A 144,179-nucleotide genomic window follows, 5' to 3' on the forward strand; every position below is an offset into this window, starting at 1 on the left:
CTCTAAACAATGACGAGTTTTTCTCCCTACGCTAACATATTCAGTGAATGAGAATTGTTTTGGGTGATATTTTCTACAGTGAAAGCATTGTGTGAGTCATGACCGAGAAAAACTGCAGAGAGAATGGGGACATTTACCTCCCTGATGACATCCAACAAGGACACATGCACACAGGGTGACTAAAACATACATCTGAGTGTGGATAAGACATACACCGACGTATAGGAACAGCTGATGTCTGAGACTGCTATAAAACAACATACCATTAATTCTGAGAACCAATCAATTGCCATGAAAAGGTCTGTGTGACTTAGATTTGCATTCAGTCTAACTGAATCGATACAGCTCTGCTCTGGGCTACAGTCTGACACAGATCTGCATTAGCAAAACACCACGCCTGGTTCCATTAATCAGTCCATGCCAACAGGTTTAGTGATCACAACACTGAAGAAACGCAACTCTGGGGCACTGGATTAGGCTGGTATGCTGGTACTGTTGTACACTAGCCACAAGTAGGGGTCAGCTCATTTATATTTGTAGATTCAATCAGTCTATAGCTACACTGTATATACTGAGCCAATATCTTTAATGCCACATAGTGACAAGAAATCAATGTTCTCCGCTGGAAGTTTCTTACGTAAGGACAAGGCCACGCTTAACAGTTCATCTTGGAGACAGAGAAGCTCTTTAGCAGGTGTTCATCCAGTATGCAGTAAAAAGCATGGCTTAGTTTTCAGACTGGGTGAAGGCATTTAGCAAAAGGTCACCAGGAAGCAGGTCACACTGGTTGTATCCATAACATTAAAGGAACCACTCCACACATTTACATGGCAATCGGCAGGGGAATACACATTGACAGTATTATTTACCAGTGCTATTTACTGCTATATGTTTAGCATGTATGTACTGTATGTAGCACTATGGTTAGACTGTAACCAGTGTAGTAACTTTTCATACTAAGATAGTGAGAAATGTTGATCCAGTTAGTCAGATTGCAACTGTCCTGCTGATAATTGATAATTATTTCATCACTTCATTAATAGATAGAATATAATTCATGTTCTCTTGAGTCAGTCAGTCAGTCAGTCAAAGAAAACATCGTCATTGCAGGTCAAAAACAATGAAGTACAAACAGAGGACTGTGCCCAGATCGATTGCAACTCTGGCCCCATTTCCGCCTGTTAAACGCGTAGTATCTGAATACAATCCACATGATTTAATACACTGTAGCCAGACGGCAGATCCGATTGCATCCATCTTGCTTTTGAAAGAAAATCTGGGAAGGTCCTCCTCCAGGACATCTGAAGCTGTTTTAACTGCCAAGAAGACACATTCAAAAATAGAATGTTGTGGGAAAAACTGCTAAAAATATTGTGCTAGCTCACAACTATCCACCAACAAACATAAAGGATGACTGTCACACACTCCAAATATGGCAGATCACTACTGATCACTACCTCTATAGTGTCCTGGTTTCAGACCTCTGAACTTCCACCCACATATCTCTGATTTGTTCAGAGATTCCGAACGTCTAGGGTCGTGCTAGAATGATTACAGTTTCAACTGGCTGGAGAAAAAAATCCGAGCTAGAAATGCTGAATGTCAAAAGCTCATGGCAAGCTTTGTTTCAGTTCAATTCCACCAAGACAGAGGGTGGTTGCATGTAAAAGAGGGTATTTTATTCTGGAGTCATCTGTTGATCAGCATAACACTGGCTGTTATGACAGTGGTGCTGCTGATGAGGATGGATATTGTCTCGGGTTTCAACAGAGAGTTTCAGCGTCTCATATAACAAACACTCCATATTATCACAGATGGGTACATACAGTCCATATAGAGTGTCTGAGATGCCTCCTCCCCTTTCCTGTTTTGGCATGCCGCCCTGTGCCGACCACCCTCTCCCTGCCCTCTCTCTTCATGCATAGCTCGGCTGGTGGGTGTAAAAATAGCCTGCTTGGTGGAGTCGGAGTGGGGGTGTTGGTCAATGGTCAGAGGGTTGGAATTAGCAATGAGGAAGAGCTAGCACTGTGCTGGCAGCAGTGACAGGACACAAGTGCAGTCAAGTGGTGGAACAGGGACAGGAGCGCTCAGGCTGAGGCCAAAGGGAAGTGAGCCTTGGCTTGTGGACTGAGGGGGTCGCCCCCCACGGATGGTAGCCTGTAAGGTTTCTAGGGGGGAGGGTAGAGGAAGAAGGGGCACAGAGTAGATTATCAGAGTGATTAGGTGGACTCATCCAGATTCCTTTACGTACTGATGGGATAGACTTTAAATCCTGCACCATGGGCAACACGGCCATGTGTAAGGTGTGCGGCTCGGACAAGGGCCTGAGGACCGCCGGGAGCCAGACTAACCTGGACCAGAATGCTTTGCCAGAATACTACTGCGTGGAGCATTATCCCGGGCAGCCTCCACTGATGCTGGTAAGAGCTCCACACTGGCAGGTGCAGCGGACACTTTGAGGCACTGGGATGTTCCTGAACTGCAGGTTTTGGGGAGTATTTCAGGAGGTTTTTACTGATGAGAAGGTGCATAAAGTCTTTTTTAAAGCAGAAACTTTGAAGTCAGTGTCAACTCTCTCCTTTAAATACTCTGAGTTATTTTTAATTTGGTCACAATCCGGATGGCAGAACTGTTTGTGTCTGTCTCTGACGAGCTGCTCCACTTGCATGTTGTTTTTCATACAGCTCATACATTTTCTGTTTCCAGTGATTGAATGTGTAAACTAAACGTTGAACTTACTGTTCTGCCTTCAGGATCTACACTGATTAGGTATTAACACGTATGGATACGTGGTTCAGGTGTCTAGAGGTGTGTTTGCAGCTTGTGTGTGTGTTAGTGTGTGAGGGATGGGGTGGGGTGTTGTTACCTCTCCTCTCCCTTTAAAGGCCAGTGTGACATTTTTGTTCCTAAAGTATCTCTGCACAGCAGCATGTGGACTCTTGTGGCTAATTTGAAAAGAGGTGTAATGACTTAAGCAGCGTGCTGCTGCTGCTGGAAACACATGGCAAAAATATCACTTGTTTCAGTCTGTGCTGCTTTCTGTAGTTTGTGTGTGATGAGGTTTCTTGAATTAAGAGACATTTTAGTGACAGGGTTTGACCTGCCTTAATGCTTTCTTTAAGATATTAGAACTTATTTCTTGGGGTGTGCTCCAAGTCCAGACTACACACTGATTTCATACAGTATATGCTACATACTAATCAGCATACTTTTCCATACTTGTTTATACTAGAGATGATATAATGAATGAATGCTCAGAACAGTTTGAATGTATATGAATATAACATAGTATAGCATAGCATAGCATAGTATTGCATAGCATAGTATGGTATAGCATAGTATAGCATAGCACAGCATAGCATAGTATAGCATAGCACTGCATAGTATAGCATAGCATAGTATAGCATAGCATAGTATGGTATAGCATAGCATAGTATTGCATAGCATAGCATAGCCTAGCACTGCATGGTATAGCATAGCATAGCATAGCATAATATAGCATAGCGTAGTATGGTATAGCATAGCATAGAATTGCATAGCATATTATGGTATAGCATAGCATAGTATGGTTATAGCATAGCATAGTATTGCATAGGATAGTATAGTGTAGCATAGCATAGCATAGTATAATATAGCACTGCATAGTATAGCATAGTATAGAATAACATAATATAGCATAGCATAGTATGGTATAGCATAGCATAGTATTGCATAGCATATTATGGTATAGCATATTATGGTATAGCATTGCATAGTATTGCATAGGATAGTATAGTGTAGCATAGCATAGCATAGTATTATATAGCACTGCATAGTATAGCATAGCATAGCATAGCATAGCATAGTATAGCATAGCATAGCATAGTATTGCATAGCATATTATGGTATAGCATAGCATAGTATGGTTATAGCATAGCATAATATTGCATAGGATAGTATAGTGTAGCATAGCATAGCATAGCGTATAGCAAAAAAATGCAAATTATGTTATAAAGGGTACAAGTTACATGTGCTGAGATAACCTCTACTGTGATTTGGTGCCATATAAATAAAATTGAATTCCCTTCAGCTCTACAGAGCATTTTAGTGTCTTTCAGCTCAATGTTTTGATTGTCAGTCTAGTATTTTACACATTTGGGTCAGTTTTCTTACTCTTAACAACATTGTCTCCAGCTGCAGGACTCGCTGGTGACATATCAACTTTTTAAGTGTCAAAAGTGTGTGTATTATTTTTAAGCATGCATAATAAAATACAGTTCAGGTCTTAAATTTTGTGCTCATTCGGTAATAAGTCAGACTTAGTGCTGGTTTGATCTTCACATTTACTAAAACTGTCACATCTCATACCACTGACTTGTAGTACTAAAAAAGAGTAAGTGTAAGTTTTACCTGATGAAACTCAGTGACTGACACCTGAGTGTCTAGACTGCTTTAATTGGCCTGTGTAAGAGGAGGAGGAGGAGGAGGAGGAGGAGGAGGAGGAGGTGACCTGCCAGCCTGCAGTGACCTGTGGCAGCACAGCTTCCAGCTGAGCTTCTATTATCTAGTCAGATGAAAGACAGAGGATGAGAGCAGAAACACAGTGTGACACATCGAGCTGGACTCCAACAGTCAGACTGTGTGTGTGTGTGTGTGTGTGTGTGTGTGTGTGTGTGTATGTGGTGAAGTCAGACTTATTGACCGTTTGCAATCGGTTTTCTAACTCGTCAATCTCTACGTCACACTTGAACTGTGTGAGAATGGCTAGATCGTGATCGCTTCATCAGTTATGTTCACAGGGTTGGAGTCTGCTGTCACTGATTCTGGTGAAATGAGCATCAAGACTACAAATGTGCATACGACCAAAGTCAGCTTCATCTTCTGTATCAAATTTTATTGGCAGTGAAATATTTATTGAGATGTTTTCAACAGACCAACTGTCGGTGCCTTTCAAACTGCACTAACATGGCTCCATGGCATCAGTGGAATGAGGCACAGGATTCTATGGCAGCTCTCAGACTAGTAGCAGACAGCAGACTGACTGACACAGCACAGTCAGGTAACCTCAGTCCAGACTGTCCTCTTCCTGTGTGTTGCTGTTGTTATGCTAGGCAGCTGTTTACTTCCTGTTTCAAACCATCAGTGACCACACTGATCAATCCTTGACCTTAACCACATGATCATTATTGTAACCATGACAATGACTGTCCCGCATCATGAACTCAGTACTTACTTTAATCCAAATCATGACGTTTCATCAAGCCTAACCAAATCAGACGTCATGAAACAGTCATGGTTCAATATTGATGTGTAGATTTGGAAGTCACAGAGAAATGATCAGAAAGATCAGAAAACAACACATGTATTTTATCAAAATGAAGGAGTCATGGAAAATAAGTGTAACAATACATGCTTTGTCACCTTCGATGGTTGAATCATTGTAGAGAAGCCGCAGTGCAGTGACTTTAGTTCAGAGAAAGCATCCCAGAAAACATCACGACGTCCAGACAGTGTTGCCAACTTAATGACTTTATTTAGTTTTTGTATATTTATTGAGTTTTCAGAGCCCTCTAGCAACTTTTTTTTTTTTTTAAGTGACTAGTGGCAAATCTATTGACTTTTTCTGGTGTTCTTGGAGACTTCTGGAGACTCTGACGTGAAAGCATGTAACCATGTGCAGCTGCAGATCACCCCTCTACATCCAGACTGCAAATGAATTTTGAAACATTTTGTAGTTCTTAAAATATTTAGGGTGTTTTTACTCACTTCTTGTCTCTCCAACCGTGTTATTCCTCTCTCCTACAGCGTCCATTACAAATACATGGACATGGCTGATTATGCAAATAATCAATTATTATGCAAATTAGGCAATGACGTCATTTAGCAACTTCTAGGGACTTTTAGGACAGCCAGTAACTACTTTCCTTAGTGAGGAGTTGGCAACACTGTGTCCAGAGCAGTTCACAAGTTGTTGAACTGAGGACCACTTTGGGGTGCATACCATTCTTAAAACAGCCCCACATTTCTGTACTAATGGTCGCTTTTAGTTTAGTGTACTGTTGGGATGACTGCCTGATCACTATTCCCTGCTTATTTATGTTTGTTTCACTCATGATGTGCTCTGACTGTAAACCCTTCCATCTCTAAAGACACTTCCCAGCCACCTCCTGTTTTAGACATGTTCTATTCTGGAGAGCTCTACGTCTTGACCCGTGACCCTTGAGCCTCACTCACATGGATATATTTTCATGTGCAGCTTTAAAGTGCCTGTCATTTCCTCCTGCTAATGAGCTATAGTAAAAATTCATACATTTATTGTGAAATGATGGCAGTACTTAATGAATTATGTAATTCCTTATAGCCTGTATTGAGTTTAAAAGTACACTTTAAAGTTTTATTATGTGTTCTCTGTCAGAATAATGTGAAAATAGAAGAACACAATGTTACATAATGTACTGTGTATGTACTGTACATATAGAATACAGCTGTATTGGAGCCACTGCATGGATGCTCCACCAGCGATCTGCGTTTATATCTACATTTATCTAAAAACAAATAATCCTCCAGGTCCTCCTGCACTGTAGGCTAAGCGGTCCACAGGGACAGCACTTCCAAGTGGTCTTCAACAGCTGGATATCACTGAATGTAGGTCAGCTGACATTGATCAAAATGGTAATGAAGGGAATGAAACATGGAAGGTGAAGGTGACGTATTTATGAGGACCTACTACAGCTCCAGTTCTGTCAACTTGATGATAATTAATTAAAAATGAGCTATTTTTACTCAGCATGAATTGTCTGCTGCGTGTGATTAATCTAAAAACACCTCCATGTATAAAGTAGAAGCATCTTTTTTTATTTATTTGACTAACTATGGTAACTATATTGGTCGCACTGATTGAAGTGCTGTTGTAATCTCAAAACAGTGGGTGTGTTCATGGACTAATGTGTGCAAGGCAACCCAAAGGAGCTTTTTAATATCAGCAACACACACACACACACACACACACACACACACACACACACAAACAGAGCCAGCACCAGCGGGAGATGTGCAGTTGCTAGTAAACATAGATACTGTTATCCCGTCCAGACAGCTAGGAATAGAATGTGCTCCTTCAATCAAATAAACAAGGACACAGCAGCAACTTATGTGTGTGTGTGTGTATGTGTGTGTTCTTATGTGGGCCAAACGTCCTCTATAAATTATTCTGAAGGTTAAAAATGTTTATGTTGAATTTATGGTTGATGCTATAGCAAATGGAAGTTTAATGATAATGTCTAATGTGTTTTTGGTGTACATATTAAGAGCACATCATCATGAATATACATTTTTGGCTGCAGTAGCCTACTCCACGCTAACACTCAGCTTAAAGCTGCATTAATCACTTTTAAGCCACTAGAGGGTGCTGTCAGACAAGGATGTGATGTATGTTCTTACATAACTGACCGCTTTGCTGGAAACGAAACTGATTTTAAGTTTGAGGGCTGTAGAACCAAAACTATGAGCAAAAAAGTTCTAATATGAATTAGCTTCAGCAAGCATACTGTGCTAGCATGGGTTCAATGCTAACACTTTAGCATACATGCTACTACTTAGTATTAGTAATCTTGTTGTTTAGATGAACAAAGTCTACATTCATAAGTGGTATTTATATATTTATATATATATATATATATATATATATAATATAGATATAGATATAGATATATATATATATATATATATATATTCTTTGTCACAACAGAACTTTATCACAGCATATATTTTGACATATACAGTAGCAGGAAAATCACAGGTATAATTAATACCATTAATAAAGGCTGTTTCTGTTTAGGTGTTCCAAATCCAGGGCTCTGCGACTGTGTGTGTGTTGGCTCACTGACATGGTTTACTGAGCCAATTAACTGGAATGGAGTCATCCTTAATTTTATTAGTTACACACACAGAGTTTCACCTGCAATGAGTCCGTCATGGTAAATGTCTTTTAGAGCGTGACAGTGAGCTGAGATTATTTTGTCAAACAACAAAATAAACCTTTTTGCGCTCAAACGTTAGCCACCAACAAGATTCAAATCCAAACCATGCTTAATGGAGATAGCTGTGTCACTCAACATGATTCATGTGTTAACAGCAGAATTAACACCAACTAGTGTGGACCAATGCAAGGAGCTAGAGGAGCTAGATAATTGGGACACTGACAAACAAGACACAGAGGATAATGGTTTGGAGAAAGGTTATTAGTGTGTGTGTGTGTGTGTGTGTGTGTGTGTGTGTGTGTGTGTGTGTGTGTGTGTGTGGTCTGTAATTGTCCACACTATTTGTCACTTTGTGCAAAAGCCTCTCAGAATCCTACCTGACATCTGCATTGCCTGTGGCGATAACTCATAATGTGATTTTGTCTTTCAGTAGATTCAGATTACTCTCACACACACTCTCTATCACACACACACACACACACACACACACACACACACACACACACACACACACACACGTCTAAAGACGCATTATATCTCGCATGTGAATGGTGCACCGATGACCCGGTGTACCATTGTGTTGACGGACAGTTCTAAATTAATCCTTCATGTTTTCTTTGTGCATACTTTGTTAGCTCTGCTGACAGGCAAAAAGCCTTGTTGTCATGGTTACCACCAGAGAGGGCAGTGCATGTCTCCGTGGTAACTGGGAGGGGCTAGGATGCTCCCAGCCTGGGCACTGGTGTCTCACAGTGTGTGTGTGTGTGTGTGTGTGTGTTTGCATTATTAATAAAGCTCCGTGCTTTCCACAGATAAAGACAGTGACTTTGTAAATGAATGTTTGATGGGACGTGTTTCAGGACTGTGCTTCGTCGCGCTTGGCAGGTTTGATGGAGCCGTGAAGTGATGTGTCGAGACATAGGCTGAACAGATTGTCATAGGAATGAGACATGTGCGTCAATTATATGATGCAGTCAGTGTCACTGACTGACTCCAGTCTTAAAAGTTCTTTTTTTGCAGTGAATGAAAGAGAAAACGATGACCTTCATGCTTTGTCATGGTTCCTTTATTCAATTTTTTTTTTTTATTTCTGCACCTTTTCAATGCTGACTCACCCCGTGACCTTTCGCGTAGCTGTCGGCCTTTTAAAGCACTTTTTCAAAACGTTTTCCATCACACAGAGTGACAAACTGACTAAGCTCCTTATGACCAGGAGTTATGAAACTATTTCTGTAGGAAGCTGGCTGCCACAATCCTCCCTTTCTCTCCACTGTTAAGTGTTTTCCATTAAAAAGCCTCACTTGTCTGAGAGTCCTGTTGGTCTAAGAGTCACTATAGCAACCCGCCAATCACAGGACGATGATTAGGGCAAGCTCTTGCATAATGTGACTCGGCAGCTCTTGTGGGGGGGGTGTGAGGATATCATCAGAGGGGGTAGACTGTGGTAATGGCTGCTTTGTGTGGCGCTGTTAGAAAACAATGCCAACTCTGTACAAACATGTATGAGGCTGTATGAACACGTATTTCCAGGACTCTTTCAAGGTCTTTTCCATGATTTATATAAATGAACCTGCTGGGGAAATTCACGTTACAACAGACATAGATAAGTGAAGTTATTGTGAGGTCTCAAAACCAGATGTTGACCAGATGTCCATGCTCTGGTTCATCATCATCATTTAACGTACATGAACTGACTCCTGTCATACAGACAGACGGTCAAGCTCCTGAAATGTACCAAACATGAGACCAAATGTGATCAAACTGCCGCCTTTCCTGGGAGTCGATGCCTGTCAGCACTAGGAAATACAACAGTGGCATATTCTGCCAGTTGACCCGCATCGACTTGTAATTTGCACCGAGACGCTGGTGGCGTTTCTTGCCCTTTTAGAGTCATGGCTCATGTTGTTTAAATTCAGATCAGACCCTACAGTCGGATCACTTTATTAAAGCACTCTGACATTTTGGGAAATCCTCTTGTTTGACGTCTGACTCAGAATCAGACAAACAGACTGGAAACAGTGGGAAAGTAATGGTATGTACAGAGGTACTATAGTACCTGAACTGACCCTGAAGCTGTTAAGAGAAAGGTTGGAACACTGAATGTTGGGGACTTTTCTATGGACTCAACTAAATTCCTACAACCAGGTTGTCAGTAGGGGCCCGCAGCTCATTTTAGCCCTTGGACCCCCTTCAGGATCACTCCACCCATGCTATCGAGGTGTGAATATTCCACAAAGAACTCCTGAATCTTAACTAAGATGTTGCGTAACGTGAAAGCCTGTGCTCTGTGGAGTGAGTGGGCTAACATCAGTGTGTCCTTTGAGGTGCCGGTGGTGGCGGTGTTGCAGAGAGCTCCGGTAGTGATGCAGTGCAGTTCTCTGCAGCAGCCAGACACCAACTGACTGCAGGTCAGCCTAGAAACATTAGACCAGGTCTATTTTGTATGTGTGAGAAGTAGACATGAGTGCTGCAGTGACACTGCTGATTTGATCCACCATCAGTGCTGCGTTCTTTCCTCTGATCTCTGGATATATGAGCAGGGTGATGCCGTAGGTGACACCAAAAAAAAGCTTAACTGGGCAAACTGTGACCTTGATAGCCGATGAAACCATTCATCAGCATGAAAACAAGCAGAACATCTGCTGAAGTGTCCACGAGCAAAGGCTCCGCCGCCGTCCCGCTGTGTGCCACTACAGTATTTCTGTATCTGACCTCTGACCTCAGTGAATGCAGTAAAAGTAAGCACAGTGTTTTTCCACAGGACAGAGCCGTGAGCGTCGAATGAGCTGCGTGTGAGCCAGGGTTTAGCTTTAGAGAAGGCACCAAGAGAAAAGTGCTGAATCATTCTGCCTCCTTACAGTCCTGGTCTGTTTCCAACTGCAGCTCACTCGGCATCCAAACAGACAGTGGACATGTCCTGTCCAGACCATGGACGGAGACATCACTGTGCACAAAGGGAAACGAACATGGCTGCACAGTTATTGATGTGCTTTTTGTCTGAGACCAGGTTGTAACACAATAAGAGAAAAGTTGAATTGTTTGATGGAGATTCAGGTTGTGTTCAGTATTCAGACAGATGAACAGGCTGCTGTGAGTTCGTTTGTGTATCTTGTTCGTGGCGTCACTTTTCCGTATGTTTCAAATGAGATGCTGCGTGAAAGGAAGTGACATCAGGCTCAGCGTTAGGTGAATGTGAATGTGGCTTGGTTATCCTTTTTGACAGAGATGTGCTTCACGTCGATTCTATTTTAAAATGTTTTTCTTCTGTGTCTCTTCCAGTCGGACAGCAACACCAGTTTCCTGCGAGCGGCGAGGGCGGGGAACATCGACAAAGTTTTGGAATATCTGAAAGGGGGAGTGGACATCAGCACCTCTAATCAGGTATGAGAGGTTACATAACACGGAACGCCAACAAAAGGAGATGCTCTCCTGCCGGTGGCCTTGCACTTTGTGAAATGAAAACACTTTATAGCACAATTAGGTTATTGTTAATTATTTGAAGCTGCATTGGCGTCATGGAACAAACACAACATCTGATGTTATCACATCTAAAGATGTTATGGCTAACATGTTAGCTACTGTAACAGTTCTAACAGCAGACACAGAGGAACATCAGTACTTATTTGGACTAAAAGTTATGTCCAATGTTCACTCATTTTATCTCTGGTTTGGTCGCCACCAACTCCTGAGGAAGTCTTTTGTCTCTTTAGCTGCTAAATGTTCTACTATGTTCACCAGCTAGTCTCTAACCGTGTCCGCCTGCTGGTGCTGAGCAGGTAGCGTACGGTGGTTTAATCAGTTTCCAGGCTGATACACCAAAACAAATGGATGAAAGACACTAAAATGGCCTGTAGAATTTGTTGTCTTCTCACCCGAGTAACCAAATAAATTCAAGCCCGACTCAAAACCATAAATTGTAATCATAAATCTATCTATCTATCTATCTATCTATCTATCTATCTAGCTATCTATCTATCTATCTAGCTATCTATCTATCTATTGTGTGATGTAATCAGAAGGACCGTGAGCCGATCTGGTACCTACATCGGTTCCTGTATTTTCCATGGATGAAATGAAAGAAGCTGGTCAGTTATAGAGAACACAGTTCAAAACACATAACTTTACAAAGAAGCAGGTCATATTTAGGTCAGTAACAGTAACAGTCACTTGATCCAAAAAATATTGATAAAGCATCTTTAAAGTACCTGTTGAGTGAGTCCAATAGTTCTTATTTTGTGTACAGCCCGCACAGTGTATTATTCTGTGCTAATGGTCCAGGTTGTCCACCGTTAATCTCCATACACATATTATGCATTGTCATTATATGAAAATGGCTCTACATTCCTGTAGTGGAGAGGACTGTGTTTGATCTGGAAGAGCTTCTTTATTTAGGCCAAGTCATTATCTCGTCCCCTCTAAGTCTATTAGCATTCCAGCCATGTACAAAAGGAAAGGGGGGTGTGAGGGGTTGAAGGGCTGGTAAAACCTGATAGGATGTAAACAGTCCTGTCCTGGCAACAGTCAGCATGACCAGCCCAGTAAACAAAAGTCACATGGAGTGGTAATCTATGATTGGCTGGTGGCTCTGAGGTGTGTGCGGTTGGAAAGATGTTGGCACTGATCGCTCGTGCCCTTGAAGATATTTTGAGCTCATGTGTTTGTTTCTCTGTTTCTATGTTTCAGTCCCACTTTCAAGTAAATTTGACATAAAGTTTTAAACCCATCTTAAAAGTACTGTTTTGACATTTGCATCAAAAACCAGTGGAAGGATGAGAGATTCCTCTGTGTGTGAAAATGGACCTTTAACAGCAGATATATCTTTTTGAAGCTTGAACCCTCCAGTATCCTTCATATCTTTTATGCGTTTGCATGTAAATTGACATACAGTGTTAATGGTGACTTTGGATAAAGTGACCAAACTTTTGAGTACACCTATAAATATTTTGAGTTAGATCCCAAAGTGGTTCTTTATGGTGATACTATAGGGGAACCCTTTTCAGTTCTGCAAGGAACCACGACAATAATTTCTACACACAGCCACAAGTTAGTCAATAGGTTCATCATATAGCAGCCGTGAGTTGAAGCCACATGTACTGCAGGTTTACAGAAAAGGCTTAAAGAACCAGACCAGTATTCAGCACTCCAAAGAACCTTTAAAAGAAAAACAAACAATAATTAAAGCTGCAAGCAGCGATGGTCGGGCCCTCGCATATGCGCACGTCGAAATGTGCGCATGTGGAAATGGCCACACCGTTTCCCCAAAATTAATCATTTTGATAAAAGTTTTGGTAATTATAGCGCCCCCTAGAGACGAAATGACACCATATTTGTTTCCTGGACTGGGGACAGCGCCTCGAAGCATGACATCAAATTTGGTTCCGTTTCGCTGAAGCGTTCCTGAGATATGAGCTCACATGCAATTTTGTTCATTACAGCGCCTCCTCGTGGACAAATGAGTTGAAATTATTTCTCAGATGTCAAGTCCAAGGCCTTGACAACATCCATGCTTAGTTTGAGGTGGATATGGTCAATATTGTCCGAGCTGGACGTCATCTCGTAAAAGTGGTCTTTTTTGTCTCCACTAGGAGGCGCTATGAAAATCACAGAATATTTTTGTGGAAATGTATTCTAGGCCAGACTACCGTTGTATATGAGAAGTTTTGTGAAGATTGGAGCATTTTTCACAAAGTTACAGCACTTGCGAAATGGGGAATTTCGTGGCCCCGCCCCTCTGACATAGTAAATCAAAAAGTTATGATTTTGATAACTTTTCATTGTCAAAGCCTCATAAACCCATGCAGCAAGTTTCAAGAAGATCGGACGAAAGCCCTAGGAGGAGTTCATTCAAATACGACCCCTTCTCAACAGTTCGAAACACAGAAAATGGTGATTTTCATGCTTAAATATGTCACTTCCTGTTAATTTTACAAATTGCTCCAAGAGACTTTTTTGTAGGTCTTGTGATGCCCCATAACTCAGCTGAGTTTCATAACTCTGTGTTCAAAACTGTGGCGGGGCTGCTTCAAAGAAAAATTCAAGGGGGCGCTATAGAGCGATTTTGCCCCTCCCCCTCATTAATTATGCAGCCGAATTGTGCATAATACTGCTGTTAACAATCACAACAAGTTTCAGACAGCTCTGACAAAGTATATGATAGCCGCACAGTTTTGCCCGAAAATCAGCCCAAAAGTCAATGGAGTCTTGTTTTTTTGTGCAGCGTCCACTTTGACGCACCGTCACGGCCACGCCCTTTTATGAAAAGTTGAAATTATTTCTCAGATGTCAAGTCCAAGGCCTTGACAACATCCACACCTAGTTTGAGGTGGATATGATCAATATTGTCCGAGCTGCACGCCATCTCGTAAAAGTGGTCTTTTTTGTCGTCACTAGGAGGCGCTATGAAAATCACCGAATATTTTTGTGGAAATGTATTTTAGGCCAGACTGCCATTATATATTCAAAGTTTGGTGAAGATTGGAGAATTTTTCACAAAGTTATAGCACTTTGAAATTTTATGGCAAAATGGAGAATTTCGTGGCCCCGCCCCTCTGACATAGTACATCAAAAAGTTATGATTTTGATAACTTTTCATCGTCAAAGCCTCATGAACCCATGTGCCAAGTTTCAAAAGGATCGGACGAAAGCCCTAGGAGGAGTTCGTTCAAATACGACCCCTGGAAATGACCAAAAAATCACAAAAACGTGAACTTTGACCCAAAATGGCCGCCGTACCCTTTACCAAAACCCGGGTCACCAAGAGACTTTTTGGTGCGTCTCGGTATGTTTCATACACCCTCCAAATCCCATCCGCGTGGATGAAACCGTGTCCGGGGGCTCCTCCGACAACCGAAACCTAGGTGGCGCCGTAGAGCCATTTCTGAGGTTCTCCAGCGCACCAGATTTGTTTAGCGTGTAGAAGAAGCTTCTTTCTGTAAGTCAGAATTACAAAGCAAGGTTCACTGAACTATTTTCTTTTTTCAGAGCTGTCACCTACATTTTGACAACTTCATCAGCAAAGTGTCATTCCTTAACTATACCTCCTGTGTTCCAAGCAGTGAGGGTCTACAGAGCTCCTTGTGACGTACACTTGCTCGAGTCTGCAAGGCTTCACATAGATGATTTGCCCACCACTCTAAATGTAGTCATTGTCCATTATTTTTACCTTGAAGCTGCTGCTGGACAGAATATCTTTACAATCCATAAATGGCAAAGCGGAGACATGCTCATTTCTGTGGATGGATGTGTGTCCACCCATCACATTTTAAAAATGCCACTCTACATTTGATCAGTGGTGATTACCAGTGTTGTTGTGGGTGCATTAAAAGTTGGGTAAACCAACGATCTGGATAAAAAATGGAGGTGCTTTAACACCGAACTGCTCCCTCTGCACACAGAGCAGTTAGACAGGAGTTGGTTAAAGAGGCTATCGATGTTTGACCGAGAGAATGCCTTGAGGTTTTTGTCACGCACACACACACATCCTGTACTCACCTTGAGGAAAATATGAACATCAGTCACGGTGTAGAGCTACACAAGTCGACACCCAAGAGACCTTAACAACTCTATTACTGAGCTGGAGGGCTGTTGTTGCTTTCTGATAGACACGGGACTCTCCTGTCTCACTGCTTATAATAATAATAATATTTCAACTAGTTATGAGACGTTTTTACCTTTTTAGCTTTAACAGAGGTCTAAGTATGGAGGGTGTCGTGTGCTGTGCAGATTGTGATAACAGCATTAGTCTGGAATCCCTGGGTACGCTCCTCTAACACATGGTAGTGTTACTGTGAAAATGAAACTTACAGCTCCACTGATACATTTTCATTGAACAAAATAATCTTAACCCATTCCAACACTGAATGTCTTTTTCTGGAGCTTTCCTCCCTCTATATGATCAGTTCCACACTTAGGTCATATACAACATTACATTCACATGGGATTGGAATAATAGATTTGAAGAAAAAAGCTCAAATATGGACTTTGTTTTCTACTATTGCAATGATCAAGACCTTGAAAGCTCAAATAATATTCATTAACAATTGAGTGTAATGTAGAAGGTGTTGTTCAAGGGACCCAACTCTGAATTTGACCCTCAGCGAGACTGTTTTAGTTTCTTTAAGCTATTTGTTTTTATCTTCTATAATTCAGTTCTGAACCATTTGCTCCGATAAACTCACTGTGCACTAACTGCCCAGCACCAGCAGAACAACAGACAGACACAGTTAGAGACAAGCTTAAATGTATCAATAATAATATTAGTGTATATTCAGGCTGAAATGATGGAAGCTGATCAGTGAGAGACAACAGAGTTTAAATCCCACAATGTTCAAATGAAGCCAGTCATTATTTCCATATCCTTTCCCTGTAGCTCATCTGTGAGCAGAGATTATTCAGCACCATGCTAATGGTCAATAATCTTTACCCTCTGAATACTCCCTGAGAGACTAATAGGCATCAGTGTTTTCCTGTGCTGATGCTGATTATAGCTCAATAACATACTGCACTGATGAGTCGCTTTGCTCAGCACTGCTAAATTAGATTGTCACCATGTCCCATTTGCATAGCTTTAAAATTGCCATAGATCTAACAGATAATTGGGATTTGTCTTCTAAGTGATTGTGTTCATGTGGGCTGACAGAATGAGGTAACAGATATTATAGATGGAGGGAGTGGGCGGACAGGGCACGGTGCATGATAAAGGGGTTAGTGGCTTCTTGGTTGTGAATGGAGGCCACGGTGGAGGGGGTGTACAAAGATGAATAGGTCCCCTGGGGGTTATGGCAGAACTGAAGGTTGTTCATTTATTGGTGGCAGCAGCTTATGCTCCATATCAAAGCAGGAAAAACACATTTTGCATAAGATTCATTAGAAAGTGTGAGTCATCAACAGGCAGTACATTTGAGCTGTTAGGTTATTAAAAAAGTATTTTCCTGACCACATTAGAAGAACATGGAGTTGAAATTGCAACTTTTTCCATCTGATCTCCTCAGTCTATTTGTTCTTTTGGGTCAAAAGACACAGGAACTCATTCGTCACTGCAGTGTATTCATCACAGTTGAAAAATAGCCGTCTGGTCTTTTATGGGAGAACAGTGACAGGTGCTACTTCAAACAGACATTGGATGTTTGTTCTGAAATCTGGGAGTTGTGGTTAGCACACGTCGTCCTACATTTTCTAAGCGTGCTTTTTAAAAAGTTACTTAGTTTTGATTTTTGTCTTTTGTTTGTGGCCCTTTTGCTGGCGCTCTTTTCATTCATGCACCTATAGGTGGGTAGCTAGCTATGTAGGAAGATGTTGTTTCCACTATTAGTCCAGATGATGAACCTCTGATTGGACAAACAATAGAGACCCATCAGACCCTAATAAGCTTTTAATTTTCCATTTTAATTTCCAATTTTTCCCAGTAACAATCCAGCAGGTGGTGTATATGTCCAATTAGGTAAGGATGTGTGTTCATGTCAAAGTCAGAAGTCAAAGTCAGAGCCTACTTGACGTCTATCTCAAGTGCCATGACAGCCCACATTGAAAGTAAAAATTGTCTTGTAAAAAATCAGTCCCATCGCCAAAAGACGTTTGTGTTGGATGATTTCACAAATTATATTCTTATGTTTGGTTTTTAATGTTTCTATCTGTATGTGGCAGCTACAGTAGAGTTAAATACAGGGTCATACTTCATCAGATGATTCTAGGACAAACATTCACTCTCTCTGGGATCCCACAGGGAGCCTTTGTAGGGACCCCAGGAGTCCAGCAGGACCATCAGCCTCAGGGAGCAGTGTGATGATAGTCATGGAGGAAATTACTTATCGACTCAGCCGCTCTTTTTATACTGCAGCCTAATGCTTGTGCTGCTGAAAAGCTTATTGAATCAATGCTTTTGGAGAGGAAGAGGGGCAAACTAGGGGAACTAACCCTACATTTACCTTTTCTTTCCTTTTAGCTCTATAGAGAATTGAAGCCCCTTTTAGCTCATTGTTTTGGTTTTACAGCAAATTGTTTGCTACATTAGCCATAACTTTACATAAGTTCATACTATGTTATAACGTTTTTATGACAAAGCTTAAATATATTTATATTTTTATTTTAGCTTTTATCAGCTCCTGCTTGCTAATGACTCAAGTTAACTTTATTGTCAATTATAAATAATAAATAATTAACCTAATAAGGTGGTAATTCTGCCTCCAACAGCAAAGAAAATAAAATGATGCAGCTATTTAATAAATGTTTATAAAAGCCAAAAGTTAGTTGAAATAACTGTATGTCCCATGAGCCCATTTTAAGCATTTTTGGTCATCTGTTTTTACAAAACCTTCTGACTACCTAACATTTGTGTGGCAGTCTTTCAATCCTCTCTCACTCTGTGTACTGAGTCAAAGGCCATCCCACCTCCTCCCTGCCAACCAAGCAGCACATGACACTTAAGAGCCCAAACCAGATATTAATAGAGGTCATGAGTGATTTAGAACCTGAGACCTCAAACGTCACTACTCTGAACCACCTTGTATGTCAAGTTAAAGAGAAGTCATCTGTCATTGTTGTAGCCATTTCAAATGATATTAAATCTTCAGTGAAATGACGAGCTTCTGTGTGCTGTTGGTCAAAATGTCTTTCTGGCTCTTGTGGTATTTTAGAGTGATTCCTCCTCCATGTTTATGTCAGCCGTCACCAATCAATACCAAAGACTGATATTTGAAAGGAAAGGATCGACTTAAATACAAAAATAAGAGGGTTGATTGACCTGCCCACACACACACACTCACACACAACACACGCTCTATTGGTCGAAACTATTTATATCTTCATACCCAGGACTGGCTCTGTTCCACAATAGCATTACATGGCACAACATCTAACCCAGCTTTGACAGCCAGCTTTGATATTTCAGTCCACATGTCAGAGTGAAGTTCAGCCGCTCACATGATCCAAAGACTGAGACAGAGAAAGAAAGACAGGCTCAGTTAGTTATGGACCTGGAGGAGGTAATCCCTTCTTTTTCCATTTGGATGTGTCTTTATTATTTGTTGAGGGTGGGTTGTTAGACGTCGGGCCTCACCTGTCCTCCCTTGTCTTTTTCCAGAATGGTCTTAATGCACTGCACCTGGCAGCCAAGGAGGGCCATGTGGATCTGGTCCAGGAGCTGCTGGATAGAGGTGCAGCGGTGGATTCAGCCACAAAGGTAGGTGATCACAGCTTCCCACTGGGGGGAACTTCAGTCCCTGAAAAGCAGGAATTGGAAACTCATTGTGCGAAAGCTGTACACACAGTGCACGGTGTTAGGTATGAACAGTCCAGGTTTCATTTAACCCTATTAGTATCAACATAATTACTTTATACTTCATTTAATTAACCAAAATGATTCATGCTGATACATACTCAACTTTTCAACTGGAGGGAGGCTTGTGGTGGAATAAAACCTCACTGAGACTCTTGTTTTTTTGTCTTCTTTTGTCCCAGATCTGTATAATACTATGCTTCCAATCATTCTGCTCTCATGCAGTCATGTATTAAATTCTGTAGTGCTGGACATGACTCAGTAATTCCATGGTCATCATATATCAGATCATATATCAGACTAGTTTATTAAGAAAGCAAATAACTGCACTGAAGAAGTACACAAAGGCATTCAGACATAAAATGAGCTCATAATATGTAAAAGCAAACCTTTCTCATGACAGTTTGGATAAACAGAAACTAATGTACAACTTAATATTTGGAAATAATTGTATGACGGCAGCTTTCTCAGAAGATCAGTTTCAAGATGAGGACATCAGTGTGTACGCATGATGTGGAGTGTAGTCGTGGAGCTGAGCAGGGAGTGGAGCACTAAAGCAAAGTGAAATGGATAGTGGAGTAGTAAACATGGAGGTTTGATGCTTAAGCAATGCCGATCATTCCAGCTTGTGCAATCAGAGAGGGTCTGGGCTCATTACTGAGTGTGTTTCCAGTGTTGTGACTCGAGTTGGTGTCGCTCCAAAATGCAGCTACATACCTAACAACAGTTGCTAACGGCAGACCTAAAGAGCAGAGCTGTGATGTATCTATATATATTTGATTAATAAAGAATGGACAACATGGTATGAAAATGTTAAATCATTCATTACCTTTAGAGTCACCAGAGCTCGACCCAACTCACATGACCAAAAGTTAATATCAGTTTGATATAGCATAGTTATTTATGTTAAAATGTATGCATACATCCCTTCCTGTATGAGGCCCATTGTTTAGTAACACTGCACTCTGCTAACAGTCTTCTTCTTCCCTGCCTTTATGGGCAGCGCTGTAGTCATGGAAGCATTAAGGGAACATTTAGGAGGAACATTTTATGGATTAGATTACAAATGGTTTAATGTAACAGTTGTCAATTTAAATAAACCATAAATCATCTTAGTAATTAATGTACATACTTAAATAACCATAACTGAGTGCCTGCATGAGTAAGCTGGGTGTCAGTGGTTTCAGTACTATACTTCACTCTGAATAAATGGACAAGCTATTTCCCTGAAGTAAACACAGAGTCAGTGTTAACTGCATATACTATAAAGAATCATCAGACTGATTCGAGGTTCTACTATTAATCACAACTGTGTGTTTCTTGTCGATTCATTAGTCTTTGCTATAATAAAGACATAAGTCTCATCAATACTCAGAACTATTTGTTACTGCAGACCACTACTTGTACAAAACTGTTTAAAATTCACAGATACCATCATTTAATAAGTGTAGGTCATAAAGAAAAGTACAGACATGAAGTGTGGCACCTTGTAAAAGTCATTATTTTCTATATGGAAATTCCTCTTCTCACTGTACGTTCATGTTTTCTATTAATCCAGAAAGGAAACACAGCACTTCACATATCCTCTCTAGCTGGTCAGGCTGAAGTAGTGAAGATCCTGGTCAAACGAGGGGCCGACATCAATGCACAGTCTCAGGTGAGCCTCTGCACCCTGCTGCTCAAGTTGTTTAATTATGCATTCTCCTCAAAGTTATCATGTTTAAGAGCCTGATTTTATTTTGGTTGATGTTTGGTTGAGTAAATAAAGTCCATTGAAGTTTTTTTTATGGTCTGTTCTTTGTTGGTAACCTCTTGTATTCGCCTGTGTGCTGCAGAATGGATTCACTCCTCTGTACATGGCCGCCCAGGAGAATCACCTGGATGTGGTACGATACCTGCTTGAGAACGGAGGCAACCAGAGCACAGCTACAGAGGTGAGAGGAGTCTATTTAAGATGACTACATTGGACACAATGGTATCACATATACAGTATAATGTAGACTAATAATTATTAATACACTGAACACAAAGTAGAAATGACGTTGATTGAAATGACATTATTTTGCAGGTATTTGGTCAGAAAAAAAAGTATTTGACAAACTAAACATTTTGACCTGATGATGGAGCTCAATAAAAATGTAGACGCTCACTGTTATTGAGATATGAATGTCTGCACCAAATTTTATGGCAATCCATCCAGAAGACGTTGAGACTCATTCCACATGAAAAATGTCAACATGTTAGTGATGATGGAGGAAAAGCTATGGGACCACCAAAGTCATTAGGACACATCATCTGGGAATCATGATGATCATGAATCATGATGGCCACTGGACATTATCTGTCCAGTATATGTCGAGAGACACAGTTGTGGCTCTAATAACCGACCAACATTGCCACCCCCCAGAACCCAGTGTTATTCCCCCTTATTACATATTTCACCGGATAATTGAAGACATGATGGTAGTGCTTGGATTCATCTTCTGGTGACAATGAATGTCCAATATTACATGGCAATTTATACAGTATATGTCAAGAGACACAGGGGTGGCTCTAATGGCCGACCAATATTGCCATCCTCCTGAGCCCTGTGTTATTCCCCTCTTTCCCTATTTTACTATATAATTGAAGACATGATGATGGTGCTGGCTTAAAAGTCTGGGGATCACCAAACGTATCAGTATTCATCTTCTGGGGGCAATGAATGTCCAATATTTAATGGCAGTCCATTTATTATCTGTCAAGACATTTAGACCAAAGTAGTTGACTGACTGGCCAATGAATATTCCTAGAGCGCTGCTAGTGTGGCAAAAAAAAGAACCATTTTTCAACCACTGTTGACCAAACATCAGTGACAACCTTTTATCTTCTCTTCCTCCTCTTCCCTGTCTTGCCTCTTCCAGGATGGCTTCACCCCTCTGGCTATCGCCCTCCAGCAGGGCCACAACCAGGTGGTCTCAATCTTACTGGAGAATGATACTAAAGGCAAGGTCCGCCTGCCTGCCTTGCACATTGCTGCCCGCAAGGACGACACCAAGTCGGCAGCACTGCTCCTCCAGAATGACCACAATGCTGATGTCCAGTCGAAGGTACGCCCACGGCTCTGTTTGACTTGGGTTAGCATGTGTGGAAGTCAAGCTAATGTGGTGCTATGCGTTTGTGCCAATGTGTCCATACTGTGGTTATGAGAACTTTTATGAAGTCTATGAATTACATGAGGCTGTAGTGGATCTGGTGTTATTTGAGGTATAGAATGCAGAAGGTAAGCTTTGAAACCAGTCTAGCTTTCTTAGAATTGTCAATGGTTTTAGGATGCAACACTGAGGGTCACCCATGGGTCTTGTAACCTTGTTTACACCTGCTTTTAGAATGTGATCTGTATCTGGATAAGTTATCCTGACAATCATAATGACAGGTTTTTATTTTTCTTGCTCATTATGCAAAGTGGGCGAGTAGATGATAAGCTGGCAACCATCGGTTACATGGAAGATGATGTTACAGTCCAGTTGTATGGATTTCTTCTGTGTGGGCTGAGAAGTAGTTCTAGTAATGACTTTACTGCCTGTGGTGATGATGTTAGTATCTACCCACAGTGATGATCGTAGCAATGACATTCCTACCTACCCAACGTTTTGACGTTTCTATACACAAACGTAATGTGTAGGAAAACAGTTATACCTAAGATTATGATAATTCCAATCGTGGTCATGGTGGTGACATTTCTCTGCACAGTGAAGCTGTTCTGACCCACAGTAATCTCTATAAACATATCTGCGTATGAACACAGATATGTAGGCAAGGGAGCAAGATGGGTACCGTTTGTAGTCTGAGTAGTGTTGACCATTCACAGAACCCATCACCTGCATTCATCTTTCTTGTTGTTTCTTCTTGCATATCAAGTTTACTAATCTTACTGTAAAGGAATCTTGGCCCAGATATCAGTTATCTCTTTTCTAGATATCCGTCGTGGTATGTCATTGTTTTGACAAGTTACTCAGCATATTCAGCGTTGGGAAAAGAGGCTGTGCTCATCAGAAAAACGACCGCATTGGTCTTTTGGTCAAATACTTGACCTGACCTGAAGTTGTCCTGACAAGTGACTGAACTGTGGTCGTACTAATAATGAATGAATACTTCTGTTGTAGTGCTGCTAAATCTAGCATGGGACTTTGACTCAGCAGTTGCTCTGTCTGCAGTCCCTCAGTAGTCGAAGTGTTCAGTACACGTACAAAGAAATCTTTAACACTGAATCTTCAGGCTGAACTGACTACACTGAGTCATGTTACTGAGTAGCCTTCAGCAGTGCAGCTCCTTTACTGACTAAAACTACCTTTGTCAGCTCAGCTGTGCTATAATGTGATATTATGTCATCATATGATAACTGCAGAGCTATTAACCTTATGAACCGTGCTTTTAAGGGCCTAGTTTTGTACTGAACCAGCAACACACTGTACTTACTACTGAACTGCAGACAGTCAGAAGCAGTGCCATCATAGTAGTATTATTAAGGCAACGACAAAAATGTTAGAGTGACGATCGGGATGGAAGGTCATAAAATACTTGTATGCGTTGTTTTGGATGGAGGTTTTTCGTTATTCAGGAACTAATCACAGCAGGTGTAAACAGGGTCACCCACTTAGTGAGCGACAGAAGACCACTGATTACTCATGATGTATTTTCTCCATGAAGCTGTATACCTGTGTATTGGGTGTTTGCGTGTCCATCTGTGTGTCTATGCATCTCTGGATTTCTCTCTTCCTCTCTCATTCAGTGTCTCTGTGCCTGCCACGTCACTCCTGATCCTGCAACTAACTGGGTCTCTCCCTCTTTTTCCTTCCTCCTCCCTATAATGCTTCCTCTCTCACACTGCTTCCCCTCATCACCCCCTAACTCCTACCTTCGCTGCACCGGTGTCTAAGTGTAGCACTGTCCACTGCATGGAGTGTGCCACTGTCCGCAGGTTGTATGGTGGTGATATTTAAGAATGCATGCAAACAATGTTGGGGCGGCGGGGAGGGTGAAGTTGTATTTAAGATTGCTTTTTGCCGTCGGCAAAGGTCTGGAGGGGTTGATCCGGTATTGGTGGGAATTCACAGCTAACTGTTGATGTTTTAGTTCCTCTGATACCGGATGGTCTTAAGTGACGTGGCTCGAGTGAAGATGAGTTACTGCACTACATGCTTGTTTATCACTTTTATTGTTTTCTCAATGTTAAAGATTTCTACAGTAGCATTATGTTATGTAACCACAGTAGCAGCAGCTCAGTGTACACGCATGCATTTAGTATAATAATAAGCCATATGTGGTTGAGCTGTGGTGGTGTGGCCCTGCTCAATACTGTATGAGTCATAAGAAAAGGCCCAGAGGAGAGCGGCTATAAAAGGCAGCGTGAACAGTCACACTCAAACACGTATACGCATAAAACACATATTCCCATCACACACTGGGAACAGTTTGAATCAAATACCAGTGGGAAGCAGTCTACTGACAGCAGCTGGTCCTCTTACATCTCTGTTCAGTAGACTGAACGTTGTTAAAAAGACGTCCAGCGGGGTAAAAAACACAAACACGATCAGACAGGCTGTGAATATACCTGCAAAGAAAACCATGTGAACGATTAAATTATTACCTCTTCGCCACAGTTTAGAGCAAACACAGTTTCCCTGTTTTTAGACAATTTAAACTGTTGCATGTTTACATCCTGTCTGACCATGTGACTGCTCATGTTTGAGCTGTGACACTGTCACTGTGTTCCAACGTCTCAGAAATGACCTACAAGAGTAAAATATTATTGTAACTGTTAGAAATGGTGAGCAAAGCTACAAAAATCTGTTTTAATAAAGTGGAATTATTCCCTAAAGAGAGATAATTAAAAGATAATGGCACTTTTCCTTCACGACATGTTTTACTTTTGGAATAAAACTTCTGTGAGTTGGGATGATTCATTAGTTCAGCTAAAGACCAGTAAATGGTCGGCGACTTAATATTGTAAGTTACAGCCCTTCATCCAGCTAACATTAACTAACATTATTCATATCATGACTCACCTGTCATAAGGCACCAAGTAGCAGCCTCAGCATTTAAATAAACCATGATTCATTTTACTCCTTATGAATTCAACCTTCCCTTTTCAAGAGGACACATTTGATATTTCTTGCTTCAAAAGTTGAACAGTGAACAGAATGTTTAATGACATTCTGGGGACCGTGGGACTTGCTTTGTGTGTTTGAAAGACACCCAATCAGCAATCAGTGAGCAGGTCGCTCATTTAAAGGTCGAGTTCCCACATTACTCATGTAATTGAACATCATTTAGTTGTGATGTTTTATTGCTTCGTCACAAAGCTTTGCAGTGAGGACTTGCTGAAACGACGAGGCCGTTTATCAATGAGCTGATAGCAGTAAAAGAAAAACTCTTAAATAAATATTGGACTCATTCATCGAGTCATTTCAGCTTTTCAGGTGTGATGAATTGTTGATGTTGCAACAAGCATTCCAAATTTCAGATCAAACAAATAAACCCACAGACAAAAGACAGATTGATTGGTTGTATCTGAACACGACGTCAGGCTTTGATATACAGTGTAACGTCTCAGTGTGATCTTGACCCCAGCCACGTCGCTCGCCTCTGTAGTATCTGACTGCACAGCTACGGTGCAGTAATGTGTCAAAGAAGCCTAACTGAACTGATCTTTCCCTCCCTCATTCCTCCTGCTTCAGATGATGGTCAATAGGACTACTGAGGTATACACATGCTCCTTTAACTCTCCACAGATTCACCATAGACCCATCCCTTTGTTATTTCTCTTTTGTTTCCTTCCACCGTTTGTTTTTTTTTGTTTTTTCACTTCCACAGCACTGCATGAACGATAACCAATCATTTGGTTCATTTTAGTTTCTGTTGGTTTGGTATAATAAGACGTCAACATGCACGGCTGACATGAATGGCCAAGCTGCTGCAGCGTGTCCTGCGTTCAGGCACCGCACATGGTCTGCTTGTCTTTCATTTTTGGCTTCAGGTTTTGTTTATTCATTCTCAGTCTGTTTGCATTCTAACTCTTTTTTTATTTTTTGTTTTTTACAGTTTGATTAATATTTATCACCGGCTCCCTTTTGTTTATGTCATGTGACCTGTAGAAATATCTATAAAGAGATGTACAGTTTATTGATTTATTTGAAATGATTACATTTATCTCCTGCAAGGTTTGATACTGTGCAGATGCATTTTAGGAACAGTTCTGAATATATCTTGTCCACTAGTCTGTCTTTTTAATGTCTATTTATGTTGTGTTGCATGATTTCTAGAGATGCACTATGAACTAAGAAGTTTAAAACAGCACTGGTTAAGTCATTGGAAATATTATAATATACTGCACTCCAAATATAAAGTCCTTATGTAGGAAGTCCGGTGCTGCCAAAATAAAAATGAAATAATTAAAAATGTTCTATCTGTGTGTCCATGATATGAAATTAAAGAAAAATGAAACTAGAATTAGAAAAATGTATCAATACTGCCAAAGCAAAGATAAGAAAGATTTCATATCTAGATTTGTTTACTATTTTGACAATTATATTATTAAAATTAATTTCATGCTAAACTTATACATGTATATACCGTATATACTGTATATACTGTATAGTGTAAACATGTATAGCGTTTTAACTTTGTAAAATCTTTACTATAATGCTTTTTGGCAATATTTTGGCATTTTTAAAGGTCCAATGTATAAGATTGTGGAGACTTTTCAGAATAAGACATACATGGAATATAATATTTATAACTATGTTTTCATGCATGTATAATAACCTGAAAATAAGAATCTTTTTTATTTTTGTTACTTAAAAATTCTCCTTTTATATCGACAGTGATAGCGGGTCCTCTTTCATGGAGGCCACCATGTTGAAACATTGTGTTCCTACAGTAGCCCAGAACAGACAAACTAAAAAATACTGACTCTAGATAAGGTCTTTCAAGTGATGTTTCTCCTTTATAACAGGAAGGTGAGGGTGATGTGAGGAAATTGAATTGCAGCAATTACACCACTAGATGCAACTAAGTCCTACACACTGGACCTTTAAATGTGATAATTAAAATGTCATGCACACACAAGTGGAACATTTAAAATTGATGACATGATTTTGTTGTAATATTGGCAGACCTGGTCGTCCATATAACAGTATTTCAAATGCATGTTTTTTTTTATAGAAGATCTTCAAATGACTGTCATATAACATTTACTCTTGTAGTGCAAATCAATAACGGCATGTGAAGCTCATAAAGCTTTTAAATATGACCTGCTTGGCCAAAAAACATTTTGGCGTTGAATAGCATGTTGCATCCACGCTACCTTAATTTGCACCATTCTAAGCTTTTGACTGTGTAAAGTTTTGAAGCCATCACGTTAGTCACTGTATTCTTCACACTTTTGTAAACAACTTTTTCACATTAAATCGGACCACACTTACAGAATGGCAAGGTAAGGCAAGAATTTCACAACTACTCCAACCTGCTCTGCAATCTCTAACTTCTCTCATGTATTTCTCATTGCTAACTCTCTCAATTCTTCTATGATGTACAGTTAACATAGTGCACTTTGGTGTTGATCAGAAATCTACCCTCCGTTACGTGCTGACTTATGATTTGACTATGATTTGGTCTTTGGGTAGCTAATATTGTTTGTCCATCTTCATGTCAATCTTGATGACTCTCTGTGTGTACTGTACATCTGTTTGTTCTGATTTTCTTTTTCTTCTTTTCATTTGTTAACTGTTTTTTTTATTTTTTAAGTCGAAGAAACTCTTCCGTTACTTTTGTTTCGTGGTTGATGACCTGCATGGAAGTGACGTGTCTGAGTGTGTTTTGGGGTTGTGTGTATGGGTGCTACATATTCTGACTTGAATATTCTAAACTTTATATTTGGTTTTGTTTTTTTCCTCTTATCTTTGCTTTCAGTTTATTTATTTTCACACCTGTGATGCTTGATGCGACCGCTGCATGCTGGGAAGATTAAAGATCAAGAGACACAAGTGAAAGCTCAAGGACGTGAAGTAAAGGCTCATGTCTGACCTCTCTGCTCCTCTCTGTGTGTTTGTCTCTTTCCCCCGTCTGTCTTCCAGAGTGGATTCACCCCCCTACACATCGCTGCCCACTATGGCAACGTCAATGTGGCCACACTCCTGCTGAACCGAGGGGCAGCAGTCGACTTCACAGCGAGGGTAGGAATCCACGTTGTCGAACAGTTATCCTGGTCTGATCAGTGCATTGAAATACACATAATTCTGTATAATTAGTGGACAGAGCCTCCTATTCTCTGAAATGTCTTAAACCTGCATTCTTACTAATGGCCAACAGGGGGCAGCTACATTGGCTACAAAATAAAATCGAATTGTATTGAGTCTTATGAAGAAACGAGCCGACTTCTCACTTGATTTATGACCTTAGTAAACAGTTTCCTCGTGAATTTATGGTCTGACTCACTAGTTTGAAGTCTTCATTTAGCAAATTATGGTTGCATTTAGAGTAAAATAGATGATAAAGTAGTGTATGCTTTAGAACATGGCTACCTTGTGACAACTCCAGTCCATCTAGTTCAACCCCCTGGCCTCACGAAACACAAGTCAAAAGGTCAAACTAGGCAGTGCTGATGAAATTTGAATCAAGATTATGTTACTGTATTGCCTGTTTCTCTCCTCAAAATGTCTAGACTAGACAGGTTGACATTTTTTCAAAACCTCTTGTCCAAATATGGTCACTTCTGGCTCCTACAAACCAAGATGGCAATGGCCAAAATTGAGGATTCAAAATGGTGACGTCGGTGTGTTTGCACTTGGCTGAAACACTACTATTCTTGGCTACTGAGCCTCAGGGATATTTGCGATTAGGTTTAATCTCCAATAAATAAGGAAAAAAACCTCTACAGATTCCAGTGTTTAAGAGAGCTCAACTGCATTCAGATGAATTCATACAAATCTGCAGTGTATGATCTACCTCTTGTGCCAATGTAGAGAGAAGGAAAGTTCACAATGGCTGTTGACAGTAACCTCAATCCATCCCTAACCTGAACCAAGTGTTTTAGTTGCCTTGCACTAACTCTAACTATTGTAGCATCTTTGACAGTCTGGATATCACGTTGTAGACCCTCGCTTTACTCTAGCTAATCCTTTTACCACCAGTCTGACCCAACCCCAACCGTCTTTGTTTGAATGCTTTACCCCAACCGGGTCACAATGGGAACCCCACTGTTTCCTTCACTCTCTGATACGCTGCTCCTTTGTTACTTGTGTGGAGTAACATGCTTAGCTGTTCCTAGTCAATGGACCAGAGCCATGGGAGCCATCGAGAATCAGTGCAGAACACTTCTGTTTAATAAATCCAGCTGTCTGCAAAGTCAGTGCTGGTGTTTTACTCATGCTATATCCACATAAAGGCGACCAGAAGCATATCTGACACTCACAAAGACAGAGCTCTTCAAGTGGCTGCTCGTCTTTTAACCGAGAGCCGCTAACTCAGCAGCACACGCTGCTAACTTTCATTTCCAGCCTTTCAGATGTGTATAATCCAGAAACCAAATTCAGATGGTCTATTTTAAGGCTTGTGTGCGGTGTGCATAAAAATAGTTCTATTCCCACCTTGCACTCACCCAAAAATAGAACACCTTCAAATTAAAAGGCATTCAGAAGCTTTGTGGGACTACATGTGTGGCTATACACAGGTTGCATGTTCGATACTGTTTTGTTTTGAAATGAGGGTGGATTTTCATATTTTGAAATAGATTGTTCATCCTGTCACTGAAAGTCATTTGTCCTCCCCCCTTCAGAATGGGATTACTCCTCTACATGTGGCGTCCAAGCGCGGCAACACTAACATGGTCGGCCTCTTGCTGGACCGAGGCTCTCAGATCGATGCTAAGACACGGGTGAGTATCAGGACAAACCAACGTGCTCGTGATTAAAATGGAATTCATCTCCAAACCGCAGCACCACATGCGTCTTCTCCTCTTTCCTCCTCTACTCGCTCGGATCCATTTCTCCACACTGGCTGCTTTTAATGATGGAGCATTCTCAGGTCAAACCCTGCTATGACATGCAGCAGGAAATGGCCGGCTCATTAGCAGCTTCATTAGTTTACAGAAGATGTGAATATGAGCTTAATGTGGGTCAGTGGATTAAGTTCAGTATCACACTGGACGGACATCCTGACCTCTGTTAGTTTGATGTTATTAGCTATGTTTGATTCTAACCATACAAACACCATCCAGCATGAGTTCACGTAACGTGAAATCCCTGTTGTTGATTCTGCAGGATGGTCTGACTCCTCTTCACTGTGCGGCTCGGAGTGGACATGACACATCTGTGGAGCTGCTGCTGGAGAGAGGAGCACCTTTACTGGCCAGGACCAAGGTGTGTCACCTGTCCTTAAAGACGCAGAGCAACAATAGCATTTGAAGTCTTGTTTGAGTCCATCTGATGATTACATTGATCAAATAAATCAAGTCTCCTTCACGTTTCAGAATGGGCTGTCTCCTCTTCACATGGCGGCACAAGGCGACCACGTCGAGTGCGTCAAACACCTCCTGCAGCACAAGGCTCCCGTTGATGATGTCACACTGGACTACCTGACGGCGTTGCACGTGGCAGCTCACTGCGGTCACTACAGAGTGACCAAACTGCTGCTGGACAAGAGGGCCAACCCCAACGCCAGGGCACTGGTACGATTAGAAGATATCATACATTATTCATCCTTCTGTGGAAATTCAACCACCTCTGAGATACATTAGATGATTCTGTTAAATATGGTACGTGATTTTCCCGACAGAATGGCTTCACTCCGCTGCACATAGCCTGTAAGAAGAACAGAGTGAAAGTGATGGAGCTGCTGGTCAAATATGGAGCCTCAATCCAGGCCATCACAGAGGTACATCACACACCTGAGAGTGTTCCTTTGAATGTACTGAGTCAAAGGTCTGACTTAAAGGTCCAGTCTGTAGGATTTAGTGGATTCCAATAGTGAATTTGCAGATTTTTGGGATACTGTAGTAACGTGATGGTTCAACATGCTGGACTGTCATATTCCATCAATAAATCTCCCTAAATCTGACACACTGGACCTTTAACCAAACACACGTACGTCTAGAAAACAGTAGGTAGAACAGAAAGTTAAGGATCGAACTTTTAGATTAGATTAGATTAGATTAGATTCAACTTTATTGTCATTACACACGTACAAGTACAGAGTAACGAAATGCAGTTAGCATCTAACCAGAAGTGTAAACAAGCAGTAGAATATGAAGTGAGTATATGCAGAGTATTAATGTATATATATATGTGATGTATGATTTTTTTACAGTGTATACAGTGTTGTTATGTACAAGTAGTGCAAAAAAAGTGCAACAAGTATACCAAGTGCAACAGATGTATTGTACAGAATGTTCAAGTGTGTTGTACAGATTTTTACAGTATTTACAAATGGCACCATCATTTGTACAGTAATGTCTATTTAATGTTAACATTAGCCACCTAAGCTGCTGTAATACCAGACCAAATGAGGCTGTGCACTGAAATAAGTCAGGGTGATCAATCAACTATTGAACAGGCTGTTTAAGATGACGAAGAAGCTGTTATTCAGTGGCATGATAGTTGGAACAATGATAACATACACAAGATTAATGTAAATGGAACTTTAAAGAAGGGGCATTGATATAAATATCATAGTTTGGTGGCTCTCTCTGAATAACAAATGTATGTTCAATATGATTATGAATATTTTATTCTCTTGTTCCTCTTTGACCTCCTCCTCCTTCCTGCGTCCAGTCTGGTTTGACTCCCATCCACGTGGCAGCCTTCATGGGTCACCTGAACATCGTCCTGCTGCTGCTGCAGAACGGAGCCTCGCCCGACGTCAGCAACATCGTGAGTGTTGTGGAAACAAGCCAATCAGAGAGAGGGAGAGGGACACCGTCTTGCAGTTTAGTTATTTTAGAATAAGAATGCGTGTGTTGACTCTGCTGACCCACATGTTGCCGTGTGTTGCAGCGTGGAGAAACAGCGCTGCACATGGCAGCCAGAGCAGGCCAGGTGGAGGTGGTCAGATGTCTGCTGAGGAACGGCGCGATCGTGGACGCCAGGGCACGGGTGAGACTGCTGTTATCTTTAGAGACACCTCACAGAGCTCTTCTTTGTTCAGAACAAGCTGAAGTTCATCCTTCTTCCATTGCGTCATCTTCAGGAGGACCAGACCCCTCTCCACATTGCATCCCGTCTGGGGAAAACAGAGATCGTGCAGCTGTTGCTGCAACACATGGCTCATCCTGATGCCGCTACGACCAACGGCTACACCCCCCTCCACATCTCCGCCAGGGAGGGGCAGGTGGAGACAGCATCTGTCCTGCTAGAGGCCGGTGCTTCACACTCATTGGCCACTAAGGTGGGTTGAGGACATGTCCTCCTGCAAGCATTTATGATTTCATGTATGAGTCCATGAGGTTCATGTTTCAACGAGGAGTTTAGGGAAATATGCATATGATGGGACAACTGATCTGGATGTGATTAGCCTAGCTTAGCATAAAGACTGGAAGCAGGGGGAAACAGCTAGCCTGACTCAAAGTTAAATATCTGCCAACACATCAAGCATAGGGAAGCCAACAGATATTAGCATCTGCTAAAAAAAAAGAAACAGCCTTTTGGGATCTAACATGAAAAAATCAGGTTACTACGAACAAACAGGATTATACAGCGGAGCAGATCAAGAGGAAATACGATGAGTTATCTGTGTTCTAAAAACAACACGACAGCCCAGTCTGTTGAAAGTAATACAGCAAATGCACAAATCCACCAAACAGATTAGCAGGTTGGAACGAATGTACAGATGAAAGACTGCTAATCCCATGATGCTTCACTCCTGAGAGGTTACAGTAGTATTGTATGTGCAGGCCTCTGTCTGTTTGACCCACTTCTAAAGAATGATTGATGAGGCCTTCCCTCTGATGATGATAAATCAGTGATTTATCGTCACATCACTGTGTTTCCATGAGGAGGTCACACACCGTCCAGATGTTGTGATTCACTTCATCCACACAGACGGAGACAAAGCGCTGTGTGATGCAGTGTATCCATCAGGGTTCAGTGGACCTCCTCTCTCTCTCTCTCTCTCTCTCTCTCTCTCTCTCTCTCTCTCTGTCTTGGTTTCTCTCTGGGGAGGAAGGGTGTGGCTGTCGCTATGGAAACCGAATCAGGGAAAGTTGTTGTCATGCAAGTGTTAACGCTCTCCATCCATCTGAGCACGCTCATAATGGACTGGGAACACTGTGTTTATTACGCTGAGGAACCCTTCTCCTCTTTCCTCCATCCCTCTCCTCTCTCCTCCTCTCTCCTCCATCCCTCTCCTCTCTCCTCCATCCTTCTACTCTCTCCTCCATCCTTCTCCTCTCTCCTCCATCCCTCTCCTCTCTCCTACTCTCTCCTCCATCCTCCTCCTCTCTCCTCCATCCTTCTCCTCTCTCCTCCATCCCTCTCCTCTCTTCTACTCTCTCCTCCATCCTTCTCCTCTCTCCTCCAGAGCTCCCTCTGCTGGTCGTACTGTGAAAGCTAAAGAGCGTTCTGTAATATTTTTGGGTTATGTTACATAGAATTGCATCAGCGTGTCAGCAGGTGCAGACTTCTTTATTGTTTTGTGTCAACAACAAGGAGGTGGTGAAGACAGCTCATCACAAACTAATGATACATACATATATAATTATTGATGAGGTCTGACCTCAGTTAACCTGTGTATAGATATGCTGCATTCTTTGTTTTAAATATTTTTTTGTGTGTTTCTCTCCACAGAAAGGTTTCACTCCTCTGCATGTGGCCTCTAAGTACGGAAGCCTAGATGTAGCCAAACTTCTGCTGCAGCGCCACGCTCCACCTGATTCTGCCGGGAAGGTATTCATCCAAAACACAAACTTTTCAACTTCATGGCTGTGTAATCTATAAAAGAAAGTTTCCTCTGATATTGAATCTGCCATAAAGGGAATCACTGAGCCCTTTACCTGCATGTAAAGTTTCAATCTAAGAGTTTTGTTGCTATTTTTTCTGAATTGAGGTTAAGTTGCCTGCGAGAGCTCCGGTAAGCCTAGTTTGAATAAAACCAGCTTCATTTGGATTAACTGTGATTTATTCCAGATAACAGATTCCTTCTTTTTCTTTGACAATGTTCGTCCTTGCGTCATAATAAGGAGCCACTCAGTGATCCTTCCAGCTTTTGCTGTCTAACATAATTCGAGCTGATCTAAACCTGCAGTCTTACCCCCCTTTAACACTTCCTGTTAACTCTGTGTGTGTGTGTGTGTGATGTTAATGGCTTGGTGCTGCACTAACTGCTGTTTAATCCAATGTGCGCTCACCGTCCATCCCTTACAGAACGGCCTCACCCCGCTCCATGTTGCAGCGCATTACGATAACCAGAAGGTGGCGCTCCTGCTTTTGGACAAAGCAGCGTCCCCCCACACCATGGCCAAGGTGAGAGTCCACGATACAGAGGTGTCCACACTGGGCTGATTGGAAGGTTAAAGATGTTACAAAGTTCTAAGAGCATGAACACAGAAAAACAGTTTAACAGTATCAGTTTCTCACCTGTTCGACATTCAGCTCAAGTGATGATGACTGAGCAAACTCCATCTGGTGAGGAAGGCCATGAGATGTTTGAAAGCTCTGGACAAATATGTAGTGTAGATTCCATCTTTAATACGTCCCAAAACAGAGGAAATAAGAATGAGAAATGTTTGTTGGGGACTATTTTCAGCGGTGGATTAATCCACATATGGTGCTCTAGCGAGTATTTGGGGCAGCAGGACAGTTTAGTAACGTGTGTGTGTGTGTGATGTGACATGTATGAGGTTTTCAGCCAACAACAAGCAGTGTCAGTGAACATTCAGCAGTAACAGTGTCAGTGTGTCTGTGCTCTCCCCGTGCATCAGAACGGATACACTCCCCTCCACATCGCGGCTAAGAAGAACCAGATGGAAATCGCCCGAGTTCTGCTGCAGTACGGAGCTGAGACCAACATTCTGACCAAGCAGGGCGTCACTCCACTCCATCTGGCCTCCCAGGAGGGCCACGCAGACCTGGCTGCCCTGCTCATAAGCAAGGGAGCCCAGATCAACATCCAAACTAAGGTACTGCACAACGACGCAAAACCAAGTATCTGTAACCGCAGAATCAGTCTTTTCAATAACAAATGAGCTACATCAGCTGATCTGATGAGGAGTGATGCAGTCTGTGTGCGCTCTGTTGTCACTGTAGTAACTGTCCTGTGTGTGTTCCTCATGCAGAGTGGCCTGACTGCCCTCCATCTGGCAGCTCAGGAGGATAAAGTGGCCGTTGCCGAGATCCTGGCCAAAAACGGAGCCAACCTCGACCAACAGACCAAAGTATGAACAACCATGTTTTCTCACACCGCTCACAATTATCAGTATTATAATAATTCAGAGTCTTCCAGTGTTGTAAACTGTGTCTTATTCATAATTGCAGAATTCTAACATGTTTGTTGATGTTCTGCAGTTGGGATACACCCCACTAATTGTAGCATGTCACTACGGTAACGCCAAGATGGTCAACTTCCTGCTTCAGAGCGGAGCCAGTGTCAACTCCAAGACCAAGGTACTGAACCTCAGATAATCCTGAACATCTGAGCCCTTTTATATATTGATATAAAGCTCATGTTATTATTGTATTGTGTTATTTCTAACATGCTCAGAATCATATCAAAAAACAAGTGCTGTTGTGATACACCGTGTTCAGCCGTTTGTTTTCTCCCTCTCAGAATGGATACACTCCCCTTCACCAGGCCGCCCAGCAAGGAAACACACACATCATCAACGTACTGCTGCAGAACGGTGCCAAGCCCAACGCTGTCACTGTGGTAGGTAAACAAACATAAACACACACACACACACACTTGAACGGACACACTTCTCATTCACCGCGCTTTCTCGTTCAGAATGGTAACACGGCTCTAGGGATTGCTCGGAGGCTGGGATACATCTCTGTGGTGGACACGCTGAGGGTCGTCACTGAGGAGATCATCACCACCACCACGGTACGTCACACACCTCCAACATTTAGGTTCCATCAGATCAAAGTCAAGTCAAGTTAAGATAAGATAGAGACCATGATCCCACATTGCATTGCACATTGCTCACTCCCAGTCAGCTCATTCTATGAGTAATAATAATGTGGCACATCCTGTTATTACCAACGTTTCTAGATGTCTAGTTTCCACTAAGCGTTGCTACAACATTATTTAAATGTACCTAACACACTATGAAGCAGAGTTTGAACAGTCGTCATACATAACACAATGTGTAAAAGAAATTACAACTAAATTTAGGAGCTCAATTTTGTGTAGACGTTTGGTCTTTTGTCTGGATGACATCAGTCTGCCAAATACTTTATTATTGATTTTAATAAAGAACTCATATATGAAGTTACTTAAGTTACAGTTACTTTGCAAATTGCAAGTATAAGCTTGAAGTTTCAGCATTTCATTCATCGGTGAGTATAAATATTCAAAACACCTCTCAGTACAATGCAGAAAGGTTGAAAAGTTACAGTTGAATCAACACCTCTAAAACTGAACATTAGAAAGGTAACAGTGTTGCAGGACTGTTAGATTACACTACACTGGTTTCAGGGTGATGTGAATGAGATTCTAATTTGTGATGATGTGCTTCCTCCCATGCTGCCAGACGGTGACAGAGAAACACAAGCTGAACGTGCCAGAGACCATGACTGAAGTGCTGGATGTCTCGGATGAAGAGGGTGAGTCATGTACTGTAGCACACTAAAGCCCGTCAACATGAACTCACAGTGTAGCCCGGGAATGAAAAGAGATCTCCCTGAAGTATTCTGAGCATGTGTCCAACAACAACACTGTGGATGAACTAGTCCCACAACAAAGCCCTGTTTGTGTGTTTTGACTTAGTGGTTGAGCCCAATTCAGCCAGGAACAATCACCTGTGAAATGTGCCTTAAAGATGCACTAATAATAATAATAATAATAATATGATATAATCATTTTATATCAAGAATGACAACAATGTGAAATGACAAAGAGCTTTTAAGCCTCTTTTATTCAGTGTTTTGTTTGAGCCCAGCCACAGAGCTCTGATAAAGCCACTGTCCAGGTTCCAGGTCACTACCCGCCCAGGACCAAACAGATAAAGGTCGATAGGCGCTATAGGAGAAAGTGGAACATCTAACTTACATTACATTACATTATATTCCATTCCCAAACTCTTCATTTCATTAGTTTCAGTCCTATCCTATCTGAAGTCCCATTATGTTGTACATTTCTGTCCTTCTTTGGAGAGTTCAGAAGTATTTTGAGCAGATTTTAGGAGGTAGTGAGTGACTGTGATGTCAACCCGCAGCGCTGATAGCCATCGATGATGATGTTTTGGACGACTTCTTGGATCTGGAAGGTATTCAGCACGTCGCTTTGTGTGAGGACATGCTGAACTTGGTGTGGGGTAGTGTGTCATGCATGGTGAATGAGCCTTTAGCGACTGCTGTCTGGTTACATGCTACAATACTAACTGTAATAAGATATTTGGTCAGCAGTGATGCAGGGAAAACGTCTGACTTGAGTTTAGCCTAAAGGATTTCCCTCATGAGTCTTACCTCAAGAAAGTCTACCTCATGACATTAAAGCACACACAAGAGAAGAAGTCAAAACTTCATTCAAATGTCTCTCCTCTACTCTCCCTCTGCAGGTAGCCTGTATACGTATGGCATCAGAACATCTCTGTCTTACAGCAGTATGTTTTTCACTTGTTATACTGGCCTAGTGTAAAGCTTTATGCCAGACCTGGGCCAAAAACTCAACTACACTTCCAGAATTCACCACACTCACATGGCATTCTGCAGTCTGGCACACTGCGCTCTCTCAGCCCGTGTCACCTGCCACCACCAGCACCACCATCTGCCGCTCTGGAGGTTATGCAGTGTACAAACACAAACTGAGCAGTGTAGCTCAGATTGTGTCAGAGGAGGAAAAGCACAAGAGAGCACAAGCATTGACTAGTATTAGGCAATAGTATATATGTACAGAACATTCTTTCTTCACTACATAAATAAATCAAATATACATTTTGGGGATAGTACACTCCTCTGCTGATACAGAACATCTTGGCCCAGGTGATGCTGCCCCCTCCTGTCCAGTAGTGGACCAGCAGTAGAGCTTTGCTGCTGTGCAGACAGCACATAGTCATAGAGAATGCTGCTGTAACATGCATCTGTTTGACGTGAGACGACAGACGGTTAAACAGAAAGAACATGCTGTTAACTGCTAGTGTGCACAGACTAACATCAGTGTTTGTCAGTAGAATAGATGATAGTACTCATGTAGTGAGGAGTTGAACGGTGAGTATGTTAACATCATGTCCAGCTGCTAAGCTTGCTAAGTCTGGAGAGTTTGCTCAACAGAAAAGTAACAATGACATCCAACACAGTATAAAGATGGGTTATGATTATAGTAGAGCAGGACATCATATCAGCCAATATTAACTCAGCAGAAAGTGAGTGTCACCATCAGTACCACCATAGTTTGTCCAAAATGAAGAGATTCTTATGAAAGATGTAAATGTTTGTTATGGGTTGTGTAAAGAAAATGAATATCCGATGTATCGTTCTCACATCCTTTTTAAACTCTCAAATATCAATGACCATATCTGCCTCAAAATGTAGAATTAGTTGACAGAATCATCTTAACTCAAAGGTCAAACTTTATGAAACTACTACTTTTCAAGTTTGCAAGGAGTCGTTGTGATAGAAAGTCAATCATGTCTCATTATCTTCCTCTGCAAATGAAGTTTGTCCAGTTTTCACAGAATTGTAGATGTTCAAATTAGATTTTTGACCACCTCAAGAACGTCTCGTCCATGTTGGTTTATTCTTAAATATATATCAGTTAGAGATTGAAGGTTCATTCTTGACCTTGGAAGAAGACGCTGACAATGCTACAACAGCTTGTGGGGATTGTTTCGTCAACTACTTTTTCCAAGGTCAAAAATAAACTTGTTCTGAGCTTGTTTCAATAGAATGTCCTTATGACGACTTAACTACTCAGTATAGCCAGACACTCCTAAAATCTTTGTTTTGTTGTCGTTCATGAGTTCACCTTCTCTTCTCTCTCCTAAGGCGATGACACGATGACTGGTGATGGAGGGGAGTATCTGAGGGCTGAGGACCTCAGGGAGCTGGGAGATGACTCCCTGCCTGGACAGTACCTGGATGGAATGAACTACCTCCGCTTCAGCCTGGAGGGGGGACGCACCGACAGGTACGTCAGACTGTTACGTCAGACTGTGTCACGTTAGCTGTGAAGCAGCAAGAACAATCTGCTTAGTGTTCAAGTGTGTTTTTTTCTAAACTAACTAACTAAAACTCTCCCTGGAAGTGAGAAGTATTTTCTATTGTTAGAAAAAAACAAGTCTTTGGATGGACTGAATCTGACTCAGACCAAATGTTTACTTCCATCTGCTTCATACTCAAACTAATGCTCATCTCTCCACAGAGCAAAACATTGTTTTCCAAGATCTAAAGTCTGCTTCTGTTTCACTGTTGATCTGGTTCCATTTTGACTCAGTTCCTGTCTAATGACCAGTCTGTGTATCCGTACGTACTTATGATGTCTGTCCTTTGGAGGACAATAACTTCGACAACTAACCACCTGTGTTTGTGTATGTGTGTGTTTTTCAACCTCCTCGTCCTGCTCATACTTCATCGTTGGTCTCCCTTGTCATGCCTCCATAGTCGAATGCAAAGGTATGTGCTGACGCTGGCCGAACATCAGGCCTTTTAAACCCTCAGCACTCATGACATGACCAGTTTAACTCTCTGGGCATTGAACTTTTTGACATTTTGTACATTCGTTGTCTCCAGATGATGAACCCTAATAACCCCACACCCCTTTTCGTTCATCTATGACCAAATACTGCAGATCTAATGACATTCCCATCAGCCTCAGCTCCTCTTTTACAAATGTTAACAAACATAGTAAACCATCAGGTTAACGTTAGCTGTGTGAGTATATTAGCTTTGTTCAAGTGTGTTTAAATACAGTAGTACACAGCTGCTGGTTGTGTCAATTAGCTCGTTAGGTGCTGTCAGTCTTTTGATTCCACTCTTCCTGTGAGGTTGTTGTTTGTCTTAAGACCTGTTTTCTGTCCTCTGCTCCAGCTCTGACAGGTCCTTCACACCCACCCACCACAGCTACTACTCCCCGAAACACGAAGGCATGATGGACGAGATGCTCAACTGTCACCAGGTACAGCACACGGTCACCACAGACACACACAGAGGTTACACCACCAGTCAGTAGAACTAACGAATCATGATGGACGAGTTGAAAAGTCCGGTTGCCGATGGCTTCATACTACAACTGTCACGTGAATGATGGGAATCATCATTCTTTAATTGGTATTGCTACATTCAATAATCGCTGAGGTTCTTTGTCTGATTCCAGGTCTCAGCACTTAGCAGAGAGAATGAGAGGGACTCATACCGCCTGAGTTGGGGCACAGAGAACCTGGACAATGTTGCTTTATCCTCCAGCCCCATTCACTCTGGGTACGTACTGTCAGACCGGGGGGAGTTACACTCACATATTGAACACGTACTGTATGTGTGCTCAGGAGTCTGAATATTCCTGCTCAGACTGAAGCGTCTTGACAGTTTATGAATATGTATTAACTATTAACCCAGTATTATCGAGGTCCTGATGGTTGAGCTGCTGTTTCAAGTATTTAATTACATTTAATTATAGCATTTTTAATTGGTTGTTCATTTTAAATTAAGTGCTTGGAGTGTGTAAGTGGAGTGTTTTCTGTCACTTGGCAGCCACACATAAAGAAATGGACCATGTTTTGACTATAAATGCTGATTTAAATCACCACTTTCCTACAGCACATAGTCAGTATTTCAGTTTAAATTAACACTTTTTGAGTGTGTTAGAACGTGGCTTCCACAGCAAATCGCCTCTTTTCTTTATTCTGACGTTCATGTCTGCTTTGTTCCTCGTCTCTGGATTCTTCTTTTTCTTCTTCAGATTTTTCGCTGTCTGACTTTTTGATTCCTTTCTGTCTGATGTGGTTGTTTGTTTTTAGCCATTCCTCTCCGTGCCCTGATCATGGAGACCACAGCAGGTGACCCTCTGCACCTTGGTTTAATCACTTTCCTCATCGTCATCATGTTCTTCCCCCCCTCGCAGTGTGCTCTCCTGGTGGAGAGGTGTTACATGTCCCTGTCCTCAACAGACACCGCCTCATTCGTTTGCTCTTTGGGTTCACAGCGTGTCGAATCACTTTAATCCACGTTGTGTCTCCACATGAGTCGAGCAAAACAAACCTTAAATTGTGGATCTCTGGGCACAAAGAGGCGGTGAACGTTGAGGACATGCTTGTTGATTTCATACAGTGTCTTGTAAATTGTGCATTTCCACTAACATACCCACCGACCTTTTAATGTTAGCCTGAGGAATATTCTGACACAGTGTTAGTATATCCGATAAATATCATTCTACATCATATGCAGGAGAAATGTTAAACCGCTGAGGACAGCAGTGTGTGTCTCCTAACAGTTTACTGGTCGTGTCGCTGAATTCAATAACACACGTTTTTCTGTCTGTGTGTTTTAAAAACTGATGTTTGCTTTACTGAAGCCGGGGCGAGATCACGGTGTCACCTCATCACACCCATACACCCCCTCATTGAGATGTGTGGTCCATGTGCATACAGTGTGGAGGGAGGTCAAAGAGTGTCAATCCATGAAGTCAGAAAGTTGAATGTTCACTGAGACCATTCAGTGTTGAGAAAATAGACACCCAATCAAAAATATTCTAAAATATGATGAGATGATTAGCATTTGATAGTTTCCCTTAAAGTGAACAGAACTTTTCAGAACTTTTCAAACAATAGAATACCACCTTGTTCCTCAAGTTAAAAAGTTGAAGTCATTAGGAATAAAACATACATTTGCTCTGTTCAGTGATTCAGAGGTTTTGTAGTCTTACGTGGTCTGCTATGACCACTAGCATATGGCAACTAATATTAGCTAGCTTAAGATAGTTATTACTTAAACTTACTCAAAACTTTACATTATATATAGGCTTCACCACTACCAGCCACAGTGGCCCCAGTAGATAGATAGATAGATAGATAGATAGATAGATAGATAGATAGATAGATAGATAGATAGATAGATAGATAGATAGATAGATAGATAGATAGATAGATGGGCACTTGGTGACGGTGGTGGAAAAACTTCCTTTTAACAGGCAGAAACCTCGGGCAGACCCAAGCTCATAGTTGACAGTGAGTCCTGGAGCTTTCGACCACACTGTCTTCATCAGCATTACTTTTTCACAGTTGTCTTGGAGCTTCAGGACAGAAAAGTCTCCATTAAACTGCTCTTTGGTGATAAAGACCGTGTTATGTGGTCAAAAGCTCCAGACCAAGCGAGTGAATTGTGAAAAGTGAAGATTGTCAGGCGAAGTTCAGCCATTGTCATTTAAAAGCTTCAGACAGCTGCTGATTCTTAGATTTTCTTCTACGGTGTCTAAGTTCTCATGACTGAATGGATCAATGATGAATGTCTTTAACTCCAAACATCTCCTCCTCCACCTCAGCTTCCTGGTCAGCTTCATGGTGGATGCCAGGGGCGGAGCAATGCGCGGTTGCCGGCACAACGGCCTGCGCATCATCATCCCGCCCAGGAAGTGCAGCGCGCCCACGCGGGTGACGTGCCGGCTGGTGAAGAGACACCGTCTGGCCACCATGCCCCCGATGGTGGAGGGCGAGGGCCTGGCCAGCAGGCTCATCGAGGTGGGGCCCTCCGGAGCCCAGTTCCTCGGGTAAGGCTTATTCAGGGATGGATGATGGAATGATCGGATGCGTTCGGGGTCAGTAGACATACAGGGTTAAGAAGGAGAGGTAGATGTAATGTATTGATTAGATTTTAAAGTGTTTCGTATGTTAAAGAGAGAAAACATAGAGGAATGATCAAACAGAAAGAGGAGGTCAGACCTGTAGTCCACTACCTCTACATTCATCTTTAATGAGAAGCTTACAACTTGCTGCCCCTTTTCTTTCAGATTAATTTCTCCTCTGCCTCTGCATTACTAAAACTGTTTCCGTATCTGCTCTCGCTTCCTGCCAGCACCAGGGATCTGTTAATCTTTGCTCTTCAGCATGCTCTGTTTTCTTTCATAACAGCTGCGGTCTAACTCTTTTTTAAACCTGATCCCTAACGCTCAACGAAAACAAACCTTTCTTATTAACTCCACCTGCAGTGTATTGCACCATGATTGATTTGATATGTGGCCTCAGATTCTGCCCTCTGCTGGTAAAGTTTGAGATAGTGTCGTATAAAAACATTATGAGTTTCCATCCATCACCTGTCCGTCGCTCACATGACACAGGTTCTCTTTGACCAAAGCTATAAATATGTTATTCTGCTTATTATATTTAGTTTTTGAGTGTTTAACTCATATAATTGGTCCCATTATGAATGTAAATTATGACTTTTTGTTTGTCGTAGTGTAACATTTGGAACATTTCTACAGTGCATTTGAAACAGTCCTTACCGGCCTGTAAAATCAAAAACATATACAATACAGGAACCCGGAGTGTTCAAACTTCATTTAAATACAATTATTATTAAGATATTTTTTAAAAAATGTGTCTAATATATTATACTTTTAATATTTAAATAATTGTCTGGATAAATACAGTCAAATCTATATGAAGTTGAACACCTGTTGACACTTCAGTTAACTATTATTGAGATTTTATTTCATCCTGCTTTTTTTCACAATAACAGTTTATTGCAAGTCAGTTTAATTTATCGAAGCAGTTTTTAATTTCGATTTTTTTCACCACATCATTGGCTTGTCGCTTATTCAAAAGACAACAACCAATTACATCAAGGCTCCGCCCTCTTTGATGATTGACAGACAAAGAATTTAAAATGATCTTAAAATAAAAACAAGTAAGATGATTTTTCATGTATTTATTCATAGAATTATTCATGTTTTTATCGTGTTGTTTTGTTTCATCTTGAACACTTTTGGTCTGCAGAGACGTGCAGTTAACATTAGCACAGTGTTACACAGTTAATGATCTGTTCTCACATCAGTCCACCAAGGTTCCTCTTTTGCACCCAACCGAAACATTGTGTGTGCTCTCTCTTCCTCACTGCTGCGTATGGATGCTCGGTCGATCACACAGTAAACTCCACCTCCCCAGTGCACCTCCACCTCTTAATGAGGGCGAGAGTTTGGTTAGCAGAATCCTCCAGCTCGGCCCGCCGGGGACAAAGTTCCTTGGGTAGGGAGGAAATCAAATCAACGGTTTTGCATATGAAACAATCCATGGATGCCAGCCTCAGTGTTTTCTTTTACAAACCCTCCATCTGATGTTATTTTGTCCAGCCGTCAGCCTCCCATCATGCTTGCACTAGTGTACCTTGTACCATCTGGTACCTCTGCACATCACATTGCTGTTTCTTCCTTTCTTTCATCTCTTTTCTGCTTAGCCTTTTCCATTTCTGTCTGTTTTTGTTTTGTTTTTTTTTGCTTCCCGTTTAGTTATTAAATGTGTTAGAAGAAGTTTGTTATTTTATTATTTTTGTGTGAAATTTAAATGGTTGCCTGGCCTGTGAGTAGCTAGGAGTGAAATCTGACTGCATGGTGTGGTTTATGGTGGTGTAAGTGTAAATTACAAATTGAAACTTGCACACTAAAAAGTTTTGGTAATTTTTTCTGAAAAATATTTAAGCTTTTAGCAGGAAAATGACAAATTTAAAGCTAATTATGAAGCTTGAACATGATGAATGTTTTCCTGTGTTTCACCATTTTTAACCAAAGCTAAAGGAGGTTAAAGGACATAATCAGATTATATGAATTCTAGATGTATAAACACACTGTGGGGCGACCAAAGTGCTTAATAACATGGTAAATATAAAATGTACTGTCAGGCCAAAGAACCCAGTAAATATCACATGAAAATATCAGCAGTTCTGCTTTAATAGCTGTGTTTGTTTGTCCATGTTGGATTGTTGTTGTAGCATGCTTCTTATACATGTGTTGTAACTAGCTACTATACACACATCAGGTAAGTATTAAAGTCACAGTTCAATACTGATATATTAATAAATAGGAGAAATCTGGGAAGTTGTCCTGATAACAGTAGAATTAGCCCAGTTCTAAAACACTACCAGTGAATCCACCTGGATTGTGTCGATGCAGCCAGAGTCATTTAAACAGTGCTGTTCAGAGCACATAGTCAATGCAGCCTCTGGAGCACAGACACTTAGGCCAGAACCAACAGTTACTATTGGTATTAGCAGTGAGAAGCCAATGCTAACTGTATCACACACTGTTATCATCCATAACATTCTGTATCCTTCACCCATGCAGTCCTGTGATTGTGGAGATCCCCCACTTTGCTGCCCTGCGGGGGAAAGAGAGGGAGCTGGTGATCCTGAGGAGCGAGACCGGAGAGAGCTGGAAGGAGCATCACTGTGAGCACACCCAAGAGGAACTCAACCAGATACTCAATGGCATGGACGAGGGTCAGTCTCTGATGGTGTACCAACACTGCAGACCCACAAAGTCTACCTTCATTCCTACATGAATGTCTCTGACATGTGTCCATTTCTGCTCCCCCTCCTCCAGAGCTGGACACGCCAGAGGAGCTGGAGAGGAAACGCGTTTGCCGCATCATCACTAGAGATTTCCCACAATACTTTGCAGTGGTGTCACGCATCAAGCAGGACAGTAATCTGATTGGTCCTGAAGGAGGCATCCTGAGCAGCACTGTTGTGCCCCAAGTACAGGCAGTTTTTCCTGAGGGGGCCCTCACCAAGAGAATCAGGGTCGGACTGCAGGTGATTGACAAAAGCATCAGTGTAGTCCTTTGGCACAAACACCTGTTTTATTGTATTTGTCTTATCATGGTATATTGAAATACAGAGGAAACGTTGAAACTACTGATGGCTCTAGATGAAACAGTTCAACCTTTGGGGAACAAAAAGTTGTTAGAGTTGACTGTCCAGGAACCATGAAGGTTTCAACCCTCTTTGAACTGCTTGTTGTGTTGGACAAAGAGTCAATGGATCAGCAAAGTGTTTATGGATTCATACACTTGGGAATTTTTTTTGTTTAAAATTTCATGGCAATTCATTGATAGTTTAGACTGATGAACTGATGACCAACCTACATTATAAGCCCTATAGCCACACTGCTAACGTGGCTAAAATGAGTAACATTTAGGAGATGAAGGGCTTCAAGAAAAATCAAGGTAGAGATGGTCCATACTGTTTCCTGCTAAAAGGAATGTACTTTTGGGTTCCAATTTCATACTTCTGCCCAGAGTGTTCGATTAGATGATAGTTGGTAGTACGTTATAGCTTGTAGTCAGTCAGTTGACAACCCTGGTACAGTAGTAAGTTCTCTGCTGATAAAAACTGTTGTGTTGTCCTTCTACCCTCCCAGGCCCAGCCAGTGAATCTGGATGTAGTGAGGAAGATCTTGGGGAACAAGGCCACGTTCAGTCCCATCGTCACTCTGGAACCCCGCAGAAGGAAGTTCCATAAACCCATCACCATGACCATCCCTGTCCCCAAGAGCAACTCTGACCCGGTCCTCAATGGCTTCGGAGGGGACACCCCCACCTTACGACTACTTTGTAGTATCACTGGTTAGAGAAGACACATAAAGACACACACACGTAAATAGACCAACCAGACACATGCCCACATTATAATATGTTTGTGTCCATGTGCAGGAGGAACGACGCCTGCTCAATGGGAGGACATAACAGGAACCACCCCGTTAACATTCATCAATGACTGTGTCTCATTCACCACCAATGTGTCTGCCAGGTAACACAAAAAAGAATTGATTGTTGTGTTAACTACTGATTTAAAGTCACTCATATGCAACGGCCAACAAATACCCAACCTCACTGGTTCTTTCCGATCCACACCTGCTTTCCAGATTTTGGCTGATAGACTGTCGGCAAGTCCAGGAATCTGTCAACTTCTCCACTCAGGTGTACCGAGAGATCATCTGCGTCCCATACATGGCCAAGTTTGTCATCTTTGCCAAGACCCATGATCCCATTGAGGCCCGACTGCGCTGCTTCTGCATGACAGACGACAAGATCGACAAAACCCTGGAGCAGCAGGAGAACTTCACCGAGGTGGCACGCAGCCGAGACGTAGAGGTGAGGAAGGAGAGTGGAGGAGGAGTGTTTCATTACAGCTGATGCCATGTGGAGGTCCTTGATTTGACTTTTGATTTTGAAAATGCTCATTTAGAGATGAGTTTAAGTTTTTAAAGGCTCTTTTCTTTGTTTGGTGTGTACCATTATGTGTACTCATCTGTCTGTTCCCAGGTACTTGAAGGCAAACCTATCTATGCAGACTGCTTTGGAAACCTTGTTCCACTTACCAAAAGTGGCCAGCACCATCTCTTCAGCTTCTTTGCCTTTAAGGAGAACAGACTAGCACTCTTCATCAAAGTGAGCACTGTTACTCATATGTTTATTTCACAAAGACGTCAGCAACAATTCATTATACTGAATTATTTGGATCTAACTCGAATGACTAATACTCCTACAGATCAGAGACAACACTCAGGAGCCGTGTGGCCGTCTGTCCTTTATGAAAGAACCCAGGAACTACAGGTCACTCACCCAGAATGCCATATGCAACCTCAACATCACCCTCCCATCATACTGCAAGGTAAGAGCTTGATGATGTTTTGTGACTCAGCAAAGGACTGTTGCGTATCGTATTGTTGTAAGTAAACCTGACTGACAGCTGTAAGTTCACATGAGAAGCACTAAAACAAGAATCTTTAATTGTTTGTAAGCTAGAATGCAAACTTGAGCCTGTTTTCTCTGTGATACATATTAATCTAGCACTTAGCATTTATTCCACTAACTGCAATTATTATTTTATTTCATATTTCTTATGTTTGACATCCAAAGTAGTGAACTGTGAGAATGCTACAAGCAGCCAACATTATTATTTTATAGTGATGGTTGCTACATAACTGTAGTAGTACTTTATTTTGTACCTACAAGTCTGTACTGGACAATATTCCATGTTGCTGGCCAAAAACATGAATCTGTTTTAACAGCATTGCCTAATGCAGCTTTAAAGACCACTGTGACTTTCCCTGAATCACACTGACTTGTCGTCTTTGTTTCTATGGTAACCATACATTGGCCCCCTGTCCTTTTCCCTCTCTTTAATGTTGCTGTTGTTTCTATCTGTACATCTTTCCGCTTCTCGCTGCTTCTTGCTCTCAAAAGGAGTCCGATTCAGACCAAGAGCAAGAGGAAGAGGTAAAAGCAGCCACCGCTTCCTCCACCCTCCTCCACTAACTAGCTCTGCTGACCTATCCTGTCCACTGTCTTATCATCAGGACTTAACACAAGTAGTCGAATGTTCTATTTTAGATAGCTTTGGTTTATCGTAGTAGATGAGTTTGTGATTTGTCAGTGGCGTAGCTCATTATTGATGTTGTGTGTCCTTTGTGTTCTTTTCCTGAATTAGCAGTAGTAATAGAAGCAGTAGTTATGTACAAACGGAGGATGAAAAAGACTAACTGTGATCCATTTTCCATGTTTTTTCTTTCCAGACCAGCAGAACGCTAGAGAAATGTAAGACATGTTTGCCTTCATTTTCTTTAACATGCTAAACAGTTGCTATTCTAGAATAATTCTGCATGCATGCCTTTTAACCAAACTAATGTGAGGAAAACACTGAAATGTATGGGTGATTAATGTCTAGAGTTAAAACAGAGGAATAGTCAGACTCATACAGCATAGCCCTTAATAAGTGTAGACCATACACATCTTATCAAAGCCCTTTAAGCTTCATCTATTCTTGTCTCGTCAAACAAACACAAAGGCCTTACCTGCACCTCCCCATGTCAATGTTCTGTTTCTCCAGAGGCTTAACTTCACCTTTTGCTTTCCTTTTTTTTCTGATTTCACCCCTCTGCCTGTCTCTGATTTAACTCTTACCCCTTCACAATTTGAGATTGGACATATGGAGAAAGATTTAGACACTGCCATCTACGTATGTACATTGAAATTATACTCATTCATACTGTGGTGATGTCTGTGTGACAAAATCTGGCCAAATGCTGGCACTAGTGCTAATAGAGTCACAGTGTCATTTTCAAAGTGTTTGTGTTTATGGAGCCAGGCATTAAAATTTGGTAAATGTACAGTATAGATTAAATGTACATCAGACACTAGTAAGGTTGATGTGACACTCTTAACTAACTGTAGCCATCACATAGTGGCAAGAAGGGAAGATCAGCTTTGGAGATGATAGGATGAAGGACACCTGCTCTCTTGTTACTGATGCTGCCTTCCTCTTCCTAATAATGCTATAACCTCTCAGTTTGTGCTATGCTGTACCACGGCTGTGCTAGCACCTCTGTTCACCCAAATCCCAAGTCCTTCACACCCATGTGCACTAGAAGCCAGAATCTTCTGTAGTCCTCTCTAGCGTAATAGTAAAGCAATCTTTCTGAATCTTTCCTCCTCTACCCTTCTCACATTGTTCATGCATTTGTGTGAAAATTACTAAAATGTAAACCGGCAAATACAATATTCTTTAACATTTGAATTAACCCCACAATACAACAACCCATGGCATACATGAACTATACCGTACCTACATGGATGATATGTTATTTCTTAAAATTCCATGTTTTCAAGAGAAATATATAACTTGAGTATTTAAGATAGATGATATTGATATTATCATGGCAGTACTCACCACAACTCACCACATTACTGAATGAAGACATGTTCACAAGCAGCTCTTGATCATGAACACCTCTTTTCCACTACTTGTGGATTTAATGAGTACACTGAACTTTCCACTCACTTTCAACCGGGACCTTTCCATCTGCACTCCCCTTTGCTTTGCATGGAAATAACTTGCCTTACATAAATGTGTATGCGTGTGCTTGTATGTCTGAATGATTACATGTAATGTCTTGTTGCTGAGCGTGTTGTTTGTCCTTTTGTTGGTGTGCTTATTTTGGAATGTGCCCTCACAACACCATGGTTTGTGCACAGTTTTTTTTTTTTATTTCAGTTTTCATTTTATCTATATTGAAAATATTTAATCAAGCATGAGGCTGAATGGAGGGCAAAGGGAATTAAAAATTTCCCCCTCCAGCAGTTTTTTCTAGCATTTCAAAGATCTTCTTTACATTCTGTGAAGTTAACGATGTGCATGGCAAATCATCATATGTTGTATAAGTTATCACTGGCTTTCTTTGATAGATGCAACTAGTATTCAGTAAGTTGTTTTCAAGTCATTTCCACCTTCACATTGACATTTGTCATACATCTAAACAATCTTGAGATGTTTTGATGTTGTTTCTTTGTTTTCTTTGTTGTACATTTTTCCATTGTGCTTGTCAGGTTCTCGGTAACCTGGTGTCATTCATAGTTGGTATAGTTTTTTAATGTATTTTACTTGTGTTGTATAGTTTTGTCTTGTGAGTGTGGGTGCGCTGAGTGTATAAGCAAGTTATTTCCTGCTCATCATTTCCCATCGGTATTATTTAGCCTTTGCTTTACCACAGATCCCCAGAGACATGAAAGTATAAGCCCAATTCCTCTGATACCCTGATGTAGAACCCATTGTGAATTTGTTGTCCTATGATCCCTGCAGTGTGTTCCAATCTTGTCCTGATCACATTCTCCAATGTCTGTCTCCTTTCATTTGAATTTTTGATTTTCTTTGCTCCTTACTTGTTCTTCTTCCATATGGAAGATGAAGAGACGGGGACATCAGTCCTGAAATCAGAGCTGATCCGAGAACCAGACCTCCTATCCGACGTGTCAGAGATGAAACAAGATTTGATCAAAATGACTGCCATCTTGACTGCAGACTCCACAGAGAAATCCCCTTCCTTAGGAGGGTGTGGTCTAGAGAAAGGGACTGAGGATGTTTCTGGAGAGCCATTAGAAATAATGGAGAAGGACTTAGAGAAAGTCAAAGAGGACCTAGAGAAAGTCAGTGAGATACTGAGGAGTGGAACATATGAGGGTGAGGCAGCAGAGGAGGTAGCAAAAGCGGCTAGAATGGCCGAGGAGTGGGTTCTCCTCTCAGACAGTGAGATAGAGGAGGCCAAAAAGATGGCAGCCTTAGAGATTCAAGAGCCTGTCTTACGTGAAAGTAGAACTAACAGAGGGGCTCCCAGACCTAAAGCCATAAAGGACAGTGGTGACCTTAAAGAATACCTCCTGGATGCACCTGTAAGCTCCAAAATAAAAGCTAAGAAAGAGCCAGCTGTCCAAGAAAAGTTCACTGATGTTGTACTACGCAAAAGTGCAAAACCAACAACTCCAACCAAAGTGCATGACAAAACAGCTGCTGGTGATGTTAAAAAGCCAGTCAGAAGAAAGGGGAAAGACCACGGGGTGGCAGAGGAATCAGCAGATGCAGGTGCTCTTCTAAGTGTGCCTACAACCCGTGGCCCAACATCGCCTGTATCCCCAGTGGTTGAAGAAACTCCCATTGGGTCAATAAAGGACAAAGTCAAAGCCTTACAACAGAAAGTAGAGGCAGAGCAAAAGAGCAAAAAGGTCACTGGAAGTAAGCCTCCGCATTTGCCTGTTTTGAGCAAACCGTCTTCAAAAGCCAAAGAAAGCCCTAAAGCAAAACAGGGCCCCCCAAAATCCCCCAAAGCTGAATCTGAAAAACTTGAAGAGACAATGTCAGTCAAAGAGCTGATGCAAGCATTCCAAACAGGGCAGGACCCCTCAAAGAGAAAATCTGGGCTGTTTGAGCTCAAAACAACAACAACGTCAAGATCAGAGAAAACCACAAAATCAGAAACAACCAAGTCAAAATCCACGACCAAAGCAATAACTTCACGCATTTCTCAAGAACGAGAAGTATCTTTGGATTCCAAACCTCGCAAGAAAGAGACCCCTCAGGAAGACAGAGAAAAAGAAAGCAAGTCAGTTACTGCTGCCCATTCAGAGCTAACTGAGACTGTAGACTTTGGAAATGGTGGCCTTGATGATAGCTCTGACAGCTTAAAACACGAGGGTGCGGCAGACTCACTAAGTGCCAGTTCTGGAGATGGAACCCCTCATATGAGCTCTGAGGACAGTTACAAACATGAGGGTCTAGCCACTCCAGGCACAAGCCCAGAAAGTATGTGTCTTTCTCCCAAAACTGGACTGCAGTCCTCTACAAGTTTGGCAGAAACTGCCACGACAGTCAAAAAAGAAAGTAAAGATACAGACAAGTCTGGAGACTCTGGTGTAGGGACCACTGGTGGCCAACTATCTACAGAAATGACCCTCCCTGTCTCTTCCAGCGAGGCTGCAGATGACCACACCACAAGTGAGTCCATATCTGTTAGGAGGAGCGAGTCTAAGCCATCTAAACCACAAAAGCTTACAAAGAGAATTTCAGAGACTATAGAAACCTTTCTTAGTGATGACGAAAGCCCTGATCGCCAGCTAGCAATGTCTTTAGTTGGTTCTCCAGCCTCTAGATCCTCATCTCAGCGTCATGAAAGCTTAGAGCTGCCTTTAAGACAAGACTCAGATGCTCTCAGTCCATTAGCTGATGACTCTTTGACAATAAGCCACAGAGACTCTCTAGAGGGTAGTCCTCTGGAAGAAAACTCCTCCCATAAGTCCCCAGACTCTATTGAACCTAGCCCAACCAAGGAATCCCCTCCTCACGACTCCTTAGAGAACAGCCCCGTAGAGCAAAAAAGCCACCCATCTTTCCCATCAGCTCTAGGTCTACCTAGTAAATCCTCTAGCCATCCAGAGCCCTCCAAAGCTACAGAATTCCCCCAAGATGCTTTGCGTGGTAGGCTGCTTCGAGACCATGAGGCTAGTGCTGATGATGACAGTTGTGAGCAGACATCTCAGATGACAAGTTCCGGTAAGAGTCCCCTCTCCCCTGAAACTCCTAGTTCTGAAGAGGTAAGTTATGAGGTAAATCCCAAACCCCCAGACCATACATTCCTCTCTGTTCCATCCAAACCGGCTGTCATCCCTGAAGACCCAGAAGAAGAGGATACATCAGACAGCTATGAAGCTAAGAGAAAAATCACTCCAGAGGAGGAGATGTTTAAGATGGCAGCCAAAATAAAAACATTTGATGAAATGGAACAAGATGCAAGGAGCAAAAAGAACTCTAGAAAAGATTTGTGTCCTTCAGCAGATGCCAAAATAGGGGATGACAGCTTTGAAACGTTAGACCCCACAAGTGAGAAGCTTTCGCAAAGTGAATTTGGGCTCAATAGACCCGCTGAAGATTCAAAGTTAGCTCTATTTGTTGATCCCCATATTAAAGTACAACCTCCCTCTCCTTTTTCAGCAGGTTTGCATGACGGATCCCACAGCAAAGAGGTCAAGAACACAACAACAACAGCCAGTGTCACTTCAGAGGGACCTCACTCTGTCTCAGACCAGCATCAGTCAAAATCCAAACTGGAAACTGCACAGGAACAAAGAGTCCTGACTTCTGCTGATAAAGACAGTACTACCAAAAAGGCTGCAACACACGCTGAAAACAGGACTGATGAGCAAAAGGAGGAGAGCTTAAGGAAGTCAAAAGAAAACGAAGGAGAAAATAAGGATGGTCAAGATTTAGGCATTACCAGTCAAAAGAATAGTACACTAAAACAAGGTTACAATGTAACAGATGAAGTGAAAGGAGATCAAAAGGTGCATACAGGAGCACCAGAGGCTGGACTCAGTGCAACTGCTGCCACAGGTCAAGCAAAGGAAATGTCGAAACCAGAGGTCTGTATCTATGATGACACAGAGGAGGAGGATGAGGCACTAGAACCTCCCAGAACTGAGTCAAAAGGCGTTACTGCAAGGGTAGAAACTGACTCATGGTCTGCCATGAGGGAGGATGATGCTGCTTTTGCAGCTCGTGTCAAAGAGGAGGAACAGAAGATACTGAATCTGGTTGTGGACCGTCAGTCTCTGCAAGCAACTCCAGACACAACACCTGGGAGAACACCAACAGAAGAGAGTACTCCTACCAGTGAACCCAACCCTTTTCTGTTCCAAGAAGGGAAGCTCTTTGAGATGACCCGAAGTGGTGCTATTGACATGACTAAGAGGAGCTATGAGGAAGAGGCGGGTGGTTTTGCCTTTTTCCAGATAGGTGAACAGCCTTTAGAGGAGCCTCTCTTGGAAGAGGCCAGGCAAGAAGTTGTGAGACCAGCAGCAGAACCTGAAGTTGGCCTCAATTTAACGCTAGAGGTTAAGACAGAGGAGCCTGAGAAACCAAAAGAAACAACTGATTCTCAGCCTCAGTCTCCACCTGAAGGTGATCAGCCAGCTTCTAAAGCTGATGCCTCCAAATCTAAAATTCCAAAAATGGGCATTTCAGCTTCAGCTAAACCTACAAAGACAGATCAGACATCCCCTGAAGATCTAGAGACTAAAACAGAAAAAAATGTAAATCAAGGATGCTTAGATTTAGACACAAGTTCCCCTGACCAAATGATAACGAACGTACAGACAGCAGAAACTACAGTCACTAGATCAGTTTACTCTGAGCAGGGCCAAGAGTCCTCTGATTCTTCTCCAGAGGAACCACAGTCAGTGATAGAAGCCCCCAAACAAACAAGCAAGACCAAACAAAGTGCTTCCAGTAGTGTTAAAAAGACTCCAGTCAAAACACAAGCTAAGGCTGCTCCTCAAGGTCGGGGTAAATCCACAGTCTCCTCTCCATCTCATGCAACCTCCTCCTCAACCACTTTGAAAAAAGAGCCCTCCTTTACTTCTGATTCTAAATCTAGAATTCCCATCAAGGCTAGCTCTCTAAAGCCTGAATCTACTGTCAAACGTGCTGAATCGACCCAAGACAAAAAGCTTAAGGTTCCTGTAAAAAAGGATACAAGGAGAAAATCTGAGACAGATGCAGGTCCCTCTGTGAATGTCAAAACCAAGACACCATCTTCCAAAGCCAAGAGCTTCTGTGAAGGGGAGTCTACCAGGCCATCTCCTAAAAAGAGTGCTGAGACATCAAAATCTAAGAGCTTCCAGTCCAGATTGCCAATCCGAGGCAAAAGTGGTCAGTCATCCCATGCATCGACACCCACTAAAGAGAAAAGTCAGTCACGCAAACAGTCCATTGAGTTCTTCGAAGAGATAAGTGATGAAGCGGCAAAACTTGTGGCAAGGTTGGCAGAGGCAGAGAAAGAACGAGAGGCTGCAGCCGCCAACTCAGACGATGAGAGCAGTCTCATTGATCCATCAATCATAGAAAGAGAAACTTTCCCAGAGATGCAGTTCCCTCCCTCAGGAGCCGTCTTTCCCATTAGACCACTGTGGGACGACCCTGTTGAGACACAGATGCAACGAATCCCAGACGATAAAGCCCACAGTCAAGGTATCCCCCCAGTTTGAGGGGCTATTCTCTATCTCTTGTGCCTCGTTAGTACACTGTAGCTGTAGAGGTGCTGCCTCTCTGTCTCTTGTAGTAAAGCCCCATTGTAGTTGAAGAATCCATGTGGCTGTGTCACTCGCGTTGTGTTTGTGTTCGTAATGGTGTGTCTCTTTCCTTCTATGTGTGCTGAAAATCTCAAGATTGACTTAAAGGCTTTATGGAACTTGTGAAAACAACTTAGTGATTAAAATGTTTTAAAGATTAAAGACTAAGTAATTATTTTCTAATCACTGAAATGTATATTTTCACTAAAAGATCTATCACAACCAATCTTCAGAAGTATTATGTACGTGTTCTCGGTTACATTTCCTTAATTTGATATCATGAATTAACAAAACAAACACAAAAAAACTGTCAAGAAAGCCAGTGAAGACTTTTTTTTCCGCTTTTGTTTGTGAATGTAACTTGATTTGGTATACCTTGCGGCTCTGACCGCTCATGGCTGTCTGGTGGTATTTGCAGTAGATCCACAGGATGAAGAAGAGAGAAAAGAGCAACGGTTGGCCATTATAGCTGACCATCTGGGCTTCAGCTGGACTGGTGAGTCACACCTTAGTGGCAGTGATCAAGCTGTCAGAGTTCAAATCTACATTATTACTTAAGTTTTGCTACCAAGCTCTCAAGAAACATTATTTTCAAATGCATCATCGGATCGTCATAGTCATTATATATTCCTTTTCTCCACAGAGTTGGCACGAGAACTGGATTTCAGTGAGGAGAGGATCAACCTGATAAGGATCGAAAACCCCAACTCACTTCAAGACCAAAGCCATGCCCTTTTGAGACTCTGGGCAGAGAGGGAGGGAAAGCATGGCGCAGGTTAGTGATGTGTAAGGTACAAATCATTCATAATTGTTTCATTTTAAACAAATGGAGTGGAATTTCTAAGTCTGTTTCCTGTCACCAGAAACAACACTGATCAAAAGACTGACTAAGATCAACCGAATGGACATTGTTCATCTCATTGAAACAAAGATAATCAAGTCCACTCAGGATGAGACATCTTCACATACCTATGCAGAAATAGAGCGGACCATAGCACTGGATCATAGTGAAGGTACACAGGCCAATGTTTGTAGAAAGTTCTGATCAGTTGCTTTCCTATAAAGCATAAACACTTTCGTGTTTGCCTGCACTGTATCTTTTGCCAGGTTTCTCTGCCCTTCATGAAGACTTTGACAGCCCCAGACCAGGCAGGCGTACGGAGGCCACACGTAGGAGTCCAGGCTCAGGTCAAGACGTACCCATGGTGTCAGCAGAGGACCTGTCCTCCAGTCTGTCATCGCTTCATGACACAACGGGAAGATCAGAGACAGATTCCAAAGCAACAGGCCTTCTTAGAAATGTCCAGAAAGAGAAACTACAAAAAGAGATGGAGACAACATAGTAAGTTATGAAGAAAGCTTTTAGTGGTGTAGTTGGGGATTCATGCAATCCCCAACTACACCACTAGATATCACTAAATCTTGCATACTGGTCCTTTAAGTTTATCTGGCTTAAATTAGTTATATTGTGGAGTATGTTAAGTTTATGACAATATGAAGTAATGCTAGACTTATCAGCTGCTATTTTTTCACATTACCACGACCATCCAGTGAGTAAATACTGAAAAACTTTTTTTTTTCACAGCTCATCACAAAGAGTGTACGAGGAATTGACAGACACAGTACACACAAGCAGTTATAAACAAGTAAGTCCTTTCTTCACAGTGTACCGCACCTCCCCCTACAACCTCAGATCCCATGTGATAAGTCCTGTGTACAAAGGGGTACCCATGTTAGGCACCCAGATTTCCCCACCTCCTTACCCCACTGTTGAACCATGTGATGATGAGGAACCTGCTGGATATGAGGGAGCAGAGGGAGCAGAGGGCCCAGAGGGAGCAGAGGGCGTAGAGGGAGCAGAGGGAGCAGAGGGGGGAGAGGAGTGGAGCTTGGAGTGTCTACAAACCACCCATTCTGAAAGCGATGCTCATTACTTGTCACCGTTATCTTGGCGAGAGTTGTCCAATAGCTCTCGAACTGGTGTATGCGAGAGTCGACCGCTGTCTATGACTGATTTTGGAGATAGCTTGATTGAGTGTGATCAAGCTGAGCAAGACTTCAGGAAACTTTCTATGGAGTTTAATTCCTTGACACAACAACCAACTAGTGAACAGCCTGCTCAGTCTACAGCTGGTTCCATCCCAGAATCCACACAGACCAAACAAATAGCAAGAACACACATTGATGAAGTTTCCACTCGACTTTATAAAGTCCTGTATGGATATGATGTTGACCTGATAGATTCAGAGAGTGAGGATGTGCCTGTGGTGCCTGAAGATGTAATTCAAGCTGGACACAGAGAAGATGAAGTTGCAGAAGCTGCTCGACACGTTATTGAAGATGTTTCAAACCCTAAACTTGAGACTGATGTTTTCCAAGCCTCAATTTCAGGTGATGTTGATGTCAAATCCATTCATGGCATGAGTCAAACCCAGGATACTACCAGTCAGGAATTAGCAGGTCCCTCTGATATGAGTTGTCCCATTCCAGGTTTAATGTCTGAAAAATCAGAGCTCATTAGCTCCAACAGCTTCATTCAGGTGTCACATGACTCAACTTGTGAACAGATTGATGTTCTTTCAGTAGATAGTAGTATGTCGTTTATATCAGGAGCTGAGTACAGCCTTGAAAAAACAGTGTCCATCAGAAAGAATGAACCTGAAAATGAGGTTGTGATTTCTGTTGAGTCTACACGTCACATTGAAGCATCCAGATATAGATCCTGTTTACCAGACTCTACTCCTGAAACCCTTTGTGAACTCCATAGTGTACTTCATGATAGATCATCTTCACCTGAATGTGTGACTGATCCAGGAATATTGTTGACAGAGAGTAGAGCTTCATCACCTGAATCAGTGTCGTCACTAAATGAACTACATTTTCTTGCACCTGATTCTCCAGTACCTCAGTTCAGGCCTTTGTCTCCCCTACCACCTCCTGTTTTTCCATGGGAAACTGTTGATGTCAAGGCTTCAGCCCTGGGGAAACCATTACTGAGTGCGCCTGGAGGTGCTTCTATGTTGTTCATACCAGAATCAGAAGAAAGATCTTTAACGCCAATGGTTTCAAACAAAAGACCATTTGGAAGGCCAGTATCATTAGGCAGCGACTATAATAGTGAGAGGTCCATCTCCCCTCAATCATTAACTTTCGACATAGAAGACAGAGCATCGTCACCTGAGTCTGTCATTTTAGAAGCAGTGCAGTGGTTTTTTACATCCTTTGAGCATGAGTCTCCTGATTTTCAGGAGATGAGACCAACATCCCCAGAATCTGTAGCATCTATAAATGAATATAGAGCACTGTCAACTGATTCACCTATACCTGAATACAGTCAGAACTGGCCTGACTCAGGTATTGTAATGTCAGGGGTGAGATCCACTTCACCTGAATCTGTATGCTCGGATGTAGAATATGGTTCCATACATCCAGCTTCACTTAACCATGAAGATAGAGCTTCATCACCTGCTTCAGTTGCATCTGAAGAAGAATCTGAATTGGTTTTACCTGTGGTTGGACATACATCACTGTCCCCTGAATCTGCAGAGGTAATGTGTGACTCCATACCAACTGATCATAGAACAAGGTCACCTGAACCATTAGTAACTGATACAGAGAACAAACCATTAACATCAGTGACTCCAGTGGAATCAGTATCCGAGGATAATGATGATGATGATTGGGTTGTTGTGTCATTGTCTGATATTGAGGAAAGGCAACTTTCACCAGAATCAGAGCCTGGATATAAACCAATGTCTCCACAGTCTGCAATGTTAGACATGAGAGCACCTTCTCCTAAAACTGAAACATTCAGTCTGTCCCCAGATTCTCCCATACCACAATATACACCTTCTGTGCATCATCCTGTTACTAAAATTTATCATTCATCGTCACCAGAATCTGTGTTGTCAGATACAGAATATGAGGCTATGCCATTGTTATCACATTTTGAAAACAGGCCTTTATCTCCTGATTCTACATGTTCTGTAAGCGACATGGGGCCTGTAATTGACATCTCTCTTGAGGAACACATGACACTTGGACTGACAGGAGCTACACATTTTGCAGAAGAATGTGTTGAAAAGAAATTTGAAACCAAACCAAACATAGTTGTTGCTCTAGAAGAGACAAAAATTGAAGAAGAAAATGTAATCTGTATTTCTTCGAAATCTGAAGAATTCAGTCCTATGAAATTTAACGAAACTGAAGCTCAGATTGCACAATCAGTTGTACCTGATGGCAGTCAGTTTGACCAAAACATTGTCACACCTCCAGCAGACTCTGAGATCTTGTCAAGTGATGTAATTACAGAAGAACTAGCGCATGATAGAGTAAGTAAGTCAAGGAAGACAAAATCATCTAGAAAGAAAAAATCCAATAAATCAATTAAAACGGATTCCAAACTTGTACAGAATGTTACTAAAGAATCATCTGAGTTTAAAACTAAAACATATGAAGAAACACAAAGATCTGATGAAGCTCCATTACCTAATTTGTCCACAGAAACTGTGCCTGATCAACTGTTGTCAGTGGCATTTACTGAAAATGTCCCTGAAGATCAGCAATTACTCGAAGAGTCCCCGGTACCTCAACATCATATACCTTTATCCTTAACAAATGATTCAGTGTCAGGCTACACTTTAGCTTATGATGCAGAACATTGGAAGCTCATCTCACAAATCCGTGACCCTCAATATGTAGGAGAAACATTCATGAATAAAACAGCAGTGTTTGAGTTTGATGGAACAAAGACAGAGTCTTATCAGACAAACTCTGATGTGACAGTTGAAGAAGAAACCTCTGCTTTGCAATCTGAATATTACCAAAGATCACCTTCACCAGAATCCGAAGCAGAATATAGACCCATGTCACCACAATCATTGTTGGTGCTGGATGAAATTAGACCGGATTCCTCTCACTCAGGCAGATCTGTAGATAGTCAGCAAGCTCTGACACCAGATTCTCCTGTTCCTCAGTACTTTGCTTCTTTCTCTGAGCCCTCTCAAGTGTATTGTAGATCAGTGTCACCAGAATCAGTATTGTCAAATATGGATCTGGAGACTGATTTGAACATTTCATTCGTTATTGAGGACAGACCAGCTTCTGCAGATTCAATAGCCTCTGTGAACATATACCAGGCACTATCACCCGATTCACCTATTCCTGAGTTTAGACCGTCTTTACCAGAATCAGTTGTGACTGTTCCATTGGATCGGTCTTCATCAATAGAATCAATAAACTCTAATCCAGAATATATGTCTATCTCTTTGCCATTATTATTTGATGAGAACAGACCATCATCCCCAGATTCCGCTGATGAAAACAGGCCATTTTCTCCTGAGTCACCCATTCCTGCATTTAAACAGACTTTGCCAGAAGTTCCTGTTTGGACCACACTGGAAAGAACATCATCACCTGTTTCACTTTGTTCAGATTTAGAATACGGGATTACGTCTCCGTCACAACTGTACTCTGAAGTGAGACCATCCTCACCTGATTCAGTAGTTTCTGGAGATGACCACAGAGGTGACTCACCAATACCAGAATTCAAAACATGGCTGACTGAATCAGTTTCAGTTATTAATAATAGGTCATCTTCTCCTGAGTCAGTGGCTTCTGATACACAATCAAGTGTAGACATAAGTATTTGCGAGAACAGACCTGACTCACCGGAGTCACAAGCATCAGAGACCACAGAGAGACAACTGGTGGATACTTCTCAAACTTCATCTCTAAGGGCAATACATGTGCCAGTATATAAACTTGTTTATGATGCTGAACTTTGGAAGCTCATTTCTCAAATACGTGATCCTCATTATGTTGGGGAGACTTTTTGCAGTAAAACTGGTGTTTTTGAATATGCTGGAACAAGAATTGAGTACATTCTGGAGGATTCAGATGTAAAAGATGGAGAGTTAAAGGATGATGTGAAGTTGGACATTGCAGATTCACCTGATGTAGATGTTCCACAAGCAATGCAACCAAAGATTGAGGGTGCAGAAAGACCAGCGTTACCTGATTCTGAGTCAGAATATAGGCCACTCTCATCAGAATCTGTGACAGAATATAGGCCAATGTCACCTCAGTCATTGATTATCACAACAGAATTAAGAACATCATCTCCTGATTCGATAACATCAGTTAATGAGTTCAGACCTTTATCGGCAGATTCTCCTCTACCACAGTTTGGGCAGTGTATAGAATCAGCTGTGTTAGTTTCAGGGAGCAGATCATCATCACCTTTATCTGTAATGTCAGACACTGAAATCGATGTTCCGGACATGCCATTTATTGAGGTGCAAGGGAACTCATTCTCATCCGATTCCGAAAATGAGTTCAGGGCACTTTCACCAGATTCACCCATACCTGAATTTAGACCGGCTATAGTTCAACCAACTATTTCACCTGCTGAATACAGATCTATATCGCCTGAGTCAGTTTGTTATTCAGACATAGACTATAAAGATGAGACATCAGTATTCGATGATCATAGACCCCCATCACCAGATTCAGTGGCATCTGGAAATGAACACCAGCGCCTGTCACCAGATTCACCTGTACCTCAGTTCATACCAAGAGGATATGAACGTTTTCCATCATTTGTTGGGTTTAGGTCAGTATCCCCTGAGTCACCTATATCAGATGTTGAGTATGCACCTTTCAATAATTCCCTACTTGATACTGAAGACAGACCAAATTCTCCAGAGTCATTGGATCTAGAAGTGGAAGAGAGACCTCTGTCACCTGATTCGGAATCAGAGTATAGGCCTTTCTCGCCTGCATCTCTGATGTTTATGTCAAATTTCAGATCATCCTCTCCTGAATCAACTGGTTCTCTGAATACATTTAGGACTCTTTCACCAGACTCCCCGATCCCAGACTTTACACAGGTACTACAGGAATCCTTACACAAATACATGGAGTATAGATCCTCTTCACCGGAATCAGTGTTGTCAGATTGGGAAGTGGAAATGGAATTACCTTTCTCGGTTGTATTTGAGAACCGGCCTTCGTCTCCTGAGTCCTTAGCATCTCTGACCAAATATAGAAGACTTTCTCCTGATTCCCCTGTTCCTGACTTCAGGCAGGCTTTGCCAGATACATATTCTGAGTTCAGTGCTTACAGGTCTTCATCACCTGAATCTGACGCATCAGATATAGAATATGCTATGTTCGATTTTGAGGACAGAGCAAAATCCAGTCAATCAGGCGTGTCTGACTCTGAATTTAGATGTTTGTCTCCTGACTCTCCACTACCACAGTACACCATGAGTGCGCTCACTGTGTTTGGAGAAAGATACAGATCAGCATCACCTGAATCAGTATATTCAGATGAGGATATAGAGACAGATTTGTGTTTCCCCTGGCTTTTTGAGGACAGAGCAGCATCTCCTGGTTCAACTGCATCCAAAGAAGAATTTAGACCTCTTTCACCAGATTCACCCATTCCTGAATTTACACTGGCACTACCAGAGTCCACAATGTCTCACATGAACATAAGGTCCACTTCACCTGAATCAGTGTTGTCAGATTTGGACATGGAATTAGCTTTCCCAACATTCTTAGAAAGCAGACCTTCATCTCCTGAATCTGCAGTATTAACCAGACTTTCACCTGATTCACCTGTGCCTGACTTTACACATGAATTACCTGAAACTATACTTGGATATAGGTCTTCATCCCCTGAGTCAACATGTTCAGATATCGAATACATTGTTATAAGCCTTGGATCACTAGTTTGTGACAATAGAGCCTCTTCACCTGACTCAGGAGCATCTGTCGATGAATACCACGCTCTGTCACCAGACTCACCCATTCCTGAATACACACCAGCAATGCCTGAACGTGTTATTGTAAATGTTGGGTATAGGTCATCCTCCCCTGAATCCATTGAATCAGACATTGAGTATGCTTTGACTGAGTTTTTGATGTATATGAATTATGGTATTGAGGATAGACCTGATTCTCCTGAATCAGTGGAATCAGAAGTACAAGAGAGGCCACCATCAGTTGAGTCCATACCAGAATACAAGCCCTTGTCACCTGACACATTGATATCACTTGAAAACATTCGATCAGTATCCCCAGAATCTACTGAGTCACTTGATGAACACAAGAGGCTGTCTCCAGACTCCCCTCTTCCTTCATTTATACAAAATGTTGTTGGGGCTATGACAGCAGAAACACACCATTGGTGTTCGTCCCCAGAATCTGTATTGTCAGATATGGAATGTCATTTGGATTCATATGACATAGAAATCATTGATGTGAGATCACTGTCGCCTCAGTCAGAGAGATCGGATGATGACTGTAAACCTGACTCTCCAATTCCTGATTTTACAAAGACGTTTGTAGAAAATGTCATGACTATGGGAGACACATCACCCACTGAATTTTCTGATTCAGATGATTTGTCACAAACTTTAGACCCATTTTGTATAGAAGAGAGGTCAACATCACCAGAGTCTGTTGGATCAGACAGGGAAGACCTGGCATTTAAATCATCAATAACTGAATTAAAAGTTCAAACTGCCAGTGAAGCGACCATTGATAGCGCTGTTTTGTCTACAGTAATGGCACCTACCTCGCCTGAGGATTCAGCCGTCATGGTAGCTGAGTATAATCTCGTTTATGATGGAGAGTTGTGGAAGTTGATTTCTCAAGTGTGTGATCCTCAGTACACGGGAGAAACTTTCAGCAGTAAAACTGGGTTCATGCAGTTTATTGGCACTACAATTGACTATGAAAGCAATGTCCAAGATGATGAAGATAAAAATGCCTTTGTATCAGAGGTGACATTTACTACAACAGACACAGCCACAGATGATGGTGGCTTCCTCTGCACTTCCAGTGCACAAGACATATCTAGCATACCTGTTTCAGAGTCGCCTCCACCAATGATTGAACACAGTTTGACTTCAAGAGCAGCTCCATACAGACAAGCTAAGTACACATTCGAAATACCTGCCCCTGAGGAGGCTCAGGCAACAAAGCCTGATGGTGACTGGGTGGCTGCATCAGTATCTGACAGAGAGGATGGTGATGTATCCTATTCACCAGAATCTTGGACAGACTACAGATCCATGTCCCCTAATACACTCATGGTGATGGATGCAAGAGCATCATCACCAGAATCTGTAGCATCAGTCAATGAGTTTAGATCACTTTCACCAGACTCCCCGTTGCCTGAATTTACAATAGCATTGCCAGAATGTGTAACATTCCTGAGATCAGCATCATCTTCACCTGAATCGTTGGCATCAGATGTAGATTATATGCCACTGGAATATTTGGAGTCTCAGTTTGCAGAATGCAGGCCATCATCTCCAGATTCTGCACTGTCAGATGATCAGCATGAGAGTGATAGGCCTTTGTCACCCCAGTCACTGCCTGAATACAGACCTATGTCACTTGAATCAGCTATGCAAATGGTTGACAAAAGAGCATCGTCTCCTGAATCGATGCATGAGTTCAATGAGTACAGGTCACTGTCTCCAGACTCTCCCATCCCTCAGTTTACAGCATCATTGGAGTACACCACTACATACAGGTCATCATCACCTGAATCAGTGGGTTCAGATTCAGAGTGTGAGCTTATAGTCACATCATCAAGAGCTGAATCTGACAGACCATCCTCACCTGAATCGGTGTCGTCTCTAAATGAGTTCAAACACCTATTGCCGGACTCACCAGTACCTCAGTTTATGAGAATATTGTCTTCATATTTTATGGACGCTACCTATGTTGATACATCATCTTCACCTGTGTCTCTGTCATCAGACTCTGAGTTTGTTGCTTTACCTATTGATTGTTGGATTGATGATAGCCCCAGGCCACTAAGCCCTGAAACTGTTGAGTCAGACGAGGAATTAGGCTTTTGTTTTGAGAGTACTGTCTCTGAACCAGGACTTTTGAGTCATGTGACACCTTCTTTATCGCCTGATAAGTCAGCATTACTAATTCAAACTAGTGAGACAAAGGTTAAAGAAGGACATGCCAATCCTGACTGGCAAAAAATGACAAGACCAGAATCGGAAGTCTTGTCATGCGATGAATGGACGCAGCATCAATCAGAAGCTGAAACTTTACAAACCACTATTTGTGAGGAAGACCTCAAAAAAGACTTTCTCGTGAAGCCATTACCAGTTCAAGATGCAGAAAGAAAGATCCTACACATCAGCAAGACAGGCTCAAAAAGGGTAAGACTGAGAGCATGGCAATAAATAAAGCAAAGACTCTTTTGGATGAATTCATTAACATATCACTTGGATGGAAGAAATAACTGTGTGCTTTGATGGACTAATAAGAAAAAGGAGTGCCGTGATTCCTTGTCTAGAATGTCAGGAATGTTAAAATACTTTTTGCTCAGCCTTCATTGTTTTAAAGTTGCATGTCATGGCTTCACATGCATAGATTCTAAACCTAGTGAGATGTTGGAATGATGTTGAGATGTTGGCTGGATGGAAAATAATCTGTCAATGCACAGTAATGCAATGATAACCTGGTGAAATATTGAGGTCGATTAAATGATGCATTACTTGTATGTTGACTTTTTCTGGTAAACTTATTTAGATCATGTTGACATTCACTTTCAGGATCTTCCTCATACACCAGAGGAAACAGAAACACAGTTTCATGACGAGGTGCAAAGCGAGCTGTTGTCTGATACAACAGTAACACAAGAAGCCAGTGAAATAGTTACGTTGTTCACTGACGAGACGATGAAATCAGTTCCCCTACAGCTTCCTGACCAGGACTTGTACACAACTCACAGAACTGTTACTCCAGTTCTACTTGTATCCAAGGAGACATCATGTCTGAAGACGGACGGGTCATATGGGTACTCAGAGTGGGAGTTGTCCCCTAAGGGAGCACAATCCAGTGAGCTTTTTTCACCCATGTCAACTCAGTTTTTGGTGCCACCAGATTATGAGGCAGTATTTTCAGGACATCAGACCTTGAGAGTTTCTGAATGTACCCAAGCCTCCTTGAACGACTTGAGTCCAGTGTCTCCGGTGTTCAGTGATTCCGCTTCAGCTCAGGTTGTGACAGAAGCCACCACCAAGGGAGAATCTAAAATACCCGAAGACTTTGAGTTTTCTCCAGACTTTAACAGAGTCCTCTCAGAATTTGAGAAAACCGTCTTTGAATTTGAATCAAAAGATTCAAAGGTTCTACCAACAGATCGCAGTAAGGGATCTGAATCTCCACACCACTCTGACTCTGATCAGGAGTTTTTCGACTGCAGACAAGGCCTCTCTGACATCTCTGAACCAGAAGAAATGAAAATGGGACGTGAAATTACCTATCATATCTCCGAACCCCCGTCCCCAATGCCTGGGAGTAGCCCAGATGTCGGCTTCCTGAAAGAAAGCCCTCCTGACACTCACCCTTACCTCCGAGTGGAAGATTACAAGCGCTTCTCTTCTGGCAGTGAAAGTCTTGGTGAATTTGCTTATGATTCGGAGGGCAACGTACCCGTGTGTGAGGAGCTCCCTTCTAGAGATCAGGCAGGGTATTACGATGATGACGACTTCCTGGGAAGGGTAAGAGGTTGAGCATGAGCACAGTGCTGCACTGGCTGGTGTGTTGGTTGCTGTGGTGCTGCATTCAGGAGGAGATAAAACACAAGTATGCACTTTAGGGACTAAATGAGTGCTGTAGTGTGCATGACTGCCCAGACTTTCAAGAAAGTAACAAAAATGTAGCTGTGATGAGTTGCTGATTGCATAATCACTGAGTGAAAAGGCTGTTTTTGAGATTGGTGGTGTGATGTATTTGCAGTTCCTCATTTCGAAGTCAGCATTGGTGACATTTACAGACTGCTGTGAAAAACTGATCAGATACTTTGTTCACACTGGCACTTGTTTGCATTCTTTGGTTTTTGCTTGTTGTTCCCATCAGTGTGCGAAATACTCTTTGACAATCAGTGGGTCCAGTACCATGCATGGTATCAGCGCACATCAGTCTGTTGAACGGCAGAGGCAAAAAACAGTATTCAGGATTTCATCAGATCATGTTCCATCATCACGGGCTCAGACCAAAATGAGTTCATACCCATTCATCCATCCACAATTTCAACCTTCTGCCACCACCCAGATAGCATGGCAACATTGATTCAATGCTGAAATTCGATCAGAATCATGTTGAGGTTGAATAATTAGTGATAGTAATTGATTTAAAGTTGAACTAACATTGATTTGATCTCTGTCTTGATCTATTTTTCATCACTGAAATTCCAAAATTGTCCAAAACTGATGAAAAATCAATGTTATATTTCAATGTTGGGCAACGTTGATTCCATGACAGTTTCGTTGATGCATCAACATTGATGCAACGTTGATTCAATATTGGTCTGCTATCTGAGCAGTCAGCTCCCTCTTTCCAGCAACGTAGCAATGCTATGGGCTATGTAGTCCCTCCAACGAGTTCTGTGTCTGTTGGATGTGTCTAGAACAGCTTCCAAAGGGGCCATGCTCAAACCACCTCAGCTGGCTCCTTCAAAATATTTGGATCTCATTTCTAAGTTTGGTGTCAAGATTTTTCAGCTAATAAATGAGTTCATGAATGATTTTTCATGTGGTCATACGTGGGTTTGATTTCAAGTCTTAGTTATAAAGCCTGCTCAAACATGCAGAGGAATATGTTCAAATGTATTTTTCTACATTGATTCTCACCTCTCAACATTTCACAGTAATGAACTAGATAAAATAACTACCTCTTTTTGTGATCTGTAAAATTTGATTTGGGTGTTTGTAGGTGTTAATCAGGGCGTCTCTGTATCTCGCACACTGGTTCTCATCCTTGCATGTTTGTTTAAGTTTTTGCGTAACTGTGCCTTCTCTTCATGCCTCTTCACTTAAGTGTACAGCCATAAAATGTTTCATTTTATCCCCTCATTCCATTCGTCTGTACATCTACCTTTCCGGCAAGTGAACATAAACGTGAGCTTAAGTGAAAAGAAGGAACAGCTGCAGTTTGCAGGAGTGTGCTGTCGTAAGACTGTGCAGAGCTGATGTATTGACCCAATGCTGGTTGTGTGCTGTCTCCCAGGAGATAGCAGAGGAGCTAGGCTTCATGTCCTCTGATAGCTCAGAGGAGGAGGTGCTGACCACCAGGGTGGTCCGACGCAGAGTTATCATTCAGGTAAACAAGTATGATGCTGCTTGTGCAGCATTGCTCTGTGGAGTGATGCAGGGTTAGTGGGTAGCAGAGGTGTAGTGCTTGTTGTGTTTTTTTTTTAATGCTGGATTTGAGTCACCGGGTTAATCGTACACTACAGAACATCCAACACTTACATCTGCTTGGGTCAAAATGACTTTCAGCAACACAGCAGCAAGATCTAGGTGTAGGAGGACCTTTAAACCATATGTGTTCTTTGTTGTTTTTTAATTTACTTTCTTCACGTGTGTCATCTTTGTATTGTTATAGATCTGTAGATTCAGTACTGAAAAATTAAAGCCGCAATGTGAAGAATTTTGGAGAGGCACCTGGCTGCAGACCTCCACTGTCACGCACCTACCTCCACTGTCACGCACCTACCTCCACTGTCAGGCCCGGAAGTGATGACATTTTTTGGGGGGTGGGGAAGTGGAGAGGACATTTTGAGAGGGTCATTTTCATTTTCAGATGAAAATGATTTTCAGATGCCTCACTGAGCAGGTTGGTCCGTTGCTGCGTTACGTTAACGTGTCCGCCATATTGGATGTGGCAGCTCTGCCCGTAAACTAATACAAGGAAATGGACTGAACTTTATAAAGCGCCTTTCTACAAAGTTCTTTAAGTTAATGTCTCTTATACACCCATTCACACACACACTAATATATCTGGGAAACAAACAGGCACCAAAAACAACGTATGTAACTTTTAAAGTGATGATTATAAATGTTTACTCCTTATGTAAGCACCAAACCAACGTATGTATTTTTCTAATGCTGAGTGTTTACAGCTACTAATGTGTGTAACACTGTTACTGTGATGATAAATATTGAAATATTTATATTTAACATTTAATCTGTGTCTATAATAACCAGATCCTGAAATGTAGATGTGACATGAGGGTTTTCTGAATGTGTGTGTGTGTGTATATATATATATATATGAGTAATACCTTAAGAGAAAATGTGCACTGACCAAACAAAAGTTTACTATAAAAACAATATATACAATAGACCGGGAATTGAAAGATTTTATATCATTGTTTACTAATTAATTCATTTGTGAGGAAAACGATTCAACCGGAAGTGCATTCACGAATTCACGATTTTATTTTGAAATGTATCCCTTGCATTTCTGGGCCTGACAGTGGAGGTGCCTGACAGTGGAGGTCTGCAGTCAGCATCTCTTGGGAATTTTTTGAAACATTTTCAACATTGGTGCCCCCTTGTGGTAATGTCAAGAAAGAAAGGTTTACAGTGATGCATGATTCTACACATTCAGGCTTTAAAATGTTTTTTTAATGTCTTGAAATACTCTCTAACACGTCAACATGTTGACTGTTCCCTCTGTGCAGTAACATGAACATGAGTGTGTGTTCTGTCTCTTACAGGCGGATAACCTCCCGGATATCCCATCACAGACTGTCACAGAGGAGAAGTACACAGACGAGCACGGCAACATAGTAGTTAAGAAAGTAAGGGGACACTCGAGAGCGTGAACGACTTCAAACCATCCGAACACTGACACGGTTTTACAGCAGAGCTGTTCTCTTTGTCTCGTCCGTCAGATCACACGGAAGGTGATTCATAAATATGTGTCGGCTGATGGCATGGAGTCACAGGAAGTGACCATCGAGGGCTCTCACCAGGAGACGGTACAGATCGAGGAGGGAGACACCGTCTCCAGAGTGGTAAAGAGAACTGTGCTTCACAGTGAGGGAGACCAGAGAGAGGTCAGTGCCATCGATGGTTCAATCACAACAGTATGTACAATGTACAGTCCTAATTCTAAAGATGATTTATTATGTGATCTTGTTGTTGCTCGTTGCATCTTTGAGACTTGTATTTATTTGGTCATGAAGAGTTCTTTTGCTGCACTCGAGAGTTGTGTGATGTTTGGAACACCAAATACCAAGATGCACTTCACCTGTAACCACTGAAACTGCATTCTTTAACATTACCTGTGTGGTGTATAGACACTCACACATTTGAAAGGTAAAATGAAAGCATGTTTAATTGCCAGATTTCTACAAACGACTAGCTAGATAATGTCGTTGGGGTTCCATGTTTGCTTTGATGATCGGTGTGCATGTCTTCAACGAGCTGAACGTTTCAAAGAAGTGCAGCGTTCATAAAACAATACATAATGTTATTTCTGTTATTTGTAATGTGTTCAGGTCTGAAGTCTTCAGTCTTGTGTTGTGTGTTAATGACACTGGTGTTGCCTCGTCATGTATGATGTAGCATACAGCTATCTTATCTTATTTTGCATTATTTGGCCATAAACGTATACTAAGGGGGATTCTGGGGCTGAGTGACAGCACTGGAAACATAAAGTACGTCATACACGTCACAGCTGCTTTCTTCACGTCTTGTCGTCGTCCCTCCAGCTGACCTTCTCGGAGCCCTTGGCCCTGGGCGCCGCCACATCGTCGGATTTCGAGGTGGAGCCAGTTCAAGGCCGAAAGGTCAGCAAGGTTGTCAAGACGACGGTGGTGAGAGGCGAGAGGAAGGAGAAGCAGACAGGAGACCCGTCGCTGGCTGCAGACCTCCCCTCAGCCAGAGAGGACTTTGAGAAGGTCAGTGTGTTTGGTGATGATAGAGTGTATCTTTACAGGTCCTTCCACGACATGCTGATATATCTATCATATCAGGTTTCCAGTCTTTGTCTTTCCTTTCTCCTCCCTCGTAGGCTTTGAGTTACGCTGGAGGCTTCGGGAAAGTGCTCGTGCCTCATGTAGTAGAGACAGAGCTCGTGCAGGACGACGGTTCTGTGATTAAAAGGTTGGACGGCAGCATGGGAGTGCACAAATACACTGATGGACATTTAGGCATGGTGTGACTGCACTGCATCTGCTAACCTTTCATGATTTGACATGTAGAGAAGACCGTCAAAGACTTTTACTGCTGTTTAACAAAAGCTGACAGCAGCTTTAAAGCTTCTATCTGTGGAATGTTTCTGTCCGTCCTCCACATTCCTCTGACAGGAGAAGTCTGTGTTGAAAAATCGTGTTGCTTTCAGCAAGTGTCATTATGAATGTTACCACTGGGGAGCACTAACATTGAGGATTTTTTTAGTAGTGGCTCCAGTTTGACTCAAAGTTTGACCCAAACTGTACATTTTGATTGAAAGTTGCAGATCTGCTTCCTGTTTGAAGTCGTGTGTGAACAGTTTTAACACACAGTGTGCGATTATCTTTCTTCTAATGTCCTGTCTGATTGGTCATGTGATTGTGATTATTATCATTATCTTATCTTATTATTTAATGTTGCAGCTTCATGTCTTCAGTAAAAAGTTTGTAAATACAGAACAGTTTGGACTGATGAAGTAGTTTCTTACAGACGATGAACCTGGACTTTAGGTTTCTCTGACATACAAGCGGGCCTGAAGTTAAAGAGAAGAGTATGGAAGTCAACAGCTGTCAATATTAAAATGAAATGATTTAAGCAGAGTGAATCCAAATGACATTTTAAATGTAAATGTTTTGTTCATGTGCATGTGGACTGATCATGAATGATTCCATTTTTTTTTCTCCAAAATATATTTATTGGTTTTTATTAGTATTACAGAACAATTACACTACTGCAACACTTCACAAACAGAACCAACAACAATCACTCACGCACACACACACCCACACACACAAACTTGCACAATATTAATGTATAGGTTTGCCAAATCAAAGCAAGAGAGAAAAAACAAAACAAAATAAAATAAAATGTAATAAGGGTCCCCCTTAAAAAACATTTAAATATACACACAAAAGAAAAGCAAATAAATAAATAAATTTACATTCCAGATTCTACAATGCTCATATATGGTTCCCAGAGATGCACAAACTCTTTCTGTTTTCCTTTAGTAATATATGTTAGTCTTTCCAGTCCAAGGCACTCTGATAGTTCCTTTATCCATTGTTTCATAAAAGGTGCATCTGCACTCTTCCAATTAAGTGCAATCGAATGATTCCATTTTAACGTTGACAGGTCTGGCTGCCCACTCACAGTGATCGCTGGGGTGAGCGGCATCAGTCCATCTGAGTCACATAACGCCTCTTTTTTTTTTTTTTTCTTCCTGCAGAAGCCAGATGCGTAAGTCGCGAACCCAGAAGAGGACTGTGGTGAGGGATTCCCACGGGAAGCACGTGCACCTGGAGCGTCTGGACGACACCCCAGACGCCCTGCAACCCGACGCACTGCAGCAGCACCTGCACCGACTGCTCCAACGCTACTGCGAGGACAACAAGGAGAGGGAGGAGGACGAGGAGGAAGGAGACGAGGAGGAGGAGGAGGAGGAGAGCCTTGACTGAGCAGCTGCTTCCACTGATCCCCTCCCAACATCTTTCACTTCCTCAGATGTCAGAGCCGCTTCTCGTTGTCCTCGCTGATCACTGGATTAACGTCTTTTCTTTCTTCCTCTTTTCTTTTTTTGTCGAGTAATGGAACAGTATTTTTGTGCTTTAACACTCTTCCTTCCTTCCTCCCTTCCTTCGCGTTGTGTTTCATTTGCTGTTTCTGTGACCAAAGATAGCGCTGTTCATTTTTAGGAGTTCTCTTTTTACCCGTTTCGGCTGCTGCGGTGTGATTTTACGGTACGACGCAAAGTCTGAAGCATGTCAGTGGATTCGCCTCACGCACAGGGCCTCTTCTTGAAGAACTCTTGTAAACATTTGTACATAGAGGAGATGATAAAATCATGCTTGGACTGGGAGGGGAAAAAAATTCAAAGCATTTAATACATCAGCCCACCTAAACCTGCTGTACGTGCACCGAATCAGCTGGAGAATGGTCACCGTACAGATGAGATTACCGTTCCACAGGAGGAGTGAATGTGTGCACCGTCCTGGACTCTGCCTGCTGACCCGTTTACAGGCTGCGTGATCACACCTTTTATCATCCCATGATGCATCTGTCCATTTTTCTTTGTTTTGTTTTTTTTTACGTGTCTGTCCTTCTAATGTGTGTCATGTGATCCGTCACAGAGCTGCCACCTCTGTGTGTACATACAGCGTGTTTATTGAGAAAGAAAGTAGTGACAAGAGACGAGCACTTAACCCCGCCCTGCCCCCGTCTGTTTAACCCTCCACCCTCACACGTGCTGCTTCAACCTCACCTCCAGCTGCTGTCCAGCATTTAACTGTCCTCCACCGAGACCCGTCCTCTTCTGTCAACAAATCCCACGAGTGGAACGTGGAACACGTGTGATTCATCTGAGCTCCAACGTTCAAAACACATTGTAATAACGCATTTAGTTTCAATTAGTGGATTTAAAGGAGAACCTATGTTCCCATTTTACTACTGGTTATGCTATTGGATTGTGGGAAATGTAGGATTTAGGAGTTTGGTCTTCACCGCTTTACTTTTCTTTTTATACATAACGTCCATAAAGTCCAACAACTTCATGGACGTACATGTATAATTTAGCACTTCCCTTTTACCTTTCATCACGGCTCATATCAGGAGAAAATGTATTTATTTATTTCTTCAGAAGATTTGATCTCATGACTTCAGCCTGCTTTTAACCCATCAACACGTGTCAACATGTTTTGAAGTGAACTGTTCGATACTTTCCCCTTTAACGCTTCACGTGTTTCTGTAAATGAATGGGCTCATCATCATCATCACAGGCTGACTGTGGAGAGGGCAGCTCATCTCATGTCACCTAACCTTGTCAGTAATGAATGCAATATAAAAAAAAAAAGGTTTGCACCCATTAAGCACGTTAATTTATTCTTAGTAAATCAGCCAGAGCACAATCCGCCGCTGAAAATAGTCCCCCAACAGAAACTACAACGAGCAGCTGACTGAGCCTTTTTTTAAACTGAAACTATATTTGTGAGAAGTTTTTACAGATTTCTATCGTCAGTGGGAAGCAGTGAGCTTTGAGTGTTCAGGAGGTCAGACAGCAGAGAGAGGTGGACCCTCACATTGTTGGCTTTTCATGGGGTTTGTTGACAGAAAGAAAATCTAAAAACGCTGTCTGCACAGGCGTCACGTCTGCTGTCTGACGCCTGCGCAGACAGCCGACGTGACGCCTGCGCAGACAGCAGACGTGACGCCTGTGCAGACAGCAGACTTGACGCCTGCGCAGACAGCAGAGGTGACGCCTGCGCAGACAGCAGACGTGAAGCCTGCGCAGACAGCCGACGTGACGCCTGCGCAGACAGCAGACGTGACGCCTGCGCAGACAGCGTTGATTTGGCCCGTTCTCTATCAGAGGCCGACTTCCTCTGACTTCACTCATCACATACGCACTTCCTTATTTATTTATTGCTGTCCATTTGTGATCCGTGTTTACTCCAGCTCATATAAGCTGAGAGTGATGTGTGTGAGTGAGAGTGTGTGTGTGTTTGAATGTGTCCTGAAGCTAAAGACTTTCTTTGCCATCGTAGACAAACAGGATGTGACTGAAGCCGGTTGAATTGTGTACAGACTGATGAAGTATGTTTTGTGTTCATCTACAGCTGAGACTTTATGTAACAAAACGATCCTCACGTTGCCATTTACTCTGAGTGTGATCCAACGGAAGAATAAAAGAAACGTCAAAAAGAGACCATTGATTTGATAAACGAGCATCTTGTTTCCATGGTGATAAGAATATTATACATATTACAGTGCAAATATCTACGCGGGCATGTATGACTTTATCAAATTATTACTAAAAAATAAACCTGAAACGCTAACAAGGCATAGCAGCTGCAGTGTGTACATGGCAGAACAATAAAACTGTACATGTGTCAAACGTGACGTCGTGTCGTTCTTTAGCAGCTGACAGGAAGTCAAACCTCCAGACTGACTGAAACATCCTGGTCATGTTGTGATGTCACAGCAGCACGTTGTCCTCTGATGAAGAAGGTTCCAGAAGACCACCTCAGACTGTCAGTTCAAGTTCACATGAAGCCTTTAACTGATTTTTTTTCTGCAGAGAGAACTGTAATAACCTCTACAGGACAGTGAGACGGACTGACAGACATCCAACTGCAGGAAAAAAAGCTTAATCAGAACTAAACCATCCACAGCTTACCTGTGCTGTGACTAAACAGCATGATCATACAATATTATACAACAAGCAGGTCCGACCAAGCAATCTGATTGGTCAACTAGACATTCAGGACACGTGACTCATCATTAAATATGTGTTCCTTTATGGTCAAGAGAAGGATCATGAAAGATACTGAAGTCAAACTAAAGAGAGTGAAAGGTTCATGTTTATTCATCTTTCACATACCGTAACTTTTAAACAAACTGTCATATTCATGACTGCACACAGGAGTCATGTCCCTCCTGATGGACCCTGGGTGGATCAGATTCATGCATCCATCGTCTATCATCCATCTCCATCAAACAGTATGAGATAAACATGAAGCATCATCAGAGGGATAACTCTGTTACTCTGGATCTTTAGTGTTAACTCACACTGCACTGAGTATCTTTGTTGTCCTGTTAACCTCCATCACTTTCTGTCTTCAGGGACAACTTGACTCTTGTATTATTGTATAATCATGCTGTTTAATCACAGCACAGGTAAGCTGTGGATGGTTTTGTTCTGATTGAGCTATTTTCCTGCAGTTGGATTGGATGTCTGTCAGTCCATCTGTTGTTTGTCCATCGTTGGAAACAGCCCTTCCACTGACAGGTTGGTCTGCTCGTCTGCATCTTGCTGTCCTGTAGAGGTTAAGGTAAGATGTGGTAGATGATTCTGTTCTGATCTTTGGAACTTCTCTGAACAGGTCACTGCTCCTTCACTCACATGTCAAACAGTCCAGATGTGGTGGATGAAGTACTCTCATCCTTCACGTTCTAGTTAAACACTAAAATGTCTCCTGACATTAATGCATTAACATGGGTGTTTCCCAAACTTGGGATTGGGTCCCTTCAAACGGTTCAAATCTTTTTATTTTTTGTGAAATGTGTGAAAATTTGACCTCATTGGTCAAACCGTGACTCTTTGGTGAAACTCTTTCCAACTCATCTCAAACATTTGACACTGGTTCAATCTTTAGCATTTGTATTTCAAGTTTATTATATGATTTTGTAAATGTAAAATCTGAATCTGAAAAGTAACTATAGATGTAAGATGCTGTAAATAGTATACGTATATAGTATAAAAGAGAAACATCTCAGATTGTGTTTTTTTAAGGGCGGTGTTTGTTGATTCATAGTTCTTTTGCTACTTACCATGTCTGCCAGGTGTTCAACAGACAAAAGTAGTAAGTGTCCCACCACTTCCTGTATTTATCAGTGTCACTGGTTTCGCTCAAGTATGTCAGGGGAGGTAAGTGACCTTAGCAGTTGTTTGATTTACAATCTGTTTATGTTGGTTGTAGTGTAGGATTTATATTAAACAATGTGAAAGTGTCTATATAGTGAGTTTAGCGGGAATAGAACTAGATCAAGTAGAACAACTGTCATTTACGTGTCTAAGAAGAAGTGCAAGTTTATTTTGCATGTCACATAGTGCCACTTTTTGCTTTACCTGCACAGCAAGTTTTTCGCATCTGTGTCCTACTTCAGCCATTCTGGCCTTCCCCACATGTGTCAATAAAAGTAAATAACAGAGGACCTAATATTGAGCCCTGTTGGACACCTTTAATTTTAACGTTTAGATGCTGGCTGTAGTTCTTCCAGGAACAGGAAAAGAAGACTAAATGAAACAAGTACAAACAAAACATTTGGCATAAATCACACATTTTATTTGATATTTCTTAAACATACATCAGGCTTGTCCCATCATGGTAACATTATATACCAGTGTCCCATCGGGGGTTTCAACACAACTTAGAAAGATAAAAACAAAGTGTGCTGTGTGAGGGACAAATGTGATTAAACAAAAGAAAGCAAATAGATTTCTGAACAAGAAGAATCTCAATATCCTTAAACACAAACAGAATCATTAGTGGACACCCTGTGGCTTTATGTTTGAACGTGTGTTTTTTTCTGTCATTTCCCAACATCCTGACCTGAAGTGTTATACAATCTGAACCTCTAAGTGATAACAATCCCCTTTCCCTTTAATTCAACAGTGACACTAAAATAACATCATAGAGTATCTAGAACAGCTAATTCAATTCCCCCATGGTAAAGAATGAATGAACCAAAGTGAGTTTCAGCTGAATTTGGCATTCCTGTCAGTGTCATCACCATGCCTCTGCTTTAGTCTTGTCCAGTGTAAAACATGGTGCTGTAAAAGACTGGCCCGCACCAGTCAAAGAGACAATAAAGGAGGGAATCACAGACGAAGGTTGAGAGGGCCTAAAGGAAAGCGAGTGGAGGGACGAGCATCAATATCACAATATAAAAAGTAAACAACAAAACAGAAGTGATAAAATTCACATAATCAGCTCCTCTCTGTATGAAAATATGATGCGACTGTAAAGAGTCACAGGATGGCCTTAAAGAATTCTATGGATCTCTACAGTTTACATTCTATCATAAGAGACTGCTCTGTAAAGACGGTGGTCCAAAGTAAAACACGCTTCCACTGATTTTTCCCTTTTAAACATGTAGTTAAAATTCCTAGCAAACATACTTAGTTCCAATGGCAAACCAGAAAAAACAGATTTTAAAATTAGCCAACTCAGTTCATATGGATACTGCTAAAGATTAAGTTAAGAGAGCGAGTTACATCAATTACTCAAACCTATACGTCACCAAAACAAAAGCAAGCGTGTGCCTGAGCATTAATAGATGGCCGGTCTGAAACGATACATGATAAAAAGCAGATATGTGATATATTGGTCGTCGTGCCCGAAAGGCGAAGAAACATCACAACAGCTCATGAGTTCTCAATATGTGCAATATTCAAATGAAAAACTGTCACTACATGATGACTGGAACGTTCACATAATTCACCAGCCCAACTGGAAGGACTGGCTCCTGTGAAAACCACTTCTATTTAAAACATACTGATCTAAAAAACCTTGATAATAAAACATGCTGCAGATGGCAATATCCCAGAATGAACACCACACACTCTCACTACAAAATGATTTTGTCAGACGTGAAGTTTTCTTCCTCATTTTTTTTTCTCTCCCCCAAACATGTAAAATAATCTTCAGTCCAGCAGCGACAATATGTAAACAACACACTGAGAGGGCGGAGCTCTAGCTATCATGGGCAGGGATTGGCTGAGGGGTCTGATGGACACTTGATAGGCAGGGTCTGTTCAGCTGACTGCTGTAGGCTGGAGGGTTTGTAGTCAAAGATCGTCCTCTCAGCTGAAACAGAAATCACATGAGGACTCATCAGTGCATCAGAGAACATTAAAAGAACAAACAGAAAATATCTGTTAGAACAGAATCTCAAGTCATTCATCAAAAACTACTTATGGGAATAGTAGGAGTTGGTTCACTAGATAAGCAGTAGGTGGCGCCAATTCTCCACTCAGAAAAGCAGAGGAAGAGGGCATGTTACGTTCTTTTCATTTCATGCAACATCTCACACACACCTTCACTGCTTATGTACTGATAAACACACCTCAGTGTTTCCTTTGTTTAACTTATGTGTTTTTGAGTTGTTAAACAATAAATCACTTTTACTTTGCCTTCAACCTGCATCTGTTGTGACAGTTTTATCTGCTCTGCTTTTTGGTGAGCGTAGACGAGAAGGTACAAGTGCTGAGCAGAGATTGTTTAGTCAGTCAAAAGTAGACCACGGAAGCAGATGTGACCTGTCAGGTAAAAGTTTAGGCTGTGTTTGAATAAACACTTCATCTAAACACTGATATCTAATCCACAAGCCTTTGAATTTATACCTGCTATAAATGAAGGTTCACCTGATCTCAAGTCTGCCATCGCTGGGTCAGTTTTATATGCAAATTAGGTGGGCGGGGCTGGCAGTTTTTAAACCACAAACTGTGCATGGCAGCTCAGTGAAAGGAAGCTGTGGTCTGACTGACTTTAAATGAAGGCAGATCACATTCTGATGAAGGAACATTTACCTGGACTGTATAAAGTTCAATTCAGCATTATGTAGACTCATGTCATTAAAAGTCTACCAGGAACAACAAGGACGGGTGCTCTTACTTGGTGGGGATGGTGGGCGAGCCGGAGCGGTGGAAGTGGATGTTCTGCCACTTGCTGTCGCGGCGGTGCCAGATGCGGGTCTCCTCCGACTGCATGGTGCGAGGCATGCCGCTGCTGTCGATGTACTGGGTGAGGCGGATGTAGGCGATGCAGGCGGCCTCGTCCCCGATCAGGTGGACATGGGGGTTGAGCAGGATGGTGTGGATGGGTTGCTTCACCTTGGGCAGAGCTGGAACAGAACAAAGAGGATGGAGAGGATGTATGCGGACTAAAGACTTCCTGTTACAGCTCCACAACTGAACACTGATCCTCACCACGTTTACCATCACAGTGTTGTCTCAGCAGTCATTCCAGAATGCAACAAGGAGTCAGGGCATGTTCGCAGACTCTGATTTTTGCAGTGTTTGTATCCATCATTCCTGTCTGTCAGAATATTGCTGTGATAACATTGGTGAATAAAAATAAATGTCCATTACACAGTTCATCACGGCATCCTGAACAAGTTTAGAATGGAATGGAATAATGGGAGGGAACAAAGAGCGTGAGAACTTTGACTAAACCCACTCACAGGAAGTGGGTTACCATTGTGGAGCACCAGGCATGCTCTGCTCCCATTGGTCAAATCAACATGTTCTCACTGCCATCTGTTCAAATACAGCAGCTTGATCTGACACAATGCTGTAGGTAACACTCTAACATCAAGTCTCGACCAGGCTGTCTGCTGTTATGTTTCCATGTAACACTGAAGTAAGGTAACGTCGCAAGAAAGTCCACATATGAAGGAGGGTGGAGTGGATGTATGAATCAAACAAACACAGACTGCTGTTCATGTCCCCTGTGAAATCTAAATTCTTTTTAACTTTGAATTCTTTATGTACTTGTACCTACAAGTACTTTAAAACAGTTAAATGCTTCTCAGCAAGCTTTATTTTGAAAGTCTAAGTGGATGTCTTGACCAGTGAAGCGCAGGGCCGCTCACCAGTCATTTTGTTTTACTCCGTCAACACTGAGCACCACAGTTGAAATCTTAAAAGCTGGATGAATACAAATAAAACGCTCTGCTCTTTAAAGACAGTAGCAGTGAACTGTGTGCTGGTACTATCACAGTCAACCTTAGAATGAACACTATTTATTTTCTGATGCTTCAGGCAACATTTGAGAGACTTTACCATTGTCAAAGTAGAAGCGGTGGAAGTCAGTGCCCTCCACCAGGTTACCCAGGGCCTCAGGCTCAAAGGAAGTGAGGCCAGGATCACAGATCTTCCTGAAATGGAGCAGCAGACAGCCACCTTAGATCCACTGACACATGTGAAGCATTTACAGGTAGAAGTGTGTGGATTAAAGTAGTTGATCTCACGTGTAGGCCTCAAAGTCGCCGTTGTTGATGGCCTCGATCAGCTGCTCGGTGACTTTAATGATCTCCTGCTTACGAGCTGAGACAGACAAAGAGAAACAAAGCAATGTTAGGACTGGAGCGGACACACGACCCCTGATAAAGATGAAGAGAAGCATGAATTAAGGTTAAAATGGAGCAAAGTGGAACATGAGCACAACATCGACCCAAAAACCACAACATCAGGACGCTGAGCTTCACATCATGTTCAAGAACCACACAGAGGTACAGCGTCACACAGAGATGGATGGAGGGGAGAGTGGCAGGAAGTTAGTCAGCGTGGATCAACAGAGGACAACATCAAAAATTACCTTTCATGCTAAGTAGGTAAGCTAGGAAACAATGAATGCAGAGAATAAGTGCTGTTGTTGTGGCTCGCTAAAAAAATACACCCACTGACATTTACAGTATGGAGATGACGTGGTGGTCTCATTTCCACACACACACACACACACACACACACTGGAAATACATGTTTACCTTTATCAGCTTCAAGTCCAGTGTTGTTCCAGGCTAACTGAACATGGACCTCTGCTCTCATTCCATCAAGTGACATGAGCACCAACAAACTAACCGCACACAGGTGAAACATGCTCCCTCCCAAATGTTGCTATTTTGGTTCAACACAGAATCTGTGCACTCCGTCCTCAGACAGTTTTATACTGCAGCACCAAGAGACGAGACAACCAGAACCGCCTCCTCTCATTGGCCGGTTTCATAAAAAGCCTGACACAGCTGAAATAACGTTCACCTGAACGTGTCCTTTTACACCAGCTGTGGACTTTACTTTGCAAATAGCAAACCTGATCATGGCGATGTTTGCAGAGACACCAGCAGTTTGCTTACGGGGGCCACAGTGGACCTTGGAACAATGGTCAGAACTGAAGCACTCAGTCAGGAGAAATGAGTGCTTCTGCATCCTGATGTGTAGATGTAGATAAGAGGGCCTGGGAATCAAACCATTGAACCTACAATTAGTGATCCATTGCTTGACAACCCGACTTTAACCTGATCGATCCTGTCTGCTCGGTGTCCATGGCTACAAGTGGAACAGGAAGCTACAGTAACAGTTTATTCCAGTAAAAGCAGGTTCAAGTACATACTTCATCCTCACACATACTCCGTACCAAAATGATTTCTTGACCTTAAATACAACTTATTTATAAGTCGTATTTAAGGTCAATAATTAATTTAAAAGTATGATATGAGCAAAACTCAGACTGAATGATTATGAATGTGAGCAGACATTTCAGTTTTAAACTCTGGATGAACTTCGGATTGTAGCTGCATCAGTTTTTTTTGTTCACAATAACAAAACACATTATGCTGCACTAATGCACACACAGATACAGATGTATTGTCAATATGCACTTAATGCTGCAAACCATTAAAGAGTGCACACCTTCCTCAGGCAGCGCGTGGAAATCCATTACTGTGAGAGTTTGAGTCATTTGATGGAATCATTTGAAACTTTGAACTGAGGAAAAGCTTGAAATGCAGAATGAGGAGCTCAGCCTCTGCTGTCAGAATACTGTGACGCTCACAGTGTCTGTGGAGTGGAAATAATGCCCTTTGAGCTGCTGTCAGCTGTATAATACACAGTGTTTTCCTCTGGGATAGAAAGATAGGAGGGTTGGTACGCACTGGACACACACACACACACACACACACACACACACACACACACACACACACACACACACACACACACACACACACACACGGACACACACACACACACTCAAAGATAGAAGCAGAAAAACTGACGCTGGGCATCAGCACCATTAAATGTAACTACAGGAGATGACGGGAGACACACACACACACTTTTTTTTGTTGTTGTATTATTTATGTCTTGAGTATTTGTGCTGCTCCTGTCCACAGTCCTGTTTGAGTTGGTTTCATGCTGATGCCAGTATCATTAAAACAAATTAAACTGCGAACATTTTCGACAAAAACAGTTTTTTTACTGAACGAAAGAAGTCAGAGTTCTCAGATATTCAATGTTGTCTAAACACAAGCAGCTGTAAGAAGTCTGGAACTAGAAGGCTGCAAGTGTGCCGTGGCCAGACATTCAATTTGAGCTTTCAGTACTTTGTTGGCTGCAGAAGTACTTTACGGTCCCTTCTTTGCTTTACTAAACTAAAAGGTCTTAGTGTTCACTTGACTGTTAGAATCTCTATAAAATATATACAATGTAAGCAAAGTGTTCAGTCTGCACAACCTGAAATCAAAGTCAAATCTGTGATTGCAGACTTGCAGAGTTTCTGGCTCCAATAGTAAGAAATCTACAGATGGATCTACAGATCTTAAGAGCTCACAAACCAAAAAGTTCAAGAGCCACTGGCTCAAAGACGGTGGAGAGAAGTGTGGGTGTCATGGCAGCTTCTGACCTGTGGGTGGTGCTGTAAGACAGCAGCTTTGCTCTCACACATGGTGGATGAGGTGTGGTTCAGTTTTGATTTGCAAGTCACACAGAGGTCTGTTTAATTCAGTATGTTTTATTCAAGTGCCACATGAGCTTGGAAAGTGTTCAGCTGAAGCACTTAAAGTTAAAGTGACCTTGTCTCTGAGCGCAGTCTGGAGCTCAGTCCAGGTTGTGAAGCCGGTCACGTTCCTTCGATGCTGTAATAAATCATTAATGTGATGTCATACACGAGGGGCAAATGATGTCACCGAGACAGAGCTGTTCTGCATCCAGAGTCAGCGTAGATCCACTGAAAGACACAGCTAATGTAATTAAAACCTGCCCAACCTGCCTCACCCATGAAGCCAGCACAGTCTGTGTGCTTTAAATATGCAAAAGGTTGTCTGATCTGTCCCAGTACTCATGTAAAATGATGTTTTTGTCACTGGGCCCTGCAGACTGTGCAGTCATAGCTGGACTGGGCGCTCTGACAGGTCACACCACGCTCTCACCTCTGAGCTGCCTCTAAATCCTCTGACAGACACTCCGCAGCACGACCCGGCCTTGTATCTACATTGTGCCCACTCAGGCTAAACTACATTAGCTGCTCCCCAGCGCGGCCTGATGGGAAGTTTCCCATCCCATGCTCCGCTCAGCAGTCAGCTGTCATCCCGACTTATCAAGCTCCACTACTCTTACAAATAGCCACTAATTAGAAAAGCCCTGTGGTACGAGGAAGTCTTCCATGCATGAACCATCAGTCCTTGACTGGTTGACCTTTCTAATACACATGCACCAAATAACACACTGGCTGAACTCATACAGGAGTAGTACAGGGGGCGGGTGTTTGGCCAACGAATTTCAGAAATCTTTTATTAGAACTACATTGATAAAACATTGTTTAAACAAACATAATATTGTATTTTGTCTTTCTCTATATGGATCCAAAAAATTTGATGAGATATTGTGAACATCTTCTGTGATATCAAAACAAGGGGAAGCTTTTAGTTTCTTCCCCTATCACTAGGAAATGGACTTACACTCGGAGTTGGTGGGGCCCGGGCGGGGCAGAGGCACCCCAAGCTGGGACCGGGCCCCTGCACGGGGGTGTGATGGGGGTCGCAGTGGCATGTGGCGGGATGGTCAAAGAAAAAGACCAGAAAAGAAGATGTGAAGAAGAGGAGCAGGTAGGCAGTCACCAGTGCCCACAGGATGTACTGGCAGCACTCCTCACGACTGGGCCAAACACTAGGAGAGTACCAGCAGGAGGAGGAGGAGGAGGAGGGAGATGAGGAGGAGGAGGAAGATGAGGAGGAGAAGGAGGAAGAGGGGGAGGGAGGCTGGCGAGAGATGGAGTGGACTAAGTCCTTAAGGTGGTAGATTTGGGGATCGGTGGAGGGAGAGTGTGCTGAGATCAAACGAGGTATCAGAGGAGGACAAACGTATGGAAGGATGCAGATTTGTGTAGCGGAGGCAGCAAGAAAGACAGGAAATGTTAAATGGAGAAAAGGAAAACATGACATGAAGAATACATTTTAAAAAAGGCATGCAGGAAATGACAGTTTGTTCAAAGCCCTCGAGTCTTCCACCAGCTGAGAACAAATCAGAGCAGATGAAAATGTTGAGAGATGATAGAGTGAATACCAAGAGGGTGATGAAGAAGGAGCATCAGCATCACAGGGAACAGCTGAACAATCTGCCAACACTCCTGGAGGGAGTCAGATGAAAAGCTCAACTGTGGGGATGTGATAAGAACTTTAAAGGTGGCGATGTTTGGCTACACCAACATGAAGGCATAGTTGAACATTGTGTTATATTTACATATTATCACCTGTTGTTATGCCATTCAGCAGGCACAGAGCAACACTGGCATTCATTTAGACTTGCATCTCTGAGCACTCAATAAAACCAAGTCTAGTATTCCCTCTGGCTCTTTAGCTGCGTCCACCAGCTAGTCTCTAACTTTGTCTCTCTCTTGTACGTTGCTGTGCAGGTAGTGCAGAGTGGGGTTTTCCACACATACACACAGAAGCTGCCCTCTGGTGCTGGAAATGAGGTTGATGAGACCAGTGAGACTGAACCAAATCAGTGCAGGCTGTAAAAACAAATGAATGAGCCAACAGATGCTTAAACAAACTGTAAAGCTGAGAGGGACTGCACAGTTGACGAGAATTCTCGATTGCTTTGTTAATATATGATATTGATAAGAGCAGCTTTAAAGTGCTAAACAAATTCCACTCTGAACCTTGTTTCAAGCATCTGTTTGCTGTAAAAGATCTCTGTTAAACCCACTGTAACACTGCCTATCCAGCACCAAACAGCAGACAAAGTTAGCTCTGATGGAGAGTGGAACATCTAAAAGCTAAAGACTCAGACATGTTTGCTCAGAGCCAAGAAGAAATATTTTCATCAGGTGGACACATGATGGATGTGTTTTCAGCAGGCTGTTTGTTCACCTCCAAGTAGCCAAAAACAAACAAAACTAATCAATTAATAAAGCTTTAACATTTCTCTGAATAAAAGATACAGTATCACCTTTCAACCACTTCACCAAACAAAACAAATGCTGGCCACGTTACTATCCATTAATCTCAGAGGAAATAACAGACTAACAATAAGCCAGCAGCCATCCATCATTCACTGGTGCATGAGTCACATTCAAGAAAATAGGAAATACTAGCTGCCTTTTCATCTTCCCACTTCCTGCCACTGACAGATTCTCCACAAAGGGACCACTGCTGAAATCACAAAAGATGTCAGGATTAAAATTTCAGGGAGATTTCTAAGCCTCTTTGTAGCCCGACGCGCTGACTGGAGCCACGAATGCGAGACAAGAGAACAGCTGTATTATAGTATGGAGTACAAGAAGAAAAGCACAAAGACATGACAAGGGCAAAGACTCTGCTGAACACGATCATAAGTAGAGCGGTGTAAAGCGATTTCAGCTTCGCTGAATAAGGTTATTGGAGCATTGAGGAATGACGACCCTATCATCCATGAATAATAATGGAGGCCATTATAAGAGGACAGGAACATGCTCCTTAATGGGCCTGTGTATGTAGTGGGAGTATAGAGGCACATATGCTGGCACACACAAACACACTGAGGAGTGCGAGTAGTGTCAGGGAATCAGAGAATGTTCATATGACAAGGATAAATACTTTGACAAAATGTCAAAAATGTGGGAAGATTCAAATCTTATTTGTCTAACAGATTCTCTGTTCCATCAAAGGTCAGTGCTGGAGTGAACCATCAGAAAGATATACAATCACAAATCAATTCCACTCTGGAAAACTAGAACAAATGTCTCAAATATTCACGTCACTGAACACACTGAGCACTAAGGCCTCTCCTCTCTCTTTCCTGTTATGGTACTCCAGTCTTTGAGCAGCGGGTCAGCTGTCTGTCTGCTCATACTCTACTATACTTTGTGGCGACGTTCCATAGCTTTTAAGATTACAGCCAAATACAGAAGTCCTAAACTTAAACTCAAGTATATATTGAGTCAAACTCTAAGTCTTACCATGAAACCGGAGTGGAAGTTAGACTTGTGCACTATGGAGATAACCAATGTTAATATTTGCCTGACTGTCTAGTTGTTTACGGCACAGGCCTACATACAGACAAATGTATCTGGCAATGCAGCAACTGTTACCCCAACCTGTGAAATTAAGTGGTTCTAGTCAGTCCAAAGACTTTCAAAACTCTGTTTATTGAATTTGCATTTACATTACATTCACATTTTACTTTTATCCAAAGCGACTTACAGAGAAGGGAACAATCAAAGTATAGTACGATAAGAAGCGTTAGTGCAGCAATAAGTGCTAGTGACGACTCTTTAAAGGTGTAGAATTGTCGTGTAGTGCTAGGAGAGAAAGTACTCTCTGAAGAGCTGGGTCTTCAGGAGTTTTTTAAAAAGGTAGGGAGGGACGCCCCTGCTCTGGTAGGAACTGGTAGTGCGTTCCACCAACGGGGAACAACAAATAAGAGTCCGTGTAAAGTAAGAATAAATGTGTGTTCCGAGTTCATCAGACCAAAGAGGAAAGTGTTATGAACCACCCAGCAAAATTTGAATGATTAAAAATATCAACAAGTTTATGAAATTAGGTGTCAACATCAGGTAAAAATGAATTCTCAGCTCCAGGACTGTGGGGGCGTGTCCTCTGCATGTGCTGAAGCCACGCCCACTCGTGGCAGCAGTCAAGCAGCCATTTTGAAGCGACTGAAACGTGTCAGATGAGTTCAGAAAATGACATGACTAACTTTCAAACACTCTGAGTGAGATGAATTCATCTCCATCTCTCTGCTAGGGGGTGCAGGGGTATGCTCAGGGTGGCCTCAGCGTGTCATCGAGCCACCCTTTAAGGACCGCCCACAAAATCCTGGACTGAAAACTGGTGAAAAACTGTTTGAACCTCTAACTCCACATTTCACTAATATATCGTTCAAAGTCTTTTCACATGTTTCAGCAACTAGTTTCCATCATCCACTTGTATATGCTACGCCGAGCTTGGTGTCACCTGCTAGCCTAGACACCAAATATTAACCCTGTACATATTCTACACTCATGTTAATAATCAGTTTCACATGTGTTGAGTGACTGAAAAAACTATGTTCAACTAAAGCACCACAAATGGGGTCAACAGCTCCCCCCAGCCCCAGACAATAATCGTCGGCCAGTTGGTTTGTGGTAATTAAATGGTTCGTATACGCTTTAAAAAAGGTCCACCTCCACAGTCTACATTCCCCTCAGGGTGGAGGAGTGATTATAATCACTACCCATTTCATGCTGTGCTGAAATCTGCATTTCCTTGTGGGTCAGAGCCCAGCCACCAAATCTAAAGGCTAAATATATTCTGCATCTATGTATGTATTTAAATCCATTTCATGAGTCTGACTAAAATCAGTTTTGTTTCAGCCACAGCAAACGCTGTCAGTGGGGGCCCACAGCTGATTTTCACCCCAGGGCCCCTACGCCAGTCAGGCCATGGTCTCACATCACTAATCAATCAATCAATCAATCAATCAATCAATCAATCAATCAATCAATCGGACAATACTCAAATGAAGAAATATGGACATGATAAATTAAACACTGAAACTGAAAATAAAAATTACAACATGTAATAGACTGAACGAGTAACAGGGTGTGGTCAGACTCTTCTAATAATAACGTGATTTACCCAGAGAGAAAAAAAACAAAGGTGACCTTAAAGGGATGTAAAAACTTCACAGGCAGCACTTGTTCTAAAAGTCTAGAGGAAAGAGTTTTAATGAGGTGTGTGGGAGTGGTCCTGCAAACAGAAGGGTAGTCTGTGAGTAAGAACCTTCCTACCTCTCACGTCCTCGTCCTCGATGGTAGTGTTGGCGCTCTCGCTGGACTCCTGTGGAATGTACAATAAAAATAAAAAAAAGACTTGTGAGTATAACCAGCCTGACAGAAAAGCACAAACAAGCTGAGGACACAAGTTTAGCTGAGACTCAGTGTTTGTCATTTTAATATCATCATGTTCCATCCTAACCACGGATTAGATTTTTGACAGAATCTGATTGTTACCCAATTCATTTTGAGAGGAAACAGTGAAGACATTAGGCTTTGTCTTGGGTTTGTTGGTTTTCCTGTTGGTCAGACCTCGGTATCTTTTATGACCAAAACATAAATTAGCATGACTCTGTTTAACCCCCCGCTCCGTATAACATTCCCTGGATTATTGTTTAACGTCATGATGACAGTGTCTCAACCCATCTTGACTTGCTCTTTAGAGATGTCAACATTTTCCCATCAACTGACTAGTTAATTAACATCTTATACCAACAGTAGTGATGAACAGATAAACAGAATTTCCATTTATATGGATACTGCCTTAACCCATTAAACATTAAACACAGTCTTACTTTGCATCTCTTTGGTTAAAGGACCAGTGTGAAGGATTTAGTGGCATCTAGTGGCATCCGTATAATATGCAAAAAAAACTATTCTAGAGTCAGTGTTTAGTTTGTCCATTCTGGGCTACTGTAGAAACATGGCGTTCAGTATAAGGACCCGTCTTCTATAGACATAAATAAATATAAAAATACTCCATTTCTTATTTTGCCATATTCTCTAAATCTGACACACTGGACCTTTAACTGAGGAACATCTCATGTTTCATGACACATTACTTGAACAAATATCTCATTTACAAACACAAGAAGTAGAAAAGCATGGGTACATGTGAGCTGCACACGCTCTCTTCATGTATGATTCTACAACACCTTCACTAAGCACAGGAACACTGTATGACTATATTCAGGACTATGAGCTACGACACACGATACATCACTGCAGACAGAAAAAAGATACAAGCATGCACGTGTTCCCACGCTGTCATCTGATGGATTACACATGATGATGTAGATCCATACATCTGCACACACACACACACACACACACACACACACACAGAGTAGATGGACTCCTGGCTAGTCTGTTAAGGACTCGGCTTGGAACAGCTTTGGTATCCATGGTATCGCATGGTCTTATTTCTGTTCCAACAGCATGCATAATCCTTTTGTCACACAACTGTAAAACTGACTCTTGTTACAATCACAATGGTCGCACATGCTTTTAAACACTGCCATGTAAGATGACACACACACACACTGAAGATTTTTATGTTCAGATCTTACATGACAATGGCAGAAATATCCAGAACAGTAAGTGAAACATAAAAGTTGTACACATACAGCAGATGACTGTTAAGTCAAAGAGTTACATGCAAGAGTTGACATCATGCGACATTTGACAGAATCCCTTTTATCATGACGTGTTGAGTGTCAGTAACATCCATTGGCACACAAACATCATCATCAGAAGCAACATTAAGGCTCTACTCTAAATGGCGCACACATCAGCAGCAAACTACGGCTTCAGACTAGCATCTACTCAGCTGTATACCTTGTTTCCATCAGCTGGGTTGTGGATAACAGTGGTTTGAGGCTCCTGATTTGAGGACCGACAGTAGGAAGAGAGGTTGGTGCAGAACGAAAGTGAGTTAGGAAGAATGTTTGTAAGGAAAGGAAAGAAAAAATAAGAGTGGGGGAAATTTACATAACTGCTATTTGAGGGGGTCAGTACTAAAAACAGAATGACTACAGCAGACTGCAGCACTGTTACACACAGATGGACAATTCCCTGAACATCAAGCAAGTATACCGAGTGTTTCACCACAGATGACCAAGTTTTACCCAACACTGACAGCAAGATGATTAAATCTGACATGGACACTGTGGTGAATGATCTGTTCACAGACTTTTATCTGAAAAGATTTACATGTAAAAGACAAGCATTTGACCAATCTCACACAAGTTTACAGACACAACAAACACGTACCTGTGTTACTCTAAAGAGATTAACAACATCATCAAAACCGCATATGAAGCAGAGGTAACACGAGTAAATAGCCAGGGTGGGTTTCCCCACTCACACGGACTGTACATGCTATTGCAGAACTGTTTGCTGTACACTGGTGCTGTATCACTGCGTCGTGTGTCACATGATGTTACTTTAAGATGAACTCGGTCACAGTGATGTTCACATATTTTACAAATACTACTCCACCTCAGGATAGTGCTACTGTTGGCTTTGCTGGATTTGTGTAGGCGTGCATGGCTACAGAGAGCAGGTGCCTATGAGTGTCTTCTAAGAAGAAGCAAAGGGGAAGACTTTTGGATGTCCAAGGTCCATGGAAGTAAAAATCACCATTTTACCAGATATATAGTTTTAGTTAACACCTATAAGATTTGAATGGTGTTTCAACACACCTAGTTGGATTATCAATAAAAGCTAAAGCTTATGAGTTGCAGGTACATTTCTAAACATTGAAGAGGTGCCCCTACTTGGTGTCTCATGCTAACTATGTTCAGACTTGATTGACATCATTCTTCTCAACAACAGTAGTTCACTGGATGATTACCCATCATGTCAAAGAGAGAAGTCAACTATGACAAAAAACTTAAAATGACACCGACCAAAAGCTTTTGCCTGTTAGAAACAGTGCACATCTGTATCTGGGGACCATTTTGGTTGAATTCAGTAAGCATGGCGTGGTGATGTCTGATTTAAGTCTCTGACTGGCTGATGCTCCTGGGTGAGTTTTTCTGACATCATTAACTTGACTTTTCAGAGTTTAAGCATTAAATTAATCTATAACATTATTGATTTATCCTCAAAGCAAATGGATATTTACAGTAGTAAGAAATACTTCTCACAACTCAGCAAACCAGTGTTGTCTCCAGTGTGTCGACAACGAAGGCTTGAACCCTGTGGCAGCAGTATATTAGCCACCGATGACATGCAATGGCTCCAGCGTTGCCATTGCAGCCATCATCAACAACAAAGGAAAATGTAGCCCATGTACAGCAATGTCATGGCAATGCAATAAAGCAATCCAGAAGTGCGTGTGGACAGCTCATGTTACGCAACCATTAAATACATCTGTGGTTATTAAAGCTGTATGGAAAAATACAATCACCATCGACAAAGTGGGAAAGGCGTGAAGTTCGACATAGCTGCATAATCAGGACAGATAAACAGTTAGACAGTCATGCAAGCATGCAGGCAGCAAGGCAGACAGACAGTGTACCAGAGAAGGAGTGGGGACAGGCTCTTTGGGGCTGGTGACCACATTGGCCTTGTTGTTGATCTGGAGGGACAGAGTGGACAGACAGGTAGACAGACAGACAGACGAACAGGGCAGAAGTGACAAGGCTTAGTGTTCAGACGGTTCTTCAAGCAGTTGCTGTGAGGGGGGGTAAAGTGCAGAACTGTGCTCAAAAGTTGTCAAGAGTGGTGCTGTGTAAATCAAACATGCGACTGATCCAGGAGAGAACAGGTAAGCACATAAACCCTCCATTTCATTTAAACCAACAGTGTAAAAAATTAATTTCATCAAAGGAAAAGTGAATAAAATGGAGTTAGATGGAGAGAGGCAGATAGTCAGAGTGAAACAAATGACCCAATTACTCTGGAGAAGAATGATAAATGAGGTAAAACTCTCAACTGTCTTTTCCACTTGTCGCATATATTCTGTTTTCTCACTGCTATGACGCTGAGATCATACAGTATTCTCTGAGATATAGATGCTTAATGTCGGTTTTCTATTTTAAAAAAGTAATAAAATCAAAGAAATAACACTTTGCCAAGACTAGTCTACAGACATGTTGGCTGTTTGTGAGGCTGTGCTTAGGCACAGTGGTGTTTTAAGCTATGTCAGCATGCTAACGTGCTCACAGTGACCGTGTTAAGATGTTTCTCTTTAGCTCTCGAGGTGCTTTCAGACCATGAAAGGTCACGGATGTGGCTGCTGCCCTTCAAACTCTAGGTTTTGTATTTGCAGCAGCAGGGCTCTCTCAGTCCTACCAGCCTGCACACCACAGGCTGCTTCTCTTCACTTAGTGTACTCTCACAACACGTCCTAATGGCTTCAAAAAGAGGAAATGATTCTGACTGAATAAACTGTTGGTACCTTGAGGTTGAAATCTCAGACAAGAAGTCAGGGGACCAATCAGTCATCAGAAATGTCTGAACTAAATTTGGTGCTGTCCATCGAAGAGATGTGAAGATATTTCACTGGATAAATGGCACCAGAGGAAAAGTAGGGCATCGTAAAAATAATTAGGGTTCATCCTGAAGAAACTGCAAATGTCCAATTACATAACAGAGATATTTCAGTCTGACCAAAGTGGTGGACAACTTGACAACCCTAGATCACCGCTGCATCCATGACTAAGACATATCTCACTTAGACTCATTTGGATTCAGGCCTGAACAGCACAATGTAACATTTGATGTTTTCTAGGAAGTGAACATGGTCCTATCAGTCAGCATTCCATTTTGTGGAAACAGCAGCACATGACCCACAGATACCAGAGTTTCTCTTTCACTTTCAGAGAAAAGATACAGAACCGATAAACTGAACTATGTATAACTTCTTCTGTCTGTTCACAGATGAGTCATGGTGTATTGTAAAAATCTCAAGAACTGAAGCTTGTTTATTCCTCCAGCTGAAGACACATTCATGCTGGTTTTATGAGTGGGTGCGTGTATTGTAGGGGATTTGTTGTTCGTCCTGGATGTCCTTCCTGAGGTGGGAGCTATGATCTAGAAAACCTGGAACATTCTGATTGTGACTGACAATAAGAAAATCTTGGCAACGAGAGAATCATGCTTACAGGAATATGAATAATCAGGTTGCTCTTTTGTTCCAGGTCAACGTCACATCCTGTGAAGACTCATAACCCCTGAACATTATTACTGACAAAGACATTCCCAACAGACTGGACAAAGCAGGAAAAAGGAAATGGAGTGTCTTCAGAACAACATGTTTGACTGGTGCCAGTCAGATATGATCCGAATGAGTCTAAAACTATTTGTTTTACCTGCAGCTACTGTTCTACTGCCTCTGAATCTAAAGGTTGATTCTGATGCTAAGGACACACGACATAACTTCAGCCACAATACTGAATGAAAATTGATTTTGCAGTTAATCGGGGTTAGTCTTTTTACACATACAGTTCAACCACAAACAGGAAGTAGTTCTAATAATACAATGCTATTCATGCCTTTCATTTACTGGGCACAGGCATACTATTGGTGCATCATTACACAAATATCTCCATTTTAAAACCAATAAGAGACTCTGGCAATAATGTGGATGTTGCATTTCAATTTGTTTTTCATGAAGACATTTATTTAAAAAGGTAAAGTTGGGCCTTGGGAGAGACCAGATTTGTTTAATATTTAATAGACTCACTGATGGGAGGTCAAAGACTTTCCACTGATCTGCTCAACATTATTATGTACACAGTGGCATATCTTTTTTTTAAATATATAGTTGGAAGATGCAGACCACTGTGGTAAATATCTACCTTTTACTGTGTTACGATGCTAGTTTATTAGCAGGTAAACAAGCTGGACATGTTCATAAAAATGTCAGATGCCGGGCTGAAGCCAGGAATCCAAGCTCCCCCGAGAACTTCCAAATTGAAACACTACAGAAGCTCCAGCCCTGATCATAAGGATAACAGTCTTATTTCCAAATATTAATCAATCTACGAGCAGAATAGCCCAGTGTTACATTGTTGAAGGGTGTCTTGGAAGTGAAGCTACACATTCCATACCATGTCTGTTCAGTCATGTAGTGCCTCCATAGCCTAAAGCAGCATTGTTCAGCATCGTGGTGGAATTTAAATTGGAGGATTTTTTTCTACTGCTACGGAGTCAGTCAGGCTAACAAGCAGCAGCAAGCTCAGGCCTACCCCTGAATCTTCTGTACCGTCCACCTTCCTTTTCTGCGTCGAGCAGCCACAACACAATGAGAGGGACAGTGAGCTGATAACTGACTGTGTAAACACGTTTTTTACAAAATATCTCATATAATGCACACAGAACAGCACAGGTTTATGTAGAGGCTCATTAACCCATCCAAATCATGTGATATAATCACTAATAACTCCCAAAAGTGCATTTGGCACTAGTAGAAACCATGCTGTAGAATCCAGAATCAGCTAATGATATTCTTTAATGTACATTTGCTTGTTAATCCTGGGAACAATTTTCCATTATAACTATCTGCATCAAGTCACATCAATGAAAGCAGAAACATTAGTTTGTGTAAAGACAAAAATAAAGGCCTCCCATCAGCAGGAGCTCCTCAACAGACACACAAACACAGGAATCATTCAGGCAGTCTTGATTAAGCGGAAGTGTATTTAAAGTTGGAGCTAAAATAAGCATGAGCATTTAAGAAGATCTTCAGGATGGGCGGTCGGTGGCGTAGTGGGTTAAGCGGCCGCCTCGTGTGTAAGAGGCTACAGTCCTCGCTGCAGCCGGCCCCGGTTCGAATCCCGCATCGGACGGCCATTTGCTGCGTGTCATTCCCCCTCTCTCTGCCCCCTGCTTCCTGTCTATCTTCGGCTGTACTATCAATAAAAAGGCATAAAAAGGCCAAAAAAATACTTTAAAAAAAAAAAAAAGAAGATCTTCAGGATGAGCCAACAGGATTCAGAGGACTGCAGATGTACCGCCTCTCAGAACTCTCATGAACACTGTCCTGTCAACTGGCCCGGACCAGGTGCGTTATGATGCTCGATGAGCAAGTGGGCTGTTAACAATTTGTTTAAGGAGGTTGTCTTCCCTCTAGCGGCCAAAAATCAATAAATGCACCTTTAAGTAACCTTAGACAACCTTGAGGAGGCTTTTCTCTACTTCCCCTTCTTGGCCTCATTGTGGCTTTGAATTATGTGAGATTATTTTCCATCATCAGCTAATGTTTTAAACATTTTTTCATAAGTTAGTATGGTGAAAAATGTTGATCAGTGTCAAGTCAAAGTCACGTCCTCAAACTGTTGTGTTTTGTCCACGACCCAAAGATATTCAGTTTACTGACACAGAGGACTGAAGAAACCAGAAAATATTCATGTTGGAGGAGCTGAAATTTATTCTTGATGAAATGATCAAAATAGTAGTATATTAATTTACTGGCTGATATTTATACTTACAATTACTGTTCAGATAATGTATCCACAAGTGACATGAATTCAAATCTGCTGTGATCTAGGAACTATTTTCTGCAGCACAAAAAGTCCAAATTCAGGAAGACTGGATGATCAACAGCTACGTGATGTTGTTTTTAAAGCTTTGTGAAGCACAAATAATTCATGTATTTAACACCACTGTATCAGGGCAGTGGCAGATTTTCCAAACCTTTGCCATAAGACTGAAACTCTAACCCTTTAGGAAAAGAAAATATCAAAAGATGATTGCATTAGGAGAAAAGTAACAGAGTCTGGCTCATCAACATTCTAAACAAGGATGAAATTGAATGGCATATTTAAGAGTCGGAGAGAAGAAGCATGAAGACACACGCACATACTCTTTTCTTGGTGGTGTCAATGAAGGATTTTCATCATATGACAGCTGAGTGAAGAATGGTGGAGAGATGAAGCCTATCTCCCACCCTCGTATCATAATTTAATCAGCAGTTATTAGTTTCCAACAGTTCCCTCAGCTCAGACAACAGATGCTCCTCCTCCTCCCATACAGGCCGACAATACAGCGGGGGATAATTATTGGGAAATATCTGTCACACCCACTCGGGAAGGACTGACTTCACTGACTGATTTCACAGAAGCTATTCTTGGCATCAGTGTTGCTTTAGTTCATTGACAATGCTGCGGTAATCGAAGAACAACACTTCAAACGTGAACTGTAACCTGCTGAGGTGCGGTGTGATAGTGTGTGTAACAATGAGGAAAAGACATGGAAGATTTCTGTGCATGAAGTGAAAACAGAGAAGTGTGATGAATCAGAGGGAAGCTGAACTTACTTTGACACCATCTGGTTTTTTGTTCAGCAGGCTCTTGGCTGCTGTTGAGACAAAGACAACAATGCAAGGAAATCAGTGGGCTGCTGGTGTTAACACACACGCACACACACACACACACACGAAACACACATGCATGCACTGTGTCTTTTCAGGGCTGGACAATTACTAGCAACCTCAAAGTGGGCCCTGCTAGATTTGGAAGCAGAAGAGAAAAAAAAAATGCAAATTAAGTCAGGAGATGAAATAAAACTTAGGGAGTCATTAGGCTGGAACATGCAATTAGATCCATGTGACTAGACTACAGGAGACACTGTCAGCAGCACCGGGCGCTCACTGCAGCCATGTCCAGGGAACTGAGCTCTTCAGCTTCTCTTTCTCTCAGACAATTTTTCAGCTCAAACACACTACAAAAACACTTTTGATTCGTCCACTGAAATCATGTGAGTGGTGATTGTGTGTTCAGGTTTTGGTGGCCAGATGAAGACCACCTCCTTTTTACTTTAACATGCAAAGACAGTCGGAGACACGAACAGATGATTGGTAGTGGCAGGGTGAGCAGCACAGAGGATTCAGGGGGTTTGTGAGTCCTCTAAGGCGGTGAGGGGTTTATTCTCAAACCATAGACATGAGCATGTTTAGTAACTGATAGAGGCTTTGCAGTGACAATGAATATCTTTTAGCATCCATAATGAAGGAAGATCTTTCAAGGAAAAATAACAACAAAAACTGTAATATCAGTCAATACAACTACATGATCTAATCAGATGGGAGTTATTGTAAAATGATATTGAATATCTCCCTTGTTAAAGTCCCTGAGTGTACAGTTTATATGATTTGTATTCATATTGTTCTAATGACATCAGTTTTGTTTGTCTTCTTCTTTTTTTCTTTTTTTAAACACCATGACTATGAGTCACCAAAATTACACAATTTAAAATCCTACACATGAGGGCAGAGACAACAGAGATCTGCAATTTTTGTTCTCTGTTGTCTTTTGTGACAACCTGTTTGTTTAGTGATAACAGAATTGGAAAGAAATGGCAAAACTATGAATTAATGTAGAATGATTCTACAGTGGCCCAGATGACAACACTTTGCTACCAAATATGATTATTACCACTATGTGACAGTCATAAATGAACACTGTTGTTCAATGTCTTTATCTTTTTCTTTTTTTTCCAGATGTCAGATGAGTTCAGAAAATGACATGACTAACTCTGAAACACTCTGAGTGAGATGAATTCATCTCTATCTCTCTGCTAGGGGTGCAGGGGTATGCTCAGGGTGGCCTCAGCATGTCATCAAGCCACCCTTTAAGGACCGCCCACAAAATCCTGGACTGAAAACTGGTGAAAAACTGTTTGAACGATATACGACTGAAATGTGTAGTTAGAGGTTCAAAGTCTTTTCAGCAACTATTTTCTAACATATTTATTTTGTGTGTTTTTAAAGAAATCTCGGAACTGTCTTTACATGGACTTTAAGTTTTCTGTCTTTCTGATCACTTCTGGGTGATTTTTCACTAAATCTTTTTCTGGATGTTAGCTAAATGACATATTGTTAATGGCACTGCATAGCAAGCTTTATAATGGCCTAATGTGAGATGGCATGAATATGAAAATATATTAAATATATAAGACAATGTTGCTAATCTGTCATAATCACACAGTGAGAGTAATTTTCACTTTCTTAAATGGCCCAGAACCTTCCGCTTCCATGTACGGAGGTGATAATAGTCCGTCTGTTCCATCAACATCCATCCATTGTTTTCTGGTAATATGCTTGTGTCTATTATATTTGCAAATCATTTTGGGTTATGTAGTTTATGACTGTAGAATCCAAAACAACTATCAAAAGTTGGAGTGCAATGTGTCTAATGTTCGAGTCATAAATCATATTGAGTATGCTTTGATTAGATGACCACCTTCTGATCATTTGCATGTCCTGTAAGATCTTTCCCCCAATATGTCCACCAATGAATGCTCTGTGTCAGCTGAAGGCTCTATACTGGAGCTTTAGTAGGGATGACATGCCTCAGTATCAAACCTGGCAGTGTAGTTTGACACTGAACAAGTGCCAGCTACACAGAGAACTCTTACCTTTCACATGAGTAACCACACAAGAGGAGGGAGGAAGAAAAACAAAAGTAAACACTAAAGGCATGATCACACATTGATTGAATGCTGCCAGCTTACACAAATAAAATGAACATGAATAAAACAATATAAGCTTGACAGTCATTTGTCATAATGGAAAATAATCGATAGTGTTAGACTCCATTTGAGTGTTTTGCCCTTTAAAGAGGGACCCGAAGATGGGACTACATCGATCTGTGCGGTCATTCAGTCTCTGCTGAAAGTGACCGAAAAGGCAGGACAGATGGAGCTTACTGGTCTCTAAAGGCCAGCAAATAAAAAACAGCAGCACTCCAAAGAGCTGCATCTTAAACAATGCCTAAATACATAATAAAGACAGAGTTAAGAGGGTGTCAAGGAAAGAACTGTCATTAGTTATAGGAACCAATATTTCAGGCAGGACTAGAAGCAAATGCCTTCAGTCTTCATGAGTGTTGGTTCAGTACTACCTGAGAAGTTGCGAGTGGCGAGCATGGTAGTCAGGATAGCACCCTAGGAAGAGAGAAATGGACGTTGAGAGGGCGAAACTCCAATGTTTACTCAGGCTGAAAGGTTAATGATTAGATATTCTGGTGCCTGGTGCAGATTTTTGTAGCATTAAGTGGGGTTAAATGTAACAAGGTCTTCTGAGGAACTCATCTTGTAGAGTAGCTCCTGTCACCCACCTTGAGTTTCCTTCTGGCGTTGAACTTCTTCAGGCACTCCACAGTCTCCTGTCTGTGCATCATGGATGCCACAGTGGAGCGTTGCTGTAAACACAGAGACAGTGTGTGGCGTTATAAGGTGTGTTCACAGATGCTAACCTGACTGGATTGAATTTTGTGATGACTGAGTCATCTGATTGGATGTGGGACACCTACGCAGATCCAGGGGTGTTTAAGAGCATCTGTAGCAGTCACTCTCTTAGCTGGATTGATGGTCAGCATCTTGTTGATCAGGTCTTTGGCCTCTGGAGTCACCGTGTCCCACTCAGGAGAAGGGAACTGTTCAAGGAATGACACAGAAATCACTTACAATTTCCCATCAACCATCAATACAGTATCTCATCTCATACCTAGATTATGTCTCCATTTGATTTATCAAGATCAGAGTACATTATTTACTTGACTAAACTGTTCCTTCTCATGCACAAGTCAGCTGAGGTGTTTTCTGTCCCTTATAAAGATCAGTGGAGTCTATGAATACTGCAGGGAGTCTTGGAAACGACTAAAATGTGTCAGTAGCATTGAGTTTGCTTTACTTAAAGTTGGCATCAAATGCTTGATCAGACTTTCAGACTTAGTAACAGATATTTTTCTTGACACCAAAACCCGTCTGTTGCATCCGCAATGCTGTTTTTGTTTCATTCTCCATGTGACTTTAAACCCGACCAGGAGTGTTTCAGAATAGTTTTGCCCGCCAGACTTTGTTAACTCACTCACATTTGGTAATTTTTGGATTTATGTGCTGCTCAACATATACATATGCTGCGTAGTTAAATTGTGAAAAACAAAAAAGGTGTGTGAATTCATTTCCTTACTCATGAAACATTTACAAAGTCATTGGTTTTTCTTTGAAAGATGTAAATCTGCTTTATTTACATGCATGTTTGTTAGCTTGCTTCTTCCTCTGAAGTGTAGTGGAACTGTGTCACCTGGGTGCTCAGGTGTGAGCGAGTCTGCATGTGATCAAAACTCATCAAAACGTTGCCCCATAGCACTACTCACTTTAAAAAAATGTCACAGGGTATCTTTAAGGTATTAAAAAAGGTCGTTTTGGTGTCGGCACCCAAAGTTAAGTATTGTATTGGCACTGATTCAAACAACGCACAGTGCTGCAGAAGTGTTGAAAGAAAGGTGACATGGATGTCAAAGAGTATAAATATTTGGAATCACTTTTTATTAATAATAACAGAATGCAGCATAAATGAATTGTACCATCATGGTCTATCATCCATCGATTCTTAAAATGGACAGAGTCAGCAGACTTTTTGATTTAACAGGTTTAATCATCATTCCTCCTCTCACTTCATCTGGCTGCTTGTGCAGTGGAAAACAGACAGCAGGTACTGTTTGCAGAGTTACAGTACAGCCTGTCTGCCATGGTTCAGTTTGCCAGAGATACTGAAGCAAACACACAAATGTGACTACACGTCCTTACATTTGGTAGGAAAACAGCAAGAGTGTTCTTTTAGCCTGACAATACGGATGTGTGTGTTACTATCAGATATCAAACTACAACTACAACTTGAGTTAGGAATGAAGTCGGAATATTCTGAGAAAAATGTGTGAATGATGTGAGAATAAAGTTTAAAGCAAGTTGATAAATCAAATGTGGATGTTTTTATAGATGGAGTTCTGAGAGAGAAATAGAGAGAGAGTGTGTGTGTGTGTGCGTGTGCGTGTGCGTCGCTATAAAACTCACATCATAAGCCCCAGCCTTAATCTGCTGGTAGAGTCTGTGCTGGTCCTCATCCCAGAATGGAGGATATCCCACTAGAAGGATGTAGAGAATCACACCTACACAACACACACACACACGGTCAAAGTTAATCATGATGGACACATTTTGAATCATAACTGAGTTTCAAAGCCGACACCCTAAAACATACAGTGTTAATGACTCCGATCCATAACTTTGCACTACAGGTGAGATCTGTAGTCTGTGAGGTGAGAGCTGAACATCAACAGATACATGTGCACACACTATCGGATGTCTAAATAAAGAATGGTGTGGCAGCAGACACACACTGTGTGTTTGTGTTTACTGGTGTCACCAGAGAAGGTGGTTTTCCATTGGCTGGCCGGTTGCCATGAAAAAGATGAAAGGCCCTCTATCTGGCGACGGGACGGTCTGACCACAGACAACACCGCCTCTATTGTTTCTGCGGTCTCAGTGAGTCTGCACAGGTGTGTGGAAAGGACCACGTGTTTGTGTGTGTGTGTGTCTGACATCTCAGGCCCAGGTGGCCTGGCCCATCAGAGGGGTGTGTAATAAGCATCAGTGATGATTAATTCAAGAGGTTAGAGCCCTCTGTACTCCTCTTCTGTGGTACATAAACTAGAGTAACACACACACACACACACACACACACAGAAAAAAAGACTAAATGAAACAACATTAAAATAAAAACTGAAATCATTTAAAAAGTATCATTTGCAGCCAGCTGTTATTGCTGTATATCGTTATCGCTGCTCATTGTTCTATTTTTTGGCTTTGGCCCAGTCATCTTTTGCATTGTATTGCTCAGCTGCAGGACATCAGTGTTGGCCAAAGGGCGAAGATGAAATGACATCTACGTTTCCTGTCAGTGAATATTACCAAACCTTTGGAAAAGCAATGAGAACATCTGACACCAAAGATGAAAATTCGTGGTTGAAGGTAATTAAGTATTTGTTTGTTTGGGGGCCACAGGATCTTATCCTGTGTGGCTTTCTGTTGGGTCTGCTGCTCTGTAAAGCACTTTGTAAAACTCATAAAGTTATAAGTTATGAAGTTGTTATTATTATTATTGTTATGTTTATTTTTCTAAGCTATAAAAAGTACTATTTTATCATTTAAATATAGTGCAAAGTCTTTAGCTTTCTTTCCATCCACATGTATCGCCAATTTCAACTGAATGTTAAAGGTCCAGTGTGTAAGTATTTTCAGAATAAGGCAGGCATGGAATATAATATTCATAAATATGTTTTCATGCATGTATAATAACCTGAAAATAAGAATCTTTTTGTTTTTGTTATTTAAAAATTCTCCTTTTTTTATCTACTGTAGGAGCGGGTCCTCTTTCATGGAGGCTGCCATGTTGAAACATCATGTTTTTACAATAGCCCAGAACAGACAAACTAAATAGTGACTGTAAACAGGGTCCTTATTGTGTTGTTTCTCCTTTACTCTAGGTAGGTGACGGTGATGTGAGGAGACTGCAATGCAGAGATTACACCACTAGATTCTACACACTGGACCTTTAAGTATTTCTGTAAAAGGAAATCTAAATGGATGATTGTTTCCACCCACTACACATATGCAAATATTAGGAGCTGGTTCATTAAGCAGTAGGTGGCATCAATTCTCTAGTCGGGGCTCGACTAGAGAATTTCTTTCATGTATTAATATGAGGAAGGATCTGTTTAATATCAGATCATGGATGGATTACAGAGACATTAAAGTTTCGCTGAGTCAGAACTTATTAAAAGTCGCCTCTCTCTCTGCCCATGTCTGTGTGTTCAGTATGGAGCGGGCTGCAGGAGGCGATTAGCCTAGCTTAGCATGAAGAAACAGCTAGCCTGGCTCTGTCTAAAGCTCAAAATAAAGCCGACCAACAGCTCTAAAAATGTCATATTATATATATTCTATATATAGTATTCAGAATCAGGAAGAAAAGCAAACAAACAAATGTGATTAGACTAGTAGCAGCGGCTCTGCCCATGGCGCTGTGTGTTCTTTTGAAGTAGTGGCAGTCCTTTTGATAAGCACCAGGGAAGGCTTGTGATTGGCTGGTTCAGACCATGACATTTGTGTGCTACTAATGATAAGCAGCTGCTCCATGAGGCTTCCCCCAATTAAAACAAATCAGGTTAAGTTAGCCCTGAGTCTTACCGCAGGCCCACATGTCCACTGGCTTGCCGTAGGGATCTTTTCTCAGCACCTCTGGAGACAGGTATCCTGGTGTGCCAGCAAAACCTGGAACACACATACACACATAAACACACCGCACAGAACAACCGCTCTAATATAACTCAAGCTTTGACCAGGCTGCACATTTTTATTTAGTTTATCCTGATACCTTGTCTTCCCCACCTTCTGCGTGTCAAAGTCTATCAAAAGCTTGTTAGGACCCTCTCTTAAACATTTCACAGTTGCTAAGGATCAGTGGTCCCATAAAGTTAAGTTTATGAAGCGAGGCTAACAAGCTCCAAGGAAAACATCCCATTGTGGGTCTGTCGTTTGGCTCGTGACCAGCGACACGCAGCCTACTTTTTAAAAAAGCCTCAAAGTACCAGCTGACGACTAGTTGTAAAGTCAGAAATCGAAGTGAACTGGTTCCAGATGGAGGCTAGAGCTCAGGGAATAGAGCAATTATTTCTCTCATCTACAGGGAATAAAGAGAAGAAACAGGTCTGAAATATATTCAATCCAAAGTTGATATAAGAGCCGAGAGCAGTGGCACACCTAGTCCCTTTAGATAGGTAGATAGGTCTTTGATCATAAAATAGTATAGCATAGTAAGAAAACCATTTCAAGAAAAGTAGGCCATTGGAGTGAGACCTTTCCTGCACAAATGTTACACTGTCATCTGAGACATAATGAAACATTTAGAGAGGTCTGAAATTGGATTTGTGCATCAGCAAAATACTGGAGAGAATAGAGGGGAGGTTTGGATATGAGAAGTCAGATTTTTCTGAAACTATCTCTGCTGTCAATTTAGATACAGATATTTGTGCGGGGGGCTTTCATAAAAGCTGGCCAAGAGCACGTCTATAGTACAGCAACATGCCAACAAATGGATTCTTTGAGTCGCCCAGTGATGGGCCGGTGGTAGTGCTGGCCTCATTTCACAAAACATTTCTAAAGACGCTTGAAATATACAAACCTGGTCGAGATCCTAAATTACAATGGTACATATTAAATGTTTTTATCATACCATCTCTGAAATCCCCCAAAGAAAGTGATTGAATTTGGGAAGTTAAACACATCAGGCCAACAATCAGATCATGTCTTTCCATATCACTGAAATGTAATCATGGAAAGCATTGAAGGCCAGAACCAGAACAGAAGAACTGATACAGAACGTGGTGTGTACTCACCAAACCATGCCTGCTGATCTCCCTGCACTTCAATGGCCAGGCCAAAGTCTGCCAGTTTAACCGCCGCCCCCTTCAACTTGCTGGCTAGGAGTAAATTCTCTGGCTTCAAGTGAAGAGACACACAAATTAAACTTTCAGTACTGTGCACTGATACAGTGATGTCATTTTAAAATGAAAAGAAGGTAAAGCCTAAAGATTTCTTTGTGTTTTTGTTACTGGCAGCAGGAAGGGTTGTTATAGTTCAGAGGAATAACATTAAGGGCTGATGTCATTCAGTGAGTTTAAGCGTTCAGCAGCAGTTAGGACTAATAGCTGAGCTACAGGTCAAATGTACAATTAGAAATGTCTACTGAAGAAAGGCCTGTTAGAGCCAGAGTCCAGCCTCTTCACACGCAAAGTCCCACTGACTCAAATTGAGGCTGATTACCTTCAGGTTCAGTCCAGGGCCATGCATGACCTCAGCCCAGCAGCATGGGTGTATGTCAACTTCAACAAAGATGCTGGCAGGCTGCGATCAAATTGGGCATGTGAGCCCAGCTGGTGTGTCACGGACCAGGTGAGAGAGGTGGACCGTGACTCATGCGGAACCCCAGCAGGAGGAAGGGGTGGGACGGAGATTCCGGAAAGGTTTGGAAAGGATGAATAATGTATCTGCTGACATTTTCAAAGTGGTTTCCTTGATGGAGCCAAATCAGAAAAGATTCATAATGACTGAGCTGTCATGTGCAGTAACGATAACAAAGGGGAGGATGCTGTTGATCAAAAGGGAAGCTGCTTTTATTTTGAAACTATTATCCCCAGTTATCTTAAAAACAGTCAACTAAGCCATAATTCATACTGAGCATCTATTATTTCACTCTCACATTGTTTCTATATTTCTGTCAGCAACATTGGGTGCTTTGCTGCAAAGTTTATTCTTTATCAACCTTTATTCCAACTTTACATAACAGTTATGAGAAGAGCCAATACATGTATAATAGAAGATGGCTGAATCTTTGTCAATTATCAAATGAGAACTAGACACCAAGATGGCCAGCCTCTAAAGACATCAACGTGTCGCTATTCAGGTTACATAGGTTATAAATGTGGTGACATGTCATACGCATTAGGAAGTATACTGCAAAATCTAAAGTATAACCAAATGTTTGGTCTTCTCAGAACAATCTATCAGTTCATCCAAACTTTGGAGGCTGTTTGGATAAACTGATTTTTCAGCCCATCAAATGGATCTGATTTATTTGTCGACAGGTAATTAGGTAATTATATTCATAGCTGCACCTCTGACTGGATGAGAACATTGTTTCTGTTGCTTGTGAATTTGCAATTGAAGTATTTGTACTATTAAATACTGTGAGGTACAAGAATGTTGCCCATGCAGCATATAAAGGACATTCCTCAACCTCACAACTTTTAGCTCACTTCATCATTTCATCTAAAATGATACTCCCTGGATGTATATTATGAAGCTTACACCTTATGGAAAGCACTGGAGACAGTATGAAAAGCTTGGTCATCACAATAAAACGTTTCTGGATTTCTAGCAATCCTAAGATTTGCTAAAATATCTAATAAACACTGTAGAGGATCTGTCAATACATTGCAGGTCTTGTCTGAATGTTTACATTTCCTTCTGACTGAACAAAGAACCAGATCTGGATGACTCTAACCGTCCTGACTGGCCATCAAGAGAAAAACTATTTAAGAAACCTCCAGAATCTTTTGTGATACTTATTGACTGGGTTCAATGGAGGTCCAGGATGAATTATGGCTTATACAGCTCTTCATACTCTGCCTACACAAAGTGTTTTTATTACTGCCTGAGGAATTCATTCCAGAAGGCATCAGCCATGTCATTCGTTGAAACCAACTGAAAACCATTTCCATCAGTCAATGTTCGGATTTCAAGGTTGCTTGAGCAGTTAGTAGAGCATGTGTGTCGTGCAGTTCCTCAAACATTTGCCCGTGACAAAGGTTTGAGGAGGCAGAGGGAAGGAAAGAAGGGAAAAGAGAGGTAAAGGGAGAGGGTTTGGGTATCATGCAGTCATTGCAAACACTCCCTGCCGTCGTTTTACCCCAGCCCACTGCAACCATTCCATCTCAAGCCCGGAAAATAAAAGTCATGTAACCTGGAGTGCAGGAAAGGGTTCAAAGAAGGAAAGGAAAGTGAGTTTTGAGTTTGTTCATGTCAGGTACAACTATGGCATGGGGTAGATCTTGAGAGCCACTAACCCTAACCTAACCCACATAGCCTCTTGGGTCAGTTTAGCCAAACTTGTTTAGGAGAGAAAATTAAGGCAAACCATACAACTATTGCCCAGCTGTTGTTAACATCCATTAAAGTTGATAATCTGACTTCCTGGTCCAGCTGTGATCTACTATACTATGCGCACACAGTGTTCCTGTGAATCTGGCATTTCAATCACATTCAGGTTTACCACTCACAGTTGGAGCGTTTCTATGACTTCAATCTGCATAAAAACCTTCCTGGTTGAATCATCAGTATAATAAAAGAAGAACATCTGAATTAGACTCAGGTTGAGTCATAAAAATGTCAAAAGATACGAGCATATGGACATAAAAACCTCAGAGGAACTACTAGAGTTAACTACCACTCCCATAGTGCATTTTGGCACTCAATCGCCAAGCTTAAACTTCTGTTACCTACAACACTGAGAGCAGAAGCTAAAGATTACACTGTTGTGAAAACTGTTGAAACAATCTGCAGCTTCAATCTTTCACATTCTAGGTCATTTTTGATTTATTCCACAGTTATGGTACTGTGTTTCATTGTGAATTCGGATCTCCCCACCGGTCAGGCAGAACAAAAGTTTCTTGGATGAGAGGAGAAACGTCTTCATGGAACTAAAACCCAAGTCCAGTTGCGCCAGATTTAACCTTCTTGATGATGCTACAACTCCTCTTAATTCCGCATAGTGTGGCCTGAAAATAAAGCTCTAGTTCTAATAAGCTGTAACTTGAGTTATGCTTTATTAGTATCAAGACTGAAAAGAGAGTTCTTCATGAGCCGCATCACTAGAAGATTTGATAAAGTGCTCTATGATCTGCTTTATGATCACACAGATGGTACCATATGGATGGAGGGTGCTCAGTGTGCTTCACCGCCTGTTTATGCATCACTGCTTTTACAAATCACTGAACCTGCAAAGCGTTCAGACAGCCTTTAATTACTACCTAGTGTGGCTCTCAGGGCTTGCAGATAGGGTTACGACGGCCCCACGCATGCAAACACAGTCAAACTTGCAGCGTGCTGAATACAAATAAACACCCAGAAAGCATTTCGCCAACGGCAACGTGCAAGGATGTGGCCAAGTTCACCGACAATCCGCATATATTGCGGTTGTAATATCAGCCCACTGCACTGTACATTCACCTTGAAAATGTTTGTTGACTATGCAAACTCAGACAAATACATGACTGGGTTTGTGAATGTACGGTTCATATCAGATTGATCAGGATTTATGCGCTCTCCTCACTGCTGGTGTGTAATAGCTGTAATTGGATTCTGTCTAATACAGTGCACCAGTAGATAGAATTACTGGCCTGCTGAACCAGAGCTGAGGGTTCTGCTTCAGTCTGAAGGGCTGCTACTGTTATTGACAAATGCACGTACTGAACCTGCTGCCAAGATGTTGCACACAAACAACTTCCCACACAGGTTTTAACTGATTTATCCCAAATGGGAATATCCCACGTTATCCAAAAAGATTTACTGTCAGCAGAGACTTAGTATAATGTGAGTGTGAAGTCACTGAACTAACTACTGGTTGATTAAGTACTCTCAGAAGACAAAGAGGCATTCTTCTGACCGGATTTCTTGTCTCGCAGGGATGCTAGACTCAGTGTACAAGCAGAACGACATTGGCTTGTACCACCAGACTCACAGTTCATCTCTGCATGAGGCCAGTGGCTCAGGGCTACTTTAGCTGATACTAGCATAGGACACATGAAATTTACATGTGTCGATGTTTCATATTTTGGTGAGCCAAGTCAGAACTGTCAGCCTTTGAGTTGATTGTGGGTAACGTATGTGGCAGGTTTTGACAGATATGCATAGAATTAAAAGACTATATTTGTATTTGTAGCATTGATTTCCACCGCGTGTCCAACAATAGAAGAGCAAAGCTAAATCGGTCAAGTACTCATTCTTGGTGGTGCTGCACATATTGTAGCAGTTTAAAAGCAGGCCTGTATACGTGCCAATACTGTTCCACAAAATGTTATACTTATGCAATAAAGCCATGTGTCTAGACTCTTCACATAAACTATGAACTTTTACAAGAACTTTATAAAGGCAGCTCTGTATTGCTTTCCTGTGTATATTTTGGACTGTGCTCTAACCCCAAACCATTATCTTGAGAAATGAAATCACATGAATACACACACACACATTGTGGCAAACACAAATGTGTTTTCCATAGTGCCTCTGCTCTGCAGCTTGCTTATTTGTTTTGGATGTATTTGTTTTGCCTTTGTGTGACTGCAACGAGCCGCGGCAGCTGCCTGGCAACAGCCAATCAGAGTGCGGAAAGAGGGCAGTCGGCGAATGCAAAATCCGAGTTTATTATTGCCAAGTACCAAACCTCAGACCTCAGACACACCTGGTCCATTTGCTTAGCAAATCAGAGCTTTGGGAGCAAACCACAAGGAGAAAAAGGAGCATTAGAGGTAGAAACAAGACCGCTGTGGGTGTAATGTCTGCTAATGTCTCAACAACATTCCATCAGTGATGACACAGCTGACCTCCAATAAATACATGCTCACATAAATACACTCCAGTAGTGACCAAGAACTAATGTTGTATGTCTAACCTTACAAAACAACCCCACTTACAAGATGGTGTTTCAGTACATCTCTGTTCGCTATGAAAACTACACCTTTATTACTCGAAGGTGGACATCATTACCACCATCATCATTACATAATACTAGATAATACTAATATGCTATAGCGAAGAACAACAAACAACTTAAATTAGCATAATAAAATAACAAAACTATACGAGACGATACGGTCAGCAGAAAATATTAGGGCCTAACTCACCCTCCACCACCAAGTAAACTGGTAAAAATTACATAAAACAACCCTTTGTGTAAAAGCATGAAAGTAAAAACTGAGAGAGTAGATTTACATCAGCGGAGATACGAAAGAAAACCAAACAGGAAAAAAAGGACAGGGAAGACATGTCGTATGAGTGCGAGGCCACAGGATAAAGAGAAGAAGAATCAGTATTTCTTTGGTCTTTAAGAAGAGTCTACTTACCTTGAGGTCGCGGTGGACCACGCCCATCTGGTGGCAGTGGAGCACAGCCTCTAGGATCTGCTGAATGCAATGACTGCATGCAAACACCAGGGGGCCATGGGTTAGTGACAAGCTACCACTCACTGTCTGTGGCTGTGAGCTCGCTTTGACACTCGGGGAGCTGCTGGCCGTGTGTGTGCAGAGTCTGTACAGCAATGTGGCAACTGACCCACCCCACCCTACCCCACCCATAATGAGGGGCACTTCAACAAAATGGACCAATGTTCAAAATGTTTTTTTATGTTGCCACGGTCACTAACTGATCAGCGCTGTAATTTCGTCATCCTCCGTTCACACAACGGTCGGTTTTCTGCCCGAGTCTCAAAACAGAAGTGGTGTTAGCTCCTGGCCAACTGGAGGCCGGACCCTGAGAGGCGAGGAGGGGAACGTAGGAGCTGACGGAGGGTGTGGTTTGAATCTATTACTGGTTCTAACTTCAATTACTGAAGCTGAAATTTAGAAACCCTTTTCATTTTTATTGCTATTGACTTCAACTCCAGAGAGTTTGGACTGGACTGGACTGAACAGCAAAACAAAAAGAAAGTTAAACGATTCATTGTTTTCAAAGTTGAGATTGAGAGTGAAACATTATGAGCCAATATTCAGGAAAAACATACAAGCAGGAGACAGAGATTATTGCTTTTTATTGATGACAGCCATCGCATTTGTTAAACCTTAACCTCTTCAATATGACGGCCGTGCAGATGCAGAGCTGACACATACAGCAGACTCACTTCCAGTCTGGATGGAGGTGACGTTAATGAAAAACAGGGATTTATTCATCTCATATTGTGTCTAACTTTAGTGGATCATAACATAGCAGGTAAAAAAAATTAGGCCTGCAACAGACCGGGTTGTTTTTAACCAAGCAGTGGATACCAGCAGGTGGTTAGGAGTCAATATAATCTGTCAGAATCACAGGCACATTTCCCTGGCATGTTCAATTTTCATTAACAGGCTCATCAAGGTAAAGACAAAAGGAGAGGGAGACTCGAGTAATTCTCACATTTACTGTTCAGGACCAGTCTTAGTAAGCGCTCCAAATTTCATGTAGTTAGGTAGAACCTCAGCAACATGAGATCACAAATGAGATCATGATTCTGGGGTCTGTCTTGATATAAACAGTTCAAATCATGGCAAAGATCCTGATCCATTTGAAATGTTTGACAACATTTATAGGCCAGATTGAGTATTTTATATGTTTTGATAAGGGTTTAATTGCTTATTTTGATCTGAAATCAAAGCACAAGCAGTACTGTATTTGTAGTATTTGTACTAGATCAAAACTGTGGTACTTTATACGAATAGTCATACATTTCTACAGATGGTACCTAAAGCCACAAAACATTCTTCGTCGTCGTCGTCCTCCTCCTCCTCCCTCAGCTGTCAGCCTCTCAGTGGCTGTGTCAGAGCATGGTTTTGGACAGATGCTACATGCACTTTGTGCTCTGGCATACAGGAGGGGCAGGCCATGATGACATCTACCAACCGCCCCCCCCCCGACGAGACTACATGACCTACCGCCTCCTCTCCAGCCAACCTGCCCACAATGCCCTGCAGCAGGTGGATCTGAAAACACTCACTGTCAGGTGGCGGTGTGTGTGAGGGTGATTGGTGGAGGAGGGGGTGTGGTTTTGGAGGAGGCGGCACTCAGTGATAGGTTAATTGGTCGACTGATCAGGCAGTGGAGAGAGCGAGGCAAGGTGCCACAGGTGGGGCAGGCCTGTGTCTGTTTGCTGTTACTGTCGTCACTTACTAACCTTTAGGTCCCTGTGCACTATGCCATTTATGTGGCAATGATTTACACTTTCTAGAATCTGCTGTATGCAGTGACTGTGGAGGAGAGAGAGACCAGGCCAGAAGCAAGAAGGAGAGGAAGAGGGAGAACAAGTAAATGTCAGGAAACAAAGGAACAACAACAGGCAGACAGAACACACCAAACACATAAAATAACAACACTCCATTGACAAAGGAAACAGTTTAAAGGAACAGTTCCACATTCGGGGAAACACTTGTTCGCCTTCTTTTCAAGAGTGAGCTGAGAAGATCAATGGCAATCAGGGTGCAGTTAGCCTAGCTTAGCATAAAGACTGGAAGTAGGGGGAAACAGCTAGCCTGGCTTCCATTTCATCCACATCCACTGAGCACTTGTGTGCAGTACCCTAGCTATAATGCAGGTTGCCAGAGTCTTAGTGTAGATCACTCTACCTGGCAAGCTCACTGATGAGTCACTGCACCCAGCTGTTGTTCACCAAGAAATAGTTTGACACATAACTCCCCATAAAACCACAATCTGTCAGATGAAACCAAGAGTGAACGTACTGATGTTGGTATTCTCTTTAGTTTGCACAGCTAGCAGCTTTCTCCTGCCTACAGATTAAATGCTAAGCTAGGCTAACCACATCAGAGACATAAGACTGACCGCCGTGTCACTCTCAGAAAGAAAGCACATTGTTGAACAGTTCCTTTAAGTCATTTCACAGGTAGAGAAAAATACAAAAAGGGACACATGCATGTTCTTTTCATCCAGAAAGCTCTTTCAGATGTCACCTTTAAAAATCATTTTGACAAAACTCAATAAAATCCACCACAAAACTGAATCCAGATCCTCATCCTACGTCCGTCTTTGTTTGCATGAATGGACACTCCGCTTGTAAAGTTGACATCAAAAGAGTTATGACTCCTGATGACAAATCCTGCAGCAAACTTCAGTCCAGCTCAATGGAAAGTTTTTCTAAATTAAACCTTAAATGAACCTTTAATGGAAATGCTGCTTTCCTTTACAAAACCTGACGATCAGGCAGGCTTCTTTTTGAAGTGGATTTTTTTTAAATAGACAGGTCAGGAGGTAAAACTGGGAAAAGTAGATCCATAATCAAAAGGACAAAGGTAGAAGAAGAAATGTAGAAAGAGAGGTTTGGGACATAAAAGGCATATCAAAGGCAGCATAACAGGAAACACTTCAGAGGCACTGCTCTATCCACTGCATAATCATACATGTGGATGTGTGTGAGTGTGAAATATTCAATTTCATGACTTGCAGGGATTTAATTTAGTTAACTATTCTGTACTGTCTATCTGCGTGAATATGCCTTTATTGCCAGAGCAATACTGAATGAGTTTCATGTCACATTTATTCAATAATCAGAAAAATCAATGCAGCAGAGCATTTCACTGACCTGGCATCCGCTTCGCTGTAGTACTCCCTGGCAACAATGTCCTCAAACAACTCACCGCCGGTAACTCTGCAGGACAAAGACAGGAAGTGACAGACAAAAACAGAATGAGAAAGAGAAAGTTGGGAAGAAAACACGCATGTGGAAAAGAAGTAAAACACAGATGTTGATCTCTACATCTGGAGAGGGAAAAAAAGACTTGATAATATTACACAGTGACTAATCTCATCCGGAAGACATTTTTCAGGCCGTGATGTGCTGCTGTGCCTAAATGGTGAAATCACTACAACGATACATTTCAGCAGATATGGTTACACTGTTTATTCAGCTGGAAGACGTTTCCATGACTTTCCATGAGGTCATGGCTCAAATCCAGAGTGATTTTCCAAGTGAGCAATGCTGGCTGGAATATCTAGAACAGAGTGGAGGTGTAGTAATAATACAGCTCTATACATTATGCTGAGATTCATCCTTTGGAACTGTTAATAGTTGAACCCAGGAGGAAACTGGAGCACACAGCTCTTCATTACTTTTTATTATGTGCATATATGTTATATACACAGTTAGGGTTGCAAAATTCTGTGAATTTGGAAACTTTCCATGGGAATAAACTGGGAATTTACAAAATTGAAGGTTTGCCCTTATCAGGGAAAATATATTTTAGCATAATCGTGACTAAAATAACCATATTTTATGCAGGTCCACTTGAATATCTGCTGTTCCCCAATCACATGCACATAGCACACTGCTTACTGCAGGGCTATTGAGGCCACGCCCCCTACCTGCACAGGTGATTTCTGTACCTGGACCACCTGTATTATTTTCCATGGATGTCTGCTTATGACAAAAAAAAAAAAATTATATGATGCAGTTTATTTAAATTACCTGCAATTTCCAGTTAATTCCCATGGAGTTTGGAATATTCCCAAAATTCCCATGGAAAGTTTCTGGGAAATGTCCAGAAATTTACCAAACTTTCCACCCCTTTGCAACCCTACACACAGTATATATTAAGTGTGGTTCAAATACTGGATCCTACACCAAAGTTATTTTGTCAGACTCTGTAAACCTCCTTCAGAAACATGATAGCACTGTTCTCACAGGCTGAGGAGAACTAACCATGTAAAGTAAAATGTTTCAAAGTGGGTCAATGGGTCATGTAGTACCAAACATGAAGAATGACTTGAAGGATAATTTAAGGGAAAAACCTTTCCACAACCTGTGGAAAACATTAGGACTTTTAATGACTTTGGTGTTGTGGAAAGGTCTGCCCAGTCACAGTGTTATTGTTGGCCGTCATTCAACAGCTAGGAAGTGACCCAAATATGAAGTATTAGGATTTCCTTTCCAGTTCTCCCAATCTGTTAGAATGCTTTCACTCTGCTCAATAAATGGATGGTTGAATATATATTTGCTCTACCTATATTCATGGTCAATTTATATTCCCAGACTGCAGTCTTACTGTTAGTGCTGTCATCCTTTCAGGCAGGATTTCTATTTAGGAAAAAGGGAGGAATGTTTTTTTTAATCCTGTGTTGTCTTTTGGCCGAGAAAGGAACTCCCTCTGTTCTTTTTTTAAATCACTCTTAGTCAAATAAAACGCAACATTTAAAATCATTTTGAAGCTATTTCCTTTCTGCCTGCCAGATTAGAATGCAAACAGCCGCTGACAATACACAGGAGAGAGGAGGAACTAAGGAGATGGTGAGACATGGAGGATGAAGGAGAGGAGGCAGAGGTTCGAAGGAAAGACGATGAAATAATGTGACATTATGGGGAATACAACAAGTAAAACTGGGTGATATAGGTGTAATGGGGGGTGACGAGGCAAAGAAGAAGAACATTCTATCTGCTTTCACCGCAGCCATACATAAATCTAATTCATGGCCATACCAACAGTCTATTTAATATTACATGTAATTAGCTTAATAGCTCACATTAACGCTTCATGAGAACACACCACAAGCAGCGAGCATATACAGACTCATGATTCTTATTTTCAGGTAATTATATACTAATGAAAACATACTAATGAATATTGTATTCCATTAATGCCAATAAATACTCCTAAATCTTACACACTGGACCTTTAACTATTAAAAAAAAAAAAGTTTTTTATAATACACTGATGGAAACACAGCTAGTCTTTGTTTGTTCGCCGTTTTGCCTGCAGACATTTTGACAGACAAAACACAGAGTGAGTGAATAGATGCATCTACCTCTCTGTCATCTGTTATTATTCAACACTTAGAGCTGAAAGATGTTTTGACGTTTCCACATGATGCAATCAAACTCATTTGTGTTTTTCTCAGTATATGTGTGTGTGCGCGTGCGCACAGCTATCAGCTAGACAGCTGTTCATTTTTAGTTGGAATTCATTTGAATAAAAAGTTCTGACCTGTAGTCTGACCTGCTCTGTGAAAATCTGACTTTTTTTTTAAAAAGTGAAGAAACCTGTGATGAGTGCATCTCACATAAAGTATGCATGTATGTGTGTGTGCACATAGTTGAGGGTGTGCGATGACTGAGTGCACAGCATTTCTGAGACAGATGGAGCAAAGAGGAGGCGAACACGCCACGTCTAATCTCCCATAGTGCCTCGGTGACAGGACATCTGATTGGCAGCTGTCAGGTTCTTACCTCTCCTGAGCGTGATGTGAATCTGCTGTGTGTTTGGTACTTGGTGAAACCATGTGGCGTGTTCTGTTTCAAAGATGTGAGGATATGCAAAATAAAAAAGTGCTGCACTCACAAGTCAAAGACCAGATAGTGGAATCCTTCCTCTGATATGCTGTCATGGAGCCGCACTGTGAGGGAAGGAGAAACCAAAGTTATTCACTTGTGTCAAATAGTCCACTGCACCAGAACTGTGACTTATGAGCACTTTCATCAAACCACAGACTGACTTTCAGACATCACAGATGAATTCAGCTTTCCATTCCAGACCCAGTTTTTATGCTAAACAACAACATGACAGTGAATAATCAAACAGATCACTGATGCAATGTTGTGAAACAGCAAGGTGTCAAAGTCCATCATCCTGAGTCTACTTTAATATTTGTCATCTGGATTCACCAACACACAACAGCAGTCCATCACTGCTAAACTAAGGAGACAAAGCCCAGGTGTGTGCAAGATGGAAAAAGACTGGATGTAATAATGTACCTATACACGTATGCTACACTAACAACTAAAGCAACTGGCTGCCTATTGAAGTAAGGTTCACCACGTGGACAGGAGGAGCTGGGGACTGAACCTCAGACTTCATGCTAAGCTATGCTAATCACATCCTGACTCCACCTCTGTACTTCATGCACACACATGAGAATGATGATGGATGTTTCATCTCTCTCTCAGATAGAAAGCAATTTCCTCAAATGTTAAACTTCTTCCACTTCACTTATGAAAAGAAACATTCAATTCATCTTTTAATTGATTCTTCTTGGATGAATTCTATTATGAGCACGTCGTGTTTGTTGGAAGATATTCTGAATGGACAAAATTACCCAGTGCTCCAGCCTGTTCTTGCATCATCACAGTGAGTTGTCACAGATCAATGAGGGGACAAGAGAGCCAAATGTGAACGCCAACTCTGCAACACCAGCCGACACTTTATTCCACAGGTGTCATATTTTTGCATTTTGTTCTTTGAATGTTATCAGAGAAAAGATTTTAAATAAAACAGTTCACTGACTGACATACACTAATGCACTTCCTCCAAACAGTGCAACAACCAAAGAACAAGCATATACACACGTGGACAAAATTGTTGGTACCCTTCGATTAATGAAAGAAAAACTCACAATGGTCACAGAAATAACTTGAACCTGTAAAAAGTAATAATAAATAAAAATTCTATGAAATTTAACCAATGAAAGTCAGACATTGCTTGTCAACCATGCTTCAACAGAATTATTTAAAAAAATAAACTCATGAAACAGGCCTGGACAAAAATGATGGTACCCCATAAACTTAATATTTTGTTGCACAACCTTTTGAGGCAATCACTGCAATCAAACGATTCCTGTAACTGTCAATGAGACTTTTGCACCTCTCAGTAGGTATTTTGGCCCACTCCTCCTGCGCAAACTGCTCCAGTTGTCTCAGGTTTGAAGGGTGCCTTTTCCAGATGGCATGTTTCAGCTCCTTCCAATGATGCTCAATAGGATTAAGGTCAGGGCTCATAGAAGGCCACTTTAGAATAGTCCAGTGTTTTCCTCTTAGCCATTCTTGGGTGTTTTTAGCTGTGTATTTTAGGTCATTGTCCTGTTGCAAGACCCATGACCTGCGACTGAGACCAAGCTTTCTGACAATTGCCAGCACATTTCTCTCTAGAATCCCTTGATAGTCTTGAGAATTCATTGTACCCTGCACAGATTCAAGACATCCTGTGCCAGATGCAGAAAAGCAGCCCTAGAACATAACAGAGCCTCCTCCATGTTTCACAGTAGGGACAGTGTTCTTTTCTTTATATGCTTCATTTTTTCGTCTGTGAACTTGAAGTTGATGTGCCTTGCCAAAAAGTTCAATTTTTGTCTCATCTATCCATAGGACATTCTCCCAGTCTGGCTTTTTTATGACTTGTTTTCAACAATGATGTCCTCCTTGGTCGTCTCCCATCAAGTCCACTTTGGCTCAAACAATGACGGATGGTACAATCTGACACTGATGTTCCTTGAGCTTGAAGTTCACCTTTAATCTCTTTAGAAGTTTTTCTGGGCTCTTTTGTTACCATTCGTATTATCAGTCTCCTTGATTTGCCAATTTTCCTCCTGCGGCCACGTCCAGGGAGGTTGGCTACAGTCCCATGGATCTTAAATTTCTGAATAATATGTGCAACTGTTGTCACAGGAACATCAAGCTGCTTGGAGATGGTCATATAGCCTTTACCTTTAAGATGCTTGTCGATAATTTTCTTTATAATGTCCTGAGACAACTCTTTCCTTTGCTTCCTCTGGTCCATGTTGAGTGTGGTACACACTATGTCACCAAACAGCACAGTGACCACCTGTAGTCCTATATATAGGCCCACTGACTGATTACGGTTTGTAGAGACCTGTGATGCTAATTAGTGGACACACCTTGAATTAACATGTCCCTTTGGTCACATTGTCTTTTCTAAGGGTACCATCATTTTTGTCCAGGCCTGTTTCATGAGTTTATTTTTTAAAATAATTCTGTTGAAGCCTGGTTGAAAAGCAATGTCTGACTTTCATTGGTTAAATTACATAGATTTTTTATTTATTATTACTTTTTACAGATTCAAGTTATTTCTGTGACCATTGTGAGTTTTTCTTTCATTGAACGAAGGGTACCAACAATTTTGTCCACGTGTGTATAGAAAAGCACTGCTTCAATAAAAGCACTACGGTCTGGTCCACTTTCTTACTCTCAGTATACAGTCGTCCCTCGCTATAACGCGGTTCACTTTTCGCGGACTCACTGTTTCACGGATTTTTTTAGTGTAATTTTGCATGCTTTTTTTTTTTACAGCGTGCTGTACAGTATGAACGCGCATTGTGTTCTGCGTCCTAAATTGGCTAAGGGAGAACCGCACATGTGTTCTGCGTCCTGATTAACTAAAGGAGTACTGTACAAAATGCGTGTAAAAAGGTGTATAAAAGTGTGTGGTTAGGGGTTTTACGGCCTTAAAACATGTATAATAATTGTAAAACTTACTTCGCGGATTTCGTTTATTGCAGGTTATTTTTAGAACGTATCCCCCGCGATAAACGAGGGACCACTGTACAAAGGTTTACTAACTAGCCAATATGCATGAGATTACAGATCTCTGATTAAAACTTGGATGTCTTTGAATCGATGTTTTAAAGTGAAATCTTGATTACAATCTACTATTAGCATTTTTAGAAACTGGATTTAAACTTCCAGATTACACACTTGAATGTAAAGAACATGCTCAGACATATGGCATGATAAACTCATCAAATGGGCAAATATAATGATTGGTAATGGTCTTAAAAAATAGATGCCAGTCAAACTTTTTGCATCCATCTACATGTTCACAGAGCAGATTCCTATATAGATACATTATTAACAACATGCACTTTGATCCTCTCTCAGAAGCATAAACATACAGTATGGAAACTTCTGAAATAATAATGTCAGCCTATATTAAACTGGTGAGTTTTAATGCTCATAGTAAGAATCACATAGCTTATAGTTTCTCTTTTGTGTGACAAAAAAATTTAGGACATGATGTTTGAAATTTTCAAAAACTGTTTGAAAGGTTGACTCGTCATTTTCTCGTCCACTTCCTGTCAGATCATCTCAGATGAGCTCAGTGCAGAGGAGTGTTTGTGGATGTTGTTCTCTCTGCGTGGTACAGTCTGACCTTCATTTATAAATGCACAGATCAACTGTGTTTACTGACAACAGTTTTCTTAAGTGTTCCAGAGTGCATGCAGTAATATCCTATATACAATCATAAGGGGTCGAAGGTCACAGACATTTATTGTTTACTGAGTAACATTCTTAAACTGTTTTACACAGCGTCCTTACTTTTGCGGAATCAGGGTTGTATGTCTAAACTCCACATCCAGAAAACTCATAAACTCAACACATATACTTGGTTTATCATATAGAAACTCACTAACATGCCTCTGCATTTGAATTTGTTGGCAGGTACATCACACTCTGCAAATCACTCCTGCGGCTCTATTATTAGCGCTCAGGTGCTCTGAACGAGCATGAATGTCAGGGTCTATTTCACTTTGTTGAACAAGAGGTGGATGTAGGCAGCACAGAGGTAAGAACTCTGCCAACGGTGAGGTTTCACTGAGCCAATTAGCTCCACTGCCTAATGGACATGAAATGATGAAGATTAGCCTGGCAAGAATACCAACATGGTGGCGGACAAAGCAACCACACTGAGCTTCACAATGGCTCTCCAGAAACGTTGTCACTGATCTGACGCCTATTCTTTATACTCTTAGTGTCCAAAAGTCTAGATTTTTAATTACCATGATATAAATCATAGAAAAGGAGAAAATATTCACATTTAAGAATCCGGCTCGAACTAATGTTTGAAAGTTTAGCTTGAAAAGTGACTAAAATCAACTTTAAAAAACAGAATGACACATTAATAAGTTGATTTAGTTCAGCTCAACATTTAGGATGCAGGTTTCTCATTTTTTGCCAGTAGCTTTTACAAACACCTGAAAATGACATCAGATGTGTCTGATAAACAATAACTCTGTATGGAACCTTCTTACAGACATAAATCAAATCTGGGTTTTATCTCTCCGTCAACAGATTGTTCATTAGACAAAGAGAAATCACTCTCACTATGTTTCATCTTTAAATAAAATGCTATTGAAACCCAACCCTTGGCTGGTCAGGTGGGTAAACATAATTAATGACCATTCAGAGCCACATAATGCAGCTCTAACCGGCAGAATGGAAAGCTCAGCTCCAATTGATTTTGGCTCTATGTTTTAATAACAGACGACGATGCCAGGTTTGTGTTTCGCTTCTTATCGGGTCAGCAGGGAACACATCAGCTGCTCCTTTCTACATTTTCCCTGAATAAAAAGGACTCCGCTGGTCATTCAGCCAACAGTGAGACTGATTGTGCTGTGATTGTGTGTGACTGTATGAATGTGAAGTGGGGTGCTTCTGGAAAAAACATCCCAGTTTCAATGCCCAAGAAAGGTTAAGGACAAAAACCAGGCCAGAGCAGAAGATGAGGGAAAGTCCCCCCTGTGGGGATTCTCTCTTTTAGCTCATCTCCTGATTGACACCTAAGACATCTATCAGCACCACGACCTTAAAGGAATGAGGGCTTTCCCAGAGCTGGAGGCTGTGTGAATGGAATAGTAATGAGACGAGCGCTACCTGCTACCAGCCAATCACTATCTGATGGGAGGCAGATTGGTCTCAGAGGATGTGTGAGCAGGTGAGTAATGAGAATCTTCAGTGACACATTCAATGCTGGAGCCAATATATGTTCACAATATATGTGTGTGTGTGTGTCTTCTGTGTCATTGTTCTATTATTTTAAAGAAAACCCTGGAATAGCTATAGTCCAGTGTTAGCTTAGGAACCGTACTAGGCACAGCCGGCCATTAAACTTTGGATTTCTACACATCTTGTGCATGGGGCTGCATGGTTTTGTTTCTAGCAAAAGTGCAACACTGCATGTCACACATGTCCAGCTGATCAGCCAGAGCTCACCTGTCTAGCTCAGGAAGCCGACAGGTGTCATTTCAGCTGACCAAAGCCAGAAATAAGAAACCTATTTTCTTCAACCTCTGTCCAAAATCAAGAATCTGTTGTCACAAAAAGAATTTCAGTGCTAAGTCTGCATGTTATCACTGTAAACCGCACCAGTGTGAGAAAGCAGTGGTATAAAAACAGTGACTAAGAGGGAGATCTACTGTAGACGGCCACATTACTCAAAATAAACCCAGCAGTGCAATATACATGAGCAGTCAGTTGTAACAATTTAATTAATTCATGAAATAAGTTTTTTCTGTAAAGATGAACACGTCTTAGAAAAAGTTTCTTTGGACATAATGATGTTCAAAACCTTGTAAAGTATTAAAGAAAAGTGCAACAAAAATGTGTTTGACTCTAGAGACACATCTGCCGGTTATCACTGATACTTTGGTGTTGGCGTGTCTGATGGCGGATTTGCGATTGAAGTAATTGAAGAAATGAAAGAGCAGTGAAGTGCGGCAGTTTACATTTCAGAGATGTTCAAAAGGTTGCTTTTTAGCAGAGGTTCGAGAGCAGGAACACACCTAAATCACGTGTCTGCCTTCAGAAAGTATAAGTCCTTCTCTGCGCCCCCCAACCCTTTTGTTTCCATCACTTCTTGCTCTCCATCGTGTCCGGGCACTACGGCTGATTCCCCATCGAAGCTCCTCACAATGCAACAAACCTAAGAAGTACAAGATCCAAGCTTCTCTCTGTGCTGGGGTCCTTGACTTGTTTCTTTTATGTTTCGTGGCATTGGCTGCATCGGTATCATTAACAATCAGCATCATTTAGGACTTAAAATATCAGCCTCAAAATCCAATACCAGCTGGACTAAACGGATCTGTGCTCATCTATTAGTCCTATCCACCATGTGAAGCAGCGCTCATATCTATTTGCAGACTCTTTGATGGTGGCCTTTAACTAACCTCCCATTAAAGCTGCTGCTGCTGCTGTTCAAAATAAAATGAGCACACTGAAATAAAGCCTCGGTTTGGTTCTGGTAACACAGACCTGTAAAATAACCCTCTCTTAACTCAACCCTCCTCTGCGATATGTTGGTTAGTCCATTTCTGACTCCAGGACAATAGGCCAGCAAACCAAATAACCCCCTATCCACCAGTGCTTTGTCACTCCCAACCCTCCATCCTTCATTTTCACCAAAAGAAAAGAAAAAAACAAATAAATGCCAGTTTTCACTGTGTGGCAAAGTCGTTACTGAGGTGGTAATTATAGTTTCTTGGCCTTTGTGGCTCCCAAAGCGATGAGGGAAAGAAGTGTGTGTGTGTGTGTGTGTGTGTGTGTGTGTGTGTGTGTGTTGGGGAGGAGAGAAGGAGCCATGTATGCAGATGTGCTCTATTTGTAGACAGCCTTTGTACAAGTCAGAGTATAGCACAACTATGCTAACCACAATATGGCTTCAGGCACAACTTCTTTGTTTGAACCACGACGCTCTCCAACAAGTGTCTACTTGTATTAGTCATATATCTGTTCATATACTGGTTGTGAGGATTTACCTCACATCTGGAGACATGAAGCTGGACCTGGTGGTTAGGGGTAAGGTTAGGGTCCGTCTCTTGGAACTTAAGCTGTGCAGGTGAGAAAGGAGCCGGGGGTTCACTCTCTCACAACGAATGCAGCACTATGAAGAGCTTGCAGGACAGAGTGACTGAAAATATGCTGCATTATCCCCAGATTTAGCCAATAACACATACTTGTCTTATTGTGTCTTCCACGTACTCAGACAAGACAGGCAAACTAGTTTGTTTTGATCATGACCTAGCCCTGAGGGTGAGGTGCGGTGTGGAGACACAGAATATAACCCAGGAAGTCCAGTTTGAGTGACACATTCTTCCACATGGCAAATCACAGCAGTTTATCATACTGAGACAAGCCTACAACAAAGGTTATCATAATCTTGTCAACATGGAATCTACACTGCGTTTGCACCCACTCAAATTAGACAGAGGGCTACACAGCTGTGCAGTACAGCGGAACGTGACCTTACCATACATCTGGTGTCACAACTGCTGCCGACAGGCCTTCACATAACGTCAAGTGAAGCATTTATTGTGCATGCAAGAACAGAAGCTGTCCTATGTTGCATCGATTGTAAACTCTTTAAGGCAAATGTGTGATTTGGGGAAAGAAAAATAAACTGACTTTACAATGTCCTCTAAAGTGACAAAACAAGTGTGTGTGGACTACAAATGTATACTTTTGAGTGTGGTGATCAATTGCCTATTGTATACAGGAAAATATATATACTGTGACTTCTTTGCACATACAGTACGCTGTCAGAAGCAGTCGGTTGGAAAATGTGAGTCCTGTGTACAGCATAAATATTGAATGGATGTTCTATACAACCTTTGTATGTTTTGAAACACATGCATATATATTAAACATGACTGTCCTACATATACAGTGCTAGTTACCGATGTTGGGATGCTTGAGCAGGCGGCAGATCCTGGCCTCGCGCTCCAGCTTCTGGTGATCTGCGGAGACAAAAACAACACATCTGTCACATGTGTCCGCTGGGACCTCGTGAGATTCTTCAAACCTCTCTCCGCAGAGACTCCACATATTAAACACCGCCCACCTCTACTTCTACCATGTCCTTCCTGCAGGGAACAATAAAACAGTCATAACACATCGCTGCGTACTGCAGAAGAAATCTGGCTTATCTCCAGCATGACTGTTAATACGGTGTCAGCTGGTCTAACCTGTACACTGAGGTCAGAACATGAGCCAATTCACTGTTTCATTAAAGCTTGTTGTAGCTCTGCTGTCAATGCAGAGGTAAATGCAGCTGTAACTAAACATCTGGAAGAAGTTGATAGACAATATGGAGACAGAAGAGACACGCCAATGAGTCACTTCAGTGAAAGTAGCAGAGAACACAGCAGCTAATGAATATGTCATAAGAGCATTACTTTACGGCTTCACTGCTCCCTCTTGACTGCTTGAATTAATGCACTGCAGCACACATCAGGTTTGGTGCATTTCATTACAGCTGAAGCTGTCAATGTGAAATTCATTACAGCAATAATTTGAAGCATAAAATTCTTCTTTTTTTTTAAATCACAGTTTTCATCAGTGGAGTTGGGATTGTTGGGACATTTCAAACTTTTCAAAGAATGACATTTCTAATGCTAAACTTGAAGCAAACGCTGCTCACTGGGTTCTCATCCAAAGCACCTTCATGACTTCTCGTCAAACTCCATCCACAGATGAAGACAGTGAGGACGCAGTTTAAAGCCCCAGGAAAAGCAAAGTTCAGGTTCGGTTCAGGACTGTTCTAAACTACAACCAATAATTTACAGCAAAGGAGTGACTAGGGTAGGACTTGGGGATCATTTAAACAAAGTGTATCATATCCAAACATAAATCTAAACATTTTGTTTTGTCATAAGCAGACATGTAAAATAAAACAATTAAAAACATTTCAACAGATTTATTTATAAGTAGAACTTTATGAAGTTTGAATTATTTTATTGAACAATATTATGTAGTCCACAAGCTCAAATGTGTGTCTTCAATAGTCTCTGTGTGCTCTGGGCTCTAAAGTGTGGTCCAGGTACAGAAATCACCTGTGCAGGTAGGGGGCGTGGCCTCAGTAGCCCTGCAGTAAGCAGTGTGCTATGTGCATGTGACTATTATGTGTTTATTATGCTTTACTTTTTAGTTATTTATTTATTTTTAATATTATTAGTTTATTATTATTATTGATTATTGTTGTTATTTTATTGTATTTATTTTTATCTAATTCATTTCTAACCTGCCTCCAGTGTTTCCTCACTGCTCGACAATGAGATGGCACTTCCTCAGTTTCTGTTTTTATGTGAAGCACTTTTTTATATGAAAAGTGTTAAATATATATAAAAAAGTTTGATTGATTGATTGAGACTAAAGAAGTTTTTGTTAAATTCACAGCTAAATGGAATCACTGGAACAATGACTAGCTGGACTATCTTCCTCTGTCATGCCTACTATTGGCAGTCCCCTGAGTTTCTGTGCAACTGAGAAACTGGCTGCCTCTCCAAAGTCTGACTGTGTCGTGTCTCGGGCTGTGACTAACAATTATTATCACAAATATCTGATTCATTGTTTTGTGTAAAAGTGCTATGTGATGTCTTCAAATGTTTAACAGACCAGTCCAGAACCCAAACATATTTAGTTTACTCAAGAAAAGCTTTAAATCCTCACATTTGAGAAGCTGGAACCATTAGAGGTTTGGGATTTTTGCTTAACTGAACTCTTCATGTTGTTTAATCCATGTGATTTATTTGACTCACTGTGCATTGCCAAACTGAGAGGAGGTGAAGTATAGAAATGTTAACATCTACTTCAGAGAAGCGCACTCATACACTGCAGGGCTTCCGTCACAGTTTCTATTTTCTGCCAACACTACAGCTTTTCCTGTCATAGAACACTTTCTAATTCATGTGCATCACTGCTGTTATCAAACAGTAACATTACTTTAGAGTGTTGCAGAATTAAATAGTTCCTAAAGTCAGCTCTCTGAGGAATACCTGAGTCATCGCAGGGAGTTCCCATTCCTGCCCTCGTGCACACAGTTATATAACTCAACACTAAATCAACAAGAAGTACGGCGCGTCCCTCGGCGTCCTTGAGATAAGATCTAATCAAATGCTTTTCACTTTGAGTTACTACATCTGATAGAACCTTTAAAAAACGGCCAGCGATGTCTCTCAGTGGAAAGGTTGACAGAAGCAATCATTTAAAAATGAGTGCAGAAGACGGGTCAATATGAACGTAAATCACGCCGACGCTGCGGCGATAAGAAAGCTGAAATCAGGATACAATGGAGCAGCGCAGACCTTTGAGAGGTGTCACTGGGGTCATCTTCAATTCAGCTGATTTGCTATTCAGATGAAGTGGCTTGCATGGATGTTCAATTAATGGAGGCCAAGTTACCCAAAAGACTGCTGAATATTTCATAAACCGCTCTTGTTAAAGTATGTATTATTCACCACTGTGGATCAGAAGTGGGCTTGACACAGCCAAGACGTTTGTCTGTGTATAGTAGATGAAGGGGAGATGCAAGCTGGAGCTCACGTGTATGTTTTTCCTCTTTGCTTATATAGTTTTCACTTACGTTAAAGCACTTTAAAATTGCTAAAATTACACTTTCATTAGAATATTTCAGAGGTAGTGCTGCTAGGCGTCAGCTAGGGGGGGCTGTGCCAAAGATGTGCAGACAGACTGGAAAAGAAAGAGATGGGAAGTTAGGGGAGAGAAAGACTGAGTGTGTGTGTACATGTGGAGGTTGAGGGGTGGGGTTGGGTGGGAGTCGAGCAGCCAAACATCACTTGACTGAGTTTATTTCCTGTGTTGTGTGTGGCTCCTGTCGCCTATGCAAATGTCTTCACTGTGAAATACAATGCAGGCTATTTAGAAGCTGTAGTAATTATCGCGTGTTCATATTAAATCATTAACCGCTCTCTAGTTACATTTGGTGAGCGTGATCTGCTCCAATGGAACGGCCTTCCTCCACCCTTGTAATCCCATTTTGGCTCCGACCAGATGTGATCACACCGTCTCCAATCGCACCTCGCTTTACAAGCGCCTAATCCTAATCAGACCAATGGGATGTGCTTTTACAGGATGGCTGTAATCCTCGTGGCCACCGGGTGAACGATGACTTCTCCACCCCCCTGTGACATAACAGGATTTACAGCATGAGTGGTGCTCACTCATCGTCTCTAGCCTCACTGCAACCGCGAGCAACTGATCTCTGCTTTGCTTCACCACCGTTCAGTCTGCTGGACAGTAACGTTTGGAGCTGCTTCACAGAAAATGACATGTACACTCTACTATTAGAAGTGATAATGTGCTGTTGAATTATCATCATTTGTTGTTTCTAAATCTAAATTTCATTTTACTAAGCTGCTGTTGTTGTTTTTCAAATTCATCTTTTGAAAGCTGACATTAAAAAAGTTGTACCGGCATCTCTACCTAAACTCTGGGTTCTATCTGCACATCAGACCAATCAGCTGTGGCATGGTGGCAAAATATGGAAGCATCATGTTGAAGAATTGTCGTAGTATGAGTCAAGTCGAGACTCAGACTGAAACGGTTTCTCGCTACTTATTTGACTCATCTTCACTAACCGTAGTTCCACTACTGCTGCAAATAACTTAAAGCTATTATTGATACTAAATTCTTTCCCTTCAGTGGCCACATGTGGCCAACAGACCGTGTTAGGCATCATATTTACATTCGCACACAGGGACACTGTCTGCTGTTAGCCTATATTTGGTGTCAGTCCTCAAACATTAAGGCTTCGAGGCTCGCCCACCCGTGAAGACGTGGCTCCATGCTCCCCTCAAACCCTCGATGTTTCTCAATAATAAATCCAAGCCCTGTGTGTGTGTGTGTGTGTGTGTGTGTGTGTAAGATCGCACTGGACTTGGCCCCGTTTAGAAAACCCAGATGAGCTCGTCGTCGGCAGGCCAATGAAAACGAGGACAGCAGCTATTTTCAATGCGGCCGACCGACCAACCGATCGAATGAGCTGCCTCCACACACAGCGCTGGAAAGCAGCACATCTGGTTCCACATCCAGCTCCTGCAGCTTCTCTCACTTAAAACATAATCCTCACACGCACACAGACACACAGACACACACACACACACACACACACTTAAAAGCAGAGGTAGAGAACCTGCCTGTTGACCGTGAAGTCTGGAAAAGAACAGGCCTGTCATTCCTCCCCATTTTCACCTGCTCTGATTAAAGTGATAGGTGAGTAATGGAGTTTGGTGCCAAGAGACCAAGAGACTGAATGTGATGCAAGAAAAAAAACACTGCCTACACGTACACATCTTAATGGTTTTCCCTTTCCTTATTCCCCATGGTAACATCTCATTTCCTGGCTTTTATCTATGAGGTTTTTTGTTTCCTCATCCCTCCGTCTTAAAAAAAAAATCCTACACAAATAAAGATTATGATTAGGAGTTGTGCAAAAATACGTGTTCACAAGTTTTATGGACCAACCAGAGGCTCAGAGGAGCCAACTAACAGGAAAGAATTTACAAGAAGCTGCAAAAAGATCAACACCTGTACAGGCTCCCTGAGGTACACCCCTTGAGAAGCGAGAAGGGAAGAACAGAGATAACTTTCTTGCAGGGAAATAAAGAGGATGAGGATATGACACAGGCTCCCCCACAGAAAACACAAAGGTGTGCTGTACTTTAATAGAAAAGTCTTTGCAGCGTCGCTCTGCTGCTCCTTGCTGCCTCACAGACAAACCTGAGCATGTCACCTCATGAATAACATCATTTTTAGATTTTCACAGAAAACGTGCTGATCCTTACTGTGCAGCCCTCAAAGAGGGGTGAGTAGATCTGTCCCAGCGGTCTATTCTGATGCCTGAGCTGACAATCATCATTAGCAATCATAATAATCACGGCTTTATTCACCGCTGGAGCTGCAGATGTGACTGGATGCTCTCGGGTGTGGGTGTAATTGGAGGCCCTGTAATAAGAGGGGCCTCCCGTCAAAATGCAATTAGCTGCAGCTATCTATGATTGTGTGTGCGCGTGTGCCTTCATGTGTTCATGTGTCAAGCTGAGGTCAAAAGGAGAGAACACATGTACCAGATGCCTCAACTGTGTGTTGTAACAGCACAATGAGTCACTGCTGCAGTGATACTCGCTGAAGGCTTCGAGGCAGCGGTTAGGTCTGTGTAATGTCTACTTAAGATCTACTTGAACAGACCGCTAACAGGGGATCCTGAGTCCACAATGGCATGAATGTGACCAAAGATTTTTAGCGCCTTTGGGTGACTTTTTGTATCAATAGATTGCAAAGAATTCTCTTGGATGAGAGGTGAAACATCTTCGCGGATCTACAACCAGGTCCAGTTGGCTCAGATTTTTAAGAAAGATGACCTGGATGACGGAGAACCTTCACACTGACCATTTTTTCCTGTTATGTGCTCAAGACGCTACACATGATCAGTGACAGGAAATAAGGCAGCAAAGCGAGTATGCTTCAAATGAAGGGCTTGTTGGACCACCTAACAGCGTTTGAAACCAACTTTCCAAATGATGGATTAAAGGGGGGGCGATCTGACAATCGCGCCTGCTTCACGCAGTTATTTGGCCAGGTTCTACTGAAAGAAGGCACGGTGTGAACGTTTCTCTCAAGCACTCTTTTTACATTATCCGAACATGTGCGACTCCACATGCTGAGACTGTGAAACCAGTCAAAACACTGGATTCTTGGAGAAAGGTCGGAGAAGCAGTGAGATTCAAACAGGAGCCCATTGCTCTCCACGTTCATGTGTGGCCTAAGGTTACAGCGGCCTGTGATGGAGGCTGATGAAAAATGGATTTTCATGTGATCTCCAGTGATATCGTCTGCTGCCTTCTGCGAGAATTATATTTCTTGGTAGGACACAAAATGCTCCACATGGCTTTCGCCGTTGCCATAAACCCACGCTAAACTCAACACAACTGATGTACAGAGAAGCCTTAAGGAAAGCAGATGCTTTCATATCAAACATGTAAAGGATAAAGGATGGATGCCAGCTTCAACCCTCCATACTGGTCTCTCTACACCACTTACTATCCAGGTCTTTATCTATCCAGAGCTCCTGGATTTCCCCAGTGTGTCCGTCTGTCCTGGTTAGAATTCAGATCATATTCTGCTCCACCATCTCAGCTTGGGCTTCCCCACGCCAACACACACACACACACTGCTACACACACACAGTCACAGCAGCTACAGCTCAGCTGTAGCCCAATCTCTCTGGCCCACTTTAAGCCTCTGGGGATATTCCAGCAAGAGCCTCGACTTAGCCACTGCTCAGCTCCGAGACCACACAAAGTCCAGCCCACACACACACAACTCTGATGAAGACAGCTGATGTCGCCATGGAGATGATGGTGGTGAAGAGGGCATTTAAGCTTCATCGCTCAGATTTCCCTGCATGTCTGACTGAGATTACAGTAAAAAAGTCAAACACAAAGAAACAGATGTGTGTGTAAAATCACAGCACACCCATGCACTCACACTCATGGACGGACAGACCATGCTGCCGTGGGCAAGGACAAAGCGACGGTGCGACTACCATTCAGAGTGTGTGTGCTCAGACTGAGAGGGAGGTGAAGAGTCAAAGAGACGCGGGAAAGGTGATGAGAATCAAATAACAGTGACAGAAGAGAGGCTGAGCTGCAGCTCAACATGTTACAGAGAAACCAAAATAAATTCATGAATTAACCCATGGCTCCACGCGATGTAAAGAACATTCACAACATTTAGAATTCTGTCAAACTGTGCAGGTACAATACTATATAATCATTTTTAAAACTTTAACAGCCGATGTACAGTAAATCAAGCTCTGGGCTGACTTCCTCTTGGTTAGACACTAACAACACAGGTGAGGACTAAAAGCTTTTGAAAACATGGATGGACAAACTAACCTCTGAGTCTAGACAGGACTGTTTGACTTTTCCTTGTGTTTCACGGCTACAGTGCTTGGCATGAGAGGGTGAGTGGAGGGTCTTGCAATCAGCAACTATGCTGACAGACACCACGAAATAACATTTTTCTTTATAGTCGTGTTGTTGACATGCTCAAGATTTTTAGGATTTTTGTCCAGACACAAAAACCTTAATGTGTTTTCCAGGAATAAACATCCATCAGTGGCCGCACTCACTCCAGCAGACATGACAATCCACAGCTGTGTCTGACAGAAAGAAGTTGGCAGTGGACATGAAGCCTCGTCAGACCGGTGTTAGACGACAATATGCCGAGCTCTACGTTTTCTGTCCGAGTGCCTTTCACTGTAGGGCACCCAAGGCACACTTTGTGCCCAACCATTGGAGCTGTGATGGGGGGAGGGGGTGATCTGAAAAGTCTGCGTGTGTGCGTGTGTGTGGGCAGGCAGGTGGCACTGCCGGGGGAAACTGCTGTCAGCGCACTGCCTGCTATCACTGCCAGCCAGACGTTCAGTCGCCGTCGTGAGCAGTCAGTGTGGCATCCATCACAAAACCACATCTGACAGTCCAGCCTCTCGACACGCGCTCCTCGCTCGGCCCCTCCTCGCCGTCGTCGATGGCAGGATGTGCTTGTGATGAAAAGGCGCTCGAGAGGTCGCGTAGTGACTAAGTGAATGAGGAAATGCAGAGTTTAACACTGGTGGCAGACATTCCTTGAAGCCTCTTTGAGTTGATATTCATATTAGGAGTTAGAAATGCATGGATTGTATACTGTACTGTATAAACAGCTGTTTTTTCTTTTCAAACAGGCTTTGAATGCAAACAGCCAGACTGCAGTTCCAACATGTGTGCTGATGTAGTGTAAACAGGAAGTGGACAGGGCTAGCTGTTGGATGGAGAGAGGAGGAGGAGGAGGGGGCGGCCGGACGGAGCAGCTGGGTGCTTGGACCCTTGTATATTTCTTCATGGGATTTCAACATGTCCAAAAATGTGAGATTATCTAAGTAAGACTACACTTTTCCAGTGTATCCTGATTTTTAACTGAGCGTTCTAGGGGAAGTCATTTTGTTTTCTGTGATAAAGACATTAGTTCATGTTGAGTATTTTCACTTTACATTTTAGAATTTTACACAACAAAGTGTGTTCCCAGTTTCTGAAGAGTGCTACTGCACATGCAATGTAATTGTGTAATGTCTTCAGTGTTAGTAGAAGCAGCTATGTGAAGTCTGATTAATGGTGCCACTTGAGTCAGTGTCGGTTGAGGCTGAAGACCACAACTTTGACAATGAGAAACTAACTCACTGTATTAAATCACTGGGCCGCTGACGTTAAGGACTGTTACATTTGAAAGTAAGTCAGTGCCGAGCCGTTGAGAGTGTGTCACTGTTATTTTGTGTTCGGCCTGCAGCCTTCCTTTAGCGAGCGCTGCCTTTGACTCGGGCTCGGGCCAGGAGCGGGCTGATTGAGCCGAGGTGTCAAACTGTTTTAACAGCTCTTCAACTGTCTTCCACCTCGGGGCGTCTTACAGCTCATCTCTGCACAGAGGAGCTCCACGCAGACGCTCAGCAAAGCTCTGATGTGGCTCGTGTGTCTGTGGAAGTCTGGTTTGGTCTCATGTGCGGTCACGTCGCTGCTAAACAGTGCAGAGCAAAACTTCACACCGTTTGTACCTCCTATTTAAAAAATGTATTCATGTGTTCATCATCAAATGATGCCAAGCACTGCACCACCTTATCAAAGTCTTGTTCTATAACTTAAGACTTATTTTTGCCTGTGTGATAAAACGCTGTACTCTGTGATCTGGGAACATGAGTCGTAGTTAGACTAGTAGCTGAAATTCTATCAATAACATCTTTGTGCTATGTGCACTAAATGTTATTTTACATATTCTACATGCTGCATCTTTATGAATGCAACAGGTCTCTTTTTATTTGTATCTCTCCATTGCATTGGTTTATCAATAAGGTCTTCTGCTTGTTAGTTCTTGTGCGTATTTCAAGTTCATTTTGAAAAATACTTCAAAACATAGATGATGAAATAATGAGATTGCTGTTCTCTGAAACTTCCTGCAGGGAAACATCATCCTGACAGGCTTCGGCTTTTCTGTCTCGTGAAAATCCTTTTTTTTTCCTTTTGTTAAATGACCTCCCTCAAGTTTTCTCTGTCAAAAATATTTAGAAAACACTCGGGCAGAAAGATGCCTTGGCCTTCACAGTGCCAGGTCATGAAAGCTGACAAGTAGGAAAGATGTGAACTGAAATCTTGAGTGTTACAAAGAAAAGCAGCCTCTAAACTTCAACCTCCAGTCAGTGAGAGTAAGAAGCACTTCAGCGTTGTGCTCAGTGAGTAAAGGAATATAAAGATCGGTGTCTCTGAGGAGCAGCACAGTATGTCACCATTAGCAGCACAGTGTCACATCAGGATATGGACGTCTCTGACAGAAGAAGGGCAATGCTTCCAACCGCAATGCTTCGCAGGACCCTCGCTGCATCGATATCCAATCTGTCCCTTGAGAACGAGGCTTGAGAAGGTTAACGACCGTGTCGACCCTCTGGACAATAAATCTCAACCCGTCATGAACAATCAAACACTTTAGCTGTTGATGAATGTTGGACGTTATTCACCTTTGAGTTCTATTTACTCAAACTTCTCAATGAACCAATGAACTAAACATTACTACATCCAAAACTGAAGCCAAAGCAAAGACAGAACACCTGAACACCTAACAAATACTGTGAAGACATTTCAATTTTCAACTTGCGTTGATGAAGGTCAAAGAGTATTTTGATTCTCCAGCCGTTTGTCAGGGTCAAACCTGCATTCTTTGGTGTAAAGTAGTTCAAGTATCTCGAGGTTTTGTGTAAGACTGTAATATGGAGCATGAGATGGACCCGTGGATTGGTGTGGTGTCTGCAGTACTGTGGACGCTTCCTGGACCGTTGTGGGGAAGAGGGAACTGAGCCAAAAGGCTCGATTTTCCAGTCTACGTCCCAACCCTCACCTATGATCATGGGCTTTGGGTAGTGACGGAAAGAATGAGATGTGGATACAAGTGGCCGAAATGAGATTCCTCCGCCGGGTGGCCAGACTCAACCTTAGAGATAGGGTGAGGAGCTCAAACACTCAAGGAAGCTCGGAATAGAGCTGCTGCTCCTTTGCGTTGAAAGGAGTCAGCTGAGGTGGTTTGGACGTCTGATAAGGATGACGCCTTGCTTAGGAGGTGTGAGGAGAACTGGTAGGAGGCAGACTGCATCTCTACCTGTCCACAGTGCAGTCCTTTCAAAGCTACAAAATATTTATAGAAAATGTTCCCACTTTGTGCCACTTAACAACACAGCCATTCAGACCTGCTCCATCTCTATACGTCTTCACTCTCGGCTCTCAAGAGAGAGGAGATGGAGGGGCAGATCGAGCTGAAAGCCAGCCAAGGAAAACTGTCTGTCTGTCTATAGACTGTCATCTTGGTGTGCCCTCTTCTTCTGGTTTTCTGACTGGAGAATCTGCTTATCTTACATAGATGGATAAAAACAAGCATTCATTTGCATTTTCTTTTGCTGAATTACTCAAAATTCGTTTAAGATTTTTGAACCATTTGAATTGGTTAATGAGTGAAGTGAAGGTTGCCTTAGGACATAGAAACACCTCCTCAGATTATCAACGATAAACTTTTACTGCAAATCAAAATTACCTTAGTAATTTATGTTTGGCTGTTTCTTTGTGCACCTCACAAATGTGTCAGCGACCATAGGGCTTTGGTTTATATTAACATCTATTTTTGTCTGGCTCCCTCCCCCGCATCTGCTCATGCAAATTAGTCTAGATAATGCCAGACTTATTCAAATAGGAGCCAGGGTTCAGGTTTATGTGCTGCACCTCAGTCTCGCATTAGAGAGCTCACAGTAACCATTGAGTTGGCAGTCGTCAGAAAACACGGGAAGCAACTGTTGTACAGGTCAGAGGCACGTCAGCCTCTGACATGCAGTATACAAACACAACAGTACCGGAAAATAATTTAAAGGTTACATGTTTGATATTTACATCGGTGAATTATGAAGTTATTTTGTTTCAGTCCACTCTGAATGAAGTGATGTGATGTGCACCACATTATGTCAGTATCAACGACTGTTTCTGGTTAAACAAAAGGTCTGTATGTCTGCAGAGATCATTTCCATAATGTTGTCAGACACTAAAATGAACACTGTCAGCCTGTTTTGTGAATATTTTCATGTCACTCTGTTTGAAGGTTGAAGGTTGTTTTCCAGTTTTTCATTGATAAAATGACTGGTTTCATTAATGGGGTCTGATCGTTTATAGTGCCCACCATTTTGGTCTAAGCTGCTGGCACTCAAATGTGACATCTAGTGGCAGTGAATTTTGGATATTACAAATGTTTCACATTGCATTTCTTGTACCAAACTACAAACAAGATGCACTGACAGCCAGCCTATAGCGTGCAATGATGCCAGTGTTGCATAAAAATGGGGGCACATCCCTCTCTCCTTCCTTTCAGGCTGAGTGCCCGGAGAAGAGGGTCGACCTCTCCCTTCTCTCCACTCTCTCCCTTCACTCCCCTCTCTCCTTCCTCTAATCTGTGACTGGAAAAGAGCGAGAGCCGGGGGTTCTGAGATAAAACAGATAAGATAGGAATTCAAAAAGGTTCCTCTCCTGACACTCAAAAGTGGAGAACGAAGCCTGAGAGTCAAACAAGAAATGGAAACTGCATGGACACATTATCCATGATCCAAAAACAAGGTGACACTGAAGTCCAATTAGTGCTCCAATATCACCATAACAAAAATATATTGAGGTCAATGACATATTTAATGGTAAAATAATGGACCCCAACACAATTTTTCACACTTTAAATTTAAGGCTGCATCCACACAAGTATAATTTTCCACCCCATTCTTCTCGGCTTTTCCAGAACTGCAGAGAAATCATGAAGTGTGAGGTGTTCGAAATGTTTCAGTTCTCCTGAAAAGGAAAAGAAAAAACAAACAGATCTGATCGATCTTCTTAAATCAGTTTAAATATGTCAGAGTGTTTCTATGGGAGCTGCTGAGCCTCTTCATGCTGCTGAGGTTATAAAGAAACTGGCTGTCATAGCAGGAACATTTTCTGCATGTTGTTTTTGGCTGTTAGGAAACATTGATGTTGAACCTTTTATGTGTGTTTAACGGTGCTCTTTGGTAACAATTGTGATAATTAGGTTGCCGTTTTTGATTACTGGTTAGCAAAAATAAACTTTTTAAAGGTTACATATAGTAGAAAGTGAGATTTCCACATTTTTTTAATTAAAAAAACAGGCCTAAGAGGCTAATTAATACACAACAGAGAACATGCTTGACCTCCAGACTGAAGCGTGAGAGAGGAGATGTAGAACTACAGGAAATGTTTTTGGCATTTAAATCCAGAATAAATCTTTGTCCACTGTGGCTGTAGGAAACTCTGATGTGAAGTCGTTCTTAAAATGTCAGAAAAATTGTGAAAAGAAATTATGAAATTATATTGTATCTTCAGACAGACAGACACAAGCACACACCTCACACATCTTGGCAAGAATCCCTGGGAAACACCAGGATGACTGGTCAGCATCCACCCACAATCACAAGCTCACATTTCGGGTGGAACACCATGTTAACGCAGATTTGGAAAACAGTGTTCAAGATTTTTTTTTACCATTTTTATAGAGCAGACAACTGGATGGATTCATCTGGAAAATCATCATCAGATAAAGTGATAATAAAACAAAGCCCTGCTGTGAAGGTTCAACATTCTGCCTCAGGTTTGCAGCGTTGGATTGGTGGATACGTTGCTCAAACTGCTCATATTTCATCACATCACTTGCTGCTCTAGCAACATGCGCACATCAACACAACCCTTATGTTTTTTTAAAAGCTGGATTATTTTTGGTCCGATAACCAGCGACAATCAGTGTGAGTATTTAACTTCTCTCCCCACATTCCTGTCACTCTTCAGCTGTCTCTATCCAATAAAGTGTCTGTCATATTTGATAATAATTGAGAGATTTTGGACTGATGGTCAACAAAACGGTGACCTTGTGTTGTGACATGTTGCAGTGGCTTCAGTGTAGAAACAGAGCGATCGAATGCACAGCAGAACAATATGTTAAGGTCACATTAAACTCAGTGTTGGTCACCGTGGAAACGCAGTAGTGATTTTTTTTTTTTTTTTTGCTATTGGAGTACAGTAACTGGGAAGCGTTTTACACAAAAACCTGTGCTGAAGTCGAGCCAAGCTGCTGATGTACAACACATTCCTGGAGTGTGTGCAGGCCTCAACCTGCTTTAACTGCAGCACTGCCACTGATGACTCTAAAAATACAAACGAGCAGGCGTGACGCCACATTCCAACGATTTTCCCAGGAACAGGAAAATGTGCACGCAAACATATAGTGGGGAAAGATTTGCTGGTAAATAGTTACTACAGCAATCATGCAGGGTTTAAGAGATTAAGGTTACCACCAAAAGCCTAGAGAGAGCACGGGTCCGCCCTCTAATGGAGCTCTAGAAGCTTTTCCACTCATTCCTCTGCATGTGTAATAAAAACACATATTCAGCCGTATGGCAGCAGACTGGCTTTGGCCTAAAAGCCACCCGGTTTGCGGAGGTTTGCACAAATCCTGCCTGCTCTCCGTGTTGAGTTTGTTGGTTTTGGAGGGTAAACACAGGGCAGCGCATGACCTGTCTGTCAAACCACAGGCACATATGGCTCTGAGAACATCCCCCGCCGGCGACCTTTATTTACCGCCGCCCACGCACGCTCACATCTCTCACTTTCATCTTTTTCCCTTTGCTTTCATCATTTCGACATCTCCTCAAAATGTACCTGAAGGCAACACCTTCTCTGTGAATGTATAGCATCACTCCTGTCTTCTTAGCAGAGTGCTTAGCAGAGCACAAAGGACCCTTGTGGATAAGCTTGGAACAAAACAGACAGATGAATGCACAGGACTCCTAAAGAGCCGGGATACATGAGGGAAGCAGTACGAGGTAACAATTTCATGCACCATTTCACTTTATGTACTCTACCCTAGTTTTAGAATGGGAATAGTGCCATTTTTTATTTGTTTTTTTTACACTGACTAGACGACATGATGATTGTTAGGCTTGCCAAAGCAGAACAGTGAAGCCTCCAGGCTCAGTCGGAGCCATCATCTCGTTTAGAGATGCAGGCGTGCTGTACCTCTTTCTAATCGATCCACAGTCAAACTATTATCATGATGTCAGTTAAACACACCGCTCTTCCACTGGACAGCCCTCGAGGTACAGGAGCTTTGGTGTGCATGTCTCTGAAGGATCCATTTAGCAGACTGTGATAAGAGTCAGTCGTTTCTCCTATAGTTTCTATGTGAACAGCAGTTTACTTTTGCACTTTTATTCCACCGGACACCGTGGCCGTCAGAGTTAATCGCGGCTGTTCTCTTAAATGTTTCAGACCCCACCAGAAGTGCCACGGTCCGGTTCAGAAGCATGCCAGAAGCGGCTATCAGCTCTGCCAGCAGCCCGCGTCAATCTGCACAGAGCAGCTCGAGCTGGATAGTATACGGCATAGAGAATCCAGACGATTTTCAAAATAAAACACCCATGCAAACTTCCAATCAACAGCCAAAAACTATTTAACTACGGAGTTAAATTACATATTCAGAGGCACATAAACCAGGAAAATGACCAAATCTGAGCAGGCGAGGGGGAAAGAGACATGCACGGTAAAGCTAGTATTGGTAAAGCTGAAAAACTCTCTGTCTGGTGAAACTCCACAGCCCCTCACTTCTGTTAGAGTTTGGGTGATAATTCTTTATGGGGTTGTCACTAAGCAACAACTTTCACACGACACACAGCCATCTCATGGTATAAAATGTTCTACATTCTGATGTCAGCAAACCCACAAAAAGTCCTATCAAGTCTTTTGACATGTTTTCTCACGGCGTATACGTCTTTCAATCTAATCTAATCTTTAGTTTGATGTATGGAGATACATAGAGCGGATACGTGGGGGCAGCCAGGTTCCTTGTGTGAAATCGACTTGTACAGATGTTAATCTGTACAGTAGCTGTGTCTGACTGTGGCCGAAAGCTCCTCACTCATTTGAATCCTCCCACGCCTCACATCCTCTCCTGACCGACTAATGACGGAAACTTGAGGTCAAAGGTGCGTTGCATGTATTCCAGCAAAATGTTTCTAAACACTGGTGATTTTGTTTTCCAGTGATATGTTCCAATCTCATTTCAACATCAGATCAGGTCATGGATTCTACACCAGAGAAAAAGACAATTCATTTCAATTCATCAAGTCGTTTTTTTCTTATGCTGCAGTGTCGACACGATTCAAAAATTCACCACAAGCTGGAAAAATATTCCCATCTTAGCCAGAATCATGGTCGTGTAGACACACAGCAGTTAGAGTTAGGGATGTGTGCAGAACACAGAAGATGTTTTGCAAGCACTGGAAAATCTAAGCAACGGTCCGCGAGCTGAAAGGGAAGTGACATTAGGCTTCTCTCCTTCTGACACTGGATCAGACTTACTGAGAGAGGATTTGAAAAAGGAAAAAGCAGCAGAAACATGATTTAATGGATTACATTCTCTTATTTTCCTTCTATGACTGTATGACAAAAGTTTTTCTTGTGTTTTTTTAAAAGGTCCCGGTGGGGTTTGAAGTCACGTAGAGGACAGCCCAAAACCACGGCACGTACGCAACATGCCAGAGACATGTGGCGGGTTTTAGGAGTAAGAGCTGAAAGGTGCTAAACTATGAGCAACCACGAACAAATAAACAAATAAACACACACACACACACACACACACAGAACAAGAACCTCATACAACCCCACATGAAAACTCCCACAGCCTGTATTTTTTCATCAGCAGTCCTGTATCATCTAGTACAACAAACTGGCAGTCTACATTCAATCGGAATCATACGGCATTCATGTCCAGCTGTTTCATTTTATGATACGATGATTGCTCATTAAGCTATCTGTAGAAAATAACACCACGCTGCAGGTAAAAGCACGGAGCTCGCCCCTTTCTGTGCGCTTGGCTGCTCTTAGTCATCATATGTGATGACGCTAATTGCAGCTGTTTGGTCGTGTGTAGATGACACTGACGTGGAGGTCTGTCACCCTCCTCTGTGCTGATTTCTTTTCCCTCTGGTCACACCATTATGTCTTCATCTCTGTCACTAGTTCCACACTTTTCTTTTCCCCCTCCTTTGTCAGATTACCAAAAACAGATGTGTAATACACTGCACATAGCAAATCAGGGGTGTGTTTCTCCATGTTAATGCATGAGCAGGTGGACGCAGGGGGAACATTTACAGTTGCTCATGAGTACAACTTTAAATAAATGAGGCTTGAGGGCAGCTGGTTCAGAGGGTCAGACTGAGTCCCGAGCATGTTCGCCACGGGCTGCTGCATTTTTTCCACCGTCGCTCCGTCAGCTCCAGAGGTTGTGCTTCAGGTGTGAGTCACCGACGGCCGGGAAAACAGTTTGCTTAATGAGTCAACTTGTTGGCTCGCACTCTGTGCTGCACAGAATGGACACTCTGTTACAAACTTCTGTTAAGTTTAACCCCCGACTAACCTGCTCTAATTGCCCAAGGCTCACAAGTCATCAACGACTATTGAAAGACACAGGCGCTGTGTGTTATGGAATATTCTCACATGAGGGGAAAGAAATAAAACAAAGCCTTGTGATGTTTGCACTTTTAAAATCAAGACATGACACAGTCCTCCAAGTGTGTTCATGTTTTGACACAGGATGCACACACACACACACACACACACACACACACACACACACACACACACACAGGAAACAGATTGATGCCAAGCTTACGTTAGAGCAGCTCTCTAATCTGATTGGGTCTATGGGATTAAAGGGGAAAGTGATCACACCGTCAGCCTGAGGGAAAGTGTGTTTGTGTGTCACACACGTAGAGAATAAAAATCCTGGAAGTTTCTTTTATTTTCTGTAATCGTGGGCATGAATAAATGATTAGTCAGGACCATATGTTCAGGGAGGTCGTGCGAGCTGAACTGGGATCACACTGTTATGTTTACTCACTGTGCTCCGAGCTCAGCAGACTGAATTTGGCACTCAAGATTTATCTGTATTCTTGCATTAACATTCATCTGAATCTCTGCCCCTCGTGGAATATATACCTGGGGCCTGGCCGAAGCACTGATGATGTCCATCCATCTTGTCCTCTATGAATGGATGGAAAAAGTTGGAGCTCTGTAGAGGACCTTTAGTGATGGCACAGAGTCTGAAATGTGATCTAAATGCTCTCTGAAGAACTACAGCCTCTTGGCCTGGACGGCTTTTTTGACAGATGTATGACTGCGAGAAAACAAAAGCAGGAGAGGACATAATCCAGAGTGGTTGAGAACGAGCGAGTGTGGAGGAGGAGGTGCGCAAGTTTCCCCGGCTGCGATGCAGCGACAGCAGCACAAGACTGGGAATATTAATCCTGGATTATGCACGCGGGCACATAAAAAACACAAATCCACCGTTGGATTTGGCTCAGCTCCTGCTTTCACTCAGCTGCTCCTCAAACATCCTGCGTGCACAGGCTGCACATACTTCATATCACTGTCACGGCATACGTGATGATGCTAGAACTGGGTGACAACATAAAACACTACGCAGCTATCTGGGACATCTATGGCCAGCGGAGGTTTCTCTGACCATTTTACGTCACCAAAATAAAAGCCTAGGATATTTCTGCCAACCCAACTTACTACTGGAAGATACAGCAGCATCTCTACAGCGAGGGAAAAAACAAAGACTCAAAATAATAATAATCCTTCATTTCATTGAAAACTGTGTGTGCGCATAACAAAGTACAGGTTGCTTTATTTTGGTCTCGCGTGGGAGAAACAGGTAGCAGGTATCAGTATCGTTAGCCAGCAGCACGGAACATCATCCAATGATGTGCGTCACACATGTCTGGCACAGGATGGGTTTGACAGGTACACATATATTTAGGAAACGAAGGGTTCTGCTTTGGATTTTCTTCTTGCAGACTTTCTGAGAGCAGCCTTTCTCACAACAAAACCAGTGACGAGTGTGTTTTAATGGACTCGCTCAGTTCACCGCTGCCTCTGTAATAGCTCTTCTTTGTCTCATTTGTTTAACCGGGTGTCACCTGTGGGACACCAATTTGCATTTGATGAACATCCACTTGGACTAAAAAAACGGAGAAAAATGAGACAATTGACGCTGACGAATGTTCTGACACAAAGAAGTGGAGATCATGCACACAAACACATGACACACAAGAGAACATGGACGCGTACATATTTCCTCGCTCCTGTAGCTCATTGAGTCAATTTATAGAACTGAGTCACCCTCAAGTGGAGGCGTTTAATCTCGACAGCGGTGTGACACAACCTCAATTATCTTTGGCTGCAGCTGCTGGGATCATTTCCAGACTTGAATCAAATGGAGAGAAAAGAAACTTCATATGAACATGTCTGCTGACAACGAGCTTTGAACTTTGGAGTCATGTGACACGGGTACAGTTACTGGGGTTGAAATGATGGTCGGGCATCCTAAAAAGATGATATGAAAACCAACAGCTCTGTATCATCACACCATCACCACTGCTAAGACAAAAAAAGCATTGATGCTTTGTTTATGGCAGAGATGTTATTTCACAGCTTTGTTCAGTGTTCTTGTGACTTCATCTAAAGAGAGAAGATGTTACACTGTTCATTCTGGCGACTATTACTGATTTATCTTCACAAAAATACTTGTTAAAGACGTTTGGAGCAATTGGTCCATGAATTTAGTCGACATCTTCCCTCTGCTGTAGTACTATGAGTGAAGGAGGAAAGAAACGACAGCTCTGGACAGCTTCTAGAAGGATCAGCTCCTTGGACCGACTAAAACACATAAAGTTATTATGTAAAATACATAGTTAGTGGTCGAGCAGTGAAGATTGGCTCTTGCAACAAGCAGGGTGGGTGCAGGTCTTAGAAAACCCTGACCTTGCATCACTATAACTCTGTTTTCTTTTCAACTGGAGGCCAACATCATACTTTTTTAAATGTTCGATAACCCACCACTACCATTTTAGTTTTTATTGTCAGAGATCTACTTTTATTTTGTCTTTGTCATGGAAAAAAGGTGTTCTTATTCCGTAAGCCTTTTTACCTTCTTGCTCTGACCCTTAGAAAACACGTCCAATATCATCAGACGGATTTGACCTGAGAAGAAATCTGACGAAACATCTCCAAGTGGATGACACGCTCTCTGGATCTGTAACACTGAAACGCAGCCAAGCTTATCGAGCAAGTACTGGCAGTGATCAGCTGATCAGATTCTATTTTCATTTCTTAATTTAGGGTTGTCTCAGTATCACTTTCCCTTAATGTTGAAGCTATCTTTCATGAAAATCTGCACAGCTGCGTCGCTCACACTTTTTCTGGAACTACTTTTCGTGGATATAGTTATAGGGTTGAGCCAACAGCCAATGGTTGCAGTTATATCTGTGCTGGTGTGTGCGTACAGCAGCTCTCATTCGTTCTTCTGTGGCAGAACAATCAAATAGCTAAATAAAATGACAGATGGACACAGCCAGTTAGCCAGTTTGGAGATTGGACAATTGTTTCTGAAGCTGCTTGTCAGTAGGCACAGTGGTTTGAAACCAGGCCTCCGTTTTATTTTGAAATATTATAAAACAACATCAGATTTACACAAGAATTTACACACTGGTATTAAATTAAATTGCCACTAACCACCACCTTCTTAGGTGGCTTACCACCTCTGCTAAACAATTTCTTATACTTCACTTTGTGTTCTGGGTCCATGTTCCACTTCTGGTTGTGGTTTCCTGTACCAGTGGAACTACAGCGTTAAGTCTGCTGTCTGTGTGCCCAGTTCAGCACCGCTGTGCAAAGTGACCTTCTGTTTGA

At 41.9% G+C, this 144,179-nt stretch overlaps 2 protein-coding genes across 25 annotated transcripts in view; one reads left to right on the plus strand and one right to left on the minus strand.

The window, feature by feature from the left end:
- The first annotated feature begins 2,125 nt into the window (after nucleotides 1-2,125).
- ank2b (ankyrin 2b, neuronal) lies at nucleotides 2,126-74,000 on the plus strand. The gene is made up of 54 exons (XM_027287690.1): nucleotides 2,126-2,420; nucleotides 11,238-11,339; nucleotides 19,036-19,134; nucleotides 20,789-20,887; nucleotides 21,066-21,164; nucleotides 22,134-22,319; nucleotides 25,950-25,973; nucleotides 27,698-27,706; nucleotides 28,347-28,445; nucleotides 30,047-30,145; nucleotides 30,531-30,629; nucleotides 30,740-30,937; nucleotides 31,045-31,143; nucleotides 32,040-32,138; nucleotides 32,262-32,360; nucleotides 32,455-32,652; nucleotides 34,050-34,148; nucleotides 34,626-34,724; nucleotides 35,183-35,380; nucleotides 35,537-35,635; nucleotides 35,766-35,864; nucleotides 36,028-36,126; nucleotides 36,205-36,303; nucleotides 36,953-37,025; nucleotides 37,637-37,687; nucleotides 39,405-39,546; nucleotides 40,020-40,031; nucleotides 40,446-40,533; nucleotides 40,732-40,835; nucleotides 41,372-41,410; nucleotides 42,892-43,116; nucleotides 44,492-44,590; nucleotides 45,682-45,836; nucleotides 45,940-46,151; nucleotides 46,759-46,963; nucleotides 47,051-47,147; nucleotides 47,263-47,491; nucleotides 47,663-47,788; nucleotides 47,889-48,011; nucleotides 48,587-48,619; nucleotides 48,916-48,937; nucleotides 51,081-53,546; nucleotides 53,658-55,691; nucleotides 56,211-56,288; nucleotides 56,436-56,567; nucleotides 56,656-56,805; nucleotides 56,900-57,134; nucleotides 57,378-57,438; nucleotides 68,846-68,938; nucleotides 70,341-70,424; nucleotides 70,518-70,682; nucleotides 71,340-71,528; nucleotides 71,642-71,733; nucleotides 73,028-74,000. The coding sequence occupies exons 1-54, from the start codon at nucleotides 2,280-2,282 to the stop codon at nucleotides 73,254-73,256; spliced, it is 10,584 nt and encodes a 3,527-aa protein (XP_027143491.1). The 5' UTR covers nucleotides 2,126-2,279; the 3' UTR covers nucleotides 73,257-74,000.
- Nucleotides 74,001-77,617: 3,617 nt separating this feature from the next.
- The window catches only part of camk2d1 (calcium/calmodulin-dependent protein kinase (CaM kinase) II delta 1), an 82,275-nt gene continuing 15,713 nt past the window's right edge, over nucleotides 77,618-144,179 (minus strand). The window contains exons 3-21 of one of the 24 annotated variants that reach the window (XM_027288068.1): nucleotides 124,203-124,262; nucleotides 116,303-116,357; nucleotides 113,554-113,619; nucleotides 112,135-112,207; nucleotides 105,056-105,158; nucleotides 103,848-103,931; nucleotides 101,676-101,770; nucleotides 100,133-100,255; nucleotides 99,938-100,021; nucleotides 99,722-99,764; nucleotides 97,138-97,175; nucleotides 92,395-92,454; nucleotides 90,708-90,752; nucleotides 89,106-89,154; nucleotides 81,675-81,695; nucleotides 81,328-81,403; nucleotides 81,140-81,234; nucleotides 79,971-80,199; nucleotides 77,618-79,163 (exon numbers count right to left, since the gene is read on the minus strand). In XM_027288068.1, coding sequence (XP_027143869.1) covers nucleotides 79,160-79,163; nucleotides 79,971-80,199; nucleotides 81,140-81,234; nucleotides 81,328-81,403; nucleotides 81,675-81,695; nucleotides 89,106-89,154; nucleotides 90,708-90,752; nucleotides 92,395-92,454; nucleotides 97,138-97,175; nucleotides 99,722-99,764; nucleotides 99,938-100,021; nucleotides 100,133-100,255; nucleotides 101,676-101,770; nucleotides 103,848-103,931; nucleotides 105,056-105,158; nucleotides 112,135-112,207; nucleotides 113,554-113,619; nucleotides 116,303-116,357; nucleotides 124,203-124,262 — 1,403 coding nt within the window. In that variant the 3' untranslated portion in view covers nucleotides 77,618-79,159. Of the gene's footprint in view, nucleotides 79,164-79,966; nucleotides 80,200-81,139; nucleotides 81,235-81,327; nucleotides 81,404-81,674; nucleotides 81,696-89,105; nucleotides 89,155-90,707; nucleotides 90,753-92,394; nucleotides 92,455-97,137; nucleotides 97,179-99,721; nucleotides 99,765-99,937; nucleotides 100,022-100,132; nucleotides 100,256-101,675; nucleotides 101,771-103,847; nucleotides 103,932-105,055; nucleotides 105,159-110,335; nucleotides 110,409-112,134; nucleotides 112,208-113,553; nucleotides 113,620-116,302; nucleotides 116,358-124,202; nucleotides 124,263-144,179 lie in introns of those variants that run through there. The other 23 variants (XM_027288065.1, XM_027288067.1, XM_027288064.1 and 20 more) reach the window with 23 other exon arrangements.

The sequence above is a fragment of the Larimichthys crocea genome, chromosome XIV (assembly GCF_000972845.2).
Source record: "Larimichthys crocea isolate SSNF chromosome XIV, L_crocea_2.0, whole genome shotgun sequence".
Taxonomy (NCBI): domain Eukaryota; kingdom Metazoa; phylum Chordata; class Actinopteri; family Sciaenidae; genus Larimichthys; species Larimichthys crocea.

Coding starts and splice junctions, on each gene's coding strand:
- ank2b (XM_027287690.1), top strand. CDS start 2,280: ATGGGCAACACGGCCATGTGTAAGGTGTGCGGCTCGGACAAGGGCCTG. Junction 68,939..70,340: donor GACGCAGAGTTATCATTCAG/GTAAACAAGTAT, acceptor TGTCTCTTACAG/GCGGATAACCTCCCGGATAT. Junction 71,734..73,027: donor GACGGTTCTGTGATTAAAAG/GTTGGACGGCAG, acceptor TTCTTCCTGCAG/AAGCCAGATGCGTAAGTCGC.